Below are 112,759 nucleotides of genomic sequence, written 5' to 3'. Positions count from 1 at the left end.
TGGTACATGGCCCACAGTTGTTTTGCCGGTGGGGTTTGGGGCTTAGCGAGCAGCAGGTGTAAGAGGCAAGTTAGTCAAACCCTTGTTGACGGGAGTGTTTTTGTCTTCAAGCTGGCTCCGGACATCACAGTTCTGTGTCCCTTCGTTGGTTCTGAATGTATCTCAGTCCACTGCTGGGAAGGGGGAGTAACTGGCTCATTTCAGCGTTCGAAGCTGGAGACCATGCCCATGGGACTTGCCCATGACTACTGCCAAAAGGCAGGGCTCACACCCATGGCTCCTGACTCCAAGACCACCCTCCTCTTTTCCCTGCACCCTCCTATTTCATGGGTGGTTGTGTGAGGAAAGTGCTTTTTACCCTCGGCTGGTTTCTTTGTGGGGGAGGCAAGAGTTTAGGGAACTTGTAGAAGAGGTGTAGAGCTTAGGAGATGAGGAAAATAGAGGTAGCTAATAAAAGTACTGGTGGAAATGGTGGGAATGCAGACCCTTTCTTAGGTTCATCAGTTCAATCCCAAGGACTCCTTGGTGTGGTGAGTGAAATTTTTGGAGGGAGTTTGGAGATAGAATATAAAAAGAGTAGGGAAGAGAAACTTGATATTTGATATGATATAATTATTAGGAGGCTGAGATAGAGACAGTGATGGTAGTAGGCTTTCAGTTGCTATCTTAATTTTCATTTTTGCTTTGTCAAAAGGCAAAATTTAAATACAACTAAAAAAATTAGCAGCAGTTTTTGCAGTTGACATCTGATAAATTTGCATTTTGAAATCTCTTTTGCATTGTTCTAGTTATTGTTTTTGTTCTACTCCCTTTAAGGTAAACCTGCTTCTTATTTTCCTTTGAAGGTCTCGGGGCCAAAATATTTGAAGTGGTGTGAGGGCGGCTGATCTTTCCGGGCCTCCCACTAGGCTCTTCAACACCTTACTGGGACCAAACAGCATACACAGGAAAGTACTATCATACATTGAGCTTGGGGAGTCCATAGGTGTTAAGACACTGGCCTTCGAGAATTGTCTTGAGATGGCTGGCTGCAGGTGGCAGACTTCTTGATTGTGTCATGGGCATAGTTGGAGCACTGAAGCGAATTTCATTTGGCTGCAGCCATCTTTAGTGCCCATTTGTTCTTCTCTTCTTGGGAACAAGGAGTCAAATGTTTCATATTTGTCCTTTCATTTCCCCTATTCCATGAACATAGGGACATAGAAGCATCTGCCTCTTTAATTGTTTAAAATTGTATTTAATGGATATCACATATAAATCACATGCAAAAACTACATGTACAATTACATATAAAAATTTTTGACATGTTTTTTTTTTTTAATTTAGGGTTCCACAACCTCCCATCCATTGAGAAGGCAAGCAATAAGATATTGATTATTTATTTGCAATCATCATCTGCCTTTTTTTTTAAGGCAGTAAATTGGGTCAGAGGCACATCCCATACTAACAGGTGATTGATGGGCCCTCAATATATTTAACATTCATAAAACAAGAAGGCCAAAACTCCCTTAATCAGGAGCAATTATTATTTATTACTTGCCAGGCACTGTGGACAAAAAAACCAGGTACTGTCCTCAGAATGTTACTCAGCTTTCTCCTACCGCAGATGCCGTCATCTCTACTCCCTTATGTTTTGGAACTCAAAGAAAACCAACACAGAAGAACCAGGACGGAATGTATGGATTTCTCTGCCTCAGTCCCGTGGGCACATTATCACTCAGTGGTGATGAGGATCCAGATGGTCCAGCTCAGAAGTCAGTTCCTTTGTGTAGTCTTATTTATTTACATCAGGCTTTGTGTGTCAGTAGCCTTTGGATGTGGCTAGAGTGATGTGTTCAAACTTTCAATGCCAGCGTCTTTGGCCATGAAATAAAAGGGGCCAGACCTCTGGAGCAGTTTATCAGGACTATCATATTCTACAATCTTCCCGCTATCCAATACTATAATCCTGTAATCAAGACAGAAAGGAAGTATTAAGTCTCAGGAGTTAAAACGTAGTCAACTTTAAACTCTTTTTAGTTTAGTTTAGAACCAAAGGCAGATCCACAGTCCCTTTTATTCAGGCTGATGAGCTGCCTTCTCCCACCATCATTCCTTCCCAGCCTCCCCATTTCTAGACTATTTGATGGAAAAGCATCCCTTGCCGTTTTCATGGTATGGTGATCTCTCCCACTGGTTACTCTGCTAAGTGAAAAGACTTCTCATCCACAGATTTTCCATCTCTATTTTGTAACCGAAGTTCTCTAGGAGCTGCTCCTCTCCCTCGTCTGTTCTCCCACCTCACCCTATCAGTTCAGCAGCCAGACCCACCTGTCACAGTCCATAATGGTGTGGAGGCGGTGGGCGATGGTGATGACCGTGCAATTGGAGAACTCCTCTCGGATTGTGGTGTGGATTAGGTTATCTGTTTCCAGATCCACGGCAGCCGTGGCCTCGTCCATGATGAGAATCTTGGATTTCCGAAGCAGAGCACGACCCAGGCACAGAAGCTGCCTCTGCCCTACGCTGTGTCAGCACAGAAAACAAGAATGGCACCGTTGTCTTGCATGCTGGGCATTCCAACACATTTCCAAATTGACAGAATTCCCAGCTAGGTTCTGATCAGTGCAAATAATATCCCCGCAAAGTAGATGGCTCATATGTAAAATAGGATAATTGGCTCCAACCCAACGGAAATGTGTGAATTTGAATAATGTTACCACTTAAGAAGAAATTAAATTATTTGCACTAATTAGAACCTAGCTGTACTATTGCCCCTTCAAACACCTATGCAAGTAGCATGGAGGAAGAAATGATGGATATTTGGTACTAAGAATATTATGAAATGCACAACAAAAAGCATTATCCATTGTGATACTGTCTGACTCATAAAATTTGTTAGTGACATCAGTTTAAAATGTTTCAGTTTCTGAATAATGTTAGCAAATTCCTTAATTTTTATGTGTAATTTTAGCCTCAAAACTACTATCTCTTTAAAGACTTGCCTTGACTTAGATATGGCCATATTTGATGAGTCTGACTTCCTGTTTGAAAAAGGTTTGGGAAGTGCAAACAAGTTTTATTTTATGAAGCGGCCATAAACATGGCAGAAGCACCTGCTTAAACATCTGTGGAAAGAGGAATGAAGCAGTTAAGGAATGTGCTCATTGCTCTCCCCTGTTGATAGTAGGGGACATTAAAATAAGGGTGTTAATCGATTAAGTTCTACATTATTTTATAAAAGAAAAACTTTTCAATGGAGGAGTCATGCAAGATAACCCCACTTTTCTCCTCAACTACCCCAGGGAAACTTAACTATTATCAAAAGCCCTACGTGGGCTAACGTGATTTTTCTAGTCAGTGGTATGTGGACAAAGCTGCTGGTAGGCCTAAAGTGGGCATGGACAGGGAGCTCCTACTGTTCCTTCTAAGAAAGTTTTTTAAAGGGTCAGCAGCTTTGCCAGATCCCAAAGCAAACAAAATGATCAAAAAGGCTTTGGCGGCATTTTAGTGTCAATTATGTGAAAGGCAAGAATATCAGGATCACTTTTATTAGTGCAAAAGCCAGAACAAGATTCACAGAACTGTTTGCAGATTGTCCTTAGGGGACCAAAGTTCAGGAGACAGAGCCAAATGGAACAGAAACCATTATACCTTAGATTGTAGCTTACAAAATGTTTTGCAGGCCTCAAAGTACCATATAAATAAAATTGGAATTTTAAAATTTCCCCCACATCAGAGTTTAGAAAGGGCCTGAATCTTTTGTTTCTGGCACTGCTAGGTGAAAATCACCCGAGTCTGGACCTTGATAATTAGTCCTGACATGTAACAGGGATTCCTCAGAACAAAAGCTACCTGGGGCTGCAAGGTTGTCACCTCCTAATCAGGGCTTTAACAACAGACCAGAGGCAACTATGATGTTTCTGGGGATCTTTTAAGAAAGGATTGACCTAGAGAATGAATGGGGTTAAAAAATCTTGAGCAGCATAGTATGGTAAAAGGCTGGCTGGACAGAATTCTCTTTCTAATTCTTTGCTAGCTATGTGACCAAGGGGTTTTAGCATCTAAACTCCAGCTTCCTCATTGAGACAGTGGTAATAACAATAGCTAATATTTAGATAGAATTTCAAATATATAGTCTTATTTTCCTTGATCCTCACAGCAACTCAAGATTCATGCTTTTATTATCCTCATTATACAGGTGGGGGAACCAAGGCCGAGAGCTGTAACGTGAGTTGCCCAGAATTAGACAGCTAGTCTGTGTCTGGGCCAGGATTCAAGCTCCAGAAGCTCTCTCTCCATTGGGGCATCTCTCCTTTCCTCATGCGATGGTGAAGATATTTGGCAAAGCTTAAAGAGTTGCAGCAGTATAAATGAATATTATGTAGACAAGGCCGGTTTGATTTATACTTCATGAGAAAAGTGATAGCTCTCAAACTGGGCAATAAAAGAGGCCAGGATTTTGACAATCCCCCTCTCTCTTCCCTCGCCCCCCTCTCCCCCCCCCCACCATGGACTATAATGTCTATAAAATATTTTGTTCTTAAGCCTGATTATGCTTTCAGACTAAAATCCAAGGGGGGAAAGATGGAAGGTCACAAAAAGCATTGAAGTCCCCACATCCCCACCTCCAGCAAGAAGCCAATCTTAAACTCCCAGTGTAGGAGGGCACAAGGAATGCGAAGGAAGTTTATATGCCCTAGAAAACCTCAGACTTCTTGGGGAGAGAGAATGCCTGAGCATATATCAGTCTAAAATTCAACTAGGTGTGGCAAATGAAACTGCCCTAATCTCGAAGATAACTGAAGACTTTTTCCAGCTTTTGAGACTAAATTGGAGCTTTCCAAAAGGGGCATTTAACCTGTTTCTGTGGTGGAGGGAATACTTGAATATGTCTCCTTGGAAATGATCTTTGAGGAATTTATAGTTTCTCTCATGAGGTAAATTCATTTCCATTTTCCCCATACCCTCCCTGTAACATTCTTTTTTTTTTTTTTTTTTAATTTTTTTAATTTAATAATTACATTATATTTACACTCATTTCTGTTCCGATTTTTTTTCCCCTCCCTCCCTCCACCCCCTCCCCTAGATGGCAAGCAGTCCTTTATATGTTGGATATGTTGCAGTATATCCTAGATACAATATATGTTTGCAGAACCGAACAGTTCTCTTGTTGCATAGGGAGAATTGGATTCAGAAGGTATAAATAATCCGGGAAGAGAAACAAAAATGCAGATAGTTCACATTCGTTTCCCAGTGTTCTTTCTTTGGGTGTAGCTGCTTTTGTCCGTCATTTATCAATTGAAACTCAGGTCTCTTTGTCAAAGAAATCCATTTCCATCAAAATATGTCCTCATACAATATCGTTGTCGAAGTGTATAATGATCTCCTGGTTCTGCTCATTTCACTTAGCATCAGTTCATGTAGGTCTCTCCAAGCCTCTCTGTATTCATCCTGCTGGTCATTTCTTACAGAACAATAATATTCCATAACATTCATATACCACAATTTACCCAGCCATTCTCCAATTGATGGGCATCCATTCATTTTCCAGTTTCTAGCCACTACAAACAGGGCTGCTACAAACATTTTGGCACATACAGGTCCCTTTCCCTTCTTTAGTATTTCTTTGGGATATAAGCCCAATAGAAACACTGCTGGATCAAAGGATATGCACATTTTGATAATTTTTTGGGCATAATTCCAGATTGCTCTCCAGAATGGTTGGATTCGTTCACAACTCCACCAACAATGCATTAGTGTCCCAGTTTTCCCGCATCCCCTCCAACATTCATCATTATTTTTTCCTGTCATCTTAGCCAATCTGACAGGTGTGTAGTGGTATCTCAGAGTTGTCTTAATTTGCATTTCTCTGATCAATAATGATTTGGAACACTCTTTCATATGAGTGGTAATAGTTTCAATCTCATCCTCTGAAAATTGTCTGTTCATATCCTTTGACCATTTATCAATTGGAGAATGGCTTGATTTCTTATAAATTTGAGTCAGTTCTCTATATATTTTGGAAATGAGGCCTTTATCAGAACCTTTAACTGTGAAAATGTTTTCCCAGTTTGTCGCTTCCCTTCTGATCTTGTTTGCATTAGTTTTATTTGTACAAAGGCTTTTTAATTTGATGTAATCGAAATTTTCTATTCTGTGATCAGTAATGGTCTCTAGTTCATCTTTGGTCACAAATTTCTTTCTCCTCCACAAGTCTGAGAGATAAACTATTCTATGTTCCTCTAATTTATTTATAGTCTCGTTCTTTATGCCTAGGTCATAGACCCATTTTGATCTTATCTTGGTATATGGTGTTAAGTGTGGGTCCATGCCTAATTTCTGCCATACTAATTTCCAATTATCCCAGCAGTTTTTATCAAATAATGAATTCTTTTCCCAGAAGTTAGGGGCTTTGGGTTTGTCAAACACTAGATTGCTATAGTTGACTATTCTGTCTTGTGAGCCTAGCCTTTTCCACTGATCCACTAATCTATTTCTTAGCCAATACCAAATGGTTTTGGTGACTGCTGCTTTATAATATAATTTTAGATCAGGTACAGCTAGGCCACCTTCATTTGATTTTTTTTTCATTAATTCCCTTGAGATTCTCGACTTTTTATTGTTCCATATGAATTTTGTTGTTATTTTTTCTAGATCAATAAAATATTTTCTTGGAAGTCTGATTGGTATAGCACTAAATAAATAGATTAGTTTAGGGAGTATTGTCATCTTTATTATGTTCGCTCGGCCGATCCAAGAGCACTTAATATTTTTCCAATTATTTAAGTCTGACTTTATTTGTGTGGAGACTTTTTTATAATTTTGCTCATATAATTCCTGACTTTCCTTTGGTAGATAGATTCCCAAATATTTTATGGTATCAACAGTTATTCTGAATGGAATTTCTCTTTGTATCTCTTGCTGTTGGGTTTTGTTGGTGATGTATAAAAATGCTGAGGATTTATGGGGATTTATTTTGTAGCCAGCTACTTTGCTAAAATTATGAATTATTTCCAATAGCTTTTTGGTAGAATCTCTGGGGTTCTCTAGGTATACCATCATATCATCTGCAAAGAGTGATAGTTTGGTTTCCTCATTGCCTACTCTAATTCCTTTTATATCTTTCTCGACTCTTATTGCCGAGGCTAGTGTTTCTAATACGATATTAAATAATAATGGTGATAGTGGGCAACCTTGCTTCACTCCAGATCTTACTGGGAAAGGTTCCAGTTTTTCCCCATTGCATATGATGCTTACTGATGGTTTTAAATATATGCTCCTGACTATTTTAAGGAAAAGTCCATTTATTCCTATGCTCTCAAGTGTTTTTATTAGGAATGGATGTTGGATTTTATCAAATGCTTTTTCTGCATCTATTGAGATGATCATGTGGTTTTTGTTTGTTTGGTTATTGATATAGTCAATTATGTTAATAGTTTTCCTAATATTGAACCAGCCCTGCATTCCTGGTATAAATCCTACTTGGTCATAGTGTATTATCCTGGTGACAATTTTCTGTAATCTTTTTGCTAATATTTTATTTAAGATTTTAGCATCAATATTCATTAGGGAGATTGGTCTATAATTTTCTTTCTCTGTTTTCAGCCTACCTGGTTTAGGTATCAGTACCATATCTGTGTCATAAAAGGAGTTTGGTAGGACTCCTTCAATCCCTATTTTTTCAAATAGTTTATATAACATTGGAGTTAATTGTTCTTTAAATGTTTGGTAGAATTCACATGTAAATCCATCTGGTCCTGGGGATTTTTTCTTAGGGAGTTGATTGATAGTTTGTTCTATTTCTTTTTCTGAGATGGGACTGTTTAGGATATTTACTTCTTCCTCTGTTAGTTTGGGCAAGCTGTATTTTTGGAGGTATTTTTCTATTTCATTTAAGTTGTCGAATTTATTGGCATAAAGTTGGGCAAAGTAACTCCTAATTATTGCTCTAATTTCCTCTTCATTAGTGGTGAGTTCTCCCTTTTCATTTTTAAGACTAACAATTTGATTTTCCTCTTTCCTTTTTTTAATCAGATTTACTAAGGGTTTGTCTATTTTGTTGGTTTTTTCATAGAACCAACTCTTAGTTTTATTAATCAATTCAATAGTTTTTTTACTTTCAATTTTATTGATCTCACCTTTTACTTTTAGAATTTCAAGTTTAGTGTTTGACTGGGGGTTTTTAATTTGTTCCTTTTCTAGCATTTTTAATTGCAAACCCAATTCATTGACCTTCTCTTTCTCTATTTTATACAAATAGGCCTCTAGAGATATGAAATTTCCCCTTATTACCGCTTTGGCTGCATCCCATACATTTTGGTATGATGTCTCATTATTATCGTTTTCTTGGGTGAAGTTATTAATTATGTCTATGATTTGCTGTTTTACCCAATCATTCTTTAGTATGAGATTATTTAGTTTCCAATTATTTTTTGGTCTACTTCCCCCTGCTTTTTTGTTGAATGTAATTTTCATTGCATCGTGGTCTGAAAAGGATGCATTTACTATTTCTGCCTTACTACATTTGAGTTTGAGGTTTTTATGTCCTAATATATGGTCAATTTTTGTATAGGTTCCATGAACTGCTGAAAAGAAAGTGTATTCCTTTCTGTCTCCATTACATTTTCTCCAGAGATCTATCATATCTAGCTTTTCTAGTATTCTGTTTACCTCTTTGACTTCTTTCTTATTTATTTTCTGGTTTGATTTATCTAATTCTGAGAGTGCAAGGTTAAGATCTCCCACTATTATAGTTTTACTGTCTATTTCTTCTTGCAGCTCTCTTAGTTTCTCTTTTAAGAATTTAGATGCTACCCCACTTGGTGCATATATGTTTAATATAGATAGTGCTTCATTATCCATGCTACCCTTTAGCAAGATATAGTGTCCTTCCTTATCTCTTTTAATTAGGTCAATTTTTGCTTTAGCTTGATCTGAGATCAGGATGGCTACCCCTGCTTTTTTGACTTCACCTGAAGCATAGTAGATTTTGCTCCAACCTTTTACCTTTAACCTGCATGTATCTCCCCGCTTCAGGTGTGTTTCCTGTAAACAACATATTGTAGGATTCTGGCTTTTAATCCATTCTGCTAACCGCTTTCTCTTTATGGGGGAGTTTACCCCGTTCACGTTTATGGTTAGAATGACCAATTCTGTATTACTTGCCATCTTGTTAACCCCGGTTTATGCTTTCCTCCCTTCTTTCCCCTTTCCCCCCCTTCCAAGTATTAAGCTTGTGAGCACCCCTTGCTTCTCACAGCCCTCCCTTTTTAGTATCCCTCCCCCCTCCTTAGAGTTCCTCCCCCTATCTTACCCCTTTCCCTCCCAGTTCCCGTATTCCCTTCCCCTTAGCTTATTCCTTCCCTTTCCACTTTTCCCTTCTCACTTTTCAATGAGATGGGAGAAGTTTCACCATAGATTGAATATGTCTTAAGATTTTTCACTTAAAGCCAATTCTGAAGGCAGTAAGATACCCACTATATTCATCCCCCTCCATTCTTTCTCTCAGATATAATAGGTTTCCTATGCCTCTTCATGAGATGTACTACCCCCACTTTACCCTTTTTCTGGTACAATGTCCTTTCCACATCAATTTCTAGAACAAGGTATACATGTATTCTTTATACATCTATATAGTCAAAATATAGTTCCCAAGATTAATCTTTACCTTTTTAGATTTCTCTTGAGTTCTATATTTGTAGATCAAACTTTTTGTTAAGTTCTGGTTTTTTCATCAGAAATAGATGAAATTCGCTTACTTCGTTGAATGTCCATCTTCTTCCCTGGAAAAAGATGCTCATTCTCGCTGGGTAAGTTATTTTTGGTTGCATACCAAGTTCCTTAGCTTTTCGGAATATCATATTCCAGGCCCTTCGATCTTTTAATGTGGATGCTGCCAGATCCTGGGTGATCCTTATTGTGGCTCCTTGATACTTGAATTGGGTTTTTCTAGCCGCTTGCAATATTTTTTCTTTCACCTGAGGGTTCTGGCATTTGGCCACTATATTCCTTGGTGTTTTGATTTTAGGATCCCTTTCAGTGGGTGATCGATGAATCCTTTCAATGTTTATTTTTTCCTCTGTTCCTATGACTTCTGGGCAGTTCTCTTTGATTATTTCCTGGAAGACAGTGTCCAGGCTCTTTTTTTCATCATGTTTTTCTGGGAGTCCAATGATTCTCAGATTGTCTCTCCTGGATCTGTTTTCCAGGTCTGTTGTCTTCCCCAGAAGGTATTTCACATTTTTCTCCATTGTTTGATTTTTTTGGATTTGCTTGACTGATTCTTCTTGTCTCCTCGAGTCATTCAATTCCACTTGTTCAATTCTGATTTTCAGTGAAGTATTCTCTTCACTCACTTTTTTAAAATCTTTCTCTAATTGTCCAATTGAGTTCTTTTGTTCTGTGGAATTTTTTTCCATTTCGCCAATTTTGTTTTTTAGAGAGCTGTTTTCTGTTTCCAGTTCACTAATCCTATTTTTCAAGGATTTTACTTCTTTATCCACTCTCTCTTTAACTTTCTCCAGACTCTTTTCCCATTTTTCTTCTAGCTCCCTTGTGAGAGCCTTTTTAATCACTTCTATGAGGTTCATCTGTGCTGAGGAACAGCCGATCTCCTCCTTTGGGGAATCACCTGGGGACTGCCTGTTTTTAGTCTCCTCAGGATTTAGAGTCTGCTCTCTATCTGTGTAGAAGCTGTCAAGGGTTAAAGTCCTCTTCAGCTTCTTGCTCATTCTGTCTATTAATCAGAGATAAACTACCAAAGAAAAACAGAAAAAACTGGAGTCTTTCTTTGGGGGGGGGCTGGGTGTGTTATCGAGCTTCCTCTACAGACTGCAGGGGGCAGCAGTGAGGCACTAGCAGGACTGTGCTGCGCCTGCGCTCTGAGATCCCAGAGCGTGCTGAGTCACTGAGGGGGGGGAAGGGGGGGGGGCCAGGTCCTGAGAGACTTCAGCTGTTTGCAGTTGTATTCTTCAGCCCCGGTGTTTTTAGCTTTTCTGCTGGGCTGTTGACTTGCTGCCGGAGGAAATTATCCAAACCTGTAGCGAAGCTCTCCCCGCAGAAACGGCTATGATCACTCTCCACCCCTCTCCAGTCTGCTCCCGTGCTCTCACTGCCGCTGCCCTCAGCCTGTGCCCGATCTAAAACCGCCCCAGCCCTCCAGTAAAGACAGACCTTTCTTGGCGGATCTCAAGGATGGCTTCTCTTGGTAACTATTTGTGGGTTTTTTTCAGTCAAGCATTGATTCAGAGGCTTGTAATGAAGTGGATAGTGAGAGAAAGCGCGGAGCTTATGCAACTGTGAGCCTCCTCTCCGCCATCTCCCTGTAACATTCTTGGGAGAATCAGGCTCAGTGTTATTTAAATGAAGGATGGGGAAGAGTTCTACCCTGCTACTAAGTAGGCACATCAAGAATTGGAATTTGAAAACAAAAAAAATTTTTTAAAAAGGCAAAATATCATTGGAAAAACAACTGATGTGGAAAATAAATTAAAGAGAGATAATATAAAATAAATGGCCTTTCTGAAAGTCATGATCAAAAAAAGAACCTGGATATTATCTTTCAAGAAATTACCAAGAAAAACTGTCCTGATATTCTAGAACCACAGAGTAAAATAGAAATTGAAAGAATCCACTGATCAGTTCCTGAAAGAGATCCCAAAAGGAAAACTTGCAGAAATATTATAGCCAAATTTCTGAACTTCCAGGTCAAGAAAAAAATATTACAAGCATGCAGAAACAATTCAAGCCACAGTCAGGATAACGCAAGATTTAACAGCTTTTACAACACCAAAGTAAAGGACCAGAATATGGAATATGATATTCCAGAGAGCAATGGAGTTAGGATTACAACCAAGAATCATCTACCCAGGAAAACTGAGTGTAATCCTTCAGAGGAAAAACTGGATATTTAGTGAAATACAAGATTTTCAAGCATTTGTGATGAAAAAATCAGAGCTGAATGGAAAAATCTGATTTTCAAATACAAAACTCAGGAAAAGCATAAGGAAACAATCAGGAAAGTGATATAAGGGACAGTTTATCTCTTTACATTCCTACATGGGAATATGATTCTTGTAACTCATTAGAACTTTCTTATTATGTCTGGTAGAAGTATATATAGACAGAGGGCATAGGTGGAAGTTGAGTATGAAGGGATAATAGCTAAAAAAATGAAATTAAGAGGTGAGAGAAATGTACTGGGAGAAAGGGAAAGGGAGAAGTGGAATGGTGTAAATTATCTGCTCTAGGCAAGAAAAAGCTTTTACAGTGGAGGGGAAGAGGGAGAGAAGAGGAGGACTGAGTGAAGCTCACTCTCATAAGAATTGGCTCAAAGAAGAAATAAAATACTCAATGTGGGTATAGAAATTTACCTGACCCTTCAGGAAAACAAGAGGGGAATAGGATATGGGAAGAGGGAGAATGATAGAGTAGAGGGCATATTGAGGAAGGTAGTAGTCAGTAGCAAAATACTTTTGAGAAGGGGCAGGATGAAAAGAGACAAAATAGAATAAATGGGGGAAATACAGCTAGTAATAGTAATTGTAAAAAGAATTCTGAGTCAGTTTTTTTTTTTTTTTTGATAAGGCTTCATTTCTCAAACATAAAGGGAACTGAGTCAAATTTATTAAAAATAAGAGCCATGCCTCAAATTAATAAATGATCAAAAGATATGATCTGTGCCCAAAGGACTATAAAATCATGCAAATCCTTTGATCTAACAATACCACTACTAGGCGTAAATCCCTAAAAAAGATTTTTAAAAGAGGGAGAAGAATCCATATATACAGAAATAGTTTTCAGAGCAAAAAGTTGGAAATTGAAGGGATGCCCATCAATTGGGGAATTGTTGAACAAATTATATGTGATTATGGTGGAATATTATTGTTCTGTGGGAAATGCAGAGCAGAATACTCTCAAACACCTGGAAAGTCCTCCCATGAACTCAAGCAAAGTGAAATGTATTGTGTACAAAGTAATAGCAATGTTCTTCCATGGTCAGCTGTAAATGACTTTGCTGTTCTTAGCAATATAATGATTCACAACTGTTCTGAAGGTCTTATGGTGAAAAAATCCTATCCATTCCCAGAGAAAGAAGTGGTTAGTATCTGTATACAGATTGAAGCATATGTTTTTGTTTTTTTTTAAGTTTTCTTTCGCAACATGCCTTCCTTTTATGGAAATGTCTTGCATAATTTCACATGTGCTTTCTTAAAGGGGGTTGGGAGTAGGGATAAGGGAGAAAATGTGGAACTCAAAAAATTTTTTTTATTTAAAAATTTTTTAAATTATTTTTTCAAGTTTTAAAACAAATGTAAGAAAAATATTTTAAATGTAACTGGGGGAAATTAAAAAAAAATTTTCTAATTGGCATTTGCACTAGGAAGCCTAAATTTCAACATGTTTACTGTCCTGGGTGCCATTTTTTCTTTTGGTTTTATGGCACTCTAATATGACTTCCCAATAAGTGACTCAACATCTACTGAGAGAATTCTGCAGGCTGCTATGAAACAATTCTTATACCATCTTATGCTCCGTCTGAAACTACACCAATCTCAGTCATGACATCAGATGGCCCCAGCAAGGTTCCTGCCAGAAGCTAGAGCAGATAAGTGAAATCCTGCTCTTCTGCCAGCAAGAAGATAACGCACTGGCAGACACAGAGCTCAGAGATGCGCCCTTGTCACTGATAGTTTTAGTCCCAGATGTCTCAGGGGACTCGGCTAGTTTCCGGGGACAGCCCTCAGGAGACATAATGCCCAGCACTTTTCAGCCCTACAGTGGGCAGGCAGGGTATGCTTTAAAAAAAAAATACATTTTTGGTTTATTACCTCAAGGATGACTCACAAGAAAAATGCACATGATAAAATGATTTCCAAACCCACAAACAGAATAATATTTGATAATGAAACTACAACAAAAAATACTGTGGAGTCCCTTGGAGTTTATTGTACTTACTGGGATATCAACTATACCACTGTTCTAATTCCTGTCTAAAGAAACAATACTGGAGGGGCAGCTAGGTGGCGCGGTGGTTAGGACCCCAGCCCTGAAGTCAGAAGGACCTGGGTTCAAATTCGGTCTCAGACACACTGCCTGGCTGTGTGACCCTGGGCAAGTCACTTAACCCCAAGTGCCTCAGCAAAAAAAAAAAAAAAAAAAAAACAAAAAACGGAAAAGAAAGAAAAGAAACAATCCTGGGAACATTAATGCTGCTGCTCTGCTGTGACTCTCCACAGGACAAGAAGAACAATCACTAACATGGCACTATGAGGCTTGCGAAACATTCTAGATCTGTTATCTCAGACAACCCTGCGAGACAGATGGCGCTATTCCTTCTTTGCAGATGAGAATTCTGAGGCTCAGAAAGGCTGGGTAACTGGCCCGCTGTCGCCCAGCTAATGGGCCTCTGAGGCCAGATTTGAACTCGGGTCTCCCTGATGGGCAGGGCCCAATGTGCGTCCCTTGTGCCACCCGGGCCTGCCCAAGGGTGGAAACTGGAAGCCCTCCGGGGCTGCGAGGGGAACGGAGCCAGGTCTCCGTATTTATAGCATCAACCAGGATTAAAAAGAGCCACCTGAACAAAAGCGGCTTTTCTCAGCGGGCGGAAAGGCCCCTCGGGGCAGCACACCGAGGCCCGTTGGGGCGAGGTGCTGACCAGCCTTCCCTCTCGCACCCGGCGGCCTAGGATGGCCTTCCCCCAGGCCGAGCATTTGAAGATACTTTCCTGAGGATGCTCACGGGGAGGTTCGCAACAAGCGGTCTGGCAGGGAGTGAGAGGAAGGCTTCCCCCTTGGGGCTGATGGCTGCCTTACGAGGAAGCTGGTCCGAGGGGGGGACTCACCTGAAGTTGTCCCCAGCCTCGCTCACTTCATAGCACAGCCCCTGCGGCAGGCCTTCCACGTAGGGCTTCAGGTGAGCCAGTTCCAGCGCCTTCCAGACCTCTTCATCCGAGTACTTGTTGAAAGGATCCAGATTCATCCTCAGGCTCCCGGAGAACAGGATGGGATCCTGCAGAGAGCGAGGGGCGGGAGGAGTCAGTGCCGGCTGGCTGGCGGGGGCCACCCTCCTGCGGCCTCCAGATCGGGACGGCGGCTTTTAGAAATCTCGGGGCACTTCAGAAGGGGGGGGGGAGTCACAGAGAGGGCAGACGCTGAGAACTGCGTTCGCGAGCTAAGTCCCGTAATCATCCGCTAAAGCCGGTGGTCTCTCCCAAGGGGAAGGAGAGGCACGGAGAACCGAATCGGTTTGCTTTGTATCCTCTGGGGCCCAGCCTTGACAAACTGAGTCCTTCATTAAGACGGCCAACTTTTAAATCAAATTTAGGCTGATGTTCATAGCGTAGGATTGAGGCCAGAAAACAGAATGTTCAAAGGAAAGGGAAGGAAATGAGCATTTACTACTATGTGCTAAGCGCTTTTACAAATGCTTCATGTTACTATTACTCCCATTGAACAGATGAGGAAACTGACACGTTACAAGACTTGTCCAGAGTCTCGGGCGTCCAGAGACCACATTCGGGTCTCCCTGACTCCAGCCCAGGGCTCCATCCCCTGTGCCTCCAGGGAGGAGGACTTCTCAATAGAAGGAAGCACCACGTGAAGCCAGAGGGAACTGTTTTAGGAGAGAGGGACTATCCCAGGGATCTGAGCGGAGGCTGGAGGGCTTCTGGGGGTGGTCAAAGGATCGTGCTTCCGGGGAGAGGCTGGGCCCGTGGATCCCCGGGGTCCCTGTTTCTGGCTTTGTATGGTTCCCAGGCCGTAATTGGGAGAAGGGGAGGGGAGCGAGGCCCGCGGTCAAGGCCCTCGGCCACGGACCTTCCCCTAGCCGCCTCTCCTCCCGGCAGGCCGTCGCCTTTCTCTCTACCACACTCAGCACCCTCCCCGCCGCTGCTCCCGTCCTCGGACACAGCTCTGCCCTGCGCGCTGGCCTGCAGCGTCATCCGGCTCCTGCCAGGCCTTCCATGTCTCATCTGGTGAACCCATCCAGGGCCGTGGTCCAATTGGGTCTAATTTAGCCTAGTGTGTCTGTCAGTCTGTCTCTCGCTCGGAGCGTTCTCCCTCTCTTTCTCCCTCTCCCTGTCTCTCCGTCCTTCCCTCCTTCCTCCTCTCTCTCCCCGTCTCTTTCTCTCCCTCTCCCTCCCCCCCTACTTCTCTTTCTCTCTCTCTCTCTCTCTCTCTCTCTCTCTCTCTCTCTCTCTCTCTCTCTCTCTCTCTCTCTCTCTCTCTCTCAGAGATTATCTCGCTCTAGAATGTTCTTCCCACCTCACTTTTTCCTTTTAGAATTCACCCTTTCCTATAAAACTCTGCTCAGGTAACACTTTCTACATGAAGTCTTTCCGGAGTCCCCAGTTGCTGGTGCGTCCTACCTCCCAAAATTTAATTTTGAATTTCTTTCATCTATACATTTGACGTACATTTTTCCTTAATGGAACACACACCCCTTGATGGAAGAAAATTTTGATTGTTATCTTTGTATTATCAATGTTTAGCACATGGCAGATGTTTAATAGATGCTTATTCATTGTTTCATTGACTGGTTATTGGGATATTCTGTTTGGAGAAAACAGATTTAGGGGGAATCATGGGAAGCGGTTGGACTTAAAGAGTCTGGGAGATCTGAGTTAGAATCCTGCCTCAGACAAGTATGAACCCAAGTAGAGGGCCCATTGTTTACATATAGAGTTACATTATATAAGCAGTTCCCAAAGTGTTATCTGCAAATCCCAGGACCCAAACCCTTTCAGTATACTACTAAAATGTAATTTTCCTTTTAAAATCCAGATCCTTTTTGAAACTACATATTTATTTGAGGCCAAATTTTCTTCAAATACTTCATCCAAAGCAACATAATACAATGTATGGAATGTATAGTCTTCTAATAAGACTATTAAAGAGATTATATTAAAGAGATTCACAATATGTAAAGCAGTGTCATTTACTAATTTTTTTGTTTTGTTTCGGAAAAGTTATTTTTCATTAAAAATTTTTATATTAGTGTTATTTTTGATGAATAAATCATATTTTAAAATTTTATCAGTTTTAATTTCTATTATGGCAAATATCAGTAGTTGAAATGCACATAGACAAATGTTTATTTAACCTTCATAAAATGTTAAGAGGTTCTTAGATCAAAAAGTATGAAAAATACTGGATTAGATTCCTTCTGAGATCTCTTCCAGTTATGAGATTATGTGGTTTCCTAACACACCTCTCCTTTATCAAGTGGGGAAAACATTCCTAGTTTGGGCCATGGAAAAGGGCAAGAATACTAATACTAAGATTGCAAAGTCCTTTGAAATGCTGATTAATAATGATACTAAAGTGTTAAGTTACTGCCACCTACTGGTTGTTTACTAAATCTTAACTTTTGTTTTTGTTTTTGTTTTTTGCTGCTATCCTTAAAAAAGTTATAAAGTTTAAGAAGGTAATAGATTATTAATGATGTATATGGTTTACAAAGTGCTTTGCATTCCAAGATTCCAAGGAAATGATTCAAAAATAAGAATAAGAGCCACTCCAAAATAATATCATTAAAAATAACCTTGAAAGACTTGACTTCTGAGTAATACAATTACTAGTCGTGATTCCAGGCCAGTGATGAAGGATGCTGCCCACTTCCTGACAAAGAACGCTAGGTTAAATGGGAAGGAAGAGGTAAAGAAGGAAGGAGGGAAGGGAAGAAGCTGAAGATTCTACTCTGGAAACACCAGCCACTGTGTTCTGGGTACTGTGCTAAGCACTGGGAACACAAAGAAAAGCAAACAAAACTAAAGTAAAAAGTCAGTCTCTGCCCCCCAGGAGCATACATCGTATCAGCCACACAAGGATGATTTGTTCACTGGTTTAGACAGGTGGGATCTGATTGTAATAGCCAAGTTTTCCAGGTTTTCCACAAAGCAGAGAATGAGGGCTTCAGACTTAATTGGCAGCAAGGGAGACTCCTCATCCTGCTCTTTGCTAACAATCTGCCAGAGATGAGGACTTGGAAGACTGGGAGCCCTAGGAGATGATCAGATCATCTCCACTAATGATGACATCCTTTCATCTGCATTAGGGATCAGGGAAAGAAGTAAGGATTTGACAAGAGTCCTATGGACCTCCCAAAGGTAGCTAAAGGAGAGAGGGATGAGAGGAAGGCTTCCAGAACTCACCTGAGGGATGATGGTCAATTTGTTTCGGAGATCATGGAGCCCAATGGAGGCAATATCTAGTCCATCAATGGTGAGCTGGCCTCCTGCAGCTTCTAAGATCCTGAAGAGGCAGCTGGTAAGGGAGGACTTCCCAGCCCCCGTCCTGCCCACTACACCAACCTGTAAAAGAGAGTCTTTCTTTTATATTTTCATGTTACCCTCAAGAAGAAATTTTATTTGCCTGTGGCCCCCATGCTGTCATGAGAGAAGCAGTTCCTAGCCTTTGGCAAAGTTCTTCCCTGAGTTCCTCACCTTTGACCAAGCCTAAGCCGAGGGCTCTACTAAATCATCCCCAAAGAAATGGTTCCTTTCTCTGGGTACTTCACCTCCCTGTTTCCTGCACCAAATGATTCTCTTCTTAAAATTGTCAATGGGACCTCATTGATAGTATAGTTTCCAGAAAACTATTTTAACCTAGGACAGGTAGGTCCATCAGGTTTGGGGAGAAAGGTAGTATATCAACCCTAGTTATTTCTCCAGTTACTCTCCTCCTTATGGCTTCCCTTTCCACCAGGTAGGGAAACAGGACAACAAATGGGTTGAGGCAAGGAGGTGGTACAGTGAATAAAATAAAGGGAGTTCAAATCCTCTCTCAGACACTTGATGGGAGCTTTGTGACCCTGGGCAAGGCACTTGATCCCAATTATTTCCCCCCCAAAAGAAAGAAACCATGGGAAGAACCCTCAGAAATTGGGAGAGGAAGTGGAGAAATGTCCAGGTCTTTTTGCAGTTCTGTGGTCTGGCTGTGGGAGCAGACTCCTTTTTGTCCTTGAGGACAGGACAAGCAGCACAATCTCTGACTGCAGCCCCCAAATGAAGGGATCCATAGACCTTTTCTGGTTGTTACAGCAAACTCGGATCTTTTTTCCAGATAACCTCCGCCTCGACTGCTGCTGTGATTACCTTTTCGGCACTCTCAATGTGGCAGGTGATCCCGTGCAATGTCAGTTCCAGCTCAGGGCGATAGCGCACTTGGTAATTAGAGAAGTGGATCTCCCCTTTGCTGGGCCAGTCATCTGGAGGTCTCTTCTCTGTTATCCAGGGAGCCTGAGCGAGAAGCCAGTTATAGAAGTCTCAGCACCAACTTTAAAAAATGTTATTTATATTTTCTGTTTTTACATTTACTTCCAAATATGTCCTTCCCCCTTCCCCTCACTAGTGAACCATCCCTTATGATAAAAGGAAGAGGAGAAAAAAAAAGTCAGCAAAATTAACTCACATCCCACCAGATTCTGAAAACCTATGTAACATTTCACACCCGTAATCTCCCACCTCCTTAAGAACCTCTTCTAAAAGGAGCATACTGAATTGAAAAATCTGCTCTGTAAGGACCTGGATTCAAATACCAGCTCAGCTAGGTGATCCCTGGATGAACTTCATTAGCCCCCTTTCTGAATTTCAGTTTCTTCATCTCAGTCAGAGAAGATGATTCATAAATTCCTTTATATCTCCAAATCCTACATTTCTCTGTCTCCCTTGAATTGAAACTCCTATGTAATTTTTATCACTTGACAGATTTCTCTGACTTGGATCTGTTTGGGAGAATGGCAGACCACCATAACCCAGAATTCTAGTTTCTCAGCCCAGGATATTGAGTCTCCTTGCCCATTGACATGGCTTAGACTAGATTCATGATTATCCCGCACTTTTGTCAACTCTAGCTCAACCACTAAAGCCTAAGAAACTCTGTCAGTCTTCATCACAAAGCTCCACTTGATGAATCCCATTATAAAAATTCCCAATCTCCCTCTTAAATCCAATTCATGAGTGATTCAAGGTACGAGGGTGGTGTCATTTGTCCTCTTTGAGAACGAAGGACCAATAATAAGGGAGCCACAAATCTAATTTCTATTCCCAAGTTGAAAGAGTCAAACTCCTTAAATGTCTTGCAAAAAAAAAAAAATAAAACTACCTGGGAAAACCTTTCCCACTAGAATAATTTTATGTGAAATTTAGAGGGGAAATGTGGATGCTCTTTGAATAATTTTGGTTTCATTATAAGCCAACCAACCAATCTGAGACAATACTGACTTAAAAAAATATTGTGACTTTTGGTTTTACATTGTCCACATTTCTAAATGTATTTCTCCGTCTTCTAAGTGGACTATGGATTCAATAATGCTTTCTATTAATTGCTTTTAAGAAAGAAAAGACTTACACGGGAATAGCCAAGAACAATAAAGTACAAAGTAGGAGTGGAGAAAGGAATGTTCCACATGAGAGGAAATTGTCAGAGAAGGCTTCCTGGAGAAAAGGAGACTGGAACTCACCATTGGAAGATGGAGCATTTAGCAGACAGCATTTTGGGTCTCTGGAGTAGAATCAACATACTGAAATGCCCCTCCCTTCCCATTTCTTCCATGGTTCTTTCACTTAAAAGATTCCTTATAACTCAAATCTTAAAACTTAACATAGTAACACTCTCTACCCAGAGAACCAACCTTTCTAACAAAAATTTTTTTAAAGTTTGGGGGTGGAGGAAAAGAAAGAGCAGCAGAACGAACTCACATATTAATCAATTTTGACAGTGTATGCTGTGTCCCATTCCCATAGTCCCTACCTGGTATAAAAAAGGAAAGGTGGTACGATTTTCTATCCTTTCATTGGGGGCAAGCTTAAGAGGGATCATTATCCAGCATTCAGCTTCTATTTTTGTATTTGCCAACCATATTGTTTTAATAACCCCAAAATTCAAATATTCTAACCTATTTGTCACAGGAGGCAAGGAGATAGAGAACAAACAGAAAAGAGAGGTGAAAGGGAAGGAGAGGAATTTGGAAGGAGAGTTTTGCAAGGGTGGATGTTGAAGGCTATCTTTGCATGTGTTTTTTCCCCATTTTTAAAATTAAAGCCTTTTATTTTCAAAACATATGCATGGATAATTTTCCAACATTGACCCTTGCAAAACCTTGTGTACAAAATTTTCCTCCCTCCCCCCCTCCCCAGATGGGGAGTAATCCAATATATGTTAAACATTTGCATGTTTTGAAAATAAAAGCTGTTATCAATAAAATAAAATAAAATTATTGATGACAAAAAAAAGAAAAGAAAAGTGAAGGGAGAATGATGAAGATGGAAAGAGGAGGAGGAGAGATTTAAAGGTAATAGAAAAGCAAAAATCTATAAAGGACAAGGTCTACGTAAGCCTTCTCTCTCTAATTGTTTCTTACCTCATTTTTTACTTTGATGTACTCGTTGATGCGCTCAACAGCCACAATATTGGTTTCCAGTTCAGAAGTCATCCTCACCAGCCAGTTCAGAGTTTGTGTAATCTGCACCAAGACCAGAAGATAAGAAGATGGTCTCTGACCCAAAAACTTGCTCCATCGGCCTTATCAACAAGCATATATTTGTTGTTTTCTGTGCCTATCACTGTGCTAAGTAAAGTGAGAGAAACAATCAATATCTAAATGAAGCACTTCCTGGTTCAAGGAACCCAGGATGATACAGCATTACTGACTGAAAGAGAAGAAGGAATTTCAGAAATGTTGATATTCATGTCTATGAGGAATGTGTTGAGAATGCTCAAGGAAAGCTCTTAGAGAAAGTCTGAAGGATAGCTTCACAGGGAAAGACAGGGAGTATCAAGACTTAGCAAATAAAAATGTTCTTCTCTACCTCCTCCTAGGTGCTCTCCTTCACCAGGGTGAGCCTAAAAGCCACAGGGAGCAATGGAGAGATATTTGGATGGGCAGTCAAGAAAGCTGAATTCTAGCCACACTTCCGCCACCAATTACTACTCTTGTAATTCTAAGCAATTCACTAAATGGCTACAGGCAGTTCCAGGAAGTCTGACTAGAACAATTCCCAAGTCTAGCTCTCCCAGGCTTTGTTTGTAGGGGTCTATAACAAGAGTACTTCTATTCGTTGCCTTTATCTGCTTCACAGGTGATGCAGTCAATAGAGTTGGACTTGGAGGCAAGAGAACGTAAATTAAAAACTCAATGTTTTTCATTCAGATTCTTACTAATCTGGGTCCCTGAGGAAGTCACTTAGTCTATCTAAGCCCCATTTGCAAAATGAAAATTAATAATAACCCCTATGTTATGAGAATCATATGGGACAACATGTAAAATGCTTTGTAAATTTTAAAGTACTATATTTTTAGTATTTTTCATTAATTTATATATTTATGAATATATGTATATTTATTTAAATATTTAATATGTTTATATAATATGTATTACTTAAATGTATTATGTATTACTTATATTAATAGATTATTGTTGTTGTTGTAATTAACACTGTTAGTGTTATGCTGGACCTGTCCCAGGATCCTTGCTGTTTTCACAAGGATATTGCTGGTTCACCCCAATGTCAAGTGGCAATATAATAGTATATAAAAAGGATGAACCTAGAGATGTCTTCTGTCAGTCAGTGGTTTGCCACTGGATACCATGACTTTAATTACTAGAATGTAATCTCCCTGGGGGCAAGGACTCATTTTTCCCATACACCTTTGTACTGTATCTTGGACCGCTCAGGATCTCAATAGTAATTGAATGAATGCTGTAGAAATAATGAGTAATTAACAGTATTTAGCACAATGCCTGGTACATTTAAAATGTTTTTGATTAATTAGTTGATGGATTAATAATGCAAATAGTCATAATTGGGATGGACATAGCACTGTAAGGTTTAGAAAGTAATTTGCACATGTTTTGTTTGATCCTGAGCCCTGAGAAGCAGGTGCTCCTACAATTCCATTTTATAAAGAGAAAACTACAAGAAAGGGAGGTTAATGTAACCCAGAGAGTAACCCAGAGCCAGGATTCGCACTCAAGCCTTCCTGACTCCCAGCTCTTTAGCCACTGCCCAGGAGGCGTGTGAGGGTGACCAGGGACGGGCTGCAGACCAGGCGGCTGCTCGCGGCCCCGAAGCTTCCGACTCACATTGAGCGCGTTGGACAGCACCAAGCCCACGGCGTCCCCTTTCAGGTCTTTTCTGTAAATGACGGCCAGCAAGGCGGAAAAGAACACCACCAGATTCCCGACCAGCTCCAGTCGAATCGCCAGCCACCTGTGGGGAAACAGAACCGAGACGGGAGGTTCCTGACTCGGGCTCTGGGGATGCACCCCACCCCAAAGAAGCTCCAAGGAGCAGAGTTTGGGGCTGCTCAGGAGGAAGGTACAGGAGGCGCCCTGTAATGCCCGTGCCTCCCGCGTCTCTTACATTGTGTGTAAATGGAATTTTTGTAAAGTGAACCTGATTGTAAAGAAATCAAACATTGGAAAAGGAGTCATGTGGTGGGGACAGGGGATCACAGATGACAAATAAAAAGCAACTATTATGCGCTTACTGTATGCCAGCCCTGTGCTAATTTCCAGGGATATAAATGCACCAGAGAGACATTCTGCCACCACATAAACGAATGAAAGAAATAAAATTAATCTGATTTTAAAGAGGGGAAGGAGAATGTTGTTTAAAGTCCTTTAATACAACAGACATTCACTTCCTAATTGGTCCGTTCTGTAAAGCTGTGCTTATTTGACAAATTATCATTCACGTAAATCAAAGCACCCTGTAATTCCTATGGGGTTTGGTTTGATTTCCTGTTTGATTATGTCATTTACACCCAGACTGCAACCCCCCAACATGGAAGTATCTTCATGGCCCTAAGTACTCATTGCTTCCACTCCACTCCTGAATACAAAATAATTTTCCTACATCAAATGGATCAATCTATTTTTATTCAAGGGGAAGCAGAGAGATAAAAAAGACTCACAATATACAATGTACTACATATCAGAAACATATTTTTGTTAAAGCAGTTTGGGTTTTTATAAACCTTATTTTATAACTTTTATTTTTACATCACCTTTATTTCAAACTATATCCCTCATCTCCTTTTCCCTAGCAAGTCATCCCTTATAACAAAGATTAAAAAAGAAAAAAATATATAACAAAGCCACTGAGTGAACACGTTGGTCATATCTGGCAATACATGTAATATAGTTGACCCATAGTTCCTTTCCTCTGTGAAAAGAGGAGGAAGGTACATTTTTCTCATTTCTTATATTTTAAAAATATATAAATTATATTTAAAATATTATACTAAAATTAATCAATAACAACTACTGATTCCACCACATCTATCTGTAATCAGTACCACGCTTAACATGATTCCAGACTAGATATACCCCTCACCTATTGGAAATGATCCAGGAAAAGACGCATTTCTTGTTGGTATCAATTAAGCTTTCATTGTGCTTCTGAAAACGCTGCTGATGCTCAAAGGCCCTGATTATGGACAAACCCGAGACTGTTTCACTGAAGTGGGAGTATATTGGAGACTTGGTGACAGAGTCCAGACGTCTCAGCTGGCGGGAGGTGGCCACGTAGAATCTCTGGAAGCATAAAGCAATTGCAGAATAAAAAGGGGCACGGGCAGCAGAAAGTCAAGTTATGTCCCTCCTCCTGGTTCTGGTGATACTATGGTCAATGTGTGCCAGGTTGGAGCCTCCGTGTTATAATCAGAGAAGTAGGGGGAGGAAAAGAAAGCAAGGAAATGTGAGAAAAGTGGGGGTGGCGTGTCCATATACATGTGCAGAGTAAGGGACGATGACTTTAGCCTAGAAGTAATTACATATTGGAGTCCAGCTTGATGCCCACTTTTAGGATGGCACAGGCCACAGAAAGAGGTCTACCTTCTCTGCAGGAATGCTAGCATGCACCTGAGTGGTTCCTTCAAAGGATTCACTACAGAGAGAGCTTGTGCTCTATCCACTGCACAATCCCTCTAGTAATCTGTAATCTGATAGCTGGACAGAATCATCTTGATTCAATTCCACACCTATTTCCTGATACAGTCTTGCTTTTCTCAACAATGGTGAAGTCCAAGGCTGATGCTGAACACCTTGGCCACAGGGGCCTTCTGGTCTCAGCTTCTTGATGTGAATATTCTAATGAAAAAGGGGAAGGAGCTTAAGAAGAGTGAGGGGCAAGCAGAAGAGCAGCCCCTTTGGAGGAGCCTTTAGAAAATTGAGCCTCAGCAGTAAGTAGGAAGTCTCTACCTGTACGAAGATATAAATGATGGCCAGAGGGATGATGATGATGATGAAAACTGGGGTAACTGCACTGATCATGACAAGGGTACTGATGATGCCCAAGAAGCACATGATCCAACTTCGGAAGGATGCAGGTATGGTGTCATCCACTGTAGAAATGTCCTGGGCAATATGGAGTGAAGAAATAATGATGAGATAGTATTCCTCAGGGCCTTTCCCACCCATTCCCCTAACTCATGCTTTGTTTTTTAAAAAAGAGATTTCCTATTTCTGCTTTTGCTTTCATTTCTTTTTAGAGAAAGTGATGTCTTTGTCCTTCCATCCACTCTTTTTACTCTGGTATAATTCATGACAATCATCTCCTCTCCCTGCCTTTTACAATGCAAGGTAAGCATATAAATCATGGATGTTCATGCTATTAGCTTTCTCAGTTTTGGAAAGACTTTTCCAAAACTTCTCCTGAAAAGAGTAGTTTAATTTTCTTTCATTTAGTCTATCCGTGATCATTAGATGGTGACAAATGCTAGTAGGCAAAGGATTTCCTCCACCAAGGTGACTAGCGATTTTTTGTTGTCATTCTTTTTTAGAGACAATTAGATTTAAATGACTTGTCCAAAGTCCCAGAGTTAATAAGTGCCTAAGACTGGATTTGAATTCAGCTGCTCCTGACTCCAGATACCATCTGGTTGCCCTACAATGATCTTTTAAATATTAAATTCAGAGGCCTTTTCTTATTCCTTAGCCTCCTTCATCTATCTCCTTTTGACTTAGCCAGCCACCCTCTCCTGGCTGCAGTTCCCTAAATGGCACTTTATTCCCCTCTCTCTTTGACCAATCCTTGTGAATCCCTTTTGCTGGCTTCTCATACTATTCCTGCCTGTGGGTGCCTCTCAAGGTTCAATCTGGGGCCCATTTCTTTTAGGATAAGAGATATAGAACTGCAAGGGCCTTTCGAAGTCATTCATTCCAATCCTACTAATTTTTACAGAGGAGTAAACTTAGAACCAAAGGGGTCAAAAGGTAATAAGTGGCAGAGCCAGGAATCAAATCAAAGTTTTTTGCAGTCTTTCCAGTGTACCAAGTTTCTCTAACAAATCTTCATAGTCAGTGGTTTCATCTATGCCCATGAGTTTAATGATCATCTCTACGCAGATATTTCTCAACACATCCCTCTTCAGGACTCCAGTAGCACATTACTAATTGTGTACTTGCCATCTCCCTTTAGATATGTCCCACTGGCATCTCATACTCAGCAGATCCAAAATGGAACTCATCATTTCTCCTAAGCCTATTCTGTTTACAAACTTTTCTGGCTGTATTGAGATCACAATCATCCAGCCAGTTTTGAAATCTTTTTTTTTTTTAATCCCTTAATTTTCAGCACCTATATCCAACTAATTGTCAAATTCTGTTGCCTGTACCAGAACATCTCTCATATTCATCCTCCTTTCTTCACTCACATAGCTCCTGCACTATCTCAGGTGCTCCCCAGCCCTCATCTGGACTATTTTCATAGCCTCTGATTGGTCTCTCAGCCTTAAATTTCTCCCTTCTCCAATTCAGTTTCCATTGAGCTTCTAAAATGATCCTTGTGAAGCAGTTTTGACCATGTTACTTTTTTGTTCAAAATCTGGTTTCCTAAATCACCTGAGGTAAAATACATGTCCTCAACTGTGCTTTTTAAAGGCTCTCTGCCATTAGATTCCAGCCAACCTTTCCAGACTTTATTTTATATTTTATTTTTTAAATTTATATTACTCTATTTTGCACATTCAGGGTTTCAGCCAAATTGGACCCGTTCAACATTGCACAAGCCACTTGAGATATTTGTACAAACTTTTCCTGCGTCAGGAATACTCTTCTCTCTCCTTTGTCTTTTAAAATCATTATCTTCCTTCAAGCTTCCTTCACTCTTCCAGAAAGGGTGAGACTAACTAATCCCTTCAAGTATTATTGCTCTCCTATTCCTCAGATTAGTCTGAATTGATTTAGCTGTATATATATTGTATGCCCTAGATCACATTCTGATATAAATTGTTAAAGAAATTGCCAGATTTCTTTTCTTTTTCTTCCTTCCTCCCTTTTCTCTTTCCTTCCATCTTTCTCTTTCTTCTATCTTTCCTTTCCTCCTTCCATAATTTCTCTTTTCCTTCTTTCCTTCCTTCCTTCCCTTTCTTCCATCTTTCCTTTCCTCCTTCCATAATTTCTTTTCCTTTCTTCCTTCCTTCCTTCATTCCTTCCTTCATTCCTTCCTTCCTCCCTCCCTTCATTCCTTCCTTCCTCCCTCCCTCCCTTCCTTCCTTTCTTCCTTCCTTCCTTCCTTCCTCCTTCCTTTTTTAAAGGACACCTCTTGCTTCAACACAAGGGTCTAAAGATTCTTGGTCTTGTTCCATAGCTGTGGCCAGGCTCCTCTCCACCTTTGCTTCACTATTATAAGAAACAGAGGGGGATAGAGTCAAAGGACCTTTGAATCTCAGAAAGCGCAACTGCCTTCCAAGTACTCACATTGGCAAACCTGTTCACAATCCTGCCTGTGGGTGTGGTGTCAAAAAAACTCATGGGCGCTCGAAGGATGTTGTGTAGCAGCTGCAAGTGCAGGGTCTGTGAAGCATGTAAGGAACCAAAGGTGGACAGGAAACTTGCCAAAAGCACAAAGAAACCTAAAAATGTTCATGATTCTGGTCAATATCTTGCTCTGGGTAGAGAAAAGTTACCCCAAACCCCAGAGACATGAGATACTTCCTTTTCTATTACTGAGGGGATTCTCAGACCAACCTTGAGTAAATCCCAGCACTCCATAAATTCCGATCCTCAAATCCCGTTGAGAGGTTGGATAGGTTTTATTCAAGTAGTCCTGGGAGTCATTGGTCCATTCACTGAGCCAGAAGTTGGATCCCATGAAAGCCACAGAATTTGTCACATAAGCAAGGAGAATGAAGGTGATAAACCACCATCCCATTGCATTCAGGTACTTCAGGAAGACAGAAAACTTCACCTGGAAAGCCGCCACACCATCATCGTCATCAACATCATCATCATCATCATCACCACCACCACCACCAGGATGTAATTACCACCCTCCTCTTCCTCCTTCTCCTCCTCCTCATGACCGCCATCATCATCACTACCATCACTATTCTCCTCCTCATCAACAGGAGATGCCCTGATACCTTTGTGATCAGAGCTGCCTACAACAGTAATCAGGAGCAACTCAACAGCCTTGATAAGAAGAGAGGCTGGTAGTAAAGTCTCCTAGCCATTTTCTCATGGTGCCTGAACCTGGGTCAGGCCAATGGGCAAATGTCCAAATGCCATCAAAGCAAACACCCACCAGGTCAGTGGTCCCCTGGAGATAGTATGTGTGTGTGTTTGGGAGGGGCGAGCACAAAGGGAAAAGAAAGACTGATACAGATTCACCTTGTATAACTGTTTTCCAACCAGTGGTTTTTTTGGTGGTTGTTGTTGTTGTTTTGTTTTTTTTCCTTCCTTCCTTCCTTCCTTCCTTCCTTCCTTCCTTCCTTCCTTCCTTCCTTCCTTCCTTCCTTCCTTCCTTTTTTTAGCAATTGGGGTTAAGTGACTTGCCCAGGGTCACACAGCTAGGAAGTGTTAAGTGTCTGAAGCCAGATTTGAACTCAGGTTCTGCTGACTTCAGGGCTGGAACTCTATGCAATATTGTTTTTCAATAACATCATCAATATATCACAACCAAATCCTATCAACCCACAATATTGATTGGCTGAAACATAATTTGGATGGCATTTGAACCATCCAGCAGCATTAACCTTCCTGAGCATCATCACTATCTTACTCATGGGAGCACAAATGTTGCTTCTATGGAACTAACTGTCCTCAGTGGTGTTATTTCACTTATCATTAGATTTTTATAGGAACAATTAAACTATTAAGTAGGATATGCTTATATGCACATTAGGTCGCAACATGCTTGTGGTCCTGAAGTTCTGAGCTAAGAAACTATCATTTTGATGGTGACAGGTTTTTGTTTGTTTGTTTGTTTTTTACCTGTCCAGTTTCTACCGTTTCTTTCTCAATTAGTTTTTGTCCTTTCACAATCTCTTCATTTTCTTTGTGCTTTGGCTTCATATTACCAACTTTTAGGGAATTTCGGAGGGACTTGCGTTGTCTGTTGCTGTCAGATCTGGATCTAGAGAGTAGAAAAACACCATATTTAGGTGTGATGAAGGCAGCCTCATAAATGCACTTCCTGTTAGCAGATGCTGCTGCTGCTCTATTTGGAAAAACTACTTTTCTTTGGGATGCATTCTGAGCTACACAGTCATTCTAGGAATGCTGATATTTTAGTCCTTTACTGGTCTACTCTGTCTCTGTCTCTATCTCTGTCTGTCTGTCTGTCTGTCTCTCTCTCTCTCTCTCTCTTTCTCTCTCTTACACACACACACACACACACTCTCCCCTAGTTTCATCCTCAAGCCTTCCCCCACTCCTCCATCCGTTAAGGCAGAAAAAAAAATGGTACAGTGGAAATGGCATTAAACTTAATATCAGAGGACCTTAATTGGAATCCTATATCATTCACTGCCCATGTAACTCTGGCCAAATTGCTTAACTTCTCTGTGTCTCAGTTCTCTCATCTATAAAATGAGTAAATCACGCTACATGACTTTGGGGGTCCCTTTCAATCTAGGATACTCTGAGGCTAAATGTATGGAGACTCCTTCCTTTAGGCTAAAGAGGGAAGGTGATGGGTGTCAGAAAATGGAAGCAACAGGGGCCACTCCTAAAAGACAGGTTCCCAACCTTCGACTGAGTGTTCGTTGAAAGTTATTCTCTCTTTTTAAGGTAATGGAGACTGCTTCATTAGGAACTTCTTCTACACTTGGTAGAAGGTCATCTTCATTTTCACTTTCACTTTCATTAACTAGAAATAGACATAAGGATCATAGAAACAAATGTTAAAAGAGAAAACAGGATTTATATGTATAGAAATCATACCAAATCCCCAGATTGAAACACAGAAAATTTTGATCTTACCCTTTACCCACCAGCTGAATATAAAACACAGTCATGTTTCAGGAATTATCTGTATACCCTTTGCCTAAAGCAGACCCTAAAGTATTGGGAATGTTTCCTTTCTCAAGCATTTCCCAAAGAGATAAAATCTGTTTTGGAGAGAGTTTGGTGGCACAGTGAATAGTGAGTTTTATTCTGCCTCAGACATGAGTGCACGAGTCACTTAATCAGTTTCTGCTTCACACATTCCTACCTCACACACACCTCTTTCTCAGTTTTTACAAACTGAAAGCCTTATGTAAATGACAATGATTATTATTGTTATTATGGTTGTTCAGTCATTTCAGTCATGACTTCAGTCAGACTCTTCATGACCCCATTTGGGTTTTTTTGGCAAAGATATTGGAGTGTTTTCACCAGCTCATTTAACAGATAAGGCAACGGACCAAACAAGATTAAGTGACTTGCTCAGGGTCACATAGTTAAGTGTTTGAGGCCAGAGAAGTCTTCCTGACTCTAAGTCCAATATTCTCATCACCTCAATGGATGGATAGCATTTTCGCCCAGTACTCGGGTATCAAATGGTAAAAGGAATTTCTTTATGGAAACATGGGTCTAGTCTCCATTGTTACATCGGGGAAATAGATCCCGATTTTGGATATTTTCCCCCCTCTTTTAATATAATCTACTTACATGTTAAAGGGGATGGATAGTAAAGGATAGAAAGTTCCAAAGAATGACATTACCAGGTTTGGGGGATTGAGCCACAAAAACCAATAGAAGTATAATATCCCTAACCAGTTGACCAATGTACCAGTGATGTATCTGAGGTGAAGGCCAGCAGGGTTGAGATTGATTCGATAAGGAATAAACATATAATATGTGTGTATATATATATATGTGTATATATATACATATATATATACACATATATATATACATATCTTCTTAGTTTTTATTGAGTTTATATCAATACAGTTTTTTGTTTTTTTTTGTTTTTTGCTCTTCTATACACTGCTTTCTCATATACTTCATTTATTCATTATATTCCAGAATTCCAGGGACTGAGTCTGGATAAATAATCTTTAAGCACCCTAACTAAAGCCTCTGAAGATCCCAAACTCTTTTTTAAATAAGAATCTCAGGTCATGTGCTCACTATATAGAAAAATAAACTCCATGACCAGATGTTTACCATCTCCCAGGGGCAGTTGTATCTTATGTGACTTTCACTGCTGTACCTGTGGCCTCTTCTTCTGAGCTGCTTTTCTTGGCAAATAGCTTCAGATTCTTGGCAAATGTTGCTTTGTTAGCCAACAGAGCACTGTAGGATCCTTTCTCCACCATGGCACCATTCATCAAGACCACAATCTCATCCACTTGGGGAAGGAAGTGAATGCCATGTGTCACTAATATTCGAGTCTGCAAAAGGAATCATTGGATATTCCAAGTCCGTCATCCATTTCTATAAGATTGGGCTGTGATTATAATCTTCCACCCCATAAAAGTAATTGAGGAAAGAAATTCCTTTGGACTCTGAGTCTAATCTGGGGCCCCACCCTGCCTCTTTTCCTAACTTTTCTCAAATCCATAATAATAATAACTGAACTCTGCACAAAAAGACAACACTTCTAACCTACCTCTTAGTGGCACTAACATTTTTGGATTGTTTTGACCAAGTGAAGCAATAGGGTTTGCTCCTATTCAGTTACCCTATTGATCAAGAGAGCATATCCACAAAATATCTGATTGGTGAAGGAAGGATGATACAATCTATGACCAAAGGATATATAAGGAATCCCAATTATAATGAAGCTAATAGATCCACAGAATAATCAGACCCACACTGCTCTAGCCAATGAAATCAAACAACCCAAGGTATCTGATTTTATACCAATTTTTTACCAAGAGGACTCTAAAGATAATTCTACAATACACAAAGAGGCACCCCCTCCTTTGTCATTCTCTCTATCTCTTTCTGTCTGTCTTCCCAACCCCCTGTAAGTTCATCAAAAGCACACATGGTCTTCCATAATTGTATTCCTTGCACAAAGTGGATGCTTCTTGATGGATTCAAGAAAAAGCTGCCATAGTTGCCCCCCTTTGTATTCTTACCTTGTCCTTCAGTAACCCATTTGGGCCAATGACTTTGTTGAAAAGATGCTTTCCTACGTGAGAATCTACAGCTGAGAGGGGATCATCCAAAATGTAGATATCTGAGTTGTTATAAACGGCTCTAGCTAGGCTGATGCGCTGCTTCTGCCCTCCACTAAGGTTTATGCCCTAAAAAATGAAAAAAAAAATTCTGTTCACCCCACGCCACAAGAGAGCTAAAAATAACAGATCACATCTGTTGTTGGATCATTCAGTCCTGTCTGATTCCTTGTGTTCCAATTTGGATCCCATTTGGGATTTTCTCTTCTTAGAGGTACTGGAAGAGTTTACTTTTTTTTTCTCCAGCTCATTTTACAGATGAGGAAACTGAGGCAAACAGAGGAAAGTGATTTATTTAGGGTCACCCAGATACTAAGTGTCTGAGGCCAGATGTGAACTCAGAAAGATGAATCTTCTTGATTCCAGAGATGGTCCTCTGTCCCCTCTGCCACCTAGTTGCTCCTTACAAACAATTATTCGGTTGTTCTTTTCTGCTGACTCCTTACCAGCTAGTTCCCCCAGCCTTCTTTTATTCTCAAAATTTCTTTGCTGTGTATCTCACACAACAATGTTTTCCTCATTTAACCCCCCAAGTCATTACAGACCACAAAACACTGAAAGTCACTTGGATAGCTGAAGAGGAAGACTTCTAGTTAGGGTTTAGAAATGCAGAGACCTCCATTACTACTACATTATTACTACATTTCTACTAAGGAAGGCAGGACATCATAGTGGAAAGAACATCAAAATAAAATGTTCTTATTTTGACTTTTCACACACTTAATTTGGTGACCCTTGGCAACACATTTAATGCCAATGAACCTCAGTTCATTTATCTGCAAAATAAAGTGAAGGGTCAGGGATGAAAGGGAGGACCACATGATCAGTGAGATGTGGAAAGATTACCACTGGTGCCCATTTAAATGGTCATGAGGCACAGATAAAGTGATGGAGGTAGAATACTCCGAACACTTTAAAATGCTCACTATTACATAATATATATATACATGATACATAATAATACTATGTTACTGCCATTAGTATTGCTGAAACCATGCTAGAATTCATGGCACAATGGTTCAGTGAAATTGGATTCAAATTCTGATTGTACCTTTTGATACCTTTGTAACCTTTAGTAAATAATTCCTCTTTCTGGGCCTGACTTCCTTCATCTTAAAAAATAAAAGGAATGTTTAGAAGAATTGCACATGTTTAACCTATATTGGATTATTTGCTATCTAGGGGAGGTGGAAGGGGAGGAGGGAGGGTGAAAATTTTGGACCACAAGGTTTTGCAAAGGTGAATGTTGAAAACAATCTTTGCATGTATTTAGAAAAATAAAAAAAACTATTATTATTGTTTAAAATGACCCTAGGAAAGCTAAAAAAATAAATAAATAAATAAGGGAGCTGGTACTAGATAGACTCTAAGTTCCCTTCCCTTAGATCAATGATCCTATCATGTTTAAGTACCCTTCCTGCTTTCTGATTCCAGGACCCCAAATCACTTTGAGCTCCAAGTACCTTCTCTCCAATTTCAGTGAGGTCTCCTGCAGGCAGTATTTTCAAATCTGTGAGGAGAGCACAGGCCTCTAGAACCTGATAATATCTCTCTTCATCCAGTGGGGATCCAAACAAAATGTTGTCTTTCACGGTACCATTCTGGATCCATGACTGCTGAGGAACGTAGGCTATAGAGCCCTGGATGGAGAAAGATCAGGTCACATTGACAGTTATAATTCTAAAAACAATGAGAATGCAGGAGCAAAGAGAAGAACATAATAAACGAATAATGTTTCTAAAGCTCTAATTTTGAGAAACAGAAATAGGATGAGACCACTTGGGCACTAATATCTAGAAACCTGGCCAACACTTACTGCAATGCCCATGGAGATAAAGATAACCATTTCATTCACATTTGATATTCCATGACTGTTTTTTTTAATTTTGTCTTCCCTATATGATCCCCAAAGATAAAGAACAGGAGGATTTCAAGCTCAGGAGGTAAGGGCATAGGACATATATTTGAAGATACCCAGATTCTAGTCAGAGCTAAATGATTAGGATTAACACATGTATGTCATTGATGGAGGAGGTAAAAAGAACTACAGCAAAGACAGAAAAAAAGGTGGAAATTGGGTGTCAGAGAATAATTTCTGGGATAGCATAGAACTGCTCTGCATATTTTTCAAAAGCAGAATTATACCTTACAATAGGGCCATTTAGTGGCAGAATCGAATTGCTCTGAGAGTATGATATTTTTGGATAGTCATATATAACCCTTGGCTCATAAGATCAGTATATATGTCAGCTTTCTCCCAGAGTCCTTCTCTCCCTTCAGAGACCTGAGGAGAGTCTGGAATGGGATAAATTCCCTCTAAGTTTAAAGTCAGAAGACCAGGATTTCTTTTCTCTGTAGCTTTCACTAACTCCTCCCTCAAGCAGGAATGAAACACTAAGTAATCAATCTCCACTAATGAAGCACTTAGCACAGTGCCTGACACAAGTTGGTACTAAAAAGGTGCTTATTAAATGAATAAATGAAGCTAATCTTTGGTTCAAGATTTACACATATCCAAACTAACATAGTCTAGCAGTAGAACCTGATCTAGCTGGACTGACTGATTTTGGAGGAAGAGTCAAGATATAAAACAGAAAGAGCAGCCCTTCTAGTCACAATGAGATAACATAGGAAGAGGCATTTATTACTCTCTGCTTTTCCATCCTAAGTAGCAAGGGTGCCTTTCTATCTGCTTTGAAATGGGAACCTCCTATATATATAGGTGCTGTCTCCTCCATTAGAATGTGAGATCTTTGAGAGCAAGGACAGCCATACTTTTCTACTTGTATCTTTATCACTTCATACAGTACTTTGTCTATAATAAAGGGTTAATAATTTTTTTTTCCATTCATTCATCTCTATTTGGAATGATCCAGGGCTGAGGTTATAAATTAGACTTTTACCCCAGTATATATTTTCAAATGAGAAACTTCCAAATGTGACTTCTAATTTTCAGACTCAAAATGTCAAGACATTTTATTAATTTCATTAAGGAAATTAATTTTTAAATTTCATTAAAATATTTATTTCTGCCTCTATGGTCAAAAGTCAGAGATGCATCATCCAGATATTTTTCCTCACCTTGAGAGTGATGTGCCCATGGACAGGCTCCATTTCTCCCAATATGGACGCCATTAGAGAGGATTTCCCAGAGCCAACAGCCCCAACCACAGCTACCAGTTGGCCTGTCTTAATGTCCAGAGTCACACTGAAAGAGAAAAGAGGCTAGTTAGGGGAAGGAGGAAAGGAGAGAGACTTAGACAGACAAAGCAACAGAGACATAGAGATGGAGACACAGAGAGAATCAAGATAGGGACCAAAGCCCAGAGTCTTCAAGGAGATTTCAGCATTGGGACACTCTTATCCTTCAAAGTTGGAAACTTTGCTTTTCCAAACCCATGACTTAATCACTCCTTCCCTCATTTCTACCAGAGCTATGTTTATGTCTTCAATTCAGCAAGCTTTTATTAAGTATATGCAAGGGGAAAGGTAGCATAGATCATGCACAGCTTTGAAGTCTTCTCTCTGATAAATGTAGTCTACGTGACATTGGGAAAGTCACCTAATTTCTTAGTACCCCTGGACAAACTCAAAAACTATAAATTGCAGGGCATTTTGCCAATTTGCATTAGTAAAAAGAATTTTGTCATAAGTTGAGCCCCCAAAATAAGGAGAAACAAAGCTCAAGGTACTGTATCAAGCCAGTGGGATGCAGAAATGACAATTAAATAGTTCTTGCCCTCAGGGAGCTTACATTCTACTCAAGGAAGGGACCCAAAATGTTTTCATGGATTCTTGCATTCTAGACAAGATAAATTTCTTAACCCTACACTTTCTACCTTTAACCAACACATTTAGAACCATAGGCAATATCTCCCAGTCTTTTTAATCTCTCTATGCTAATTGGGATGAGGGATCTAGTGTGGGAAAAAATGGACTTCTAAACTTTAAATAAACTTTAATTTTGAGTTTTAGACCAATGGCCTTTTCTAGAAGTCTTTATGGCATTGGCTTTGGTAACCCAGAATTCAACTAAATAATGAAAAAGCTTCAGGGTAGGACCTTAGGAGAGAATATTCCAGTAAGAGCAAAATTAAAGGTTGTAGTGGTACCTGAGTCAGATCTGTGTAGTTCAATACCAATCATACAGTCATAGGGAAAAAAGATTTCAATTACTAGGTGTTATCAAATTTCTGCAAATCCTGATCTTGAGAAATTCACCTGACCACGAGTCTATAGCTTTTTTCTCTCCCTTCTCTATTTTAGAAAAATCCTCTAACACAGGTGTTTTTCTCTCTATTTCATTTAAAGAACTTATATATAAAGAACTAAAGCCCTGAGATACCTGGGACCAGCAATGAAAACTCTTCAGAAATGACAGTGGCGTTGACTACTCACTTTTGGATGGCTGGCTCAATACCTCGGTCCCAGGTAAAGGAGGCTTTGTGGAATTGAACAGCTTTGTCTATTGAGAGAAATGTAAGCTCTTTCAGTTAGAGACAAGGCAGAAAATGTGTCTAGGCCCATTGTTTCAATTGCTACTCAATTTCTATTCCAACAAGATAGAGTCCCTCTTGTCCCAGACCATTCATTTTTAAAGACTGGTTCCTGGTATATATAGATATATATATATATAAAACGTACTAGGATGAGACAAGGATTGGCTTGGATTTTTCTATCGCGGGTATCTCAGATCTTGCCCAGTTTCCTTGGCTGGAGTCTTGCTGCCCTATCTCCCCCAATACCTTGGTGATCTAAGTTCTTCTTTAGTAGCCAGTCTTGGTCAGTTACTGCCTCCCTCTGACTTTCATTTCTCAAAGGGCTCTCATTTTTCAAAAGGTTCTTCTGTTCCTGCCATTTACTAACATCCACTCTCCAAAATGCCTTGTGTTTATTTACTTCATATTTATGCTGTTTGTACTTTTATATGTACTTGTCTCAGCTATTTGCATATAAGCACAGTGAGAGCAGAGATGATCTCATGTTTTCACATATGGATCATGGAGATTTAAATGGAAAAGATCACAAAAACAGAGAACAGACTTCAAGAGTAGCTTAAGACCATTACCAGAGTAATAGAAGTGAAGGCCTTTTGTGCATCCAAAACATTATTGCTATCCACCAGGACATAGAGATGTACCCCAGCACCTAGAACAGTGCCTGGCTCATAGGAGGCACTCAATAGTTGCTTGTTGACTGATTGATTGCTAGTGTTTACTGCTTTGATTTCCAAACCTTACTAAGATCTGCCTATATCAACATGTCTCCTTGATTTACATTCCTGTCACTTCCCTGGCCCTATTTTATTTGCTCATGACTACTATGGCAGCACACCTAATATATGTGGCCCAGATTGCATGCTAAATTCATGGATGACCTATGATTACAATATATTTATTTGTATTCTCAGTTTAGTAATTTCTTCTAAGGTCTGTGATGTCTAATGGTCACTCAATATACTCTATAAAATATGTACTTTTAATATTTAAATGTAAAGTAATTTTGTTTTGAGAATTTGGTAACATTCACCTATTCATTTCTTCTTGATGAGAAAATTTCTCAATGAGAAAATTATAACTACAACAGAGATAGAAAAACAGGTTTAAAAATTACTATCCTAAATGCTACCTGTGGGGAAACTTGATCTAATTTCAAAAGACCATCATTTACCAGAATGAACATCCCATCGAATGCTGGATGTATCCAAGTCATCTCCAGTCAAGTACTTTTCCAGGCGCTCCGTAGAAACACTAACCTACAAGAAAGTACAAAGTATTCTTCAGAGTTAAAAGCTACCAAACAAGCCTAGATTCCCCAGTCTTGATGCTCCCTAACTATACCTCATTTGTGTTATTATATAAGAAGAGATTCTTTCCTCTCTTTGTGGCACTGAGTTTCCTACCTGTGGCAGGGCCCTCTGAGAGAACAGTAAGGGATGAAATGCTGAAGAAATCACTGAAAGAGGGAATGTTTATGGAGGCTGGAGATTTAAATGGAAAAGATCACAAAAACAGAGAACAGACTTCAAGAGTAGCTTAAGACCATTATAAACTCCAGGAAGAATAATAAGTCAAGTCAAGTCAAGAAATACTTCAGCATCAAAGAGAATATTTTTACCTATTATTTTCCAGGGAGACAAGTATAAAAGTTATCATCTTCATTCTACAGATGGTGAAATTAAAGGTTAGAACTATTAAATGACTCAACAGAAGTCAGACCAGCCAGCTCCAGAAGACCTACAAGCCCTTAGAATGGCAAGGTAATTGGGAAAGACCCCATGTCTACCTGGAAATGCACCAAAGCATTCCAAGAACATGAAATACTCTGAGCAAGTAACTTCATCTTTATAGGTATTGGTCTCTTCATCTATAAATTGGGGGATTAGGAGAGGATGTTCTCTAAAGTCCCTTCTAATTTTATTATCCTCTATTCTGCTTTATATGATGGGGCATTCTCATTTCATGTTATAAACTTTATCATGGTATACTCTTAGCACCAAGGAAATAAAATGGATAAACCAAATGAGGAAATAGGATGACTTGAATTTGAACTTGTATAATCCTGGGAAAGCCATCTAATCTTTCTCAGCTGACATTTCCTAATCTATAAAATTGAAATCATAATAGCCCTATGGTGTAATGAAGATCAAATGAAATAATGTATGCAAAATGCTTTGTATACCTTAAAGAGTCATCTGAGTGGTAATCATCATGATTATTGTCATTGTCATCACTACTCATTAATATTATCATTATTCCCCTTCATCCTCTTCATTATCATTACTATTACTCCTCCTCCTCCTCATTGTTATTAACATTGCTACTGTTACTATTATTTTTCCTTAATATTATCATTTATCATTACTATTACTATTCTTTGTCATTATCATTACTACCACTATTACTCCTCTTGCACTTCATTATTATTATCATTACTACCACCATTATTCCCCTCCTCTTCTTCATTATTATTATTATTATCATTATCATTATTATTACCACTCCCCATTATTATTATCATTATTATTACTATTCCTTATTATTATCATTATCACTATTAGTACTATTCTACTTCTATTCTTCATTATTATCATCACTACTACTCATTTTTATCATTACACTATTTTCCCCTCCTCCTCTTCATTATTATTATCATTATTATTACTACTACTACTCATTATTATTATTACTCTTACTATTCTTCATTATTATCATTGTTACTCTTCTTCATTATTATTATCATCATCATTGTCATTATTACTAGTAGTACAACTACTACTACTACTTACCTGGAGCAAAGAAGAAATTAGCATTGGGAACATGGCCAGGGGGAAGCGCAGTATATTAAACAGAGTAATAGAAGTGAAGGCCTTTTGTGCATCCAAAACATTATTGCTATCCACCAGGACATAGACAGTGAAAGTTATCAATGATACCTGAGAATCACAAGATCATAAGAAAATTACATAATTTTAGAGGCAATAACTAGCCTAATTCTTTTCTTTTTTTCATTTTTAATTTTTTTTAAAACTAGCCTAGTTCTAACTCTCAACTGTATACATTCAAAACATATTTGTTGGAGGGGGGGGTTGTCAATCAATCAAAGAACATTCATTGAGCACCTACTACAACCCCTCTCAGCTAAGAACTTTGCCTCTTATTTTAAAGAAAAAAACTGAGGTTGATTGTCAAGAACTACCTCTCCTTTCCACTTCCTGATCTTGCATCCCTTAGATACCTCTTTCTCACATGATGAAGTGGCTTTGCTTCTTACCAAGGCAAAACCCGACAGATTACCCCTTCTACCATCTCCATTCTTTCACTTATCTTCAATCTCTCCCTGTCTATTTCATGGTGCTGGAACATAGTAGGTGCTTAATAAATGTTTACTGACTATGCCAGGCTCTAGGCTGGGGATTCCAAGACGAAAATGAGAAGTGGCTGACCTCAGGGAGCTTATATTCTACCGCTCTCTGTTGCCAGTACTTTATATCTTCTCCTGGATGCAAGTTCCTTCCACTTCCCGTGTGAGTGATCCAGGCAAAGTCCAGTTTCACATATAAACAAGGGAAAGCTGAAGGAAGCTGTTCAGAGGACTATTGATTTGATAAGGGAATTTGGGCAATTCTCACAGGCTCCAGTTTACGCCATGGAACAATAGCAGGACAAGAGCTGCAGGTACAGGTGCAGGGGATGGGATGAGGAAAGGGGCTGGAAAAAAGCTGCTCAGCCTAGCTGTGGCCACTAGGGGCAATGTGCTGGTAGAAGGCTCCAGCTAAGTGATTCCTGGTTAGTCAGAGAGAGAACTAACTTGATTAGTCAAAAGCTTTAGGCTCCTCAGGGCCACCTAGAATTAGAGAAAGATGAAGTTTTTCATAAGGGGTTGTGGCTCTCTGCTGCCGCCCCTGGATGAAGGAAGAAAGAGAGAGGGGCTTGGCATCTGTTTTGGTGCACAGGTGAGGATGTGTTGCCCTCCCATAGGCTCACACCAAAAATTTAACTATAGGCTTTTACTGGTATGCGGTGCAGTCAGGGTGTGTTGGAACACATATAAGTGGATTGTTAAATTTGGCGTGAGTATTTACATGGCAAAAATTAGCAAATTCTTCAAATCATGGCTTGATTTATTATTGATTGTCTAGACTTAAGAGAATAGTGGGAAAAAATGTCAAGAGCTGATTGTTAAATATTTTTATCAGTACACCTCTGACTATACCCTACTTTGCCTGTAAGTTCATCTCATCCCACTTGCTGCATTACAATGGGGGGCTTACTCATCAGAGTAAGTGGACAATTCATCAAAGAAAACTTTATACTTAGGGTAGTAGAGACTCTTAGCTCTTTTTTTATACCTTTTTTTTTTTTTTTGCACTCAGTACAGTGTAACACACAGCACATAGTAAATCATAAATAAATAAATGCCTGTTAATTGGCTGAATATCATGACATGGAACAAACCCAGAACTTCTAGGGCTTTTGGGGGAAGGGAGTAAGATGGTCTGTTCCCTCCAGGAAATTGCCCCAACATACCAAAAACACTCATTTCACTGACCCTATTTTGTTTTCTCACACTTACCATAATAGGGGCTAGATTGAAGATGAAGACCACAACAGACTGCAACAGAGAATATGACTTCAAGTTCTTTAGCTCCTTCTTTCGAATCCCCTGGATCTGCTCCATAAATGAAGGTTCCCAGGCAAAGTATTTCAGGATCTACCAAAGTCAGAGGGCCACTGAATTTTAGAACTGGAAAAAACTTGAGGGCCCCCTAGTCCAAAAGCCTAATTTTCAGATTAGGATGTATAAGATGAAGTGATTGTCCAAAGCTATGCAGCAAGACTAGATTTCCTAATTCCTAGTTCTTTGCTTTTTCCAGGATAACCTGCTGAACACTGACACATATACTTTGGCAAGTATCATCTATCAGGATCTTAGGACAAAAACTGGAATAAGATTTCAACAGAGAAAAGGAAAGCTTTAGAAGAGAAGCATTTGAACTGTGCCAATGTCAATGAAAAGGATACTCAAAATAAAGGTCTCAAGTCTTTGAGTAAGTTCAAAAGCTGAGAGGGCAATATTTCAAACAATTCTACAGCCTGACATTTCACTGGATGAATAGTCCTTCCAACAATGTAGATTGCAACTTCAATATAATAGATGGTCATCAAGAGTAACAATGGCAGAAGAATTCATTTTCTGGTGACAAATAGGTGATGTAACTCTCTAAATTAGCTAAACTGGTTCTCAGACAACAGCAGACCATCTCCAGGCCCTACTCAGTCTTTACAGTTTGGTAGTGACTGCCAGAATTCTCATTCCACCAGCACAGCCTTGTAAAACCCTACGTCTCCACTACTTCATAAAAGGGCACGGGGGATGGACTACTTTAATGAAAGAATAAGGGGCAGTAACACGAGGAAAATGAGACTCCACAGGGTATCAGTTGGATCAGGATACTCACCAGGACAAAGGGCTCAGAATTTCAGATCTCTGAAGTGTTCATAAAATTCAATAAACTAATGAATGCCTATGACCACACTGTGGCTGGAGGGAGCTCCAGGCTCTGCTTCTTACCTTTATTCCACCAAGAATCTCATTCATGAGCTTCAGACGCTTGTCTTTGTTCTTCATATTCTCAACCTGCCGGGGAGAAGGGGTATATGCATGTACCTATGAATATATGTATCATATACACGTATATGTATTTATATACATCTATACACACACATATAAAAAATAGCCACAAATATGTATTTATACTTATATATGAGGTAGCTAGATGGCTCAATAGATAGAGCTCTGGGCTCGGTGTCAGGAAGATCTGGATTCCAATCTAGCCTCAGACACTTACTAGCATTGTGATCTTAGGCAAGTCCCTTAACTCTGTTTGTCTTAATACACCAGAGAAGGAAATGGAAAATCTTTCCAGTATCTTTTCCAAGAAAACTCCATGGACAACATTTGTGTGCCATGGTTCACAAGACCATGAAGAGTAGGACACGATGAGCAACTAAACAACAACTACTTATATATATCTATGCATGCATGAATATATTGAAAATATAGTATATCATGTATATATATATACATATACACATATATATGTATATGTATGTGTATATACCACTTCTGATCCCGTTCTCTTTCATCTTCTCTAGAAGGTCGCCCCTGCTCTCATCCTTGCTCCAACCTTTAATTTCTCTCTATCCACAAGAATACCAGTTCTCTCTTAACCATAAAAACCTGTGCTAGATCCTACATTCATGGTAGTTACCATCATAAATGTCTCCCACTTCTTAGTCAGATTCCTTGGGAAAAAAGCTACCTACACCCAATGCCTCTATTTTTTCTCCTTTCTCTTTTAAACCTTTTGTAATCTGGCTTTCAACTTCATTATTCAACTGAAAGTGCTTTTTCCAAAGTTACCAAGATCCAATAGACAGATGTCATGCTCTTTTCTCAATTCTAACCACTCTTGATCTCTCTGCAGCATTTGAAACCATTAACCACCTTCTTTTCCTGAATATTCTCTCTCCTCTGGATTTTCTTGTCTTCTGCTCACTCTTGGTTTTTGTTGTAAGAGTCTAATCACTTATTCTCAGTCGCTTTTGCTGGATTTTCATCTGTCACACCACTCTCTGCCAGTGTAACACAAAGTTTGCCCCAGGCTCTCTTCTCTTTTTAATTTGTCCTCTCTCATTTGGTAACTTCATCAGCCAGCATGAATTCAATTATCATTTCAATATCAAATGATTCTTAGATCTATATATTCAGCCCTAGCCTTTTTCCTGAGACCCAATCTGAATCAGCAATTGCCTACTAACCATTTCAAGTTTGGTTGTACTTTGGCATCTCAAACTCAATACACACAAAACAGAACTTGTTATTTGTCCCTCCCCAAACCCATTCTTTTTTTTTTTTTCTGAAAGTTTTTGTCACTGTCTAGGGTACCCCAGTTCTTCCAGTCTTCCAGGTTCCCAAATTTGACATCATCCCTTACTCTTCACTTTCACTTATTCCTCATATCTAATCAATTGTCCAATCAACTGCAATCTATCCTTCATACAACTGCCAAAGTAATTTTTCTAAAGTATAGACCATGTCACCCACTTATTTAAGAAATCCTAGTGGTTGCTAATCCCTTCTCAGAGCAATATAAATTCCACTTTTTATCATTTAAAACTTATTGTGACCTGGATCCTTTCTCTTATCAGTATCTTTTTTTTTTTTGGCTGAGGCAATTGGGGTTGTGACTTGCTCAAGGTTACACAGCTAGGGAGTAATAAGTGTCTGAGGTCAGATTTGAACTCAGGTCCTCCTGACTTCAGGGTTGGTGCTCTATCCACTATGCCACCTAGCTGTCCCCTTCTTATCAGTATTCTTATTCTATTTTTTCCCCATACATTCCAGTTATACTGGCCTACATACTGTACTGTATACTTGACTCTTCATCTTCTCTGATCTTTTCACTGGATGTCCCCCATGCCTAAAAGGGTTCTTCTTCCTCACTTCTGCCACTTATGAATCACTGGCTTCCTTGAAGAATATAAAAATGGTAATTCATATAAAATGATTATTATAATAATAGGGGCAGGTAGATGGTACAGTGGATAGTATACCAGCCCTGGAGTCTGGAGGACTTGAATTCAAATCCAACCTCAGACATTTCCAACTTATGGAAATTTAGCAATTTACTTAACCCCAATTGCCTCTTCCCTCTCCCATTAAAAAACAAAGATTCAGCTCATATGCTACATGTTGCAAAAGATTTTTCTCATTACCACCCCTGCCCCTTTTCCCTTTTAATGTTGCCTTATTCTATAGATAATTTGCACAAACTATTTAGATACATGTTTCCACTGCTGAAATATAAATTCTCTTATAGCAGGGTCTGGTTTTTTTTTTTGTTTGTTTGTTTGTTTGTTTTTGTACCCTCACCATTTAGTACTAAGTACCTAATGGAATTGAATTTCTGATTGGTGTGCAATAATACTATTTTCCTGGTTTTGCTTACTTCATTTTCCTTCATTTCATCTGAAACTTTACCACATCTTACCTTCACCCAGGCTATAAAACCAAACTTTCATTTCCAGAATTTACAAAAAAGAAAGAAAAGTTTCAGATTATCTTTCAATGGGTTAAAGGAATGAAGATATTTACTTATATTCTTACCTGAATTTTCCTGCTTTTGGTAGCCAGCACTGCATTAATGGGGATAAGTAGTACCATTAACCCTAGACCAGCAAGGATAGAGGGTCCTAGCTCCAGCCACAAGAAGACAATGGATAATACAATTTGAAAAGGGCATGACCATATCAAATGAATAAAATTGGTCACATCTGTAAATCGCTGAGCATCCACAGCCATCAGGTTGACAGTTTCTCCAACAGTGTACTGCTTCCGGGACTTGTTAGAGATAGTCAATGTCTAAATATAAAAGCTTAGATTAGTATCCTACAACAGGGCTTCCTAAACTTTTGTTCTTAGTATTTTTATACTATTAAAAAATATTGAGGATCTGTCCAAAGAGTTTTTGTCTTATGAGAACAAGAGTTTTATACCAACAAGATTCAGAGCCCAGAAATGACAAAATGTATCTGATAAAAAGCAATTCACTTGACTTCAAGTATGGACTCTATAGTTCTTTCCCTCTAAAAGTCCTTTATTTGCTGTAAGTGGTCATCATTTCCCATAAGAATAAGAGTGAGAACAATGTTCCTCCATTCATTTTGTTCATTCATTTATATTTATAGATATCTACTACAATAGAAATAAAAACTGATTTTGAATTTGTAGACCCTCTGAAAAGGTTTCAAAGACTCTCAAGATTCCTTGGACCATATTTTGAGAACTGCTGCCCTAGATTATTACTACTTTAGAACTGGAAGAGAAAGGCTTAAAGGCAGCCCTTTTTTCAGGAAAATAAGAAAGCAAGGAGAAAATAATTAGTTAACAAAGAATTTATGAAATGATTGGCCTGGCTTCAGCGAGAATGGATTAAAAGATGTTATTTTTCGTCATCTCCCTATCTGGGAAGTATGCTTACTTTTAGCATGTGAAGAGTTTTTGGAGTGGAAAGAACCATGGAATCCACACTTGATATAAAGTGATTTGCCTTTCTCTTAAACATAGTTCATTACTTCTAGAGTATGAGCCTTATTGGTATAAACCCATTGAACAAAATGAATGGAGGAACATTGTTCTCACTCTTATTCTTATGGGAAATGATGACCACTTACAGCAAATAAAGGACTTTTAGAGGGAGAGAACTATAGAGTCCATACTTGAAGTCAAGTGAATTGTATCAGATACATTTTGTCATTTCTGGGCTCTGAATCATGTTGGTATAAAACTCTTGTTCTCATGTATGTGCATCAGGTTAAATCCACCTCGATTGTCCCTTCTCTCCCCAAATCTCTTTGTCTCATGATCTTTTCAGTTCAGCAATTCATTATTTGGGAGAACACACCAGATTTCTTGGTCATAATATGAAATCAGAGAATGTCTCAAATGCCAGAATTAAAAAGCCACTAATTTTCCCTTCCTTGGACTTAACAAAGCATACAATTAACTACATTTTTGCTTTTGGACAAAAGCCCACTTACTTTCTTCAATTCTCCAATCATAAATGATAGCGAAAAAGAATAGCCCCAGAATGATCTTCTTTTGTTTTCTTATGATAGCTCCAATCCTAGCAGCTATTTGTGAGCATGGAGTCATTTTCTGAAAGAGATCTCTGATTCTACTTACCTTCCTGTAAATGGAATCCATAAGGGTTGTCCGCACATCCATGCCCAGGATGAAACAGTACTGAAAGTACCACTGAAGGCAGAAGGATTGGATGAGAGCCACCACAAAGAAGAGGGAAGACCATATATAGCCTGTCCATACATAACTTGAGGAGTCATTGGCAAATGAGATCATCAGCCTGCCAGAAAAAAGCCAAGTAAGTGACACCATCCAGACCTCCAAGACCATGAACCCTTCACTTTTGCAGACAGGTAGATGACATCACTTGATATCACTGGGGATTAGAATTACTGATGCACTAATCAGCCTCCTGGCTTGAGAGCCACTTCCCTCCCACCCTGCACCCTGCCTTTACTGAGCACCAGATTTGTAATCCAAAGGGTCTGGTTTCAAATTCTAAATCTGCCACCTACTGACTTTATGACCTTAGGTCCTCTCTCCCCCTCAGTTTCATCATCCACAAAGTGAGGATGTTGTATTTAATGATCTTTAAAGTCACTTCCAGCTTTAAATCTATTTCCTAAAGGGAACAGCAAAAGTGGAGTGGATGATGTAAGGCAATGAGATTAGGTTTCCCATTTCTTAGCCTTCCTTCTCCTCTCTTCTTCTGAGTGAGCCTGTCTTGAGTATAAATTGGGTAGATTGAATGGATTATAGCTGCCCTTACCCAAGTGCAGTTGTGGGCTTGATAAGCAAGCTTGACAAAATAACCATATGGATATGTATACATATATTGTATTTAATGTATACTTTAAAGTATTTAACATGTATTGGTCAACCTGCCATCTAGGAGAGGGGGTTGGGGGAAGGAGGGAAAAGTTGGAACAAAAGGTTTTGCAATTGTCAATGCTGAAAAATTACCCATGCGTATATCTTGTAAATAAAAAGCTATAATAAAAAAAAATTAAGCAAGGTTGAGATACTTCCAATTGAAACTAAAAGGGTTTCTCCCCTAGGACAGTGCTTTCTACAGACTACAGGAAAAATAGGTTTGTAAAATGTCAGAAAACAACTAAACCAAACTTCTCATCTCACTGTAGAATAAACAGATCCAGAGAAGTTCTAAGGTGACATGGTTAAAAACAGGACTAGATTGGGGAACATCCAATAGGCTGTTTGGATTTGAGAAATAAATAATCAAGTTCAGGCAATAACAAATTGTTCAATTTGTCCAGAATTAGAGTGTGTGATGGAGATTTGTGTGAAACAAGTTTAGAAAGGTAGGTTGGAGTCAGATTGTAAAAGGCTTTAAATAATCAAGCAGCTTGTATGTTGTCAGGAAAGCAATAGGGAGCCATTGAGAGCTCTTGATTAAGGGAATAATAGAATCAGATGTGCTTTAGAAAGATTACTTTGATTATTGTTATTTTAAAAAAAGGAAAAAAAAGATTATTTTGGCAACTGCTCAGAAGATGGATTGGAAAAAGGAAGATAAACTATGAAGCTATTGCACTAGATCAGATAAGAGACAATGAGGCGGGAGCTAGGGTGATACCACATGAATAGAAAAAAGAGAAAGAGGATTACATGTCAAAAATGCTTGGAGATGGTGGAGAAAGGAAAAGGGACTCCTTTGTTGTTGTTGTTGTTGTTGTTTTAACAACTATATGCAATAGGTTGCAATGAAAAATGCAATGGGCTGATAGAATCCAGGCTTCTGCTTAGATAAAACAGACTTCTAGGCCCCACAAAGGCAGCACAGTGCTCTACAACTCACTTTAGGAGCTGAGGACTCAGAAATGTCAGTAAGTCTTGAACCAGCTTGTAGAGGAAGGATTTCACCAAAACCCCACGGAAGGTGTTAAACAGAGCTTTGATCAGCCAGGACTTGGCAAAGTCTTGAGAGGTTCCTGTTATTGACTCTTTCTTCTTTTTTTTCTGTTTCATGTCTTCCTAAGGGCAAAAATAAGTCATTGAGAAAGGATAGAAGAACCATGAGTTAGATGCCCAACAGTGTTACAAAGTAGACTTGAGTATCCACCCAAGCTCATGTGTGTCTTCTGCAGTAAAGATTTAGGCTCATATGTGATATGAAGAAATTTAAAAGTCAGGGACAATGACATAGAACTTGATTTCTTCATATTTGGATTAATGGGTAGGCATTCTTGCCTTTGGACCCATTTTTTCCATTTTTCAAATTCTGTATATTTAACCCAGATTGTCTCTCCCATCTTCTCTGCTCTTTCCAGGTACTTGCTTTGGCTCTTGATCCAACTTGCAATGGCTACACTGCTCCTTCCTATTCTCAGTTCTGAACTCCAGCACCTCCAACCCTCAGGTAGTCTACTATTATTTCCTCAGTGCTTATACATTAATGGTTATTCCTTGCACAGCCATGACTGATGGGATGTATCTTTCACTCTGCTCCATTTAGCCCATTCTTCTCATCATCTCCTGGAACTCACTGATGCTCATTCCTGTTCTCTATCCCTTTGCTTATGCTGTATCCTCTCCTTAGTTTGTCTTCCCCTCTTCTTTCTACTTGCTTAAAATCCTTCAATTCAATAAGTTAATTGTTTCATTGTCTATACTTTAAATTCTAAAATCTTAAATTGGTGATCACTTAGTATTGAACAGTATCATGCTACAATACCTCTCGGAAGGGATTGTGGGACAACGAACTGCAGGAATTAAGGGTAACTGTGCTTGGGAGGTAGCCTGATGGTCATTGTGCTACATTAAGATCTTCTGATAATGACGTGTAGGAGAGATTCAGTGAGAAACTGGCAGCCAGGAGACCAGGGAGGGGGACTATTATAATAGTTTGGGCAAGAGGTAATGATGGCTTAGACTTGTTTATTGGAAGAGGAAATACTCCTAATCAACAGTTTTGTACAATGCCCTAAGGTTTTCAATAGACATTCTATGTTAGTTTATTTAATCTTTACAACAACCCTGTGACATCTCAGAGAAGTTAAGTGATTCATCCAGGAACATACAGTAAATGTTAGAGCTGGGATTTGAAGGTACCTCTCTTTTGACTCCTTTTTTGCTTAGACTTTTGTGGAAATGAAATGAAAAGGAGAGGATCATGCAGACGATACTGCAGAGATATATTTCCCATGATTTAGTAACACATGTGTGTCCAAATGGGGAAATGGGGGAAGAAATAAGAAACATAAAATATGTTCAGAAGAATTGTACAAGCATGATAATTATGGGAATATGTATTGGACATGTTTAACCTACCTATATTGGATTACTTGCTGTTTAGTGGAGGGGGTAAGGGGAGGAGAGAGGGAGAAAAAAATTGGAACACAGGTCTTGCAAGGGTGAATGTTGAAAGCTATCTGCATATATTTTGAAAATAAAAAGCTATTATTTTTTTTTAATTAGAGAAATGAAAAAAAAAGAATCACACATTTAATCCTCTTATTGGATTACTTACTGTCTAGAGAGGAAAAAAATTTGGAACACAAGGTCTTGCAAGGGTGAATGTTAAAAACTATCTGCATATATTTTGAAAATAAAAAGTTATTATTTTATTTTATTTTGCTGAGGCAATTGGGATTAAGTGACTTGCCCAGGGTCACACAGCTAGGAAGTGTTAAGTGTCTGAGGTCACATTTGAACTCAAGTCCTCCTGACTTCAGGGTTTGTGCTCTATCTATGATGCCACCTAATTGCCCCAAAAAACTATTATTTTAAAAAAAATAAATAAAAATTAGAGAAATTAAAAAAAAGAATTACATGTTTAACCTTATTGGATTACTTACTGTTTAGAGAGAGAGGGAGAAAAATTTGGAACATAAGGTCTTGTAAGGGTGAATATTGAAAACTATCTTTGCACGTATTTTGAAAATAAAAAAACTATTATTTTAAAAAATTTAAAAAGCAAAAAAAAAAAAAAAAACTAAAAGAAAGAAAGAAGAACCATAGTTGGCTATCAGATTTTAAGCTTGAAGAACATAAAGGCTGTTAACAGAAAAATGAAAGACCAGGGGAAGAAGTTATTGAGGGAGGAAAATGATTTCAGTTTGAGAAGCCAGTAGGACATCCAACTGAAGTTACTAAGTAGGGAGTTGAAAATGTGGGACTGGAATGTAGCAGAGTCTTTCCTCTAGATATTTTAGCCAAAGATCTAAAATTAAATGTAGTCAAGCGATCCAAGAACAGAATTATGGAGAACAACTAAATTAAGGCAGTTAAGGCTCGCTGAAATTCCAATCTCCTTTCCAAAGCCATCTCTGAGGACTCTCCTTTCTCTTTATTTAGTTGTTTTAGCCATGTGCAATTATTCATGACCCCTTTTGAGGGTTTTCTTGGAAGAAATACTATAGTGGTTTGCCATTTCCTTGTCATTTTACAGATGTAAATCTCATTCTATAATGGTTATGACTTAGAACACACAATGTAGCACTTAGCTATATACTTTCTGGTATTGTTCTCAGTTAAAAAGCCCTCAATCAGGCACTAGAACTTTTAATTTCTGGCCTTAATTCAGCCTCATGCTGTATCCCTTGGAATGAATCACTTGAATCTCTCCAAGTCTCAGTCGTCTGCCAATGAGAATAATAATACCTTATCCATATACCATTGGTATCATGGCCAGGGTCAAATGAAATAATATGTCTAAAATCATTTTAAAAATTGTAAAGTATTTAAAAATATAGGGCATCATCCTCTCTATTATTACCAGGTACATTGACATGTACCTGAGATAGGACAGCATTTGCATGTACATACACACACACCCATGCTCTAAGAAAGTTACCAACACAAGGTTGTCTTGGCTCTGACTAATGTTTGGGCCATTCATCCGGGTTTCAGATTTCTCCTGGGATTTTCTCTTCTGACACCGTTTCTGAAGTGCCTTCCTGGCCTTCTTTATTCCTGTTTCCATGTGTTTTGCAAACTCATTAGAGAGTTTTTGAGTTTTCTGGTCTTCATTCAACTCCCAGACATCTTCCAAGGTCAAGGGATGTTTATAGCCTTTCACAATGATACTGCAAAAGAAAGTTCACAAGGTTATCGAGTCAGAGCCAGAAAGGATCTTCCAAAATCATTTTTCGCACTAGATCCTTTCCCTTCTCTCTTTTCTCCCACCTTAAAAAAACAAAAACAAAAACAAATAAGCAAAGACATAACTTTCACTTAACTCTGCTGCTTCTTCCATCCTTCTGTTTCCTTAATTTTTTTTTCGACTAATTTTCCCCAATCACTTCCTTACCAGCTGCTCATCATCTTCTGCCTTAGCTTTCTACGGAAAATGGTCCAAGCACCAAGCACAGTGGTCACCAGCAACCACTAAATCAACACAATGAAGCCCCAACCCTCCTTGATCTCCCTGCAGCATATAACATTATTGAGTCTTTCCTTTGTTGTTACTTTTGTAAAAATACATTTTTATTGACCAAACCCTTGTTCTTTAAATCTTTCTTGTTTTTTTCTCTCCATAATATCTCTCCTATCGACCCCTTCAACAAATATTTATTAAAGCCACCTACTAGGCACACTGACATTAAAAAAAAAATGAACAAAGATGATCTCTGCCACTTATAGGTTAGTTGTGGATGACACATACAGAATACAAGGCTTTATGTAGCAGTTCCATGATCTAAACAGAATACTATCAGGTTTCATAAAAGGAAAGATCATTTTTGGCTGGACTTTTTCATAGAAGGCTTGATAGCGATGGCCAGTATGGACTGACAGAATTATGGTAGCCAGAGATGTGTTATCAAGTTGGTAGGGGAAGAGGCATTCTTGCTAGAATGAATAGCCTAGCTAAAGACATGGAGGTGGAAAATTACAAAAGAGGTGGAAAGTTCAGCAAAGACAGGAAATAATAGGAAATAAACGCTATCCCCTCTCATCTGAAATACCTGGTTTCCCTGCCTTCCATTTTCCAACCTACATTCCAAATAGCTATTATAGCGATTTTCCCCTAAGTGCAGATGTGATCAGCAGTATCTCCCTAACGTCACTTGAGTACAAATACAAAATTCTTCACAACCTGGCTTCAACCTGGCTTTCTAGGTTTCTTTCTATAACATTTTATGGTTCTGCCTCTCAGTATGGTGATTCAACAGAGTTTCCACTTGTCTTTCCTACGCTTATGCTTTAGCAGTATAGCCTAAGGGCTCTTTCAGTTCCTAATCCTTTCTGCACAACAAAATGCCATCAAATTAATCTTCGCAGAGTACTAGGTGAATTATGTCACCTCCTATGTTCAATGAGTCATCATTCCTAGACTTCTTAACTTGCCATTCAAGTATCTCTATAAATCTTGCTCAGCCTTTCCAGTTTTATCTCCTGTCCCTCCCTAGCCATACTGCTCTATTCATTATTTTCTGAACTTGCTTTTTAATCTTTTTTGCTCTTAGTTTTTTACTCATGGCTTTCCCTCTCCCCAGCATCATTCTTCCTCACAAGCATCCTAACCATAACTAGCATTTAAAGATCTACTTTATGGTTTGCAAAGCACTTTGAATATGTGATCTCATTTGCTCCTCAAAATACCCTGTGAGATGGGGGCTATTATTACCCCCATTCTACAGATGAGAAAACTGACCTATCCAGGTTATAGAGTTTGGATCTGAGGTAGGAATCAAATTCAAGTCTTCCCAACTTGTCCAATGCCCTATCCATGCCTCTGACTATCAAAAGTCTATCCAACCACCTGACTCTTTTTAGCAACAAGGTGATTCAGGCCAATTCCAATAGACTTGTGATGGAGAGCACCATTTGCATCCAAAGTGAGACTATGGGAACTGAATGGGGATCACAACATAGTATTTTCGCCTTTTTTTATTGTTGTTTACTTGCTTGTTTTTTTCTTTCATTTTTTTCCCCTTTTTTATCTTTTTTGTACAGCATGATATATGTGGAAATATGTTTAGAAGAATTGCACATGTTTAACCTATATTGGATTGCTTGCTGTCTACGGGAGGGAGGAGAAAGAGAAGAAGGGAGAAAAATATGAAATTTAAAATTTTGTGAGGGTAAATGTTGAAAACTATCTTTGCATGTATTTTGAAAAGTAAAAAACAAACTATTATAAAAACAATAAGAACAGAAGTTCATCCATCCATCAAGACTATCTCTATGAAGTCTTTTATGAAAAGTCCAGCTGAAACTGATCTCTCCCTTTTCAGAAGTATGAAAGTTTTTTTTTTATTTAAATGCTATATGTGGCCCTTGCCACATGGAGATTTATTACCTCTGCTATATGCAACTAAGTGGTACCTTAGTGCAAAGATCTTGGAGCCTGAAGTCAAAAGGATGGCTTTGTGACTTCAAATCTGGCCTCAGACACCTACTAGCTATGTGACCCTGGCATGTCACTGAACTGTCTGCCTCAGTTTCTTCATTTGTCAAATGTGCTAGACATTCTAGTATCTTTGCCAAGAAAACCCCAAATGGTATCATGAAGAGTTGGACCTGACTAAAACGACCAAGCAATAACATGTCTGCTCTTAGACTGTAAGCTCTATAAGGCAGAGATCATATCTTTTTCCCCTCCTTTTTTGTCTTCCAGGATACTTAGTACTTAATAAATATATGTTGAAATTGGCCATGGTGTATTTTGCGGGAACAATTTTGACCTTGGCTGATATGGTTGTTCAATTTTATAATTCTTAAGATATATTTGAAAGGGGAACTCAGGGAGTCAAAAAACTTTTAAAACCAATGAAATGAATTGATAATAGTGAAATTAAAGATAGATTGGTAGGTCATCATTTATCAATAAAAAACACTTGGACTTAACAGTGCAAGTTTTGTGTCTAAAAGAGAAGGGAATAAAAAAAAAAAAACTGACACCATACCCACTCTTATGTGACTTTCCATATCCTCTAGAGAGGGGGAAGGGAAAAAGACAAAGCTGAAGTACCAACCCATAGCCAAGGTATGTCCTACCTGTCAAACCAGCTAAAGGTAATGGAACTTAAAAATGAGGCCGTGGCAGATGGATTCTGCAAGACACAAAGAAAAGAAAAATCAGACATAGACACAACAAGAAAATCTGACATCAGGACGAGTTCTTTCTCCCAAAAGTCAGATATTTCCCTGAGTTTAATCTGTTGCCTTGAAATCTGCCAATCAAAAGTGTTTGTTGAGCATGTCTGAAGATCTCAATATGCTAATAACTGGTACATGATTTGTCAGGAGTTTCCTATGAAATAACTGACTGTTATGGAAATGTCTAAGGCTCAAGAATAGGAGATACTTCTCAAGGCAACAAGTCAATACTATCATCTTATCCTGGGCTTTTTGGGACTGCCGGGGTTGCCGTCTCTCAAAAGACTAAAACAATATAAGCTTTGAAGAAAGGGACTGTTTTCACTTTTGATTTTGTACCCCAACACTTAGCTCACTGCCTAGCATATTAATCAATTTATAAATGTATATTAATTGGTGACTAACTATGTGATAGTGTGATGAGTAAGGAGCCAAAATTACAAAATCTCACATTTGACAATGCTTTATTTTCTGGAGTCCTCTCCGAAATAGATGAAACTATCAGAATAAGGAGCTTAATACCATAGGAGATGAAATACAGGCAGAATCCAGCAAGATTGGAATTGTTTCCCTAAAGAGAAAAATAAATGTCAAAAAACCAGAGTATTGTGCCTCCAAATTGATTCTAGACCAAGGCTTCTTAACCTGGAATCCATCAGCTTGGTTTTTTTTAAACTTATATTGATAATTATATTTTAATATGATTGATTTTCTATAATTCAACATATTTTATGTACTTCTAAACATTATTCTGAGTAGCGGTCTATAGACTTCAAAGACATTGCTAAAGTCGCCATGATACACTAGAACTCTCATTTTAGATTGACCAGATATTTTCCCAATGATTAGAACCAATAATTAAGTCCCATGATCACAACTCCAGTTGGAACCCAATTTCCTTAAACTTAAGGGATTTTTGTCTTCCTCTTCTTTTACCTCCCCCCTTTTCCTCTCTCCCTTCACTAACCTTTTTAAAAATTATTATTATTATAGCTCTCTATTTACAAGATATGGGTAACTTTCAGCATTGATAATTGCAAAACCTTTTGTTCCAATTTTTCCTCTCCTTCCCCCTACCCCCACCCCCAGATGGCAGGTTGACCAATACATGTAAAATATGTTAAAGTATAAGTTACATACAATATATGTATACATGTCCATACAGTTATTTTGCTGTACAAAAAGAATCGGACTTTGGAATAGTGTACAATTAACCTGTCCCTTCTCTAACCTTTAAGAGGATCCGGATAAAAGTCTGGAACTGGAAAACTCCACAGATCAGAGAGAAAATCCAGAACATAGTCAGTACCCAAGAGTCCTGCTTTATACACCATCTCTTGCAGTGATGGATTACCAAAACCAGGACCTAAAGAAAAAAAAATCATGCTTTGTAAGAATATTGTTCACTAATAGAATGATAGAATTAATGATGGAGATGGGGAAAGAAACCCAAGGAAAAACAGTAGCCAGAAATGTTTATCTTCCTTTCCCCTATCAGTCTCCCTCTTCCCCATCCCCAGATCCCAGGAAGCAATCCTCCAGTCACCCAACTAGTTATCAGCTAGCAGTGAACTAAAATTAATAACAATGATTATTGTATTGGAACAGGGGAACTGTAGGAGTAAAAAGAAAAAGATTTCTAAACCCAACAAAATGAATCTATAATAGTGCAATTAAAGACAAAAAAAGGCAAGATCTCTGTGCCTATATTCTTATTAATATTAGTCAAAGCAAATCGAAGAATCAGAGAAGCTAGCAGCTTCATCTCTTTCACCTATTTTTGTACTTAGATACTTCAAGGTAGAAAGAAGAATGTAACTATGATGGTTTCTCCACAATCCCTTTTGGGAAGGTTTATACAAATAATACTAGACAGCTTTCTACCTGAGTATGACCTCTGACTTCCTAGGGGGTGATTATTTTTATATTCGTATATATATTCGTATCAGTTGAATTTCTCTCTCTGCTTAAATCAAGATACTCACATTTCACTCTCAGTACTTAGGTGGGAGGATACAAGAAAAGCCATTCACACTCTAGGAAGGAGCAGAAAGTTTGGGAGAAAGGAGAGATTGGTTCCAGTCCTGGCTTTGCCACTAACTATCATCTGGAGCATTTAGCTACTCTGAGGCTTAGTTTCCTCATCTGTCCCTTTGGGGAGGACATTCAAAGAAAGCTCGGTTTGGTACCTTATCACAATAATTACATTATCTTCATTCCCTGTCAAGGCAGAGGCCATTTCTTCACTAACTGTTGTAATGGTCCTGGAACCTAGAACATTTGTCTACTTAATAAATGTTTATTGAGTTATATAAAATAAGAGGTTCAAATTTACATTATATAATTTCATTATCTAAATTCTTAAAGCTATCATTTCACTTCAGGAGATGACTCCACAATTGATGCCTACCAGAAAGCTAAAATTAGGCATTCTCCAGTCTTATCCTTTTATAATCTATTTCCTCCTATTGTACAGCACTTCTTTAGAGGCAATATTCAGATTGGAAGGAATTGGTGGAAAGTTCATTGGAATGGGTATTAGGAGACCTGAGTTCTAATCTTAGCTCTGCCAGTCACAAAGTCTTTGTTTGACTCAGTTCCTCATCCAGATAATGAAGAGACTGGACTAAAATATTTCTTTTATTCATTAACTTTTTTTTCTTTCTTTCTTTGTTATTGTTTTGACAAGATAATTGGAGTTAAGTCACTTGCCCAGGGTCACACAGCTAGTAGTACCTGTTAAGTGTCTGAGGCCACATTTGAACCCAGGTTCTCCTGACTCCAGGGACTGTGCTCCAATTACTGCACCATTTAGCTGTTCTCCTCGAGTAAAATATTAAATGTCCCTTTCTGTTTTAAAAGATACTATGATACAATGACTCTTGAATTGTTCTCATTTCATCGTATGAGAATAAATTTCAGGCTCAGAGGCTGGTGATGCTTCTTACCCAGGTAACTATGAAGAGACACGGATTAGTGTACTGAACAGGGGGTGGAGTGGGCTGTTCCTGGCTTTCAACAATGGTGAGGGCCAGCTCTATGATGGATGTAATTAGAAGTAGCACAACAAGCACCTGGGAAGAGAAAAAAAGCTAGTTAGGAGGTCATTCTCAAATATAAATCCAGGAGATGAGACTAAATCAGAGGGTTTTAACCTCAGAACTGTGAATTTGAAAAAAAAATTATGACAGTATTTCACTCTCAGCAATTTCCTTTGTCACTCTTAATTTTATTTTATGCATATTTTAGTTTTTATTGTATATGTATATTTAAATTTACATTTGATTTAAAGACATTCTGAGCAGAAGTCCATTAGGCTTCACCATACTGCTAAAGAACCCATCATATCCAAAAGATTAAGAACCCCTGGTCTAGAACAAAACTTCTTAAACGTGAGTTATTACCCCATATGGGGTCACATAACTGAATTTCGGGGTCATGAAATTATGATTTATGATTAGTAATTGCTTGATTTGTATACCTATATACCTATACACCCAGGGTCACATAAAAATTTCACAGGCAAAAAGAGTCATGATTAGAAAAAGTTTAAGTTTAAGCCCTGGACTAATGTCCTCTAGTGAATCTGTGACCTATTGAGTTCCTATGGAACTAATTTCTATAAGACAAAAGATTTACAAATGATATATGTTGGTTCCAATAGGATATTTAGTAAGATAACTATTAGGAGTTTGAAAAAAGGTCAAGGTGTTAAGGTTCCATTGTCATCCCAACTCTAGCCAATCCTGTGCTCTTGCCCCAGGACTGAGGGCAGTCCCAGAAGACAGAAAGAGGTAACATCCTAGAGACTGACTGACAAAACCCTAGCTGAAAGTGCTGATAAAACAGATCACTGACTTATGAATGGACATGTAACTGATACATTCCCTGCATTAATTCCTCCATTTCCTACATTAGACATATTTCAGAGATTATTATCTTTATAATAATTAAGCACTAATGAAAATCAACAGTTAAAAAAATAAAAACAAATAACTATCAAAGTTTATTGAACAAGACTGGCTGAAGGGATATGAGGGGAAGTAAAAAAGTATGGTATAAGCAGAGAGAGACAGAAAGAGAGAAAGGAGGAGAAAGAGAGGGAGAGTAAAAAAGAAAGAAGGAGAGGGGGAATAAGGAGAGAGTGAAAGGAGGAAGCAAAGAGGGAGAGGAGGAGAAAGGAAGAAAAGAAGAGAAAGGGTGAGAGAAGGAAAGAGAGGGAGGAGAAAAAGAGAGAGGAAGAATAAGAGAGTTTCAAGAAGAAAGAAAGGGCAGAAGTGTCAAATGCAGCAGATGGGTCAGAAAGGATCATGAGGAATGAGAAAAATCCTATTGCATTTGGTGACTAGGAGAATCCTTGACAGAGCTGTACCAGTAGAACAGTAGGGTGGAAGCTAGATTATAAGGAACTCAAGAACGAAACCAGTGACAAAATAAAATGCCTCAAGAGTTTTTAGTGGTTCCCTATTGCTTTTAGGATAAAATACAATTTGTCATTTAAAGCCCTTCACCATCTGGTTCTATCATATATTTTCCAGCACATTTCACATCGCTCCCCTTCACAAACTTTATGTTTCTTTCTTTCTTTTTTTAAAAGCATTCTTAGTTATTAATGCTTATTATTATTAATCCATTCCCCTCCCCAATTACAAAGATAGTTTTCAACATTCATCTTTGTAAGATTTTGAGCTCCAAATTTTTCTCCCTCCTTTTTTCTCTCCCTCCTTCCCAAGAGAGCAAACAGTCTGAAATAGGCTATATAAAAATGCATTCATGTTTCAACAAACTTGGCCTATTGTTTCCTGAATTCAGATTTTATCTTCTGCCTTTGAGTCTTGGTCTTCCAGTATGCTCCATCTCCACCTTAGAATCTTTGACTTCTTAGCCAATCTGGCTCATTTTCAGCAATATCTTCATTATGACCCTTTCAAGATACCTTAGTCACCAATACTCTTTTCCTCTTCAAACTATTTTGCATTTCTTATCTTGATATCTTTTTAGTAACCACAGAATCAAGGGATCATAGGTTTAGAACTGGAAGTAATCTCAGAAGTCATTTATTTTTTTCAGTACCTTCATTTTACAAATAAAGAAACTGAGGTCCAGGAAGTAACTTGCCCATGCTCATACAAATAGTATGCATCAGAACTCCAGCTTAAAAGGTCAACTTTTCTGAAATATTCAATTCATGCTGCCTCTCATTAAGGGCAAGTGCCCTTTTCGAGAATTTTGTCTTTATAATCCCAGCCCCTGACACCATGTCTTGCATGTAATAAGGGTCTAACAAATGTTTTTGCAATTGAATTTATGATGCCAAGTTCTAGAGGAAGTGGGAGAGATAGGGATCCAAAATATTTGGATGAAATGTAGAAATGTGCCTGACAAAGTTTTAAGAAAACTAAATGTAAATTCCTGTTCTTAAGTTCCAAAAATCCACTATTTCTGTTACTCAAGATACCAAGTCTCCTATGAGAAAATATTTTCTCCCCTGGCTATCAATATTTAACAAGTAAAAGGAAGAAACCTCAGCAATTGTGTATCCTCACTAATGGAATCTGTTTTTATTGCTCTCTCCTGAGGTAAGAGTTACGGGGTTCATTTCTGCTGCTTGCCAACAGATAAACTTTGACCTGAAAACATTACACCTTCCTCAGGAACAAAACTTGATGCAGAATGATATGTTCTGAGGCCCATGACATCTCAGGACAATACAGGAGATATGTTTGGAAGGATCTAAGGAAAATAGAGGGGAATGGGGTGAGTGAAACAGGAAACTGAGGACTTCTTAGAATAATTCTTAGAATAATAATTCATAGAATAATGGGAAATTCAAGACTCCAAGGGTCTGTTAATCATTAAGGCTCTGGGAAGAAGAGCAAAAGACTTGCTCTTCTAGCAGAAATACCTGAGATAACCTCCTGGACCTTTACTCAACTGCTTAGAGAAAAACATGACTAATTATTTAATGGCCTGGAGATATTCAAAAAGTCTCCAAACTAGCTATCTCTATTTGTTGATTGAGGAAACCTGTTAATTAAGTATCCTTGGTTATTCTAACTTAATGGATTACTTACTTCTAAATAAATTTCCTTATTGTGAAGGATTGTATCATTTCTCATAAAATTATTAACTAAAGTATATTAAATCTATAACCTAAAATTTTTTCCCCTGAAGCAATTGAGGTTAAGTGACTTACCCAGGGTCACACAGCCTAAGAAGTGTTAAGTGTCTGAGATCAAATTTGAACTCAGGTCCTCTTGACTTCAGAGCTGGTGCTTTATCCACTGCACCACCTAGCTGCCCCTATAACCTAAATGTGGTCTATGAAGATCTGATGAGTTTGGAAAATGAAATTCTTTGTACAAACCTTATAATAGGATGCTCATACTAACTCAAGTAAGCATTTGTAAACCTTGTAAGGCTGACCAACATAAACCCATAAATTTAGGCAGACACATCTGCAAGCATTTGTAAACCTTGTGAAGGTTTATAAATTTAGGTAAACATATCTGCAATAAGCCAACTATATTGGCTTGGCTAGAATTTCCATCTAAGCAGGCAGTGAAAATTAACCAGATAAAGGGAGAGGGGAGTTATGGATTCTTGTGAGTTTTGACTATATAATTGCCCTTAATTTCTGGGACCACAGCCTTCACTCTCTGGAGATATGCAGTGAGTGGACTGTCCACTTCTCCTGAGATTCTAATAAAACTTCTGTTCTTCACTTTGAGATATCTCTGAGAAATGCAAATTAAGACAACTCTGAAATATCACTACACACCTCTCAGATTGGCTAAGATGACAGGAAACGATAATAATGAATGTTGGAGGGGATGTGGGAAAACTGGGACACTGATACATTGTTGGTGGAGTTGTGAACAAATCCAACCATTCTGGAGAGCAATTTGGAACTACGCTCAAAAAGTTATCAAACTGTGCATACCCTTTGATCCAGCAGTGTTTCTACTGGGCTTATATCCCAAAGAGATCTTAAAGAAGTGAAAGGGATCCACATGTGCAAAAATGTTTGTGGTATTTTTGTAGTAGTGAAGAACTGGAAAATGAATGAATGCCCATCAATTGGAGAATGGTTGAATAAATTATGGTATACAAATGTTATGGAATATTATTGTTCTGTAAGAAATGACCAGCAGGATGATTTCAGAGAGGCCTGGAGAGACTTACATGAACTGAGGCTGAGTGAAATGAGCAGAACCAGGAGATCATTATTCACAGCAACAACAAGACTATACGATAATCAATTCTGAGAGACATGACTCTCTTCAACAACAAGATAATTCAAACAAGTTCCAATTATTCAGTGATAAAGAGAATCAGCTACACCCAGGGAGAGAACTATGGGAAATGAGGGTGGACCACAACATAGCATTTCAGCTCTTTCTGTTATTGTTTGCTTGCATTTTTGTTTTCCCTCTCAGGCTTTTTTCTTTCTTCTAGATCCTGTTTTTCTTGTGCAGCAAGATAACTGTATAAATATGTACACATATATTGTATTTAACATATACTTTAACATATTTAACATGGATGGGATTGTCTGCCATCTAGGGGAAGGAGTTGGGGGAAGGAGGGGAAAAGTTGGAACAGAAGGTTTTGCAAGGGTCAATGTTGAAAAATTACCCATGTGTATGTTTTGTAAATAAAAAGCTATAATAAAAAAAAAGAAGTAAAAAAGAGATATTTCTGAGTAGTCATTTTAAGTTAGGACTTGCTGTACCACACAGGAGGATGGTTTCAAAAAAAAAAAGACCTCTGAGGTTCTGGATGTCTCTAGTCTACCAAACACATATAAATAGCTCACTGGCACAATAGAAAGAGACAGTATGATACAGTAGAAAGAGTTTTGGGTTTAGAATTGGAGGACCAAAAATGGGCTTAATTATGTCTTTAGGGCATTTTCCCTGGACTTTGTTAAATTGATTATGTGTTGTGCCTCATAACCTATGACTAAAGAGCTATCAGTCTCCCTTTATCAGGAAGTGGCTTCCTAGTAGCTACCTCTTAACAAGGAGTCAATATAGAGAGTATGTGATTTTGAAGACATGAAACCTAGAAGCTGGTAGCATAGAGAAGCCCAAATACCTCTGAGACCAAGAAAGATCCCCTCAAAAAGTCAATATAATGTCCAACAGAGACCAGAGATATGTGTCTGGCAAAGAACAACATGACACAATCACTAGGAAACATGAGCAGCTCTACAAGCCATGCATGTGCCCTCGCCCATAGATTCCTAAAATGTTCCCTGGTCATCCTTATTCCTTATGACAATACATTCTATAGTCAAATATGTTCTTTCTGTGTGTCCTCTTCTTCTAGGGGGTTGGTAACAGGTAGGAAAGTATACGTCCTGTGGCATTGGAGGCTTAGTCATTTTATTTGCTGTGCTATTTGATTAAATTTTATTTTGAACTAACATCTACCAAAGAATTGGAAAAAATAAAAATAAAGTTTCATGAGCTATAGTTAAAACCTTTAGAAAGGGGTACTACCCACAAGTGCTTTAAACTAGAGATGCCCCAGGGACTTAAATCTTTAAAAAGAATCAAATTTTAAAAATTATTTGCAAAAGTTAAATTGATTGGAAACTTTGACTTCTTAGAGATGTTACTTAGAGTTTTGTTAACCTTTGTGAGGAAATAACTGGTTCCAGAGAGTGGGGTAGGATTGAAACCCTAACCTTTGGTCATATAGACTTTAATTATCATTTCAATCCTACCCCACTCTCTGAGACCAGTTATTTCCTCACCTATCATAGTATTATGCACATAATGGGTGCTTAGCAAATAACTGATGAATTAATTAGACTGAGTAAGGAAATCCAATAGGCTTTCCATTATCTGTTTTCATGATGGGGCCTCAATTATTTTTTTTTACTTATTGTCCTCCTCACCCTGGGTAAGGGAGATATTCCTCAGAAATTTCCCTTATTGACAAGCCTTATTTTGAAGTGACCAAGGCTGTCTATCAATTTAACTGTTGCAGACAATTTTTTTCAAGATTGTATCTTTCAAAACTCCTGAACTTTCTTTTCTGAGTATTAATGGATTATAACCTAAAAGTATTGGACCTGGGTCAATTAAAACCAATTTACACAAAGTCATTTAAGGTCATAAGTCACAAGGATCAAAGATTTAGAGATAAAAGGGATCTTAGAGGCGATCTCACTCAATCCTCTCATTTTATAAGCAAACAGATTTGTGGAAATTAAGTCCTCCTTTAGCTCAGTTCCCTACCTGTGTTGTTCTCTACCTCATTAGAATGAAAACTCCTTTAGGACAGAAACTATCTCTGAGTTATATTTTCACCCTCAGACCTTAGCAAATGAAAAACATTTATTTCCAAGCACTTTGCTAAGTGGCTTGATCTAGGTCACTCTAATTAACATCAGAGGCAGAGTTTAAACCTAGTTCCTCTGACTCCAAGTTATTCCCTCCCTCCCTCCCACCCCCTTTCTTTGTCTCTCTCTCACACATTCACACTTATAAATTAGCCTATTTGAGAATGTTTCTTTCTGAACTATTTCTAATAAAAAAAAAGTATTTGTGATTTGCAGCATGTCAAATAAGAGAGTATCTACATAACAAATGAATCACCTGCTTGAATCTCTGTTTTGCCATTTATAAGTAATGAAAGATCCTTCATTTCCACAAGCTTCAGATTTCTCATCTATAATAAAAATAATAATGCTTGCCCAAGTTATTGACTATAAGAAAAGAGTTTTGAACAAAAAACATAAACATAAAATGCTATGCGCTATTATTTCTACTAGTTGTGATAATACCATTGATATTTGTTATATAAGACAGAGCACAAATCTGTGTTTTCATAGTCAGATGACAAATCAAGCAACATTTCTAGACCTCAGTTTCCTCATATGTTAAGATCAGGGTGTTAGACTAGACATTTCCTTCTAGCTAAGATTAAAATCAACATCAAATTAGAAGGCTAAAGATGAGAAGAGGGCTTCATGCACTTACAATAGCTTTAATCTGACCTACTTGAAAAAGCAATTGACTTGAAAAAGGAGAAATAGATAAAGGTAATGATATTGGTTCTGATTATCACTATTTTAAATATATATATATAGTCTAAATGAGACAAAAAGTAAGGAAGACAAAAGAATACAAAGACATGTCAAACATTAAACATTTAATATTTTCACCAAATATATATGGCATCCAAGGAAAACACTAATTCAGAAGATAAACTCTTTTGCAAAACCTTAATCTGAGGGTGGTAGCTAAAATCACTAGCAGTAGTATCACTTCACAAAACAATGAAAAGCAATGAAGCTTGATATGTGTGCAAAAATCATAATCATTTTATAGAGATGGAAAAGTAAACATCTAAGTTGGGGATTACTGGTTATCATAGACTAAAAACAAAAAAAGAACCTCAGAGGATTAATTTTACAGATGAGAACACTGAAGTCCGGCAAAGTTAAGTGACTTGCCCAATTTTATACAGGTAGTAAGCAGTAGAGTCAAAATTTGAACCAAAAAATTGGTATGAGACCTTGATATGAGACTCAGATTATCCCAAGAATACTTGCAAATAAAACTGAAGGACAAATAGATGAAAAGAAAAAAGAGAAAGAAAGTAAGAAATAGATTTGCCAATTATTTCTTCAGCTATTTTCACTATCCTGGATTAACTATCATGTTTAGACTTATACAGTTCAGTAAACAATGTGCTATTTGAGGAAATAAAAATAGCACTTTAAAAGATTTTAGGAAAAATCATTATTATTGTTCAGTCATGTGCAACTCTACATGACCCATGAATTTTGTCCATTGGACTTTTTTGGCAAAGATAGTGGAGTGGTTTGCCTTCTTCAGTGCATCTCCATTTAACAGATGAGGAATCGAAGCAAATAGAGATTAAATGATTTTTTTTTCAGATTTATATGTATTTGAGGTCAAATTTCAAGTCAGATCTTTCTGACTCTACATCTAGTGCTCTATTCACTGCAACATCTAGCTGTCCCAGAAAAAGTCACTAGACATAATCAAATGTACACAGAAATTCATATGTAAAGACACATATTTCTGAAGTCAATTAGGAATATCTAGTTTAAAGTAATTTTAAGATAATTTCAAAGAGTGATGATTCTAAAAGAATGGACAGTATTACCCCTTCCTTGCTCCCCAAAATGACAACTGCAGGAGAAAAAGTTGTGAATTTGGAGGCAGAGGCTTTGGTTCAAATTTTGACTCTACTGCTTACTACCTGTATAAAATTGGGCAAGTCACTTAACTTTGCCGGACTTCAGTGTTCTCATCTGTAAAATTAATCCTCTGAGGTTCTTTTTTTTGTTTTTAATCTATGATAACCAGTAATCCCCAACTTAGATGTTTATTTTTCCATCTCTATGAAATGATTATGATTTTTGCTCACATATCAAGAATATCCTTGATGAAAATTTGTGAAGGAAGCAGCAGTCTTTTGTGGCATTTATTAAACAGGGAAAATTGGGGTCACACAAAATTCTTTGATAGATGAAAGCAAAAAGAAAACGTTGTTCAAGTGATTTTCTTAGTATCATTATCAAGGGAAGCATAAAATGGGGAGAGGCATATAAGTCAAAGGTGTTCAGATATGAAGAAAATGCTGTCCAGAGGTCACATAGAAAGATTCCTTATGGAATTCTTAGTTGTTGATTAAGTCCAGAGGAGATGCATATAGGGCTCATATCTTCTCTCTAATAGTCTTTGGGCTAATTATCATGTTGACTTTAGGGGAAGATATATTTTCAGGAGCTGACCAATGAATTCTTTCTTGTATTTTGGCTCTGGGCAGTTTTGTTTTATAATTCTTTGGGAGACTGTATTCAGGTTTTGTGTGTGTGTGTGTGTGTGTGTGTGTGTGTGTGTGTGTGTGTGTGTGTATTTGGTCTTTGTTTTCAGGGAGTTTGAGAGATGTTATGAGTACCAGCAACATATTATCTCTATTAATTTGCATGCAAAAATGTTTTTATCAAGGAAATGTATAATTGGAAACAGATTGCCTAGTGCAATCAAATGGGCATTTCCACCTGGCTATAAATCCCAGTCTGTGAGAGCTAGCACTTCCCACCAAATCACAACTTGTCTGGGTCTCTATTCCCTCGCCTCTAAATCTATGATTTTATGAATGAGTCCGATTGAATGGACAGCTCCCCATGGTAGCAGTATAGGAAGCCTATTACCATATCAGTATATCAGAGGGCATCTAATCCAAACCTCTCTTTTTTCAGAGGAGTAAATTCAGATCCAGGGAATGATTTGTCCCAGATCCCACTATTTGTGATTGTAAGAGTTGTCAGGGATTTCTTATTCAAGAGTCCCTGCTTGTTCCATTGAAAGTTCAAATGTACCTATGTTTAGCATTAGATCAGTGGGTCTAATGGGAGACTAGATGCATTGACATTGTGGTTAGGATTCCTGGCTGTAGTTAATCTGCCATACTTATTAATTGGATGATGGGAAAAAAGCCCATGGAAAATAACTATTGGCATGAGCTGAGTAAGGATTCTCCTGACCAATTTTTCCAACATGACACCTTCTTGAATGGAAACTATTATATCTGGTTCATGCTTGGCCATATCTATAATTTTTGCCTGGAATTGACATCAAAATAAGGGAATGCTTTCCCTTATGTCCCTATTCTGTTTTGACAAATTTCTATAATCATGTTGGATAACAGTTGGAAAACCATATTAAATCTTATAAGTTAATTTAAGGAACACATCTGACTTAATGTGTATATTGTAAGATAAAGGTATACCAGCTACTTATTGCTGGTTAAATTAAAGATCCTTTAATTTTTCAATGCTATGGGGATAATTAGGCAAATTATTATGTATAAAGTTTGTGAAACTAGAATATTCTATTAGCTATCATGAGAACTATTTATTTTGTGTTAAGGAAAGAATAGATAGCTTGTAGGAGATGCAAATTATTTTGTTAAGGAGTCTGTTCATTTGAACAGAACTAGAAGTTATGTATCCATCCCAGAAACTTTTGCTAACTTTAGATAAATCTAGCAACTTTAGATGAATTTGGTTTTGTATTGGAATACATCTTATAATATTGGCTTCTGATTTCTGTGTGTAAATATAAGGGATGGATATTGGTGATAGATAAAATTGCGAATTCCCTGGTCTAATAAAAGATTCCATGAGATTTGAGCTAAATTTTATTATCTTACTTGTTTATTGGCAAAGTAAATTGGAAGTTTGTTCTGAAATCAATTAGTAGGATATTTCTACAAGTGACCTAGCTAGAGAAGAATAGACTAGAGCCATAGGACTGCATCAGATGTATTTAGATGAAGGAATACATCTACTTTTTCTTTTGCATCTTTTGGCTGTAAGGTTTATTTATCAAAGGGGACTCCCTTTTTGATTTTGTCAGTGTTATGAAAGGGGATTGCCCCCTTTGATTTTTGTCAAGTCATCCATTTTTCCATTTTTGTCTTTGGTTTAAAAGAAATAGTCAAATGACCATCCTTTTTAATAACTTGTTGGTCTTGTTAATAAATTGATCAAATTGCTGCCATCTCCCCTAAGAAAGAAAAAGAGTCATAGGCTCTGTCCATTAGTATCTATGTTCTAGATTGTCTGAGTTCTAGATTTTCAGCCATACTTGAGCACACAAAGAGATTCCTCTAGGGTTTTATGGCTTTTTGCTTTCTGATCATAACATCTTCTGTAGATGCTTCAGGACACTTCCATTTCCCCTAGAGAGTGAGCTATCTCAGACAACTTATTGTGGGAGATAAAGACAGGAAAAAGGTAGAGTTCACCTGCTAAGTTCACATAGGTGGAAGAGGTTATGAACCTGAAGTTATAAACCCTAAGTTTGAACCCACATAAGACACTTAATGGCTATTTAACCATAAGCAAAATGCTTAACTTCTAAGGATCTTGTTTTTCTTCACTTATAACAATAATACATAACATCTTACAGGACTATTATAAAACAAGTACTGTGTAAGTCTTAAAATACCACAGCAATATGCATGTAATAGCTAAATTAAGTATCCAATATTAAATGCCATTCATGTTTAATATTTAAGTATCTAATTAACCTTTAATTATTTATTTAACATCAACTATTTAATTATTAAATCAACTATGTGGTTAATTTTTGATGACTGAGCTGTAGCTAATAATGAAACTAAGTTAAAGTTGAGTAGTTTCCACTTATTTAGAAAAGATAGTATATTTCTTCTCTTCAGTTTGTATCTCCTTTTCCTTTATTTTTAAGGTTGATGCTTGCATAAATTTTTAAAATCAATTACAGTTTAGTTTTGTTACTATTAATTCCATGATAAGTTTTTCTTCTTCTAATGCTTCATTGTGACTTAGAAGTGATCTTGGAATAAAAGTTTCAAATACAGGGCTGGTGATAGTATATACAACTGTCAGCTGAAAAGTAGCTAGCCAACTTAAGTTTAGGAAGGCCCATACCACCAAAATATTGATCATTTAGGTAGATATTTTTCATCAGAGAAATTTAGAAAAGCAATCTATATAAGGCATGAAATTATAGCCATATGGCTCAAGGAAGGAGGTAGTCTGCTGGTGGTGCTATCCAGCAGCACCAACCACCACTAATGGCAATGAAATGGAAAGTCTAACTCCCAGAGCAAAGCAATGGGCTTGTCAAGCCCCCTGAGGACATATTCCAACACACACAAAACAAGGATGATCATAGAATCACTCAGGTGGGGGGAACCTCAGAGACCATCCTCTCTAAACTCCTCTGAAATAAACTTAACCAGGTATCATTTATCCTTAAGCCTGAATGCCTCAGGTGAATCACCTCAGAAGTGTTCTGATGAGGGCAGAGTACAAGGAGTTAATCACCTTTCTACAACTAGAAAATATCTCTCTTTTAGTGGACTCTAAGACTGCATTTGCTTTCTTGTCTGACATCCATATTTGGTTAATAATTCATTAAAAGTTCCAAGTATTCCCAAGTGAACTGCTGCTTAGCCATGTCTCCATCACCTTGTATTTGGGAAATAAACTTTTTTGAACTCAAGTAAAAGACTTTAGGGGCAACTAGGTGGCACAGTGGATAGAGCACCAGCCCTGAAGTCAGAGGACCTGAGCTCAAATCTGATCTCAGACATTTAATATTTCACACTGCCTTGGGAAAGTCACTTAACCCCAATTGCCTCAGCAAAAAACAAAAACAAAAAACTATATTTATCCCTATCAAATCTCTTCTTATTAGATTTATCCCAATATTCCAGCCTGTCAGATCTTTTTGAAGCTTATATATAATAGTATATTGTTGGAAGGTGTGTTGATCTTAAAACATAAGAATCCAGTTCGACATGATGAAATCAGTTTTGATCCCTATATAGGCAAGAAAATGTTTCATGAGTCATGGAATGAGAAAGAAGACTATGGCCATATGGATTACAAAGGAATGATGGTCAAGCCTTTGAATCAGGGGACCCCTAACTAATAAATATCACTACCACTCACAATCTTATTTGGTAAGTCTCCAAGATAATTGAAGATATAAAAACTTACTCCCTTTATTCAGTTGATATTCACAGTAGGGAGGAGAGAAAGAAATATCTATCACCCCAACCCTGCCAGGTCCTCTAAAGTGCTTTACTATCAGGACCTACTTTCTACTAACAAGACTTTGGAAGAGTGAAGTACCTCTTCTTTAAAAAATTATGTAGTATGGGAGTGAATTAATCTTTGGTTAGAAAGACAGACATGTTGTTTTAAAGAACTGCCTAGTGACATTTAAAAAAAATATTGTTTCATAAAACATCATTATTATGGAAATCCATAATCTAGACTGGTATAATCACATACGTAGTAAATAAGAATTGGATCTGCATTCAAATTTCACCTCATGTATTTAATAACTGTATGACTCTGGCCAAGTCAAGTTTTTCTTTCCTCTTCTATAACACAGGTCGTACAATAGGCCTTCAATATAAACCTTGAACTCTAAGGCTCCTATAGTGCCTACATAATAAGGCTATTCTGAGGATCAACTAAGATTGCACTTTGTAAACTTCCACGCCTAACAGAAATGTCAGTTATTATTTTGTGGGAGGTTCGGAAGTGTACTTTGGAGTCCTGCTTCTTAAACTATGGGTCATGACCTCACATGAGATCTTATAACTGAATGTGGTGGTCACAAAATGGTGATTTATTATCAGTAAATATTTGATATGTATATCTATTTTACATACCTATAAGTCTGGGATCATGTGAAAATTTCTCAGGCAAAAAGGCATCACAAATAGAGACAGTTTAAGAAACATTGCTTTAACTGCCTGCCATCTAGGGGAGGGGGTGGAGGGAAGGAAGGCAAAAGTTGGAACAGAAGTGATTGCAAGGGACAGTGTTGTAAAAAATCACCCATGTATATGTTCTATCAATAAAAAAGCTATAATTTTTTTTAAAAATAAAAAAGAAACAATGCTTTACAGAATACAAATAGGTTTGAAATATGGACCCCCCTCATCCCACCCCATCATCTCCCATGCTAATAAAATCACATAAGTTTCATTCATCAGAAGTGCTCAAATGAGCCTATTTCTCTCTTAAAAAAAAAAAAAAAAGTTTTTCTTCATTGCTTCCTTGATCAACCATTTCTAATTGTAAATGATGTCAGGTTGAACCAGAGTGTAAGAACATGAAATCTCCCCCATTAACAGATTCAAGGTTATGTCAACAGATAGTATGGGTAAAGGCCCATGTCAGTATGCAACATGAAGTAAATGAGCTCAAGGGTCTGCTGGGTCTTGACTTAGATATAAAATGAGGGAGTTGGATTAAATGTCCTCTAAAGTCCCTTTCAGCTCCAGATATAGGATCATGTGGGGATATTACAGAAACCAGAGTAAAGGGATAAAGAAGAGAGGGCAGTTTGGTTGCTTCCTTATTTTCCTACTTGAACTTCTTTGCTATGGACCCAGGACAGAAGGTAGGGAAATAGTGAAGACATCATACCTGCTTTGTAAGGTAAAGATGGGTTAACGATGACTTGTTGGTTCTGGATTTATATATGCAGTACAAATGCCTAGGAGCCAAAAGCCAAAGGAAGCCCAGAGGTATCCAGACCAGAACAGTTTGCTCAAAGCACAGAGGCAAGTCAGCATCTGGTCTGTCCAGGAACGAGGCATTCTAGTGAAAAGGAGAGAGAATCTACATTAAGCACATTTGTTTCATGCAAGTGTATTTTCCAATTTTTTGTTAAATTGTTCCTTTAAAACAAAGCTCATTCCCAAATGAATATTCATCACCACTTACCCTCCCTTCCCAATCACTTGTAGAGTGAAGTAGTTCTCTGTTTTCTAGGTTTGGAGTGACCTTCTTATTGTACAGCCTAAAGCGATAGGCATAATTCATGTGCATAAAAGTGGGGTGTTAGGTTCTCATTTTTGTTTTTCTTTATTCATTAGATAAGAAAAAAAATCTTGAATAAATACTGAAGACTAGAACCTTAGGGAAGAGGGTAGATAATGAACTCTAGGAAGTTAAAAAGATAAAATGGAGGAAAGGAATACTAACTTCAGAGATTTCCACCTTGGGTATCTAAAGCAAAATTCAACTATAATACTTACCTCCTTGTTGGCAAATAATATAATATTTGGGCAGCTAGGTGGCTCAGTGAATAGAGCACCAGACCTGGAATCAGGAACACCTGAGTTCAAATCTAGTCTCAAATCTAGCTATATGATCTTGGGCAAGTCACTTAACCCTGTCTGCCTCAGTATCCTCATCTGTAAAATGAGCTGGAAAAGGAAATGACAAATCTTGCCAAGAAAATTCCCTAAAATTGTGAAGAATTTGACACAATTGGAAAATTAACTAAATAATACTATACTTGCCTCCTCCTGCTATCTGAATTTCTGGATGCAGTTCTCAAAACTGTCTATGTATCCTTATGAGAGTAAATCTTAGGTAGGAAAGGATTTTAGTACTAAGGTATCTTAGGCTCTTTCCCCTATTTTTATTCCTTTTCTTGTTAGATTAGAAGGAGTTTTACTACATTTTGGGTAATCCTAACTATGAAAATATGGCTTGAGCACCCATGCTAATCCCCATCTCTTCATAGACTTTGCAGAAATCATAAACCAAATACCAAAATGTTTCATCAAGGCAACATAATAACAACTCACAGGAAAACACACAGGCAACCATTCTCATCTCCTTTCTTCTCCTCCCCCCAACCAAAAAAAAAAAAAAAAAAAACAACTCTTTGATTGCTACCTCCTCCAGACACTAGCAGAGAAATAACTCCCAAGGAAACCCTCAATTGAAAAACCATCCCTTCTTTGCATGGGAAGTTAGAGGAGGCAAAAATTAATTTTCTCCTATCTCCTCTTAGCTTGGTCTTGAGAGCAGCATGAAAGTCTATATAGATGCCTCTCCAGGGGAATTCAAAGTCAAAATTCTTCTAAGGCTCGTCAGTTAAGGAAAGTCATTGCAGACTCAGTCTCTCAAATCAGATTCTTTTTTCTTGCTCTAGCCAAAGGTCCTATTCCTCAACACAGTAGCAAGTCATTGGTCTCTCGAATGGCTTGGTCACCAAGAAGCAGGTTCCATTAATAGTGGTTTCCTGTAGCAGCTACCACCACTCATTCTTCCCATGGTTCCTACTTTTCAAAATGGCCCTTACCTCCTGATATAATGATTGCATCAAAGCCCAAGCATCATAGGATTCTAGTTTCCTGTGCTTTTGACCAATGAATGGAATAATGGAAGGATTTGCGTTTTGGCTGTTCCACTCAATAATTGTATGACTATGGAAAAGTTACCTCAATTCTGTTGCCCTTCATTTCCTAATCTGTAAAATAGAGATAATGATACTTCTTCCTGCCTCAAAGGTTTACTGTGAGGGAGATGCTTGGTAAACTCTAAAGTGCTACAGAAATATCAACTGTCACTCTTACTGGCTAGAATTGGCCCTTTGGTAATTATTAAAGTAAGTGAGGAAATGAAGGTAAATAAATTTTGATAATGGATATTAGGAAACTAGACATGACAAACCAAAAATAATTTTGGGAAACTGCTCAAAAAATCTCAACCCAGAGAAACCCTAGGAATATCAGTGTCTGGCTCATTTTTAACTCTAAAAGAGCCATTAGTACTTCTGAAAACATTCAAGTTAATATTATTTTAAATTTAGAGCAGATTACATTTGACATAGTTTTTTAAAAGTACAGAATAGTTTATATAAGAGCCACTTCACTATTAGATAAATTCAATTCTCATTTTCTGGAGAGTATCAAGGAAATTTTTCTCTTCTAGTGAATCCTCCCTCACTTCAGGACCTAAGCCTTCCATGTGATCAACAGTACCAACAAAGAGGTAGATCTGAGCTCTTACTCATCACATATGATTTTCTGTCATATCTACCTTTCTAGTATCAGCAAAGACAAAGTTCAGAGGTTTACACATCCGTATCACGGTTCTGTAATTTATTCTTTTTCTTGGTTTTATGGTTTTCTATTGAGCTGATTTATCTAATGTTAGTAAGGGTAAGTTCTGTGGGTTTATTCCTCCCTACCATAGCTCTATATGTCTCATTGCTTCTTAGTATCTATAGTTTCTTGTGATCTCTTATGTACTAGGAAATGAAGATTCACAGATTTTTCCTTCACATCAAGATTTGGTTGCTATTTCATTATCTCTGCAAAAAACCAGTTCTTGGTGGCAGTTGTTCCTTCACTGATACCTAGCTTTGTGAGTGAGGAGGTAGAAATCACACCCATCCTCCATCTCCTTCATCTGTTAGTGGAAGGATTTTGAGAATTACATAGAAAAAATATACTTCCTAATATGTCTCTTAAAGAGATGGGCATGATTTCTTTCTAAAATGAATATTGTTTTTCAGTATTTTGGAGGTTAGTAATTCTTTTCCCTCCATGTCAGGTCCCGGGCATATTCATGTAGCACTAAATTTAGGTACCTAAAACGCAACTTATATAGTCAGCCTTGAAGTCAAATAGATCTTTATGACCATAGCTAAGTCATTAACCTTTCAGAAAACTCTCTGGTACTATAAATTACCATTTTACCACTATAAATTACCAATTTACATTGGTGGAGGGGATTTCCATACTGGGAGGTATCTACATTGCTGAAATTAGATGCCCCCCACCAAAAAAAAAAAGTGTAGGTTAGACCTTTGTAATGTGAATGGAACAAAGCTAAAAGATTCTCAAAATGGTCTTTTTTGGGACTTTGTATACTCAGTTAAATTGCTTCAAATCCTAACAGACTTCAAGAATTCCAGGAGATTTGGCTCTTTGAAACTCTAGTTAGAAGATAATAGCTTGAATGCAGACACAGACACCTCAGTCCCCAGCACCTATTCCAACAAAATCCTGAATTTTGCATCAATCCACCAAAAGAAAAGCCAAAAAGAAAAATCCTAGGAAGGATATAGCCAAAAATATAAATCTCCCACATCAAAAATAAAATATTGCAAATATTCAGAAAGAGGTAATTAAAATACCAAGGATTGCCCAAAACCTAGAAGCTTCCTGATAAAAAAAAAGATCTCAGAATACAATATTCCAAATGACAAAAGGTATAATCTTATAGTTTAGAATAACTTACTCTAGAGAACAATCTTTTAAGATGCAAATAGGATTTTAATGGAATAAAAGACCAGATATTTCTGATGAAAAAAAACAAACAAAGCTGAATAGGAACTTTGAAAAACCTCAAGACTATAAAGAAACTTTTTTTTTTTTAAAGAAAGCAAGTGGCATGAAATGCAAATTTATGACTTAGTACAGAATTCTCTTTTCATGTTCTGCAGTGTGTATAGAAATGCTCTTTTTATTATTTAAGAGATCAAATTAAAAATAGATTTTAATTTTTAAAAATCCTGTATGACACTACTGTAGTCTTTAAATATTTCTGTTTCATCATGTAATTATCTAATCTTTAAAATATTAGGACTATCTTTCCTTATAAGGCCTGAATTAAGATTGTTCTGAGCCTTCTTTTCAAGTAAAAATCAAATCCAGAATGTTTTAATGGCTAGTTGGATCCTAAATGAGAAAGCATAGTAGACACAACAACAAACATTTTTAAAGAATAAATGTGCTAAAAGGTTAAGCCCTTATCATCTATAAGACTAGTGTTTGCCAAAACCTTTGAGGGGAGAAAGGAAGAATAATAAACTGGTACTTTCTAACCCTTTTTTATTCATATCTTACTGATTAGCTTTCCCACCATGAATTCTACATTTAATCTCCTTTCCCTCTCAACATTGAGATATGACCAATGACCAATCTAGGAATGTCTATCTCTACTACCATGCTATCTTCCTTACTTCCCTAGGAAAAATATCCTGTGCCTTTGCAGAGTTAATCTCTCCATTTGTGCCTTTTGACCCCATTCCCCTCCTTTCTCAATAATCTTCTCTCTCTAATGATTTCCTTATCTTCCTGCCATATAGGCAGGCAACCTCTTCTCAGTTTTCAACTATTCAGATCTTCTCATTCTGAAAAATGATTTAACTTTACTGTTAGCCCATCAAAATAAAATCCTCTTTCTCACCTTCCTTTTACTGAAAAACTTCTAAATAAGTAGTCAGACTATTTTCTTCCACCCCATCCCCATTTCTACAATAGCTTCATTCCCCCCCCCAAAAAAAAAGAAAAGAATCAAAGTGGGGGAGAAGGGGCAGGAAGCTCTAGGTTCCTTTTCAGTCTTGCCTAATCAAAGCCCAAACAATTTCTTCTCCCATTCAATCACTTCCACTCTACTGAAATTACTCCCAAGAAGCTTAATGACAGCTTAATCAACCAATCTAAAGAGTTTCCTTTCAGTCACTGTTCTTGAATTTCCTGCTGCTATAGACAGAGTCGAACATCCCTCCTTAAAAATTCCCCACTTCTCCCATTATATATATTCTTTGCCATCTTGGTTTAATTCCTATTTTTTTGGCCATTCCTATCTCTTTTTTCTCCTTTTGCCCCTTAAATTTGAATTTATATAGGACTTTTGTCTCAGTCTCTCTTCTTCTCTCACTACTCTTTCCCCCCCAAGAGAACACAGCCTCTTTCATGGTTCAACTATTATAATCTTTTTTTTTTTTAATGAAATAGAAGACTTTATTATAACTATTATAATCTTAATGTCATTATTCCCAAATCTACTTTCTACTCCTGTCCTGTTCTAGTCCCATTCCTTCAATCAGCAATAATCATTCTACTTGGGCATTCTCACTGATGCTTCAGAAGCCTCAACACGTTTAAAATCAAATTCTTCTTTATTTCCCAAAACCAGTTGTCTCAGAACTTCAATGATTAATTGAGGGGATTAGATTCTAAAAGCACTTTGAAAAACTAATCCCTGCTAAAGATTAATAGGTAATAAAAGATGGATGTGTTGCCTTTTCCAAGTCACTATTTTCCTTCCATCTGGAACATATTGAAGATGTAATTCTTATTCAAAGAAGCAGCCTCCACAGACCAACTAAGATTCAGTTTGGGCTAAAAAGTCACTTGTCCAGAGCATTAGAAAAGGGTCTTCAGCAAGGATAAAAAGGCAAAGTGCTTACCCAGAAGACAGAATTGCAGAATTCTTCCATGACTTCTCTTTGGTGCACAGGCTTCTAATAGGAATCACAATTCCTCTCCTCTCCTTTTTTTGGAGCCTGTAGTAGGTGAACAACAAGGCATGTTCCCTATGACAGGCTGACTGATGGGTGGGGATAAATGATCTTAGCTTCTAGTTAAGAGCAGAGTCTCTGGATCTGATTCCACAAGTTATTTAATCTTTAACCTTATAGCTGGGAGGATGTTTTTACAACCCCCAGAAGATAGACATGTGATTGCACTGGGGAATGTGGAGTCATAGGCATGGGATCATTGGCTTTCAAAATTCTGGGCTTATCATTTCTTTTATCTGAAACCCAGGATGACAATGTCTAAAAAATCACACTGAGAGATAAAGTTAGGCCACGCCCAAAGTGTGGGATAAGGAATCTTTCCTTCTATTAAGAGTCACTGAACTGCAGAGGAAAAACGGAAACTATGGGGACAATATACAAGTGAAAAAAAAATCCAAAACGATAGGGTTGGAATAGAAACAAAACATCCCCCTAAAGGTAGAAGAAATAGAAATAGAACAGAAATAGAAACAGAAATAGAAAGAAAACTATTCCACTCATTGGCTGACATAGTTAAGCCAACTCTCTCTAGTAATAAAAGCAATTATAGCTGCACTGACTGCTGGAATTTCAGTACAATGAATTATCTAATACAGCAAGAAAATTAAAGATAGGAATAGGTACATTCTCAATTATATTCCATCTCACAAGTACATTGTCTCTGGGCTCTATCTTGCTCTAATATGGATTGAAGGACCTAACTCCCAGCAACCAACCCCGCCAAAAAACAAGCTTGCAGGCTTTTTTTGGTCTATTTATTTAGAGTAAGCAATGTACATATCGAAGGACAGAATAAAACAGATGAGGACATCTGATACGTTTTGCCCCATAAATAAACTTACATATAAAAATTGTTCTAACTACAAATCAGGCACTGATTTGAGAATTAAAATTTGAGTGTATAGTCAATCAATTAGCAATATTGATTAACTGCTTACTATGTTCTGAGTATCCTCAAGGAATTTTCCTCCTGAAGGGGAAGATCACATGAACACATATAGATGTGTATTAGACACACCCAGATCAAATACAGGATTATCTCAATAGGTGGTGGGAAGACTTTAGCACCTAAATAGATGCTATTTGTTAGATCTGAAATAACTCAAGCTTCCAAGAGGCAAAGGTGAAAAGTTAGTGCTAACACATGGAGAGAGGAGATGGAATGCCCAGTGTAATGAACATCAAATAGTTATTTTTTTCAGAATTGTAGAAAGAAAAGAAGGGAGTAAGATCAAAGTACACTGAACAGGTAAGAAAAGACCAGGTTTTGAAGGGCTTTAATTGATCAACTTGGGAATTTATATTTGATGTAAGAGGTAAAGGGAACCATGCCTTAAATTGATGAGATATAATCTATATTTATATATGTACATGTATGTTTACATATATGTTTACATCTATGTATCTGTCTGTCTATCTATCTATCTATCTGAATCTGTCTTCAAATCCATCCATTGGGCTCCCATAGGCCCTTATCCCAAACTATTCCAGTCTAACTGAAGTGTGTGAGAGTCTTGGTTCATAGTTTGAACGAATTCAAAGAGATTCTCTTCAATTCACAAAATAATTTATTTATACCATAACTGACAGTCTAGTCTCCAAAGGTCATGTAGAAAATTAGAAATAGTTTGGGGAGAGCTTTCTATATTGAAAATTTGGGCTTAGCTAATAGGCTAACAGCCTATAAGGTTGTAAATTATAAAAGAGAGATAAGAAGTCAGGATGTCATTAAATTCAGGTAAGGAGAGAAAATCTTTTATTAAGGTACTGTCAATCAAACAGGATGGAATGTTTTTTGTTTTTTGTTTTGCAGAGAATAAGGAGCAATAAATAAAAGGTTTTATTGCTTTACATTCCTTAACTAGGTATGCAGTTTTGAGTAGTCCCTTGACTGACCCTTTATCTCTTTTGGGAAGAAGAAATTCTGGAACAGGGGCCCCTATACACACTTCTGCCACCTCTTTTAGGAGGTAAATTTGCACATAAAAGTTTGTAATCTTGTCATCTTTAGAAGACTTTGAATCAGGACAGTATGATATTCTTTCCCAAGGAGAAGACCGAAGCATCCCAAAAATCCAGTTTTTCTCTTTGTCCCTCTTAGCATGTATATTACAAAATGACTATAGAAACATTGAGAATTGGGAGAATTCTTAGAGGTTACCCAATTCAATCCCCTTGTTTTTCAGATAGGGAAATAGGATCACAGAGGTAAAGCAACCTAACACTATATATCTAGTTAGTGGCAGAACCCCACTAACTCAAGTCCTTGGGGGTCATATCCGTACTCTTTCCCATCTGTGACCATAATTACATGCCTTAAATCTTCCTTTACCTTCTGGACCCTATATAGTATTCCATACATTCCATTTGAGCAGCTATATCATAGTCTACCTTCCCTCAGCCTCTCTTCATATTTCTTTGTGCTGGTCCTCTGGTTATAGAGAAGTTTTAGAATATGAGTTTGAATTGGGTACAAGTTATCTACCCAGCAGATACCCTCAAAGTTCCAGGGCATGGTCTGTTATGGCTTGAAGCCTCTTATCATCTGCTTGTCAGAAGTCTCCTGTGCTTTTGCCCTCTTCCAGGCAGAAGAAACCTTAAGTTCTCCTTTCCCTTCTTCTCAGTGATTCAAGAACTTTGTTGATTTTCAGAGGACTAATCCCATTATGGGGTGATACCTTGATATGTGCATGAATTGAATCTAAAGGAAGCAGAGTTACACAAAATCATCAGCCTCATTCTCTCTTCCAGAATCATCAAAGTCCAACGACAGGACAAAAATTGAAACGACCGATGATGACCCAGGATGCAGTGGACGACCTCTTCGATGTCCGATCAAGCCCCCAATGCTCTGCAGCCCCTGCTTTAGCTGCCTACTCTCAGCCACCCATTCCACTGGGGAAGTCTTTACCTACTTGGGGCCGACATCCACCAGCCCACCCCACCTTGCAACACACTGTTGGGTTTGAGACTTGTCAAGTTATCTCAACTTGGCTTAGCCCATCTGTTGAGATAACTTTACTAGTACAGTTTGTTAGGAGTCCCCGGTGAGAGTTGGGGGATAGGTGGCCATCAGAGGTGATGAGCAGCCTTGAAAAGGGTAAGCTCTCACACTGGAGGTGCTAGTCCTCCTTGAACACCCCACATACCTTAAGAACCTTGAATGAGTGCTAGGAAAAATCTTGATTTTAGTGTCTACTGTTCATGGAATAGATCGAGGTGGAACCAGGAGATTTTATATATTTATACACACATATACGTTCATACATACATACATATAGATATGTACACATATGTATATATACATGTGCTGTGACTTGCTCTCTTCCCCTGTCACGGAGAACCCCAAATCTTGTTTGTGTAGAATAATATGAAGTCAGAGTCTATTGTTAATTCATCCATCCTGTCTCCAATCTAGTTAGCATCTTTAAAAACATCCACAACAACTTTTGAGACAACCTTGATTGAACTTAGCTTTCCCAGATTGTCTTATTACCATAAGACAGTTGTAAACTCAGTCAACCATGATTGCAAACAAAAAGAAAGTTAGCTTTCTCAGACTATCTTGATTGGAATATCTTTAGATAGGTCTGTGACCTGGTCTGCCAGGTGTCCATCTAGCTCTCTGACTGTCCCTTTTGATTTCACTCCTTTGCACCTAAGAAACCCCAAGGTTATATTTCCTCTATAAAGGATCTGGTTACATTGAAAATATTTGCTAAGTTCCTTTCAGGACTTAACCCACCATGAGGTAGTCTCTCCCTCCCTCCCTCTCCCTCTCTTTTTTTCTCTCCCTCTCCTTCTCTCCTCCTCTCCCTCCCTCTCCTTCTCCCCTTCCCTCTCCCCTTCCTTCTCCCTCTCCATCTCCCCCTCTCTCTCTTCTTCCCTCTCCCTCTCCCTCTTCCTCTTCCCTTTCTTCTCCCCCTCTCTCTCCCTCTCTCCCTCTCCCTTTCTCTGTCTAATGAGACCTTTTTTATTCTAGCTAACTCTTCCAAGTCCCTTTCCTTTCAGACAATATGCTCTGCCAACTTTATTTCATATTTGCCACTCCTGACATACCTATTTCTTTTTTGGCAAAGAGAATGTCTGTTGTGCATGTTGTCACATGTTTATTTTGATCTAGATCTTGTTATCTCGGCCATATCAGATGTATAAATGTATGTGTGTACACATATATTACATATGTGTATATATGTACACATAATGAATACAACAATGGAAATAGAAAAAGGAATGATTAAGCCAAAACTGAACACTGTAGAATGATGCTGAGCAAGGAAGAGGAATGAGAATGTGTCCCTTCCTCTTTCTTTTCTTTTGCCCAGAGGGAAAATTATGATATGGAATGCTGCCTATCTGATATAATTAATATATTGATTTATTTGGCTAAACAGTCTTTTTTCCTTTGTGTTTAAAAGAGGTAGTTTTCTGAGTGGTGGGGAGACAAGGAATATATTATAAAAGGAATTTAATATGAAAACAAAAAATCCCAATAAACATTCTAAATATTCAATAGAACGAGAATTCAAAGAGAAGGGCAATTGATAAGGATCAGAGATTTTAGAATTAGAGACAAAGGAACCTCAGAGGCCATTTAATCCAACTCCCTCATTTTACAGGCAAGGTAAAGGATGGGGAATAAGTATTTATTAGTACCTACTATGTACCCAAGTATTGTGCTAAGTAAGCATTTACAAATTTTATCTCATTTGATCTTCACAACAATCTTGCAATGTAGGTGCTCTTATAATCCCCATTTTAAGCTGAAACTATGGCAAAGGGACTTGTCCAGGGTGATGCAGGTACTAATCGACATAGGTATAATTGAACTCTGGGTTCTGTGATTTAAAACTAAAAACACATCAAGGCCAATAGGGATGAGAGGAAGAGAGCTAGGAGAAGAGAAGATTTTTGTTTCAGAAAACATTTCCTTCAATGGACTAGGAGTTAAGAAGAAGAAAAATAAATATCTTTTTTTTTCTAAATAAAGTGGTATGTGTGGATTACTACAGATGTGAAATGTTACATGGACTTTCAGATGAAATCACTCTATTAGTTTTATTTAACCAATTAACTTTGCTAAAAGAGACTTCTCATAAAGTAGGGGTAAACTGTAAACATATATAGTGTAAAAACAAAACACAATGAACAAAATTGAAAGTGATCAGAAAATAGATTTTTGATTTGCTGTAGCAGCCATTGACTCTGAAGTGTGGGGATAAGGAGAACAGAAGCTGAGAATTCATCTGCCTTAGGATGAGGAATGACTAGTGAACAGAGGGGCATCCATTCTCTAGAGTCCTGTAAAGAGTGAGCATACCCAGGAAAAACTATCCAACAGTGTACACATTCAGATCCTCATCTCTGAGTCCCCTGTAGAAGAGACCCCCATTGTACCTTAGATTCTTGGAGGCTTGGGATCTGGGATGGTTGACTCCCTTTTAGAGTAGGTGCTCTGCTGCTCCAGATATTTGAAAAAATTTTGGAGAAAGGAAGTGAGCTATATGGAGGTGTGGTTGCATCAGGGGAAGTCCTAATATTGGCCAGAATCAAACACTAGTGACAACAGCTGGAAGATGTCCAGAAACTCTGGGGCTACTGTTATACCAGAAAAGGGACAGGAAGGTGAAAAAGTAAATCACACACTGCCTTCTCTGGGATTTTCCTTTTAATTATTGACCCCCTGAACTACTAAGAATGTCATAGAGGTGTTGAGATCCTGGATTATAGATAGTGGTTAATTTCCAAACCTTTGCCCCCAAAATTAATTAATAACTGCTGCAGTGTTCCTTTTTAAAAATTGTTTTGTTTTTTCTAGTTATACATGTATATTAACTTCTTAAAATTCACATTTCTTTATGAATCACGTTGGGAGAGAAAATCAAAACAAAAGGGAAAAACGATGGGAGAAATTAAAAAACAAAAACAAAAAAGAACTGAACATATGTGTTGATTTATAATGAATCTCCATAGTTCTTTTTCTGGATGCAGATGGCGTTTTCTATTCAATGTTTATTAGGCTTGCCTTGGATCACTGAAGCACTGAGAAGAACCAAGATTTTCATAGTTAATCATCGCACAATCGTGCTTTTACTGCATATAATTGATGTTTAACCCAGCATCAATTCATGTAAATGTTTCCAAGCCTCTCTAAAATCTCTAAAAAACTAAAACAGTTTTTTTTATAAAACAATAATATTCTATTACTTTCATAATACTACAACTTATGCAGCCATTCTCCAAATGCTGGCCATCTACTCATTTTCCAATTCTTTGCTACCACACAAAGAGTTGCTACAAACATTTTTGCACATGTGGGTCATTTTCCCTCCCTTATGATTTCCCTGGGATACAGACCCAGTAGTGGTTCTGCTGTTTCAAAGAGTATGCACAGTTTTGTAGCCCTTTGGGCATAGTTCCAAATTGTTCTCCAGAATAGCTGGATCATTTCACAACTTGCCCAACAAGGCATTAGTGCCTCAGTTTTCCCACACCACCTCCAACATTTATTATCTTTTCTTGTCATCTTAGCTAATGTAAGAGGTGTGAGGTAGCATTTCAGAGTTGTTTTAATTTGGATTTTTCTAGTCAATAGTTATTTAGAGCATTTTTTTATATGAATGTCGCTGGTTTTAATTTCATCATCTGAAAATTGTCTATTCATATTCTTTGGCCATTTATTAGTTGCATTCTTATAAATTTGATCCATTTCTTTATATATTTTAGAAATGAGACTTTTATCACAAATAACAGCTGTAAATTTTCCCCAGCTTTGTACTTCTCTTATAATTTTATTTTTGTTGGTTTTGTTTGTGCAAAAATTTGCTGCAGAGTTCTTTACCAGCTGCTGTCCAATAATCATAAGGTGGAACACTATAATAGCTCCTTCTCATTAGACTCCTATCAGGACCACGCCTAGTTCTATCATGCAGACTTCTTCCACTAATAATTATTGCTAGCCAAAACCACCTAGCCCATGAACCCCTAATACGAAAAAAATCTACCTAACTATACTTAGTATTCTTCAACTCTCCCTAATTATAGAGGCAGCTTATATCCTGTATTACCACATTTTGACTAACAGCAGGATAGTCCAGATATCCCTGGGGCTAAACAGTAACTAATATAGACAGATACTTCTTCCATGAAAATGAGCTGTTTTGAGAAGGTAGAGGAACTGGTATTAAAGCAAAGAAGAAGGTACCTGCCAAATTTGTATTGCTTTGTTTTCTATTCCCTGGGGTTGATTCCTGTCTGTTCTGACAGAAATATCATATAGATCATTGTGGCTGACGAAAGTAGAACAAAAAACTTGGAGAAAGAGTAATTTGTAAGCTCTCCCAAGCTTTCTCAGAGATCACATGTGAAGTAAATAGTCATCCTTAAGGTACAATGGCACTATGTTTAAATATCTGCCATGGGAAGGAGAGTATCAGAAGTTTTCACTTAGCACATAGTGGAATGGAATAGTGGAAAAAGCAATGGTTTCCGAGTTGGAGGATCTGGGTTCAAATTCTCCCTCTTACAGTTATGCTATCATTTTTTCCCACCGAGCCTTAGCACAGTTGAAAGTCAAACAGAAGTGGCAAAAACAGTCAATGAAATGTAATGGGGGCAGCTAGATGGCTTTAGTGGATAAAGCACTGGTCCAGAAGGATCCGAGTTCAAATTCAACCTCAGAACTTAACACTTACTAGCTGTGTGATCCTGGGCAAGTCACTCAATCTCCCAAAGAAATGTAATGGAAGCCACATTACATGACCAAAAAGATAGTGAACTTTCTCTGATCTAGGACACCAAGAACCTTAAGTGGTAACAATTCAATGAAAAGCAATGAAGAATCATCACTAGTCCCTAATGTGCTCCCTCAGCACTCACTTCCCCCTTGCCTAGTACATGGGGACAGCAGGTTTGTACAAGCTGATCCACCAGTTCCCCAAAGGACTCAAATATTCAACTCTTTCCCCCTCATCCCAGCCCCATGGAAACTCAAATAGCAGGTTATTCTGACTACAAGAGCAGAGAAGCGGCACTCTGTGTCACAATGACTTGTCTATGAGCAGCTAGGTGGTATAGTGGATAAAATACTGCACTTGAATCAGGAAGACATTTTCAAATATGGCCTTAGACACTATCTGTGTGACTCTGGGCAAATCACTTAACTTTGTCTCAGATTCCTCATTTGTAAAATGAGCTAGAGAAAGGAAATGACAAACCACTCCAGTATTTTTTTCCAAGAGAACCCCAAATAGAGTCTTAAAGAGTTGAACACAACTGAAAAATAACTGAACAACAAATTTAAAAAACAGTTATTCTGGAAAGTAATTTGAAACTATACCCCCAAATTCACAAATCAGTGCACATTCTTTGACCCATTTATATTACTAGTGGGATAGCCCAAAGAAATCAAAGGAGGAAAAGAAGTAATATGTAAAAAATATAATAGCTCTTTTCATAGTGGCAAAAAAAAAAAAAAAAAGGAAATCCAGGGAATCGTCCCCTTAACAAGGAATAACTAAACAAATTATAGAATATCAATGTAATTGAATATTATTGAGATATAAGAAATGGCAAAGAGGTGATCTCAGACAAAATTGGAAAGACTTGTATAGACTTATACAGATTGATGTGAGAAAACCTAGAGAATAATTTACATAATAGCAACAACATTATAAAGAAAAACAACTAAGAAACATTAAAGAACTCTAATCAATACAGTGACCAACTATGATTTTCTACAACTAGTGATGAAACATGCTATCTAACCGTTGGACACTGACAATGAACTCAAGGTACAGAATGGTATTTATTTTTAGACTGTATGAGTAGCCTCTTGATGGAATAATAACTGGTCTAGCCAATAAGGATCAACTGTGAAAGATTTGGCTACTCTGATCAATACAATGATCCAAGGCAATTCCAAAGGACTCCTGCTTGAAAAAATTCTATCCACCTCCAGAGAAACAATTGATGAATTTTGAGTGCAAATTGAAGTATAATTTTCTATCTTTAATTAATTTTTTAAACTTTTTTGCAATAGAGTTAATACAGAAATATGTTTTGCATGATTTCACATGTATAATTGATACCATATTTTTTGCCTTCTTAGTGAGGAGGGATGAGTATGGAAGAGAGGGAAAGAATTTGGAACTCAAAATTAAAAAAAAGTTAAAATAAATAATATTTTTTAAAGTAAGAAAAGAGGGTCACAAATATTTATTTTTAAAAATGCATAGACAAGAACAGAAAGAAGGGACAACAGAAAACAAACAGAATAACTTTGAAAATAACATCTTATGGCTTATATAAAAATCTTTGTATAACTTCTCTTGCATAACAGGTATAGTATTCCTTGCCTTTCAACAAGTAGGGAAAGGATTGAGGGGGGAGGGAAAATATTCAAAAAAGAGAAAAGAAGCTGAATTTGTCATATAATTGGAGAGAAAAGTAAGTAGTACAAATTTGTAATTGCATACCAAATCCTTTTTTTCTGTTCTGTTTTAGCATTCATTAAGTTCAGAAAAAAAAAATATATATATATATATATATATTCTGACAGTCTGTTGAAGAGCAAGCCTAGGAATCATCCAGTCTAGTAGAGATGCTGCAACTTGTAGCTCAGCAATCTCAGCTTAATTGGAACTTAAACCTTTGATATTATTTTTACAATACTATCATGGAATAGATATGGATGAAATGGAATGGAATAGAATGGAGTAAACATTTATAGAGCAATCACTCTGTGACAGATACTGTGCTAAAGTGCTTTTTAAAAAATGAATATTAGTAGTAGCCACACATTTTAATAAGACCTGGGAAGGTTTCCGTTATGTCTTGAATATATGCCCTGGGAAGATAACAGACCTCTCTATAAATATGTAACACTGTTACTCAGGTAAGCATTAGCAGTTAATGGACAATCACATAATGAGCATCAACTATGTCCCAGTTCCCTAAAGGATAGTCCTGGGATGTTTCTATAGTTGCACAAAATCTAGTCAAATGAAATTTAATGGCAATAAATGTAAAGCTTCATGCTTGAGTCTAAAAATTCAGTTTCCCAAGTAAAAGATGGAGAAAGGCTGGCTAGATAGCATTTTGCTGGAAAAATATCTAGAAGTTTTAGTAGATTAAAGACTCTATGAGTTAATACTGTGATTATATCAATCAAGAAAACTGATGTAATTTCAAGTTCCATTAAAAAATGTGTACTGTCCAAAAAGTGATAGTTCAATTGTACTCAGATCTCTTCAATCCATAGCCAGAGCACTGGGCTCAGTTCTTGATTGGTTGGTTATTGTTCTTTGTTCTCAAAGAGGACCAAAATGACATCACTGTTAAATTCAAATTACAGTGTGTCTGACTGTGGCCAATCAGATCAATATGAGCTCAAAATGCTCATTTAGGCAAAAGATACTGATTATTAACTTCCTAAGTAAGGTAATCAGGATGGTGAAAGATCATCAGGTCATGAAATATGGATATTGGAAATGGTGATGTTCAGTTTTGAGAAAAATTCAGGAGGGAGAAGAGAGAAAGAGGGAGAAGTTTTAAAAGCCAGTTAAGGTGGAATAAAAAGTCATGTTGTTCTATTTGGCTCCAAAGGGGCTGTGTGAGTAGGTAGTGGATTCTTCCTTGTTTAGCTCCATTAAACAAAGAAGGAATGCCCACCCATCAAATACAGGAAATTCTTTTTCAAACACAGGTTGGACTTGATGGCTTCTGAATTCTTTTATAATCCTAAATTTCTGTGATTCACTGAATCCATGATGACATGATTACCATTCTCCCTTCTAAGTACTTATAGGTCACTTAAATGTTCCCAGAAATCAGCCAAATTCATCAGCTTAGAGTTTGATAAATCTTCTCCTTTTCAAAAATGGCACAGTATTTGATCTTCTCCAGAGCTCATAATACTTCAGCAATCTCAACTATAAATTCCTTCAATAACATGGGGCATCATTCATCAGTCTGGGGACTTGAATGCATTGAGGCAACTGTATGCTCTCTGACTACTTTCTCATTTACCTTATATTTCCACCCTTTATTAGCCATTTTTGAGTTATACTTTTCAGCCTCAAAATTATTCTCCATAGTAGAGAAAGGTTAGGACCTCAAAGCCGGATCAGAATTCAGAAGTCATCTGGTCTAATTCATGTCTAAACAAAAATTGATTTCCTTTCATTTCTGACAATGAGAGCTATCCTAAAGTGGAATGCACTTTAGAAGGAGATAGTTGGAAGCCCCTCCTTAGTGGTCTACAATTACTTGGTGAGGATGTTAGAAAGGGGATTCTTATTCAGGTACAATTTGAGTCTGATGGACTCTGAAAGCCCTTTCTGACTCTGAGATTCTGTGAAATACAGTTGTAGGCAGTAAAAGTGATAGATATAGGAAAAGATAGAGATCACTTCTATTTGGAGTTTTCAGAAAAGGTGTCAGAGAGACTATGTCTTGAAAAGTGAGTATTAGAATATTGGATGGGAATACTGAGAAAGTATTTCTCCTTTCAGAGGATATCAGGAAGGTATTGCAGACAGAGACACAGCATGAAAAAAGGGTAAAGAGATGGGAACGGCTAAGAAACATTCCAGAATCTAAGAAATCCAGAATGTCTAGAGCGAAGGGATCACAGTTGGGGAAAGATGGATGATAAGCTGGGAGGATTAATTGGAGAACATATTGTGACATGTCTTGGGGCTAGGGTAAATAGACTCCTCCGATACTGGTGAACCTGAGGAGGATTTTTGGAAGGATGAGGATGGGGAAAGTGAGTGAAAAGGTCCCCTTTATTGCCCCAGATGCTGAACTACTCCCCAATATCATCTGGTAATATCCTGGCATTCAGTGGGGCTGTGAGCAGCAGAAGAACTTGCCTATTATTAACATTGTACTTTGAGATATAAACTAGCTATTCAATAGTCCAAAACTGTCCATTCTACACTGGGTAACAGCTTTTTTATTTTTGACTTCTGACTTTAAAGTACAATTTTTAAAAATGCTTATTTTCCTAAGAAATTCTAAAAATTTGGCACGTCTCTAAAGGAATAATTTAGGTCGAAATGCTTCTACTTTGGGACTTTAAAACTTAAACTAGAATTTATTCTGAAAGTTTCTTTGGTGTAAAAAACCTCAAGGTATCATCTTTTTTTCTTTTGAGATTAAAGCTTCTTTCCTATGCCTAAAGGTTATTAATTATTCTGAATTTTTTCCCCAATAAAATATAATGGCATGAGATTTTTTCTTTTTCTAACTATTATGCTAATTGGGCTCTGGTGGGGGCTGGCAGCAGAAACCTTTTTTTAAAAAAACTCTGAAAAAAAAATTCTGGAGGCAGTTAGGTGATCCAAGTGAAAGAACACTGGCCTGAGACACCTACTAGCTGTGTGACACTTGGCAAATCACATAATCCCAATTGCCTTTAAAAAAACCCCAAACAAAGCAAAAACCAATTCTCAATTAGTTGTCTTGAAGACTGCAAAAAGAATTCTTAATTGCACTTAACATGGAAAAATGAACAGGGAAAGAAGGGATAAACATTCTAGCATAGTAGAGAACGCTAGACTTAGAGTAAGGGTGATCTGAGTTCAAATACTGCCTGAAAAAGATTAGAACCTTAGTTTCCTCATCTATAAAGTAGAGAAAATGATATGTGTAGTAACCCCCACCAAGCTTTTTAAAAAAATATTTTAATTATATTTCATTTTTTAATTACATGTAAGAACAGTTTTCAACATTCATTTTTATAAGATTTTGAGTTCTAAAATTTTTTTTCTCCTTTCCTCCCTTACTTTCTTTCTCCTCAAAGACAGTAGCAATTTGATATAGATTATACATGCACAGTCATTTTAACATATTTCCACATGAGTCACATTGGGAAAGAAAAAATCAGAACAAAAGAGAAAAACCACAAGAAAGAACAAAACAAAAACAAAAAGGTGAAATACCATGCTTCAATACATACTCAATCTCCATGATTCTTTTTCTGGATGCAGATGGCATTTTCCATATAAAGTCTATTATAATTGTCTTAGATCATTGTATTATTCAAAAGATCTAAATCTTTCACAGCCGATCATCACACAATCTTGCATTGCTATATATGTTTGCCTGGTTCTGTTCACTTCACTCAGCATCAGTTTTTGTAAATCTTTCCAGGCTTTTCTGAAATCAGACTGCTTATCATTTGTTATTGAACAATAATATTTTAAATCAATTTTATTTTTAATAATAGCTTTTTATTTTTCAAAATATATGCAAAAAATAGTTTACAGCATTCACCCTTGCAAATCCTTACTCTAAGTCTGGCATTCTCTACTATGCTAGAATGTTTATCCTTTCTTTCCCTGTTCATTTTTCCATGTTAAGTGCAATTAAGAATTCTTTTTGCAGTCTTCAAGACAACTAATTGAGAATTGGTTTTTGCTTTGTTTGGGGGTTTTTTAGAGGCAATCGGGATTATGTGATTTGCCAAGTGTCACACAGCTAATAGGTGTCTTAGGCCATATTTGAACTCAGGTACTCCTGTCTCTAGGGCCAGTGTTCTTTTACTTGGATCACCTAACTGCCTCCAGAATTTTTTTTGGCTGAATAAATTGTGGTACATGAATATTATGGAATATTATTATTCAGCAAGAAATGACCAACAGGGAGGGGATGCGGGAAAACTGGGACACTGATGCATTGTTGGTGGAGTTGTGAACGAATCCAACCATTCTGGAGAGCAATCTGGAATTATGCCCCAAAAGTTATCAAACTGTGCACACCCTTTGACCCAGCAGTGTTACTACTGGGCTTATACCCCAAAGAGATACTAAAGAAGGGAAAGGGACCTGTATGTGCCAAAATGTTTGTGGCAGCCCTGTTTGTAGTGGCTAGAAGCTGGAAATTGAGTGGATGCCCATCAATTGGGGAATGACTGAATAAATTGTGATATATGAATGTTATGGAATATTATTATTCTGTAAGAAATGACCAGCAGGATGATTTCAGAAAGGCCTGGAGAGACTTACATGAACTGATGCTGAGTGAAATGAGCAGGACCAGGAGATAATTATATACTTCAACAACAATACTATATGATGATCATTTCTGATGGACATGGCCGTCTTCAACAATGAGATGAACCAAATCAGTTCCAATTGTTCAGTAATGAAGAGAACCAGTTATACCCAGCAAAAGACCTATGGGAAATGAGTGTGGATCACAACATAGCATTTCCACTCCTTCTGTTTTTGTCTGCTTGCATTTTTGTTTTCCTTCTCAGGTTATTTTTACCTTCTTTTTAAATCCAATTTTTCTTGTGCAATGAGATAACTGTATAAGTATGTATACATTTATTGTATTTAATATATACTTTAACATATGTAACATGTATTGGACTACCTGCCATCTAGGGGAGGGCGTGGGGGGAAGTAGGGGAAAAGCTGAAACAGAAGGTTTTGTAAAGTAATGCTGAAAAATTATCTGTGCATATGTCTTGTAAATAAAAAGCTATAATAAAAAAAAGTATGGAATCATTTCTCTAACAATAGCACCTTGGAAAATTTTTGTAGAATCATAATTCTACACTCAGTTACTCTTCATGTCACTATTAAAATACATAGTTCATTTTGGTTGCATGTATTAAAAATTCCTATATGAGCTTAGCATAAAAATGTAAGATATTTTCTTAGAGACATTAAGAAAAAATTTAATTTTTAATAAATACACGTGTATTTGTGAATATATATGTATTTGTGTGCATACCCACAAAGTAATCTATATGATAGTAATCAAAACAAAACTAATAATAATATTCTAAAAATGTATCTTCTAGTCTCCACATTCTATATTCTAAAGTCCCTGTCAGCTCTAACATTTTGTATTTTAATGTATCTTTTGGCTTTGACATTATATGTTCTCTGATTCTGTTATTTTATAAAAACTCTTCCTGACCTAAAAAAAAAGTGCTTTACAAACTTCAAAGAGTTCCATTAATGTCAATTATTAATGAAACTACAGAGGGCATATTACATGAATATTAACAGATATAGCAGTATTACTCAATTTTTATTTTGCTGCTATCTTCCTCAGTAAGGATAAGCATCTTCAAAATATAAAAGGTTAGTCAAAATAGTCACAGAACAAAAATCCTAAGAGGAAACTCAGAAATCACTTAAGGCAATCCTGATTTTAAAGATAAACAAATAAAGTCTGATATTATCTGTGACTTGGCCAAAAGGTCATGTAGGTAGATGAGTGGCAGAGTTAGTCAGGCCTTCAGTGTGGGTCATCTGAGTTCAAATTTCATGTTCTTTCCATTATACCATAGCTACCTGATTATAGAATGGCTAACTACCTGTTAAATATATAATCTTTTAGACCCATTGAATTCTCATTTGGGAATATCTCAGGGTATTAAAAGAAATTCCAGATATTACCTCAGAATGTTAGTAATATTTAAACAACAAAGAAAATTCAGAAGAGTACAAGGAGACTGCAAATGATCAAAAGTGATCTCATTTTTCCAAAAGCAGATTTGGTTAAACAAAACAAAAGCTGATATTTGCAAGCTCTACATAAATCCACAGCAAAACCCTCCAATGGATTTTTAAACAAATATTTTCCAAGCTCTGATAATGAGAAGCAGTGATCACCATGAGTCATCATTGGTTCACAAAAAGATGAGTCATGCCAAATAAACAGAAATTTTTTTTATTAGGACTATAAGATTAGCAGGTGAGAGAAATGCTCTAGATATAAAGTGTCTTAATTTCAGCAATGTATTTTGCTGAGTATCTTGCAAGACTCTGCTTGTTTAGAGTCTCCCCTTTGATTCTTGTGAACAAGATGGAAAAAGTAGGTTGAATGAATAACAGAAAGGGAAAGAACAAAAATAAAAGAAATGGATCACTGGGTAATTATAATAACTAATGTTGATTCTGAAAAAAAGATGAGAAAATGTATCTTCATTCCTCTTTCTTGGCATAGGAAAACCACCATGGAGAGAGTAGAGCAATGCTTACTGATCTGAATTCAAATCCCAAGAGACTTGGTTGATATGTTAGTCAGCTTTAATGACTTGTTCTCTCTCTCTCTCTCTCTCTCTCTCTCTCTCTCTCTCTCTCATTGCAAGATATGGTTCTTTGAATTGAGAAGGGGAAGAACATTTTTTTCAGCAGTTGAGGTAATATGGAGGAAAAGGGTAATATTAAAAAAAAAGACATTTGGATGACAGTATATTTAATTGAATGTGTAACTTGTTAAATAACTAGAGTTTTGCCCATTAGATCATATGCTCCTTGAGGTCAGTAGCTGGTTTCCCCTCTGTTTTTCTACCTTCATTGCTTAATACAGTGGCATATAACAGAGAAGGAGGTCATGTGGGAAAACCAGGACAAACTTGACTAATGATGAGCCTGAGCCAGAGCTGCCCCCAAACTGCTGGGCTGGGCTGCATCAGGAGTAAAGGGCTCCCTCTCTAGATTTTCAGACAAGGCTGGCTAGATCCCTCTTGTACTTTCTTTGCCTCAATTGCTTCCTATCCTGAATCACTGAATGGATGCAGCCTCAGTCAAACTGAGTCCTGTTGAGGATCTTAGCTTAAAAAGGCCAAGGTCTTCCATTTCATCCAGGGCCATCTCCATCATTCTGATCTGGCCACTGGATCCAGATGACTGGGGAGGGAAAAATGGGGCAGGTGACCTTGCACAGCCCTTCCTCACTTAAATCCAATTCACTTGCATGTTATGGCATCAACTCCCTGCTGTCATGGTCCTCTTTGAGAAAAAAGGGCAAACAACAACAGCATAGGCATTTCATAAATGTTTATTGACTGCTTGATTGCTGGGGATACAAAGATAAAGAAGGAAACAATCTATATATTCTCAAGTAATTTACATTCTAATAAGAGGCAAGTATAGGTATGTGTCTACACACATTGTCTTAAAAATCAATACAGCTTTAATAGTTTAAATATCTAATAATAATTTATAATATAATTATTAATATGTAATAATTTAGAGATAAAATCTGTTATATAAATTAACATATATATGATATATAATAATGTATATCACATAATTTATAATAATATCTATTTAATAATCTTAATACTATCTATTTAATAATATATTAAATAGCTAACAAGAGCTGTTTAATAGCTATTAAACTAATATATTAAACCTTAAAAGTGCAGTCTTTTGGGATACCCTGGATAGTAAGTATATATAGCTCACAAACTCAGCAAAAAACAATTCATTCACCCAAACTTAGCTTTAGTGCCTGACCTTGGAAGCTTTTTTGCACAGTTCATTTTTCATTTTCTCAGTGGTTGCTCTCTAGAGCTTCAGTTTTTCTAGCTTCCTGTTCTACCTCTTATCAAGACAATTCCTGATCAGTGTTTCTGCCTGAACTAGCTGGTCTTCATTTTCCAGAACCTGAGGTCTTTGACAATATCAGAACAGGGCTCCATTTAAAACCCACAGTTTGGACTAGACAATCTATCCCATCCTTTCCGATTGTAAAATTGATCTTTCTCTAGAATCATATAAAGAAATATTTATGAAATATTTATAGTAGCATTTTTGTTAGCAAAAAACTCCTCCCCCCCAAAACAAACTGGAAACAAAGTAGTTGCTGTGAAGAGGGAACAAACAAATCAAATTGTGGCATATAAGTGTAATGCAATATTATAGTACTGTAAGAAGCAAAATTAATATAGAGAAGCATAAGAAAGATTCTATAAATGGATACAAAGTGAAATAAACAGGTCTGGGAAAAGAATATACATGAATACTAGAACAATGTGTATGGAAAGAAAAACAACTGAAATTACATTTTATGAAATTATAATTCAGTTTGATCTAAAAGAAAAGATATGAAAAGTTTCCTCCCTCCCTTCTGAATAGAGCTGAGAACTATGAGAATGGGACTACTTTAAATAAGGAGATATATAAATATATATATACTGATTCGTTTTTCTGTACTGTTTTCGCTTTTTAAATTTTTTGCTATATAGGATGGCTTTCTAAGAGAGGGAAGAGGGTTACACTGGGAAATATAGGTATTATAAAATTGATTTTAAAAAGAAGTATAGAGCAAGCAAAGTCTCTTTTAAGAACTTTATATCTGTATTACATGGAGACACTGGCATAGGACCATCTAACATGGCATGCTCTCATGAGAGAAACTGCTGTGCTCTATGGGCAATTGAATTAGCTCAGAAGAAACAGAAGATGTACAAAGTTAGCGAGTCCACTTCAAAGTTCACAGGGACTATTTGTGTCTGATCTGTGGCAGAGCTTTCCCAGCTCATATTGGTTTGATCAGTCACACACATTGTAACTTGATTCTAAAATAGTTTTGGTCTTCTTCAAGAATGAAAAACAACAACCAACCAACTAACCAATTTTAAATATCAAGCTATAATATCCAAATATTCTCTCCCGCTAATAATCAAATGAGACACCAAAAACAGCTGTCTCATTTATGTTTTCAATACTCATCAAGCTAATAACTATTCTTAAATGCTTCCCCTACTATCACTTTTTTAAGGTACTGAAAATACTCAAAGTTCAATGTTCATAGATATCTCCAGTGTCCTGGATTGCTTATATTAGTTAATTATTAGTAATGATTTTATCAGCTTTGGATATTTTTTATTTAGGAACATGTTTTGAAATGTGTAGTAGTAGCACATATTTTTAGCTATCTTCAGATATTCTTTTTTAAAAATTATTGTTACATTTATTTTTGAGATATCAGAAACACTCCAACCAGGATATGCTGACCCCATTATAAAATACATTTTCAAAAAAAATATTAAACAAAATTATCTAAAACAATGGTTGTATCACTTTTCACTTCTATACTTTACCTTTTGTTGATAGAAAGAATTCTATTTTGTACTTTGATCTTAATAATTTGGTACTCAGATTTTCTATTTTTATTTGATCTGAATTTTATTAATATTCATTATTGCCTCAACTTAAATTATTATAGTAATCGTGAATATGAGGTTTCTGGTTCTTAATTATTCATTCTAACTTTCTTCATACAAGTTTTTCCATATTTCTCTGATTTCACATATTTATTATTCTTTATGGCACAAAAATATTTCATCATGTTAGTATGCCACATTTGTTTAGCAATTCCCCAATATGATCTGTTTCTAGCCTTTCACTATTACAAATTGTGCTGCTATGAATAGTTTTGTACATATAGGTCTTTTCTTGTTGTCAGTAACATTCTTGGGATATGAACCTAGTAGGGAGATGACTGAATTTTTTATAAAAATTTTAGTGATTTTTCTTGTAGAATTTGAAATTGTTTTCCAGAATGGTCAACGCTTTCTACAATAGACCACAATAGGTCCACAATGGACCTATTTTCCCAGAGTTTGAATTCCACAATAAATTTTGCCAACCTGTTGAGTATGAGGTAATATTGGAAGTTTTAATTTACATTTCTCTGATGAGTGATTTTTTCCTTTTGTAATAACTTTTTATTTTTCAAAATGCATGCAAAGATGGTTTTCAACATTCACGTTTGTTAAACCCTGTATTCCAAATTTTTCTCCCTCTCTTCTCCTCCTCCCCTAGATAGCCAATATTCCAATATAGGTTAAATGTATACAATTCTTCTAAACATATTTACATATTTATCATGCAGCACAAGAAAAATCAGATCAAAAATAAAAAATATGAGAAAGAAAAAACAAGCAAGAAAACAATAGCAAAAAGGTGAAAATATTATGCTGTGATCCACACTCAGTCCCCACAGTCTTATCTCTGGATGCAGATAGCTCTTTCCAGCACAAATCTATTAGAAATGGCCTGAATCACCTCATTGTTGAAAAGAAGAAGACCATCACAGTTGATCAACATATATTCTTTTTCTTACTGTGTACAATGTTTTCTTGGCTTTAGTCACTTAGCATCTGATGAGTGAGTTTTAAACATATTTCTAAATGATTGTCAATAGCTTGTATTTCATTTTTTTAAGTTGAATTATTTTTTCCACTAACAAAAATAGATTTATTTTCTCTTTCTCCCCCATTACCTTTGGGGAAAAAAGGGAGGGCAGGGAAGCCCTTATAATAAATATGCATAGTGAAGCAAAACAAATTCCTATTTCTCTGTGTACAAAAAACATGTCATATTTTATACACTGAGGATGCAATGGTTGACTGGAACTGGGGATGGTCATTGCATTGATCAGGAATCATTCAAAGCTGTTTTTGTTTTTTGTTATTGTATTTACATTGTTCTCCTGATTCTGCTCATTTCATTTTGTATCAGTTTAAAGACTATTTATAAACTTTGACCATTCACCCATTATGCTGTCTTACACATTTGTGCCAATTCTTGGTAGATTTAAGGTGTCAGACTTTAGTAAAGGATGTTTAATATAAATGTTTTCCCCAATCTGGATGCACTGATTCTTTGTAAAAGATTTGAAATTTTATATGATCAAAAGATCCTATTTGTCTTTTAAAATAAATAGGCTCTAATTTCAGTCTCTATAGCTATAGCAGTTATAACCATGTATTCCTCCTCTAACTTTTTGAAAGACATTTTATAATCAGATTTTTTATCTATCAAGACTTTGTTGTGATACATAGTGTAAAATGCTAATTTAAACCCTTTCATCCCTAAATTCTTCTTCAGTTTCCCTAAAAGTCTCTGTTGAATTAAAAAGTTAAACTGCATTCTCCAATTGAAATGGTCAAAGGATATAAAGACAATTTTCATATGAAGAAATTAAAACCATTTTCATATGGAAAAGATGCTCTAAATCACTATTGATCTGAGAAATGCAAATTAAGACAACTCTGAGATATCACTACACACCTCTCCACTTCTCTAATTGGCTAAAATTACAGGAAAAGATAATGATGAATGTTGGAGGGGATGCAGAAAACTGGGACACCAATACATTGTTGGTGGTATTTTGAACTGATCCAACCATTCTGGAGAGCAATCTGGAACTATACTCAAAAAGTTATCAAACTGCATACTCTTTGACCCAGCAGTGCTATTACTAGGCTTATATGCCAAAGAGATCTTAAAGAAGGAAAAGGAACCTGTATGTGCCAAAATGTTTGTGGCAACCCTTTTTGTAGTGGCAAGAAACTGGAAACTGAATGGATGTCCATGAATTGGAGAATGGTTGAATAAGTTATGGTATATTAATATTGTGGAATATTATTGTTCTGTAAGAAATGATCAGCCGGATGGGGAGACCTACATGAACTGATGGTGAGTGAAATGAGCAGAACCAGGAGATCATTGTACATGGCATCAAGAGTATACAACGATCAATTCTGATGGGCGTGGCTCTATTCAACAATGAGATGATTGAGGCCAGTTTCAATGATCTTGTGATGAAGAGAGCTATGGAGTGTGGATCACAACATAACATTCTCATTCTTTTTGTTATTATTTATTTGCATTTTGTTTTCTTACTCATTTTTTTTCTTTTTGATCTGATCTCTCTTATGCAGCAAGATAATTATATAAATATGTTTACATATACTGAATTTAGCATTTATTTACACATGTATAACATATTTTGGATTACTTGCCATCAAGGGGAGAAGATGGGGGGAAGGAAGGGAAAATTTGGAATACAAGGCTATGCAAGGGTCAATGTTGGAAAATTATTTGCGCATATGTTTTGAAAATAAAAAGCTTTAATAATAATAAAAAAATATAACCATGTTCTCAAAAATACTTAGTCAGGGTAGTACTGGTACCCTGGTAGTACTACCAAAAATAAAACAATTCCCCAATAGAGTGAATCATTAATGTCTAGGAGTATATACTCTGATTACAAATAAATCCTAACAACTCCAAAAAATAAAAAAAATTTGAAAGAAAGTTAAAACCGCTTCCTTTGTGGTTTGTGTTTTCAGGTTTATCAAAAAAACAAACAAACAAAAAAACTAAGCTGCTGAATGTGTTTATTTATTGATCATGTTTATTTAATCTATTCAATGACTAAATTTCTTAGAGCTTTTTAAACCAGTATGGTGGCTAGGTGGATAGAGCCTAGGCTTGCAGTCAAGACCTAAATTCAAATTCAACCTTAGACATGTGATACTAGGTACTAGCTATGTGTTACTAGGTAATAAAAGACTTAACCTTATTTGCATCAATTTCCTCATTTGTAAAGTGAGCTGGAGAAGGAAATGGCAAACCACTCCTCAAATGGGGTCACAAAGAGTTGAGCATGAGTGAGCAAAAACATGAAATAGTTTAAATAATTAATACTTTGTACAATGTGAGATCTTAAACAGGGTGATTTATTTACAGGTATGTTATCTTCATAGCAAACATAACCTCCATTTTTGCAATTCATGGTTCAAAGTGCATTTTGTAGGCTATATTTGAACTTCAATGAACTGTGACTTAAAACACTCTGAAGCAAATGATGGTTCTTTGTGTAAAAAGTCCAATGAAGTATGTTTAAAAAGGAGAAGAATGGGAAGAACTGCCTTTGTTTTGTAATGAACATAAGAAAGTAGAGATTGGGCAATAATGGAAAGAGACTTGGAGCATTTAGGAGACTGTCATAATCCAGGCAATGGATTATAAAGCCCTGAGCTAAAATGGTAGCTGTGTTAAATAAAGAGAACCCTAAGCCATAATTCTAACCATAAATTTAAGACTAGGAGAGAAGTTAGGTGATTTAACCAGGGTCACAAAGTTAGTAAATGCCCGAGGCAGGATTCAAACTCAGAACTTTTCAACTACAAGTCCAGCTAACCACAGCAATCATCTAACTACCTCAATCTTTCAACCAGGGTCAAGTCTACTATTAAAATGTCATTTAATTAGTAATCCCAATTAAATGTTTTTTGGTTTATTTTTTTAAACCTACTTGTTGAGTGCGGACTAAAGTGTACTTTTTTCATTTTCCCTATTTTTCTTAGTTTTGTGTGTGTTTGAGAGAATTTTCTTTTGAAACATAGTTAATGTGGAAATGTTTTGCATGATGTCACATTTATAATCAATATATTGATTGCCTTTTCAAGAGATTAGGAAGGAGTGAAAAAGAAGGGAAGAATTTGGAACTCAAAAAATTTTATTTTAAATTTTTATCATTATTATAGTTTTTTATTTACAATATATATGCATGGGTAATTTTTCAGCATTGACAATTGCAAACCTTTTGTTCCAATTTTTCCCCTCCTTCCCCCTACTCCCTCCACGAGATGGCAGATAGACTAATACATGTTAAATATGTTAAAGTATATGTTAAATACAATATATGTATACATGGCTATTCAGTTGTTTTGCTGCACAAAAAAAAAATTGGTCTTTGAAATAATGTACAATTAGCCTGTGAAGGAAATCAAAAATGTAGGCAGACAAAAACAGAGGGATTGGAAATGCTATGTAGTGGTTCACACTCATTTCCCAGAGTTCTCTTGCTGGGTGTAGGTGGTTCTATTCATTATTGAACAAATGGAACTGATTTGGTTCATCTCTTGAAGAGAGCCACGTCTATCAGAATTGATCATCATATAGTATTGTTGTTGAAGTGTATAACGATCTCCTGGTCCTGTTTCACTCAGCATCAGTTCATGTAAGTCTCTCCAGGCCTCTCTGAAATCATCCTGCTGGTCATTTCTTACAAAACAATAATATTCCATATCATATACCACAATTTATTCAACCATTCTCCAATTCATAATACCTCTTATTTTTTAAAAAATGAACTAACAAAGAAAGAACCCCACTATAGAAGGTTACTATGGGAACAGGAAAGAGAGGGATTCATCTTCAGAGGAGGACACTGAAGTAAAAAGAACTTTTTTTACCCAAAGAACAACATGAAATAGCTCTCTGCCCAGAGAGAATTTATAGAAGAATTTAAAAATCAAATAAGAGGGGCAGCTAGGGTACAGTGGATAGAGCATCAGCCCTGAAGTCAGTATGACCTGAGTTCAAATCTGGTCTCAGACACTTAATACTTCCTAGTTGTATGACCTTGGGCAAGTCACTTAACCCCAACTGCCTCAGCAAAAATAAATAAATAAATAAAAATAAAAACCATCCAAGAAAAACAAGATTATGATACAGAGTTTCACAAATGGAAATAACTCTTTGAAAATTAGAATTAAGCAAGGAAAGCCAGTGAAGCTATGAAAGACTAAGAAATAATAAAACAGATTATAAAGAGTGAAAAAAAAGTGAAATACAAGGAAAACAACAGATCTGGAAAACAGATTAAGAAGAGAAAATGTAAGCATAATTAAATTACTTGAAAGTTGTGACCAAAAAAAAAAAAGAACCTTAACACAATAATGTAGGGAATAAGCCAAGAAAATTGTCCTGGAGTGATAGAACATGAGGTGAAAGTAGAAATAGAAAAAAATCCACCAATCACCACCACAATGAGATCCTTTGTGAAAAACACATAGGAACATTATTGTCAAGTTTTGAAATCCCCAGATCAAAGAGAAAAATTTTCAAGAAACAATTCAAATATGCTGGAGCTACAATTAGAATTGTACAGGACTTAGCAGCCACAATAAAAACTGCAGATCCTGGAATCATATCTACAGACAATCAAAAGAATGAGGCTTGCAACAAGAACAACAAAAAAATCACATCTATCAAAATCATCTGTAATTTTGAATGAGAAAAAATGGACATTCTGTAATAATATTCTCTTCTCTAAATTATAATGTTCTCTGGGAGCAGGTTTCTTGGGGGCTTCTGGAGGCAGCCTTCATTTCAGTTCAAAGTAATAATCACCTCAAATGCAGCCAGGAGTTAAAGTCCAAATCCTTTATTTTCTCCTTCCAAGTCTTCTCTCTTTCCTTGGTCCTGGTTAGCTTTCTTAGAGATCTATCTCCCTCCTTGGTTCCAAGAGCTCCTGCTGTTAGTCCTTTGCCTCTCCAGCTTCATCCTCTAGCTCCCTTCAAGTCTCCAGCCAGCACAAAGGTGGAAAATGGAATGAATCTGACTCTGCCTCCAAGAATAGGCTTGTCTCTTAGACTTGGGAATCTCCTGGACTGAATCCTGACTTGTGAATCTCCCGTAGTCAATCCTAGTTGAGGCTCCTAGCTTATATATGCTCTCTTAAAGGTGTGAATCTTAAAAGTGTGAAAGGAGAACTCGAGTAAGTACTAAGTTCATCAGCGAACTAGAGAACTGTTAAGCATTCTGCTAAATAACCATAGTTTCTATCAATTCCACTGACTCAGCACTTTGTAAGATTTCTAACACATTCAATGAACTTGCAGATTTTCAGGACTTTCTATCAACCAAATCCAAACTAAATAGAAAATTTAATATATAAAAGCCAATATCAAAGATCAATTTCAAGAAACTCAACGTGGACAAATTTTTTTTTTTTTAACATGGGAAATGTATAACATATGTTTAAGATTGACATCAACAATAGGGTAGCTCAAAAGAAAGACTGGGCTAGAGTTAAGGTAAAAATAGTAATTATGCTATGCAAATGAGGTGTAGAGGACAAATAGACATGGAGGCATTATGGGGGAAGGCTCCTAGTTCTCATATTGGGAATGAGTTCAATAGACAACACTACATATATACTATGAAGGGCATAGCACCCTCCAAAATCTATAAAGAAATAAGAAGGGGAGGGATGGGCCGACAGGGAAACAAAGGTGGGGGAAAAAGACAAGGAAGAGATCCATGGGTGGGAGGAGGTTAAATAATAGCAAGACAAGTTAGGAACAAAATTAAAGCAAAGACTCAGCAGAGATAGGAAAGATGTGTGTGTGTGTGTGTGTGTATGCATGTGTGTGCATGTATGTGTATGTATATATTTACATTGGTATACATAAATATATCTTTTCTTAATTATAGTCTGCTTGGGAGGGATGAAAAAGAAAAAAAGAATAAAATTAAAAAGGTGTGCAACAGAGAACAAAAGAATAAATCACAAGAAAGAAAAAATGGGCATTCATGAATATAATTTGTTCAACTAATATATACATATATGTGTGTGTGTATATAAACACATACACACATCCATATATCTATATATATTTATTTACAGAGGAGCTATATTCATGATAAGTATAACCCAAATTGAGCAATTCAGGGTTTGAAGTGCATTTTCTGGTATGTATTTGAACTTGGGCAAATTGGTTTGAGCATTTGGCAGAAAATAATTGTTTTCTTCATGAAAAGTCCAAGAAACTAAGTTTAAAAGAGAAGAGGTAAGGTCAGAACAGAACTATCTTTGAGTTTAAGGGGTACAAGCAAACATGATAGAGGAGATAAATAGGGTTTACACTATGATGGGCATATGTCTTCTCACCTAAATATTTCACTGAATATGGAAACTGTGAAATATAAGCATAACTAACCTAAGATAAGGTACACAAAAAAGATGATATATTTAAGAAATTCAAATAATAACCAAGAAATCAGAAATTTTAAATTACTACAGAAGGTAGAATTCAGGAAATCTTTTCGATTACACATATAATCATCTGATCTTGTTGCTTTCTCAAAATTTTAGCCAATTCCCCCTTAGGAGGATTAGATATTAATACAGTTCTAATCCTATGCATGAAAGCATAGATAAAAATACTCTTTGTAAGTAGATAATTTTCATTCCCAGATTCAATGACTTCACAAATGAATTTACTTAAAATATGCTTATTGAACTCCAAATGTGACAAAAGACGTAGGATAGGATATATAAGTATGCTAAGTAATTCCAAGTTGCATATGGAGAGCAGTATATATCAAATGAGTTGTCTATAGTAAAATATGTTCACTTGTTAACTATATTCAAGTGGAATAGATATTACACACACACTTAATCTACTGCTCTTAAATAGACTCTAGACAGTAAAGACATATTTAAGATAACTCTTATGTGATCTGCTTGCATTTCAGAGCATTCTCTAAATATAGGTGTAATTCAAAGACATAATTTCCCACATAAATATATAACTATTAACAAGCAGGTGACAAACCCAAATCTTTACCCATTTAGTTGTTTAGAATGGAAATGACTATAATTTAAGATTGAAAACATTAAGCTCTCACATACTTGCATCCTATTACATTAACTCAGAGGTGTTGGGGTATTGCAACAACAAGGCTAATTATGTTAGAAAAAAATTCCAGCATTATCTGCCCTGGTTAGAGAGATTTCTATGAAAGAAAGAATTAGGGACATGATTATAACAACATCAAAACTAGTCTTCTAGGCTTAACCCTAAGCCCAGAATGATTCAACATAGCAAAAACAGAGTAAAACATCTTTAGTTCTGTTTTATTTCATATAAGAGTTCTTTAGGCAGTCAATTATATTTCAGGATATCACAGCCAATCTCAGATTTAACCAGGTGAGAAAATTTTTTGTATGGAAACTGAGTCAAGAGGCTTCTACTTTAGTTTTCTCATGGTCAACCTTCTCCCATTACATTGACCAGAGACAAACATTCACCAGTAGCAGCTCACAGATCTCTCTCCCATTGAGCTGCTGGCATGATGGATCACTGACTCAGTGATACTTCAGTCAATCATACCTAAAATCAAACTCAGAATAATATAAATTAAAGCCCCACAAAATTTTACCTCAAATAGCAATGTTTCACTAATAGCTCAGGGCTTGATACAGTTATTATTACTTTTATGCTGTTATAATAAATTAGTTTAAATAATTAGTTTTACAATAAAAATTTACCAGAACACACACACACACACACACACACACACACACACACACACACACACACACACTTTTCATTTGACATCTTTACTTCTTCTTTTTCTTCTACTTAATCAGTTTAAACTTACCCTAATATAAAAATCAATCATTAGAAATTAGGAAAAGTATTGAAATTTGGAATTCCACATAGTAAACATGAGATTGTTCACTCAAAAAAAATACAGAAAAAAAATTGACAATTCACTGCAAATCTCCATACTAATAGATATCCTTGTCTTAAGGTATTATAAACTAAACTCTTATGGAAAATAAAATTCCTCAAAGTTGAGTCTATTAAGATTAAGTTGGTTCAAGATATAACTTCTACAGAACCAAGATGGGAAAGAAAATGCTATAACTCATTTGAGCTCTCCCTAAAACTCCTCTAAACAACTTTAAATAATGCTATAAAACAATTCCCAAAGTGGCATGACCACAAAAGGACAAGGTGAAATAATCTCCCAGCCAAAGACAACGTAGATCAGCAGGAAAGGTCTATCCTACTGGTAAAAGAGTAGAGCACAATCTAGCACAATTATGGCCCCAACAAACCAGGCGCAGACCCTGGGAGTCACTGAATCAGTAGTAGCAGCAACTGCTACTACTGGAATTATCAGTCCACAGACAGTAAGGAGGTTGAACAACTGATCAGAAGGAGATGACAGGGGTCTCTGTGGTGCTTATAGTCACAGCTACACAAAACCAGTGTGTTGTACAGTGCTGTGTACCCTCCACAGTACACCCTCCACATTGGAAGCAGAGCCCTACTTCAACAAAGAATTAAAAGTGAAGGAAAAGTGCAAACAACAGAAAAATATTCCAACCATAGAAAGTTACCATGTGACAAGGAAGATCAAAGCACATGCTTTTCCAAGATTCAGGTTTTTTCTGCAGCTGTTTTCAGAGATACTTCTAGAAACCTGTAAGTTTTCATTCTTCCAAGAAGTGTATTTACTACTCTCCTGGCCTGTGCTCTGATCTGTGAATGACTTTCTATCCTGAAATTGTGACGAGGGTCCTACTCCTCTGTGGATTCTAGCTCCAGTGTGCTAGTGCTCCTCCTCACCCTGAGATTGACACCCAGGATCAAGATCCAGATCTGAATATGGGCAAAACTACAGAGTCACTGTGCCCTCCACCCTGGAAGCAGAGACCCACTTTAATAACAAGTTAAAATTCAAAAAATAGACTGGAAAAATGAGCAAGCAACCCAAAAATATTCTGACCATGGAAATTCCCTATGTTGACAGGGAAGTTCACAACACACACTCAGAAGATTAAAAAAGTCAAAGCTTCAACATCCAAAGCCTCCAAGAAAAATATAAATTAGTCTCAGCACATGGAAGAGCTCAAAAAGGATTTTGAAAATCAAGTAAGAGAGGTAGAAGAAAATCTTGGGGGAAAAGGATCAATAGATTGATAAATGAGACACAAAAAATGCAGAAAATAACAACTTAAAAAACAGAATGGGCCAAATGGCAAAAGAGGCACAAAAGTTCACTGAAGAAATAAACTCCTTAAAAAGCAGAACTGGCTAATTGGAAAAGAAGGTATAAAAGCTCACTGAAGAAAATAATTCCTTAAAAATTAGAATTGAGAAAATGGAAGCTGGTGACTTTATGAGAATTTAAGAAACAATACAACAAAACCCAAAGAATGAAAAAAGTAGAAAACAATGTAAAATATCTAATTGGAAAAACAACTGATCAAAAAAACTGGAAAATAGAGCTGGGAGATCTGAAATGTTTTTGTTTGTTTGTTTGTTTGTTTTAAAAGAGCCTAGAGATCATCTTTCCAGAAATTGTCCTGACATTCTAGAACCAGAAGGTAACATAAAAATTAAAGAAATCTACCACTTCCTGAGAGAGATCCCAAAAGGAAAAGTCTCAGGAATAGCCAAATTCTAGCGCAACCAGGTCAAAGAGAGAATATTGTGAACAGCCACAAAGAAGTAATTCAAGCATTGTGGAACCACAGTTAGGATAACACAAGATTTAGAAGTTTCTAAATTAAAGTATCAGAGGGCTTGGAATATATTCCAGAAGGGAAAGGAATTAGGATTACAACCAAGAATCACTTATTTAGCAAAACTGAGGATAATCCTTCAGGAGAAAACAGGAAAAAAACAATGAAATAAACAACTTTCAAGTATTCTTGATGAAATATCATAGCTGAAAAGGAAATTTGACTTTCAGATACAAGACTCAAGAGAAGTATAGAAAGATAAACAGGAAAGAGAAATCATAAGGGACTTAATAAGGTCAAATTGTTTACATTCCTACATGGGAAGATGATACTTGTAATTCATAAAAAGTTTTCTATTTTTAGGGCAATTAGGACTAGATATAGATATAGATATATAGATATCTGTATATCTACACACACACACACACACACACATAGAGAGAGAGAGAGAGAGGAGGGAGCGAGAGAAGGGGATGGAGGAGAGAGGGGGGCACAAGTATGAGTTGAATATAAAGGGATAATATCTTAAAAAATAAAAGTAAGGAATGAGAAAGAAAAATGCACTTGGAGGAAAATAAAGAGAGGGGTATAATAGAAAGATTATCCCACATAAAAGAGAGAAGAAAAAGTTTTTATGGTGGAGGGAGAGAGAGAAAGGGAAGGGGAGTGAGAAAACCTTACTCTCATCAGTATTGGCTCAAAGAGGTAATAACATACACTCTCAATTGGATACAGAAATCTATCTTATCTATAGGAAAGTAGGAGAGGAAAAAAGATAAGGGAAGGATGGGGGTGTGTGATAGAACTGAGTCAAATATAAAAATAAGAGCCACTCCCCAATGATAAAAGTTTTTGATCATAAAAGTTATGAACAGTTTTTAGGTGAAGCAATCAAAGGTTTCTATAGCTATAAGATTGGAGGAATAAAATTGAAACAATTCTGGGGAACTGTCTATCTAATAATACCTATTAAATTGGCTAATAGAACAGAAAAAGAGAATGACAACTATTTTATGGGATGTGAGAAAAATTAATGTATCATTGGTGGAGTTATAAACTGATTCAACTAGTCTGTAAAGCAATTTGGAATTATGTCTGAAAAATTATAAAATCATACATGTGCTTTGACTTAGCAGTGCCATTATTAGTTCTGTATCAAACAAAAAAGATAAAAAACACAAGGGAAAAGAGCTTATATGTACAGAAATATTTATAGTAGCTCTTTTTTGGTGGTAAGCAGCTCAATTTTGGAAATTGGGGGGATGTTCATTAATTGGGGCATGGTTAAAAATTATGCTATATGATTATGATGGAATACTATTTTTCTATAAGAAATGTTGAGCAGGATGCTTTCAGAAAAACCTGGAAAGATTTCCATGCACTGATATACAGTGATGTGATATGTACAAAGAACAAGAATATTTTAAGATAGTCAGCTGTGAATGACTTAGCTATTCTCAGCAACACAATGATTCAAGACAACTCTGAAGGACTTATGATGAAAAATGCTATTCATTCAAAGACAAAAATTGATGGTGTATAAATACAGATTGAAGTATACTTTTTTTTGGCTTTCTTTATTTTTCTTGAGGTTTGGTTTTGCTTTATTTTGTTTTTTTTTTTTTTTTGTCTAGGTTTTCTTTCACAACATGACTAGTATGGAAATATGTATTGTATGACAACACATGTATAATTAATCTATTTCCTCCCAATTAGGGGCGTAGGAAAGAGGGAGAGAATTTGGAAGTCAAAGTTTTTTTAAGTTTTTAAAAATAAAATAACAATTACTTTTTTACATGTAATTGGGGAAAAATAAAATACTAAATAATTTTTAAATGACATAACTTCAATCTATAGTATGCCAGGTATAACTTTATAATTTTCATAACAAACAAACCTTATAAATCATCCTGCTTTATCAAGGAGAGTTTTAATATAAGGGGATCCAATTTTTTCAATAAACCAATTACAAGGCTTTTTTCACATGACTGATAAGATTTTATGACCTTGTTTAGACAAGTGATCCCAAGAAACTTGGTTAGTTTACAACAAGAAAAGTTTTTTACAGGGTCTCCTTTTTTTTCCCTTTTTCACACAGGAAGTAATTATTATTTTTCCTTTTAAAAATATATCTAATTAAATGCTTTATAGTTTCTAAGGGTATAATCAGCTTTTAACAACTTAATAATTTTACAGTATCTAAATCAAAAAAGTTAATTTCTCCAATGATACAAATTTTATCCATTCCCTAAATGGCATTTCTTAAACAAGAGTTTCCCAGAATTTACAAGAAAAAGCAGAAACACAATAACAACCTTCACAGTATCATGAATTTAAAGAATGTAACAAAATAAAAACCAGTCAGATGACAACAAATCATCAATGCATTCATAAATATCTTACATAGACGACCATTCATTTTATCACAAATGACTTTTTTTTTCCTTTGGGGGGGGAGGGGGAAGCAATCAGTGTTGAGTGAATTGACCAGGATCACATAGCTAGTAAATATCAAGTGTTTGAGGTCAAATTTGAACTAGGGGCCTCCTTACTCCAGGATCATGATCTAGTCCCTGTGGCACTTAGCTGCTCCTACAAGTAGCTTTTAAACTCAAAATCCTTATCATTTAGAGAGGTGTGTGTACACAGTACATTTCATTAAGACAACCAGCATATACCCCATGAAGGTGGGGATGAGTGGTGATGGATGTGACTACTTATCCCTGTAGACTGAGAAACAGACATGAGGAGTGGTAATAAATTTGGACTAAATATCCTGATTGGAAACTCTATCTCATCATATAAGAGAAATGAATTTCACATCAAAATGATAAGAAATACATTATAAAGCTCTATTGGTTTAAATTTACAACCGCTATTGTTGTCAGGCTAAATATTATGAGCTATGTGTTAAAATTCTTTATTTTACATCTAGAGGGAGAGTCAAGAAGGTGTTATGGTTTTTGACCCAAGCAAAAGACTCCAAGGAGTTCAGTGTCACTCTGACAGGCTGTGATCTCAATTCTTCAACCAAAGTTCTTGAGAATTTTAATAAGGGTTATGATTACTTGAACCTTAGGGAACATAAAGAGATCTAATGCAATGATTCCTAATTTGCACGATGTAAGAAAATAACTAAGACATTATATAGAAGTCATATTTAAACCCTAATATGTAAATATCTAGATTGGAAGGCTGAGAGTGAGGTAATCATTAGAAGTAACATTTGTATAGTATCTGATGTATAATAAGGTCAAGGCATCTTGTGCTAAGCCTTTACAAAAAACTATTCCTCAAAAGCACCCTGAGAGGCTGGTGGACTTATCTAAAAGAAACTTACTTACCTTCATTTGTAACAGACAAGAAGTCTTCTCTAAGAGAACTGATTCTAATTAGAAATTCTTTTTCTTAAAACAATGTTTCTCATTTTATCCTTACTAATGAATAGATGTATATCTTTGTCCCACAAACTTCTTCATATTTGTCCAGTTATTCCCTTATCATTCTTTTGTTTGTTTATTTTTTCCTACTAAATTTATTTAATACACAATATTTTACGAATCATACTGGGAGAGAAAAATCAGAGCAAAAGGGAAAAACCATGGGAAAGATTAAAAAAAAAAAACAGAAAAAAGAAATGGGGGCAGTTAGTTGGAGTAGTGAATAGAGCACTAGCCCTGAAGTCAGGAGGACCTCAGTTCAAATCAGACCTCAGACACTTAATGCTTCCTAGCTGTGTGACCCTGGACAGGTCACTTAACCCCAATTGCCTCAGTTAAAAAAAAAAAAGAAGAAGAAGAAAAAAGAAAGAAAGAAATAATTAAGGCATCTGTTGGTTTACATTCAGTATCCTTTGTTCTTTTTGTGGGTGGAGATGGTATCAAAGTCTATTGGGATTGCTTAGGATCACTGAAACAGTGAGAAAAACCAAGTCTCTCATAGCTGATCATCAATGACACATTCTTGCTGTTTTTGTGCACAATGTATTCCTGGTTCTCCTTGTTTCACTCAGCATCAGTTCATGTAAATCTTCCCAGACTTTTCTATAATCAGCTTCTTCATTTTTTTATAGAACAATAATATTCCATTACCTTCATGTGCCACAGCTTGTTCAGTCATTCCTTAATTGATGGACATCTACCCATTTTCCAAGTTTTACCACAAAAAGAGCTGCTACAAACATTTTTACACATGGGGGTCCTTTTTCCTCCTTTAAAATTTCCTTGGGATACAGACCCAGTAATGGCATTGCTAGATCAAAGGATATGCACAGTTTAATAGCCCTTTGGGCATAGATCCATGTTGCTCTCCAGAATGGTTGGAACATTTCACAATTTCCATTGTGAAATGCGTTAGTTTTGAGATATTCAAGGACACTAGCAAGTGCATGAAAAGTTGAAGAATCTATATCTCATAAGATCATAAGATAATGAGATATCTTAAATCAGTCTAAACAGCTTCTTCTTTTAGCAAGGTGAACCTAGTTTTTGACTTTTTTTTTTTTTTTTTTTTTGGCTGAGGCAATCGGGGATAAGTGACTTGCCCAGGATCACACAGCCAGGAAGTGTTAAGTGTCTGAGGTCAGATTTGAACTCAGGTCTTCCTGACTTCAGGCCTGGTGCTCTATCCACTGCACCACCTAGCTGCCCCCTATAGTTTTTGACTCTTAATGAGTTTCCTAGTAAACATGGTTCTCAAACTTTTGTTCTCAGTCTCTTTTTATACTATTAAAAACTATTGAGGATCTGTACAAAAAGTTTTTGTTTATGTGGGTTATATTTATAGATATTTACCTTATTAGAAATAAAAACTTTCTGAAAGGGCTTCAGACACCCTAGGATTCTCTGGACCACACTTTGAAAACTACTGACTTAGTATACTAAGAAGTTAAGGTTTCATGACTATTAGGACAGTGTCTCTAAAGGGCAGAGATAGAAATTAAACCTCTCCTCTTTTTAATATTCTCATCTGTAAAAAATAAGTGCGTTAAAATCAATAAACTCAGACATGCCTTCCAGTTCTATGAGTTTAGGAATCTTTCCAATGGCAAATATCTCTCTTGGCCAAAAATAGATGAAAAATGATTAACCAAGGTGAGGAGTTGATTGGTTAGAGAACTTAAAAGGAAGAAGATATTTTGGCCACAAGACACTGGATCAGGTTGTGTTTATACTGTTCCTAATTCACAGAAACTAGTCTTTTATGCAATAAACTTGGCTTGTTAAATCAGAGCTAATTCCAGGCACAATTCAGGTTGGTCTATAAATTTGCCCAAGTATAGATTTTGAGAAATAATGGAGGAGAAAAGGGACTGGGATGCCGTGGTCCATGGCATGGTGAAATCAGACATAACTGAATAACTGAACAACTCTGTTGTGGATGTGGTGAGGAGGATATGACACAGGTTGGAGAGATGATAAAATTTCTACCCTGTTTGCTTTCAAAAAGGATAAGGCAAATTTCATTAGATAACATAATTCTGTGATTTGTGACTTTATAGGGGGATGGCTGCTCACCTTCACTATGAGAAACAATGAATAACAGTAAAAAAAAAAAAAAAAAAAAGAGTTGGAGTAATTAAGTAGAGTACAGATTAGTGTAATTACCAATTTTGATTCCATAGTTCCTATGATTACATAGACTTCCCCCTTTTCAATAGTCATTGAAGAACATGGCAAATACTGAACTGAATCTGTTCTTGCCTAATCCTAATGGAGGTGCTGATGAGGTTATGGGATATATACTGCGCCATCAAAATGATGGGGTAGCTAACCCACGAAAATGATGGAGCATGGAGTAATGATACCTCAAAAGTATGTTGGC

General features: G+C 37.0%; 1 protein-coding gene across 1 annotated transcript; it reads right to left on the bottom strand.

Moving 5' to 3' along the window:
* Window positions 1–1,216: 1,216 nt before the first annotated feature.
* On the bottom strand, window positions 1,217–71,985 carry ABCC2 (ATP binding cassette subfamily C member 2). Its single transcript, XM_051973823.1, has 32 exons — window positions 71,887–71,985; window positions 71,587–71,760; window positions 57,542–57,667; window positions 55,825–55,959; window positions 55,045–55,164; window positions 54,492–54,547; window positions 51,346–51,577; window positions 48,349–48,524; window positions 46,632–46,809; window positions 45,054–45,308; window positions 42,456–42,521; window positions 41,457–41,594; window positions 39,670–39,816; window positions 38,052–38,136; window positions 36,780–36,846; window positions 35,463–35,589; window positions 33,845–34,021; window positions 32,283–32,450; window positions 31,409–31,589; window positions 29,956–30,076; window positions 29,200–29,341; window positions 27,955–28,174; window positions 27,685–27,839; window positions 25,186–25,341; window positions 24,320–24,519; window positions 23,065–23,191; window positions 21,343–21,444; window positions 19,076–19,219; window positions 18,134–18,292; window positions 14,825–14,991; window positions 2,311–2,505; window positions 1,217–1,948 (listed from the first exon to the last, which is right to left on the bottom strand). The coding sequence occupies exons 1-32, from the start codon at window positions 71,983–71,985 to the stop codon at window positions 1,822–1,824; spliced, it is 4,722 nt and encodes a 1,573-aa protein (XP_051829783.1). The 3' UTR covers window positions 1,217–1,821.
* Window positions 71,986–112,759: the final 40,774 nt, after the last annotated feature.

The sequence above is a fragment of the Antechinus flavipes genome, chromosome 2, assembly GCF_016432865.1.
Source record: "Antechinus flavipes isolate AdamAnt ecotype Samford, QLD, Australia chromosome 2, AdamAnt_v2, whole genome shotgun sequence".
In the NCBI taxonomy this organism is placed as follows: Eukaryota; Metazoa; Chordata; class Mammalia; order Dasyuromorphia; family Dasyuridae; genus Antechinus; species Antechinus flavipes.
The sequence above is the reverse complement of the archived record's forward strand: the minus strand, read 5'-3'. Positions and strand labels throughout refer to the sequence as shown.

Coding starts and splice junctions, on each gene's coding strand:
- ABCC2 (XM_051973823.1), bottom strand. CDS start 71,985: ATGAATTATGCCTATCGCTTTAGGCTGTACAATAAGAAGGTCACTCCA. Junction 54,548..55,044: donor AAAATAAAGCATTGTCAAAT/GTGAGATTTTGT, acceptor TGTGTCTTGCAG/AATCCATCTGCCACGGCCTC. Junction 29,342..29,955: donor CAACGAACACTCAGTCGAAG/GTTGGGAACCTG, acceptor TCTACTCTCTAG/ATCCAGATCTGACAGCAACA.